This window comes from Myodes glareolus, chromosome 23 (genome assembly GCF_982192425.1).
Source record: "Myodes glareolus chromosome 23, mMyoGla1.1, whole genome shotgun sequence".
In the NCBI taxonomy this organism is placed as follows: domain Eukaryota; kingdom Metazoa; phylum Chordata; class Mammalia; order Rodentia; family Cricetidae; genus Myodes; species Myodes glareolus.
The window spans coordinates 5174127-5315577 of NC_142048.1; the positions used below are offsets into that span (position 1 = coordinate 5174127).

Sequence of the window (141451 nt, forward strand, 5' to 3'; positions counted from 1 at the left end):
ACTAGTTCCATATTGAGGGATGGGGTTCCCAGGCCCTCTTCCTCGAACACCTGACTGTTGATTATCCTATTTTTGTGCAGATCAAGTATGGGCATAGTAATTCAGTTATGATGATAGCTGTATCTTGCCCAGGCATTGTCATTTCCCAGCCCTTCTCCATTCTGGCTCTTACATTGTTTCCAACCTCCTCTACAGTGTTTCCTGAATAGTATAAGCTTTTTTTTTTTGAGTTGTGTAGATATTTTTAAATGTCTGTTTATTGTGCGTGCACTTGTGCATTGAGATGTATACCATGGAGAGTATATGGAGGTTAGGGAACAACCCGGAGTAGTTGGTTCTCTACTCACCATCTGAGTTTTGGGGTCTTCAGGCTTGGCAGAAATTGCCTTTTCCCGCAGCCCAATTGTGTATTTTATGATGTGCAGGCACACAAACCATCTTGGGTCAACAAATGTTAGTAGTGAAAGAGACTGCCAAGAGCTCAGCAAATATCTTCTTTGCCTTCCGCTGTGACTTCATGGTACAAAGATGATAACCACACTTCAGGTGGGAGCATACGGCTTCTGTCACTCCGGATGTCCTGTCCTTTGTGATTCCTAATCCTGCCTAAACTGGGTTGAGCAGAGTAGGAAGGATTTTAATAGATAGTGAGAGAAAGGTTTCTACTGTCCTGGTTAGGAAGGTATAAGGCCTGTTGGGACCAGGCTTCCTGTGGCACACACAAAGCCAAGCAGAAAACAGAAGAGTGAACGGTAGACTGAAACCACGTGATAAAAACTGGAACTTAGTTTGGTCAGAAATGGAAATAAACAGCAGCATTAGGAAACCTGCTTAGCATTTCATTTCAGAAATACTGTGACTGGTTTTACAGGCAGGAAGGCAAGGTGGGAGGGAGAATGTCACTGACACAGGATAAGAGGTTGGCAGGATGGCGCAGGGTAAAAGTGCTTTCTGTGTAAGGCTGACCACCTGAATTGGATTTCTGGATGCCACTGTGGAAGGTGAGAATCAACTCCCCAAAGATGACCTTTCAGGGCTGGAGAGATGGATAGGCAGTGAAGAACACTTGCTGTTCTTAAAGAGACCTGGGTTTAGTTCTCAGCATCCACAGTGGGCAGCTCACAACTATCTGTAAACCTGGTTTCAGAGGATCCAACAACCACTTCTGTACTCAAAAGGGCATTTGTACTTATGTGATACATATACAGATAAATAGGCATACACACATATACATGAAATAGAAATAAAACTTGTCCTCTGAGCCAGGCAGTGGTAATACATGCCTTTAATCCCAGCACTTGGGAGGCAGAGGCAAGACCAGGCTACCCTGGTCTATAGAATGAGTTCCAGGATAGCCAGAGCTACATAGAGAAACCATTTTGAAAAACCAAAAAAAAAACAAGGGGGGGGGGGCCTTTGACCTCAACTTATAAACCACGGTATGCATGCACCTGTACTCACACGAGATAAGAAATGTTTATAAAGGGGAATAGCTGCAGTAGCAGTTGCTAAGAAGGGGAAGTGATCTTCCTGTTTGGCTGGGTGTCATTCACTACAGTTTCACTACTGCAGTTGTTTTAACGTTTTGCTTCAAAATCTTACCTTCAAGGGGATCAAGAGAGTGAAGAAAATGGAGGTTTTGTTGGGTATATTGGCTAGCCTAGGCTAAAGAACCTGACTCCAAAAGAGTTAGATTGGGTGGTTCACACCTTTAGTCCCTGCACTCAGGAGGTAGAGGCAGGCAAGATCTCTGAATTCCAGGCCAGCTAGTAATGTTTGAGACCCTCTCTCAAGACAGAGAAATGAAAGTCTTCAAAACATTAGTGTAGAATGCAAACCATTCTCTTAACCAAATATAATTAAGGGCTTCCCTAATCAGTGTGAACACTATGAGTGTAGGTGATACAGATGTCTTTAAATAGCATAATCCTCTCCTCTGAGTACCATACTATTATAAGATCAAAGTTCTTATTTCGTGTGGTCTTTGCTCCTTCCTCATCCCACTGAGTTGAATTCTAACTAAACTCAGGATGGTTTTAGTCACTTTTGTGCCTCAGCACTTGAGGCTTTGCTTACCACCACAATGGGAGAATTGGAGCCTGTTAAGCGTGACTGTAATTTAATTTTTTTTTCCTCTCTGGTGATGACTTAGAATATACTTAGATTTGGCAAGTTTTGACAGACACTAAGAAGGCTAAAATAACAACAAAAAGGGTCTGGTGTTTGCTTGCTGACTTGTCCCAGTCTTGAGGGGTCCCCAATCCTCTGAATTATAGATAGAAGAGAGTGAGGTTAGGACCAGATTGTGAGGGGTGGACAAAGGCAAGGATGGATTGGGTGACCATTAAGAATGAGCACATGGTGCATTCTAACATGGGCAGGGAGGGGTATGATAATGTGACTATAGTAATGGGAATGGATTTGAACCTATAAGACCCAGAGTGTGGGCTAGGGAGATGACTCAGTAATGTGCTTGTTGAGTAAGCATGAGAACCTGAGTTCAATCTTTAGCACTCATGAGAAAAAGCCAGGCATGGTGGTCTGCAGCTCTATGCCCAACACTGGGGAGATGGAGACAAGGCTCTCTTGCTAGGCAGTTTAGCCAAATTGGCAAGTTTTAGGTTCAGTGAGATCCTGTCTCAATAATGGTGGAGAGTGATGGAGAAAGACAGCTGACAAAGTCAACCTCTGGCCTATACGCACAGTCATACACACTAAGATAGAAATACACAAAGAATCAGGATATGAGATTTTTAAAAGTTTCAAAAATTATTTCAGTTTCACCCACAAGGTAATTTAGAACAAGCTAGTCTGGATAATGACCAGAAAGCAATTAAACCCGGGCAATGGATGAGTAATTTATTTTTTTAACACTATTTACTCATTTATTATGTGTGTGAATGGGTCTGGGTACGTGCTGCATGCCACAGCATGTTTATAGATGTCAGAAGACAACTTGCAGGAATTGAGTCTCCTCTTCCACCACTTGAATTTTTTCATCAGTTTGTTTACTAAAAATATAGAATGATGGTTCTGTGCTTAAATGTCATTGTGAGTACATGAAGAATTCCATCAGACTCTTCATAAACACACTCTGAACAGAAGTAGAGATGTAAACAGAAATGACTGCCAAGACAGTACCATTGCAGACACAATCCTCTTATAGTCTGATACTACTTACAGTTCCATCAACTCACAGAAGGAGACACCACAGGGCTAAGGACGAACTACCACCACAAGATATCTTTTTGCACTTCCCAAATGGTTCTATATTTCAGCTGTTAATGTCAGTTCCCACAGTCCAACTTGTTTTTTGTTTTGTTTTGTTTTTTTAATTTATTATGTATACAATATTCTGTTTCTGTGTATGCCTGGAGGCCAGAAGAGGGCACCAGACCTCATTACAGATGGTTGTGAGCTACCATGTGATTGCTGGGAATTGAACTCCAGAATAGAACAAGTCCAGCCCCACCCGACTTGTTCAGGACAGCAGAATGTTTATGTCCGTTGAATCATTCTTATACCTTTCTAGGCCACAGCATCTACAGGCAGGAGAAACTGTCACTAGGTCCTTCATTTCAGGCATCCACGTGTGACTTCCAATCTGCATATACTTTAAGATATATGGAGAGACTCGCAGTAGAGCCACATAGATGCGAAAGTTCAGACTGGAGGAGATCATATTCGTATGCATCTTCTGCTTCAAATTCCTAGTCCAGCTTCGGCCCAACACTCTTGACCCAGCACATCAAGGCTTCAGCTCCACAGCTTACAGGCACCCTACCCTGCTTCCCCTTCCATATTGGCCACCTTGAACCCCCACCACACAGATCTTAAGACTCTAATTCAAGTTGTCAAATTTGGTGATTCACAAAGTTATCTCACTGGTCCCTGGATGAGGTATTCAGAATTATCACTATGGAGATATTAGAAGCTACAGGAAAGATTTCTCAGAAAATGACAGTCAGCTGGAAAGAATCTTGCAGAACACCAATATTGAAACACAAACAGGAATCTACAGACATCTGCAGTACTTAGTGAAGGGGAGATGGAGATGAGAGAAGAGAGAGGCAGTTAATGTGAGAGTACCAAGAAAAACGAATTTGCTTAGGTAGTCAAGAGAAGCAACTATCACAGACACCCCTAGAAAGTGGGCATCAGGGGCTGGAGAGATGGCTCAGAGGTTAAGAGCATTGCCTGCTCTTCCAAAGGTCCTGAGTTCAATTCCCAGCAACCACATGGTGGCTCACAACCATCTGTAATGAGGTCTGATGCCCTCTTCTGGCCTGTAGGCATACACACAGACAGAATATTGTATACATAATAAATAAATAAATAAATATTAAAAAAAAAAAAGAAAGTGGGCATCAGTTCTGATGGAAAGTTCCCAAGCAGAGGCGGATGACCACAGTAAGTTGAATGAAAAGGGAGAAGAGGCAGAGGCCAGCTTCCTGAATGTCCTTAGGTCAATCTCTGCCTTCTAATGCTCCGCAGTAATCTAAAAGTAGACTACCTCTAAGGAACGGGAACCCACAGATCAAATTCTTGCCATTATTCCATGGTGGTCTGAGCTCAGAAACCAGTTTCTGAACTGGGAATGGGTCAGCTTCAAAGCACTTGTCTGGCATACACAAGACACATGCACAAGGTGCATCCCAGACACACATGCTTGGATTTCCAGGCTCATGTATTACCAGGACAAAGGATTGAACCAGGGACGTAAAAATAGACAGTAAGAAAGAGATAGTGCTTTTGAGAATGAGAGTAGACTTGTGAGCAGAAAAGAGGCATCCTCTCAAAAGCTGAAAGACTCATGACCAGCCTCTCCCAGATATGTATATGGTGGCCTTTTCTGCACATGCTGTTTGTTACAGAGAGTCCAGGTAAAGAAGAAATTCCAGTTCTCTGCCACTTGGATTTCTGTACATCATCCTGTTGAGGTGTGTGTGCCCACATGTATGTGAAGGTCAAAGGACAATTTCAGTTGTTGTGCATGCCTTCCATCTTGTTTGAGACAGGGCTTTTTTGTTTTTTTGTGCACTGCTGCCAGGCTTACCTTTGAGCTTCCGAGAGTCTCCTCCCTGCCTTCCATTTGACCTTAGGAGTATTAGCATTATACATGAGTGCTACCACACTCAACCTTATGTGGGTTCTGGGGATGCAAACTCAGTTCTCATCTTATTTGAGCTTCCAGGGGATACTGAGATTATCCTTTCAGGAAAGAGATTGATTAGAAGAGTTATTAACACATACCAGCAGGGCAGGAGTTCAGATACTATGGCCATAGGCAGGCAGCCAGACAGCATGGTAGAACTCAGGATTCAGGTCAATATGGTGGAGTAGGGTGGCCTTATCTACAGGTTTTATAGGGAGGGAGTGGTTCCATTCAACAAGGTTGAGTAGTATACAGGAAGAGCTTGCAGTTGGGCTGTCTCTGATTCCCAGCTGGCATGATGTAGGGGAAGTGGGAAGAGGTCCATTTTAATTAATGGTGTTCCTCTGAAGAGGCAGCATCAGATAATTTGGTATTAGCCTGGAGCCTACATGCATAATCAGCTATGAGGGTAAGGAGAGACACATTTGGAGACAGGCTTGACCTAAGCTGCTCTGTGATCTAAGATTCAGCCAGTGTTTCACCGACTGAGCCATCTCCTCAGCCCTCATACATATAATATACATGTAATATTTTAATTGCATTTGTTTAGTTAGCATAGGTCTACCTGTGGAGGCAGAACAACTTGTAGGAACTGGTTGCCTTCTTCCACCATGTGTCTTCTCATGGATCAAACTCATGTTGTCAGGCTTCGCAGTGAGCATCTTGACCCGCTGGGCCATCTTGTTGGCCCCTAGTGTTAATCTTCTTTAAAAAAATAATTTATTTTAACTTTATTTTATGTGCATTGGTGTAAAGGTGTCAGCTTCCAGGGAGCTGAAGCTACAGGCAGTTGTGAGCTGCCACGTGGGTGCTGGGAATTGAACCCGAGTCCTCCGGAAGAGCAGCCAGTGCTCTTAACCATTGAGTCATCTCTCCAGCCCCCAACTTCAGTGTTAATCTGGGTGATGCTTTCCACAGATTTTTAACCTTTGGGGAGAAGAGGAAGGGTGGCACAGGACCTATGTGTAGAGGTCAGAGGACAATTTACACGAATTGGTTCTCTCTACTTCGTGCGTACCAGAAATCGAACTAAGATCCTAAGGCTTGACAAGTGCCAGCTCTACAATTTTTTAAAAGCACATATGAAAAACAGAAGAAAAAAAAAGTACCACTCTGAAGTCTGGGAAAGTCACTTCACCTATAGCGTCAATGCACTTAGCATAGAACGTGGAACTGTCACGGTGCTATCAACGCCCGCCCGCGCTGGGTCCGCGCTGGGTGGCGGGCTCGTCACCCACACGGCGTTTGCCTGGGCTGCACCTAAGTGTGTCCAGTGGTGGACGCCATGGCCGGGGAGTGAGTCTGGAGCCCACCCTAACCACCTCCACTTTACCTCTGCCGAAAACCTCCACGGAGGAATCAGCACAGCCATACAGCAACTTCCCGCGTTTCGCCTCAGCGCCTACAGCGACTGCGCGGTCTGTGAAGGCGGGAAACCTGAGGCGTCCTCCGCGCGCGTGCGCCCTCTGCTGGAGCCAACCGTCTTCCCAGTACGCATGCGTATTCTCACCAAGCCCGCTCCAGCTCTCCCTCAGAAGCCAACGCGCGGAACTGTTGGGGTTCCCCCCTCCCCGCAGTCGGAGGCAGGGCGAGGCCACCGAAGGGTTGGGGGGAGGGGGAGTGAGAAGGCGGGGCCAGGATATAGCCACACCCACCGCTGGTCATTTGAGGCCCTCGCCCTCCAACTCTCCACCATTAGCCAATCACAAGACTCCCTATCCCAAGGGTCAGCCAATGAGCTATGCGATCCGGCTGCTTCCGGCACTGCGCCGGATTCACCTCTTTCCCCTGGGCTCCCTGGGACGGGCGGGGCTCGGGAGGGCGGGCGTCGGCCTTGGTGACGCGCGGCGGGCCAAGGGCCAATAGGGGGCGGGATCTGCGATGATGGACGGGTTTGCCGACCAGTGGCGAGGCGCTGGCCGCACTTCCCGTCGTGGAGAGAGTGTAATATGGCGAAGACCTACGATTACCTGTTCAAGCTGCTGCTGATCGGGGACTCGGGGGTGGGGAAGACCTGTGTCCTGTTCCGCTTCTCCGAGGACGCCTTCAACTCCACGTTCATCTCCACCATAGGTAGCGGGGCCTCGGGGCGGCCGGGGTCCGGGCTGGGCGCGCCCCTGTTTGGCTGGGCTGAGGGATCGACTCAGGATCCACCCGGGCCGAGGCTCCGGGAGGGTCGCGGGCCCTGACGGACAACCGCAGCGGCCTTCACCTCCCCGAAGGGAGCCCGGGCGGTGGCGGGGCTCCGGGGAGCGAGGTGCAGACGGGAACACGTAGGCTGCTGTCCTGGGCTGGGGTCCTGGCGCCTATCAGCGCCGCGTCCTCACAGGAGCCCTCGAGACTGTTCTTTGGGAGAGATCTCCGTCTTATAAAAGTGGAAACTGAGGCATGGAGGTGACCCCTGGCCCGTGCATCACTCCCTATGTGGCAGGCTCGGCCTGTGCCATATCAAACACTGTGGTGCTCTCTTCTTGGGTGCTGTGTCGCTGGAGGAGGAATTTGAAACTGAGGGAGGGTGTGGCACGCACTGAAGGGCACAGTCTACAGGTGTCAGGGATGGGATTTGAACCCAGGTGTGCCTGACTCCAAAATTCAAGGCCTAGCTGTCCCATAGAGGTGTCAGCTTACACCCCCACAGGGCCAGCACTGTCAATCCACCTTTAATCAGGACTCCAACCCAAAGTAGTACCTGTCATTCTAGTGGGGATATGAGGGGGGAAAGTTCCAATGGGAAACTAAGATCAGCCGCGGCCACGTGCAGCCTTGACTTCCCTATCACAGACAGTAGACGCCACCTGCCACCCTGAACAGCTTTCCCCCAGGGCTGCCTCACGGTTCAGCTGAACATAATTGACTTGTGATAGCCCAAGTCGTGACGTCAAAAATGGTGCAGATCTTGCTCCTTGCCATGAGTAGTCATGGCCCAACTTGAGAAGGCTGGACCTGAAAGTAACTCCTGTCAGACACAGTGATCTGCATGCTCTATGACCCTGGAACAAGAGGTTGGTCCCTCGACCTGGTTTATCCCAAGCCAAACCGTTGTTCAGTTGTTGCAGCTCTGGGTTCCATCGCCAGCACCCTGAAACCAGATGTGCCAGTGAATACCTGTACTTGACAGCCCTAGGAGGGTCAGGAGTTCAAGGTCATCCTTGGTTACACAGACTGGTCAAGGCCAGTCTGAGTTACTGGGGACCCTGGCTTGGAAAGAAAAGGAAAACTTAGGAAATGATGTCTATGTAATGTCAACCATGCTGTATTGTCTCCCTGCCCCAGACCACTGTGTGCTAATGTCCTCGAAGCTCTCTTTCCTGGTGGGCGCTCTAAGGCAGTCATGTATCGGTTGTCATACCTGGACTCCAGGTGCTGTTCATCCTTGAACAAGCTCTAACCCTCTCTGATCTGACTTGGTTTAGAGGAGATGTGGCACTGTTTATCTTGGATGGTGCCCTGGGTTTTTGAGAATTAGATCTGTACAAGTGAAGAGGTTCGTCTGGAGGACACAGGGTTTAGGCACCCCTCGGCATGGGTGCATCTGAAGCTTCTCCTCTCCCCACCCAGACATCCAGCTTTGGAGTCACCCTTAGGTGAGGACCAAGCAGGAAATGCAGTAGCTGCCCACAGGCTCTGACTTGCTCTCAACACAAATCTGTTTCCCGACCTCAGACACTTCCTCGTCACTACCAGCATTGGTTCAGGATTTTTTTTTCTTTGCTTTATTTGTGTGTGTGTGTGCGCACGCGAGAGGGGGGTGCGTGTGCACACTTTCACACGCGTGTGCATACAGGCATGCATGTGCACACGCACACACATGTATGAGTGTGAGTGCAGGAAGCTGGAGGTTGACAATGGGGTTGACTTTCACCATGCTGTCCAGGAACTCATGGACATCTGCCTGCCCCTGTCACCTGAACGCTGGAATTACAGATGTGAGCCACCCTGCTCCACTGGTTTTGTTAATCTCCTTGACTTTGAAGTTATAGCCTAATTCTGGAGCCTCATGAAGTTTACAGTTCCAAATTCAATTCTTGTGTTAATAGAAACTAGGAGAGCTCATGGCCAGGGTTACACAATGACCCTGGACTTTCGTGTGTCACTGGACACGTGTGACACCTTGGGGAATGTCTCTGGGAGAGTCTACCCTGGCCACTTAGTCCTAAAATTGTGCTGGAAGGTGCGTCTATACTGAGCCAGCTCTTCTTACTATGTTCATTAATGGGCCAGGATTGAGTGCTGTTTGTTTTCTGGAAGCTGTGCCCCTGGAAGATTCTTCTCCAGAGCCACATGAATTATTTGTGATGTGAACCTGGTTCTGCAACGCCCTGAAGTCAGTTCTCAAGTCAGGCTCAGAGCCCAGCCACTTCCTCGGGCCATTCATTTGGTTTCAACAGACTCTGTAGCCGTGTTACCATCTTTTGTTTGAGATGGGGCCTCATGTAGCCCAGGCTGACCTTGAAGTCCTTATGTAGCTGAGGATAACCTTGAACTGCCTCCATCTTCCGAGTTCTGGGTTTGCTGGGATACTCCAACACACTCAAGTTTTTGGGTCCTAGGGGTAGAGTCCATGATACTAGGTAAGCAGCCTACCAAATGAGCCCCAATTTTTTTTTTTAACTTTGACCACATTTATTTCTGTGTGGGCGTTCCTGTCATAGTGCATATGTAGAGGTCAGAGGACAACTTGGCAGGAATCAGTTCTATCCTTCCATCGTGTGGGATCCTGGGTCAAACGCAGGCTATGTGGCAAGTGTCTTTACTCACTGAGCCATCTCACCAGTGTGTGTTGGGGGGGGGGGGCAGGCTAGCCTAGGACTCTTAGGCTTAATCTTTCCTCCTACCTTAGCTTCAGATTGTTTGTAGCCAAGGCTGGCCTTGAACTCCTCCTTCTCCCTCCAAGTGCTGAGGTGACAGGTGTGCATCTCCACCTCTGGTTTATATGGTGCTAAGGGTGGACCTGAGGCCTGTGTGCAGACTAGACAAGCCTTCTGCCAGATGGACCACAGCCCCAGCCCCACCCCCATTTTTAAAAAAGATTTTAAATAACATTTATGCAGGCCCCAAAGCTACAGAGAAACCCTGTCTCAAAAATACATACATACATACATACATACATACATATATACATACATATGTATGTACATATATATATGTATGTATATAAAACATTTATTAATTTGATTGGTGTGTGTGTGTGTGTGTGTGTGTGTAGACATGTGTATGCTGTGGCCAATGTGTGGGTGTCAAAGACAACCTGTAGGAGTTGGTTCTCTACTTTCACCATGTGGATTCTAGGAATCCAACTCAAGTCATTGAGCTTGTTGGCAAGTATCTTTACTCACTGCCCTTTGCCAGCCTGAACAGTGGGTAATCTGTGTCTCCTCTAGACAGAACTGAAAATCTACAGAGGACCCAGGCATGGTGCTTGTAATCTCAGCACTAGGGAGGCTGAGGCAGGAGAATCACTGAATTTCCAGTCAGCCTGGGCTGCGGGGTTTGCTGTGGTGCTACCCTCTAAGTGTAAGAGCCACCCCCTGCCCAGACAGGGTCTTTCTTGTAGCCCATGCTAGTCTCAGATTCACACCTGGCTTCCCATCTTAGAGCCCTGATAACTCGACTGTTGGCCTTCCCTGAAGGTGGGCTAGGGAGGCTCAGTGTTGGCAAAGCCTACGCTGTCTGCTGCTCCCGCCTGCACCTCCTCCCAGCGCCCAGTAGTTGTGTCCCTGCTACACAAAGTCTCAATGAATACTGGAGTACATAGTGTGTAAGGCTAAATGTGGACTCTATTCATGTAGCGATGGAGGTCTGTCATGCAGCTTTCAGTGACCCCCTTAACTGTGCTCCTGTTCACCCTACTGGGCTTGGGTGGAATTTGGTCTATTGTTAGACCTGAATAGAGGCCTGTTTGTATCTCCAGGAAAGTTCATGAAACAGTGAGGTCCGGTCTAAAAGGAAATGTAGGCCAGTGAGATGGTTCAGCAGGTAAAGACCCTTGCAGCCAAGCCTGACAACCTGAGCTCAGTTCCAGGAGAGAGCTGCTCCTGAAGGGTATCCTCACCTCCCCGAACTGTGTATTAAGGAGAACCTATGAAGTATGGTCAGAGTTCCTGTGTAAACAGCATGGCATAGCATGAGAAGGATTTGAATACCATCAGGCTTTGGTGTAGGTAGAGGGTCCTTAGCCAGCTCTCTTGCATGCCATGGAATGGGTGTTTATAGTATGTCTAGTGTTGGTGTGGTAGTGGTGGAAGGTCCCTAAAAAGCCATTTTGAACAACTTGAGCAAGAGGGGCACTGGTGACTATGGAAGCAAAGAACATTCCAGAAAAGAGAAGAGCAAGTGTACTGCCAGGGGACCAGCATGGCTGCACAGAGGGCCTCTGTCATGACTACATTGTTGTATTGCTGTGAGGAGAGCATTTAACTGGGACTGGTGTACAGTTTTAGAGGCTCAGTCTGTTATCATGGCAAGAAGTGTGGCAGCGTGTATGGCACTGAAACAGTAGCTGAGAGCTGCATCCTGATCCACGGGCCAAGAGAGAAAGACACTCGGCTTTTAAATTTTTTTATGTGAATGGGTGTCGGGTCCCTGGAACTGGAATTATAAACAGTTGTGAGCTGCCATGTGGGTGCTGGGAATTGAACCTGGATCCTCTGGAAGAGCAGTCAGTGCTCTTAACCACTGGGCCATTTCTCCATCCCTGATTGGGCTTTTAAACGCTCAAAGCCCAACTCCAGTGACACACCTCCAAGGCCACACCTCCTAATCCTTCTAATCCATTCAAATGGTTTCACTCTCTGGTGACCAAGCACTGGAATACATGAGCCTATGGCCATGGGCCAGTGATGTGTGGGTTCCAGAAATCAAACCCAGTTGTAAGGCTTGACAGCAAGTCTGTATATATGCTGAGCAAGTATCTTGCCAGCCCTTAAATTAAAAAAAAAAAAAAAAAGCTTTGTCATAACTGACATCTCATTGATCCGCCCATTTACAGTAGCACCTTTTGGTATGCTTTGAGTTGGACATCCATTACCATAATAAATTTCAGAATGTCTCCTTGTGCCAAAAAGAAACACCAACACCCTCATGCCCCCTGGCCTGGCAACCTCAGGTACAGTCCTCGTCTCCAGATTTGCATGCTCTTTCAGCCTAGTCACTCCATATGTGTCCTTCCTATCTGGCTTCTCTCACGTAGCATTGTGTTTTTGAGGCTGCTCTACAGATATCTGTCATGTGAGTCCTTCATTCAGCTCAATGACAGCAATATACCACCACAGAGATGATCTGTTGCTGGGCATCCTGCCTGCTGCTGGGCCCACTGGAAGCTTTGGGGTCGAGACCAGCTTCAGTATATACTTAGACTTAGGGTTGTTTTGGTTTTTTGTTGATCTTGAGGATGGCCTCAGACTCATTATGTAGGCAAAGGTAATCATAAACTCCTGATCTTCCTGCCTCCACCTCCTGGGTATTGGTGTGCCTGGCACAATTCACCATATTGCCCTCTACCCTGTGGCTCTGGATGGAACTCCAGGCCTTGTTGTAGATGCTATGCAATTGCTCTACATCTGAGCTACATCTGAAGACCAAGGCTTGTATTTTTGAAGGCTGGAAGGGGCTAATAGTGGGCACCAAAGAGCTTCCAAGTCACTCTCAGCAGAGGGGAGTACAGAGATAGAGAGTTAGCACCATCACAAAGGGGTCTTAGGAGGTGGCATTGGTGCAGGGCTTTGACAGGTAGCTGGTAGACCATCTGTACAGAAGAAAACCTGTATCTGTATATACCAGATTTGGAGACACATATCTATAATCGCAGCTCTTAGGAAGTGGAGGCAGAAAAATCAGGAGGTTAAGGCCAACCTGAGCTACATGAAATCCTGTCTCAAGAATAACAAAAAGTAGGTACGTGAACCTGTGCAGTGGCTAGGGAGGGAGGATGTGGCCTGTGTGTGTGCAGTGCACTGTGGGGTGTATATCTGCTGCTTGATGCTTTGGTGTGCAGGACCTGGATGCCCACTGTGGGGCCCAACCACGATGCAGGAAGGCGGCGCCAGCGTGAGATGGGCCTGCCCACCTCCCACCAGCTATTGGCTTCCTCCCAGCTCCCTTAGCCTCTACAGCCTCAGGCTCTGCTTCAAGCAGGGAAGGATACTTCCAGAAGCTTCCAGTATTGTTGGGGTAGAGAGAACCCTGAGCTCCTGAGGACCCAGCACCCAGCTGTTGCTCCATAAGCCATAGCCTCTGTCACCAGCCTAGGCTGGCAACTCGGGAAGTGGCCTGACCTCAATAACACCTTTCATTCTTGTTTTTCTTTCAGGCATTGACTTTAAAATTAGGACCATAGAGCTCGATGGCAAGAGGATTAAACTGCAGATATGGTGAGTGCCGCTGCCTTGCAGCCTGCAGCTTGGGCTCCACGGACTCCACACTTGAAGCTTCCCTTCCCCACACACTCTGTCCTTTGGTTTTGGGGTTTTTTGTTTGTTTTTGGTTTTTTTTTTTTGGGGGACAAAGTCTCTTTGTGCAGCCTCTGCCACCCAAGTGCTGAAATTAAAGGGGTATAACCACATCCAGCTCCAAAGATGACTTTGAATTCCTGATTTTCCTGCATCCCCTTCCTAAGTGTTGAGATGACAGGTGTATGTCACAGCACATGTATGTATGGTTTTTGCACTGATGGGAATGAACCCAGAGCCCCATGCATGCTAGGCAGACACTCTACCAGCTGGGCAAGATTCCTTGGCAGCAGACCCTGGCACACAGTCCTTTTCCTCAGAAGCTTCCAGAGTTTCATACCCAGCCCAGGCAGCCATGCTCTGCTGGCCACTGGAGCCTGTGGGTGAAGAGCTATCTATCCAGTATGGTTCAATGAGCCTGAAGGGAACCCTCGGTACAAGGAGGTAGCAGAGACAGGAAATACTTCCAGAAGTGTTCAAGTGCGGGGCTGGAGGGGATCCTGAAAGCCCAGTGCTCTGCAGATAGGTCCGAAGCCATGGCTCCTGTCACCGGCTCAGTCTGGTGGCTCTGCCCTCCTGTGATCTTGGAGAGTAGGCATAAGACGCCTGGGCTACAAATTTCCTCTTTCTCTTTTGTTGCGACAGAGCCCCACGTTGTAGCCCAAGCTGGCCTGGAACTTACAGTCTTTAGCCTCGGGTTCTCAGGGCCTGGAATGACAAATGTGTGCCACCGCACCCACCTGGGGGTTTCCTTCGAGCCCACAGCCTCACTCCAAATTTTAAAAGCCTCATCCCACTTCCTGTTTTTTCCCCTGAGAAGAGAGCCCAGGCCTCACCTCACTTCCTGGTGTGTGGACCTGAAACCCACAAACAACCTTGAAGAGAAGGTCAGCCCCAGAGGCCATGAGTGTTCACACTCCTCAGCCCTGAGGGAGGCTCCACTGCCAGAGTCAGTCAGGGAAGTGTGAGCATCTAAGTCTCCATCATTGGTGTGGACTTGAGGGCATCCCAGGGAGGCTGAATCCAGTCAGCCTTGGGCAAATAGACCCAAATCACTTGAAAAAATATGCTCCAGTGGGACATGTCATCCCAACCCTCATGGGGTAGGCAGGAGGGTCACAGCAAGTTCTAGGACAATTTGGACTACACAGTGAGAACCTGTGTCAGAACCAAACAGAAGTGTGGTCAAGCATTCACCAACCAGGCACCTCTGAATGGGAGCAGAGAGCCTAGGTGCCCCTCCCCCATGTTGTAGTCAGTTCCCTTTAATCTCAGCATGAACCATTACCTGGCTTGCCCGTATCTGTGGGGGAGCCTCCTGGGTGCCCTTGACTCCTACTAGTCATCACCCCAAGTCTGACTTCAGACTTTGAACCTGGATGAGAGAGTCCTTGTCTGTCCTCAGGGCTTAGTCATCAGTCCTGGCCACATGGTAAGTGGACCAATAGAAATTCTCCACTTCCAACAGGGTGGCCATGTGGCAGCCTTTGTGACCAAGTCCAAAGTGACACAGTCCCAGCAAGCCAGGCCACCTGCCCTGGCTCCTCCCTTTCCACTGCCCTCAGCATTCTCACCGGGGAAGATACTGGGAAGCCGGCCTGGGCTGCAGTTGACATTTACCATGCATGGCCACCAGCAGGTCATCACAGTAAAATAAGAGCTTTCGAGCTCAGTGACAGAGCACTTTCCTTAACATACACAGGACACTGACTTCCATCCCTGTGCCACCAAAAAGTAAGATTCAAAGCCAAGGGGCCAGCAAGATGGCTCAGCAGGTAAAGGTGCTTTCTGTCAAGCCTGATGACCTGAGTGTGATCCCCAGGACCCACACTGTAGAAGGAGAAAACCAACTCCTGCAAGTTACTCCATACATGTGCTGTGTACTCACAAACAAGTAAGAAAACAGTAAAGGCAAGAGGTAGAACTTGGACTTAGCACTAGACCTTTTTGTGTAATTCAGATGTCCAGAGCTCTTGGGAGGAACCATGGGCTCAGGGACAAAAGACATGTCCTCGCAGTCCTGGAGATGAACCTAAGACCTTGTATGGATTAGGCAAATACTGTACCACCAGGCACACCATCCCTTTTTTATTCTCTAACAGTGTCTCACAGACTGGCCTGGAACTCATAATCCTCCTGCCTAGGCCTCCCCAGTGCTGAAATGACAGGCAGGTATGTAACGGACACCTGTTTGTAAACCACACATGACATATTCCATGTGCCCAGTACTGGTCCAGGCTTGGTCACCAACTCAGGCACCACCTCCCTGGACACCGCCTCTGTTGCAAAGGTGCTGACAGAGTGGGCACCTTGTTTTCCCTGACAGCCTCGGCACCAACTTCCGGGTCCCCACGACAATACCTGGAAGCCAAGGCATGGAAGGGGACTTGGAAAGGCCTCAGCCTGTCACTCCACAGTCCTCTTCATGTAATCATGGGGATAGCCCTGCTTCCTGAGCAGGAGGGCCTCAAGGGAGGGGAATCCAGCAGGCTGTACATGTCATTAATATCCTTCATCCTCCTTTCTAGGGACACGGCTGGACAGGAGCGGTTTAGGACGATCACAACAGCCTACTACAGAGGCGCCATGGTACCAACTTTGTTATTGTTTCTGTTGTTCTTGATGTGGAAACAAGCGGCAGCAGGTCATAGTACGAAAGCCTGTGTGATTGACTTTTGTTTTGTTTCATCTTGCTGAAACAGTCCCAGACGTAGCCCAGACTGGCCTAGAACTCATTTCATAGGCTGGGATGGCCTGGCACTCAAAATCCTCCTGCCTTAACTTCCCAAGTGCTGGGGTGGCAGGTGTGTATCCCTGCACCAGCTTGTTCTATGTTCTATGTATCTATTGTAAAAATTGTGTGTGTGTGTGTGTGTTCATTTGGATGCACATGCTTATGTGTGCATGAGTGTGGAGACTAAGATCAGGTAGATCATCTTCCAGCATTGCTCCTTGAATGCTTCTGGCTTGGAACTTGGTAGACCAGGCTAGCTGGCGATGAGCCCCAGGGATTAGCCTGTCTCTGCCCCCTCAGTGCAGGGATTGCAGTGCAGTGCAGCATGATGAGGGTTTTAGGGATCAAACTCAGGCTTATGTGGTAAGCACTTTATGGACTCGAGCTTATCTCAGCCCCCTTTTTTGGTTTGATTTTTAGACAAGGTTCAGGAACTCAGAATTTTCCTGCCTTAGCCTCCCTAGGCTGGGATATCATAGGTGTATGTCACCACACCTGCCAAGACTTAAGTCATGTGGAGCCTGTGTTCAACTCCTCGGGCAACCCAGCACCCAAACTGGCTCTAAAGAGATCAGTGCGCCCTGCTACATCCTCTGCACATACAGTACACTCTCCCAGGCCTCAGACCCCGGACAGTTAAATGGTGGGAATGTCCTTTGTTGACGGCTGAGAGGAGCACAAGGAAGCCCATCCTTACATGGAGGACAAACCCTGGACTGACCTCCTAGTACTGAGAAGGGCCACATGGGCCACATCAGCATCTCTGGAATTTGCTAGAACAACTTGAAGGCTGGATTTACTTGGGATTATCATTGTTCCATCTTTTACCTGGGCCTGCAGCCAGATGACATGTCAGCAAACTTACCCCACATATGTCCCCCATGGAGATGAGGGGACAGCGAGAAAGGACAGAGTCCACCCTAACCAGGTCCTGCTTATGTGAGACTATGCAAAACAGGGTATTAAGGGACAAGGTGGGCAGGAGGAGCTACCCCAGTTCTGCCCAGAACTCTGGATCACACTTCCAGCTGTCTCCTCTCTGAGAAAGTGGAACATGCCTCAGGCTGCTATGAAAACAGATGACCATCTGCCCAGAGTCCCATTCTCCCTATCACCCTGTCCCTTCTGTAGCTCCCCTGTCATTTAGGGCCATAGACCCCAGTTCCTCCCAGCAGGCTGTCCACACTGTGAGGGCAGTGTGTGTCTCAGTCCCTGTGTATGCTTGATTCCTGAGAACTCACAGGGACACCTGAGGAGCCTGGGAACAAAAGACATGAATGGCGACATTAAATTAAGTATTTAGAGCGTCCAAGAAGGGCGGCCAACATTGGAAACTCAATCCTATGGCCTGCAACCTTAGCACCCTCATTAAAATTAATCCTGTTTTGCTTCTCAAGAGCGCTGGGGTCTGGGGATACCTCTGCCCTCTGGACCTCTCTGGGCTGAGATAGTCACGCTGAGCCTCTCCCTGTCCCCTTTACCCCCACCTAGCACCTTTGGCCTCAGCCTGATATCTCCTTGGATCATGACTGTGCCCTGAGTACAGGTGTGGACATGAGCCCTGCTCAGCAGCCAAGACTTGACAGTCCCCAAGAACGGGGCCTGCACCAGCACCAAGATAGTAGTGGTCTCCTTCAGTGCTGAAGCACATTCTTGCTGTGTAACTTAGGCTGGCCTGGAACTTCTGCTCCTTCTGCCTCAGCCTCCTGAGTGCTGGAATAACAGGCCTTTGCCACCATGTCTGATTCACAAAAGTGCCATGGTAGAACCCAGGACTTCATGCATGTTTTCCCTACTGAGCTACAGTCCAAGCCCAATTTTGTTGTTGTTGTTGTTGTTGTTTTGAGACAGGGTGTTACTATGCAGCCTGGCTGGTCTGGAACTCACTATGTAGACTAGCTTGGTTTTGAACTCACAGAGATCCACCTGCTCCTGCTCCTGAGTATTGGTATGAAAGACATGTACCACCATACCATACTGAGCCAGCTTTTCCCTTGGCACCGTCCCTGTACCTCAGATTTGGAGTAAGCTTCTGCTTCAGCTTCCTGAGTGCTGAAATTACAGACAATGGCAGCTCAAGTTACTGTGTATTTATTCTCATTTCAGTGCTGTGAATGGGACCCAGGCCCTCACACATACCTGCCATTGTGCTATTCCCTTGCTGATTGTTCCTCTTCCTTGGCCAGTATGGGTGACCTTAGAGACAGGATGCCGTATTCTACACAGGACTGTACCAGTAGCCTGAGGGAGAGGAGAAGCAGAACCTGGGCTGGAGCCAAGTTGTGGGCCTTGTGATAGTGCCACCTCTGGGCCATTGTAGGCACCACATAAACCCAGGACATTACGGGGCTATCAGAGGGCGGCTGCTCTCTGTCTCAGCATCTTCTGGGGCTCTGTGGCGGCGGGAGTTCGGGGGGGTTGAGAATTTTACCATTTGGCCCAGACTGGTCTCAAACTTTCAGGTCTCAAACTGCCTCAGCCTCCCTGAGTGCTAGGATTTTAGGCATGAACCAACAGCACTCAGGTGTCTTGGACTTCAGTCTTAATCAGAAAGATCTCATCTCCCTATGCCTTGGTTTCTCCTCTACAGTAGCAGTGAGGTCAAGCTTGGGAGTCAGATAGGTCTCCAGTGGAGAAGGGGAAGCTGACAGGCTATGTTGAGACAGTGGTTCTCTCTGGCAGTGGCCACACCCACTCCTGATGGGTACACTCTGTGGGACCCCTCAAAGCCCATGTCTCTCTCTTTTGTTTTTTTTGAGACAGGGTTTCTCTGTATTGCTTTGGAACTAGCTCTTGTAGACCAGTTTGGTCTCAAACTCACAGAGATCCTCCTGCCTCTGCCTCCTGAGTGCTGGGATTAAAGGCGTGTGCCACCACAGCCCGGTTTACCCATGTCTCTCTTTTCCCACTCAGGGTATCATGCTGGTCTATGACATTACCAATGAGAAGTCCTTCGATAACATCCGGAATTGGATTCGGAACATTGAAGAGGTGAGGGCCCCTTTTTGCTTCCTCTCCTGAGACTATACTTCAGAGCCAGAAACATAGGGGACAAGCAGAGGGTGGGGCGTGGGAACAAGACAAGTGCTGTCTGCCCAAAATCTCCATTGACCCAGGACCCACACAGTAGTGTTTGACTGATCCTGCAATCATCTCTGCTTAGGGTCACATGAGCATTTGGCTCTTTATAGAGAGAGAAGGTTCTAGAGCAGCCGAGACTTGTACTTGGATGGTGTGTTACATTTTGAACTATAGCCGCAACACAGTGTGAGCCTGTCTAAGCCCATATTCAGGTCCACAGCTAGTCAAAGAAAAAGACCCTGAACTGAAGGGACAAGGAGGCAGCCAGCCCAGCCTCCCCTCCTGCAGCTAACTTTGTCCTCTGATCAGTGCCCAGGCGCTGCCACACCTCATACCTTCCTGGCCAGCTCCACCTGTGGCCCTGATGACTAAGCAGGTGGAGCAGTGGGTCTAGGATGTCAAGAACTTCACCCATCTATAAAGCCACAAAGGAACACATACACTGTGGCCCCAGGGCTGATGGACACCCAGGCCAGGCTGAGAGGCAGGACCTTTGTTTGTAAGCAGTTGCTTTGGGCTTGTGTGCCAGGCCTTGCCCTGGCTACAGAAGCCATCTTGGTCAAAAGAGGAGTCATCCTTAAATGGCTTGGGACACCCGGCGGCGTGGTCTTCTGGCAGACAGGAGGTGTGGCCAAGTGGAGAAGTGTTTTCCTCACAGCAGAACTGCTTTCTGGTTTTCCTTCTTCAGAGGAGCCGCTGGAGGGAACTACAGCAGAACCGTTTCTTGGAGAGAAGTCAGGGTTGGGCCAAGCCTGGGTGCTCGTCAAGAACTTAGCCAGAAGTTTTGGCTGTTCTAGACACAGCCTTGTTTCTAGACCCTAGAGAGAAGAGAGAGTAAAAAGGTCCAAGCAGGCATTGGGGCTTTAGCTGGCGAGTCGCTCAATAGGTAAAGACACTTGCCAGCAACCCTAACATCTTGAGTTCAAGTCCCAGAACCCACAGAGTGGAAGGAGACAAGTAGTCCTCTCCATGATCTGTGCATGAAATGCACACACATAAACTAACACAGAACAGCGGGGCAGGTGTGGCTAAGGTCTCTCGGTGTCCGTTCTGGAATTCCCTGGCCCTGGAACGTGATGACTGTGACCTATAGAAGCTATTTACAGTCAAGAAGGATTCAACAACTGGGTACATGGCTGTCAGCCCTGAGTAATCCCCACCCTGCCGCTTTGACCCTGTTTACCCTGTTTTCCTCAGCATGCCTCTGCAGATGTGGAGAAGATGATACTGGGGAATAAGTGTGACGTGAACGACAAGAGACAGGTGTCCAAGGAGCGGGGAGAAAAGGTGGGTGCCAGAGCCGGTTCCACCCCAGGGGACCCATGTGCCCCTTAGTAGTCTGTTGAGCATAGGATAACATTGCCATCCTGGCTTGCTTGGGATGGAGGAGAGAGTCTTGTGAGGTGGTAAACACCTCCCCCCCCCCCCCCCAGTCAGGGCTAGAGGACAGGCAGCCTATGGCTAGCAGCAAGAACTTGGCAGTGAACTCCAACCATATTACCAGCATCCACCAAGGCCAGGAACAGCAAGGAACAGAGCTGGCTCAGGCCTCCTCTCTTCTGCTCCCTCCCGCTTGGTGCAGTACCATCACACAATGAAGGTGACACCCTTAGCCTGTCCTGGCCTGTCGTCACTACTTGAGCTTTGTGCCAGCCCCACCCCAGCTTCCATTCCTTAGGGAACACTGAGAGTTGACTGTGTTCGTGTACCCATTACAGCTGGCACTTGACTATGGGATCAAGTTCATGGAGACCAGTGCGAAGGCCAACATCAATGTGGAGAATGTGAGTCCCCAGCTCCGGGGATACGTGGGCTTGTGGGGCTTGAGGGGTCAGTGCTGGGGCCTTAGAGGCCTTTCTTTGGGAGATTCAGCCTGGAGGATCCGAGGAACTGGCCTCTGGCTCAGGGGCCCCAGTCCAGCGTTGCTGATGGGGACTCTGCACTGCCCTCTGTTGGATGTAAGGGGTACACGTCACTTGAAGCCAACCTAGGAGATAGCCCAGTCGCCTTCATCTCAGCCACACTGCAAATTCACAGCCCCAGTTTTGTGACCTTATCCTCATGCTGACTCCAAGGCAGTGCCAACTTGGCACCTGGCCGGCAACCTCTCCCTCACAGGCCTCAAAAACAGACCTGCAGAGCTCAGGAGGCTGAGATAGAAGGATTGCTGGGGCCAGCCTGGGCTACACAGCAAGACTGCTTCAGAAAATAGACAAAAAACTAAATCGTCCACATCAACCCACACAGTACCCGGAGGATAGTGACCAAGATCCTTGCCCTCCTCGGTGGCCTTCACCCCCACTCCTCCCATAAGCCACCTGGGTGGGCCCAGCCTCCCCAGCCTTTGCTGCATCTCTTCCCTTTTCGTGCCATCAGATGCTTCCTTCCCTGTCCAGGCCCACCACTCAAGGGCAACAGCTCTATGCTCTTTCCCCTGGCACCACTTCCCAAGTCACCAACACTGCATGGAGATGCTAAATCCAACCTCCCTCTGCATGTTCTCTCTGTGGGCAGTGGGCAAGCAGGCTGGCATTTGTGGGTATTTTTCAAGACAGAGGCCAGGCTTGGTGGTGACACGTGTCAACCCGGTACTTTGGAGGTGGAGGCTGGAGAAACAGGAGTTTGAGGCCAACCTGGGCTATGAAAAAAATCTCTCTAAAATAAAAGGGTAGGGGATTGGCATTGGCAGACACAGCCAGGGATAGATACCTTCCAGGTCCTCCAGACCCTTCTGAACCAGTTAACCACTTGGGACCTTTGGGCCAATCACATGGTGTCCTGTGAGCCTCTGTGTCAAGGGCCAACTGTGTATAAGACCCCCTCACACTCACAGGATTGCTGGTTTAGGGGACGTGCCCACAGCAGGCCTCTGTCCCCAAGGTGCTCTACAGAGGGTGACAGATGGGGCACTTCATTAGGAACAGGAGGAAGTGCTAGCTGGAATCCCTCCCCAGCAAATCCCACCACTAGAGGGCTCTGACCACCTGCTGTTTCCACAGGCATTTTTCACTCTCGCCAGGGATATCAAAGCAAAAATGGACAAAAAATTGGTGAGTCTGGGTTCTTCCTAGGTCTCCACGTGGGGTTCTGTAGGATGCAGCCATCCTTGACCAGGGTGGCACATCACTGCCCAAGCCTACTGTCCTAGTATGTGTGTGTGTGTGTGTGTGTGTGTGTGTGTGTGTGTGTGTGTGTGTCAGAAGTCAATGATGTCAGGTATCAGGTATCTTCTTCCTTCAATTCCTACCTTAGATTTTGAGGCAAGGTCTCACTGAACCTGAGCCAGCTGCTTAGGCTGGGACTCTGGACAGTTGCCTCAGGACCTTCCTGTCTCTCCGCCTGAACACTGGGACTATAAAACACCACCATCGTGACTTGTTTTGTTTCTGTTTTATGATTTCATTGTTTGTTTGTTTTAATGTGTTTGATATTTTGCCTGCATGAATGTCTGTGCACCATGTCTGCACACTATGTGCATGCTTAGTGCCCACAGAGACCAGAGGGCATGAGCTCAACTGGATCTGAAGTTACAGGCAGTTATGAGCTGCAATGTAGATGCTGGGAATTGAACTCAGGTCCTCTGAAAGAGCAGCCAGTGTTCTAAATTGCTAAGCCACCTCTCCAATACCTGTTTGTTTGTTTGTTTGTTTGTTTGTTTGTTTGTTGTTTGTTAAGGCAAGGTCTCATTATGTAGTTCTGGCTAGCCTGGGACTTCCCATGTAGACCAGGCTATCCCATGTAGACAGCCATCTGTCTCTCCTCCTGAGTACTGGAGCTAAAAGTATGCACCTCCATGCCTCACATCTTATTTTTTTAAAGATTTATTTTTAGGGATAAGGGGAAAGAATGTGCATATGTGTGCTGGTACCTGGGAGTCTAGAGGCATAGGATGCCCTGGAGCTGTACATCATGGATGCTAGGAATCAAACCCAGTTCCTCTGCAAAAGTAGCCGGTGCTCTTAACTGCTGGGCTGTATCTCCAACCCCCACACCTGGCTTTTTATGTAGGTGCTGGAGCTCAGACTCTCACTCAGATGTCACCCCAACCCTTTAAAACCTAGCAGGCCCCACTGCCAAGCAAAGAGAGCAGAGCTTTCCATACTGAGCTGAGTGTGCCACTAAAGCCTGGGGACATGGGGGACACAATGTGATATAGCCTGCCCTACAAGTCTCTCACAGCATCCATCCTGAGCTGTATGAATTCAGCCACGGAGGCCCAAGGTTTCTCCACAGCATCTCCTCAATGCTTACATTCAAACAGCAGCATTCCCTATAAACCAGTATACCAGATAGGTGCAGCATGCAGCCACTACAGCTTTGGTTGTGTACTTGTTTGTGTATTTGTATGTTTGCTTTTGCGTCAGCATAACATGGTCAGAATTGGAGTTCTGGGTGGGCAAGATAACTGAGGTAGACACCCAGAACCCACACTGTGGAAAGAAAGAACTAACTCCCATAAGTTGTTCTCCTAACTGCATGTGCACATGTGTATGCGCAAGAGCACACACACAGACATGCGCACGTGTGCATACATGCACATGCAAATAATTAAGTGTAATTTTTAAAAGTTTTCTTTAGAAGAGAAAGGTTAGAGTTTAGGTTCTATGTCTCTGGCAGCCCCTGGACCTGGGCACCACTGGGGCACAGGGTCAGAAAGCTCTAAGCCCATACCTCCCAAGCCCTAAGGGACATAGTCTCCCTGACTCTTGGCTGCCTCCATGATAGATGTAGGGATGTTTAGCATAGAAGAATGGGTAGACAGATGGAAGCAGCGGGGACAAAGGAAGAGCTGAGCAGACAAGATGGTTTGTACCACTGGGGATGTGGCTCGGCAGCAGAACACTTGACCAGTATCCAGTAGATCCTCATCTCAGTGCCCAGAGGGGACAAGGGACAAACAAGTGTAGAGGGAGGTATCTGTTGGGGGAGGGGAAGGAAAGGGTGAAGGCCTAGGGGATTAAGGAAAGCAGATGAAGATGGCTCTGTGGGTTTGTGAAAGGTGAGTGAGCTGTCGGGATAGTGGAATGGTTGTTTGGAAGAGGGTGGGTGATGGCCGCAAGAATTCGTGTGGGTGGGATCGAAGATAGATGAGTGGGAAGGGTGATGGGTGGGCACTTGAGTGGTTAGTAGGGAATAGTTGAACGGCAGGGACAGGCGGATGGATAGTGGTGAATGGATCTGGGGTGATGGATGCTGGAGGGGTCAGTTGGACAGTGGTAGGCAGACAGAAGGGATGACTGACGGCTGTATGCAGGTAATTAACGGTGCTGATGATCCTCAGTAAGTAACAAGGCCCACTTGTGACTTCAGGAAGGGAACAGTCCGCAGGGGAGCAGCCACGGGGTCAAGATCACAGTAGAGCAGCAGAAGAGGACCAGCTTCTTCCGGTGCAGCCTCCTGTGAGGACAAGGTCACCGCCCATCCTGAGCCCCGGCTCAGCCCGACTGACTGTGCCTGCCCCGGGTGAGCCTCCACCTCCGCTGCTCGGATACGGCCGCCCGGACACAATTGAGAAATTGATTATTTTAGTAACCATCTGATCTTTTCCACCTTCAGAGATGGAACGAGTTAGAATTTTGCTGTTTTTCCTGTGTCATCTGCCAGTCAGGCCTATCCATTCCTTGTCGTATTGCCACAAATGGAGAGAGGTGGGGTGGGGGCGTGGCAGCCACCATCTCTAGCCTTCTGTCCCTTGTCCCTCCACCACAGAAGTGAGGCCAGCGGCGGTGCCCAGCCTGCCTGGCCCCATACCCTGAGCACCGCCACAAGGGCCACTGCAGGCCAAGCCTGACACCTGCCTTCACCTGTTCTCAGTTTTGGACAAGTGACAAAGAACCATGTCCCCGTCTCCTTACGTGTCAAACCAAAGGGAAGCACAAACTAAGGAAAAATCCGTGTAGAGGATTTGGAAGAAGTGGACGGCTCTCATGGCCACAGCCGGATGGGAGCCTGTGGTCCAGCACTGAGGGGACACTACCCACAGCAGGTGATCCTGGCATCACCACCACTCACCTGCGACCACTGTCACTGGGCCACCTGCCTCAGTGGCACCAAAACCACCTCCCCACTCTTCTCATCCTCTGGCTGGCTCCAATGGGACGTTCCTTTTCTAACTGAGATGATTTTTTATTTTTCCAGATTCCTAACACCATGAAATGATTCCGTCTTTGATTTTCTAGCAGCATACCCAGGCGATCAGGAACCAGCGTGCCTGCCCCGGCCCCACGGGAGCACCTGGTCCCTGAGACCCAGACAGGCATTCCATGGCGCAGTGCCGCCCTGCAGTCTCTGCAGTCTGGTGGGTTGTCGCTGTCTTTACCCAGTTGTGTTTTGACAGCTCTGTCCTCCAGAGAGACTGATTGGGACCAGATGCCCTGGCGGGAGGGGTGTTGCCTGGGAGTCCCTTCCTTTTTACTCTAGCCCTTCCCCAAACTGCTGTCAGTCCAAACTGTCAGCATCAAAATCTTCCCCCTTTTTTGAAATTAAAACCAACATACCAGCAATAGTCTCTCTCCCCTGGAGTCTCCAACGTTTCATGTTTACACTGACCAGTACACCTGCAAACAGATTAAAGTGCATTTGAAAAGCAGTTCTGCTCATCCAGCACCCACCAGGTGGCAGATTTAATGGATGCCTTTTAGTAAAAGTGGCCTAGGACCTGCAGAGAGGCTCAGCAGCTGAGCACTTGGTAGCTCTCCCCAAGGACCCAGCAGCCATCCATTGCCAGTGGCTCCTCAGCTAGGGGTGGGACTTCATAAGTCCCTCCCCCATCCATGCTAGCATTTTGGCTGGTGTGGTTTTGGCTGGTGTGGTCCTGTGACCGCCTTGTGAGTGCAGCCACAGCAGCTGTGAGTTACTTGCAGCTTATCTTGTCTAGCAAATACTGTTCTTTGACCGATTGTAGACATCCTCCCCTCTGGCTCTCACTGTGGGCTTCCTACCTGGGTGCACTCAGCCACACTCCCCAAAGACCTTGCCTTTTAAAAGGTCACCTCTTTGTGTGTGTGTGTGTGTGTGTGTGTGTGTATTTCGAAGCAGGATTTTTCTGTGTATCTCTGGCTGACCAAACTGAGTCAGATCTGCCTGTCTCTGCTCCCTAAGTGCTGGAATTAAAGGCAAGCACCGCCACTGCCCAGCAATAAATTTCTTTTCTTTTTTTCTTTTCTTTTCTTTGTTGTTTTTGTTTGTTTGTTTGTTTGGTTTGTTTTTTGAGACAGTTTCTCTGTGTAACAACCCTGGCTGTCACTTTGTAGATCAGACTAGTCTCAAACTCATGGAGATAGGCCTGCAGTGCTGGAGCGATGGCTCAGCAGTTAAGAGCTCTGGCTGTTCTTCCAGAGGACCTGGGTTTGATTCCCAGCAACCATATGGTAGCTCACAACTGTCTGTGACCCCATTTCCAGGGGATCTGATACCTTAAAAAAAAATGCACAAAAAGTCCACCACCTCTTTAGTTCATAGAGAACCCAACTTCTGGCACACAGCCTTTCTTATCACAAGCTCCAGTCAAACTATAGCACACACTCAGCTAAGATGATTCACTGTTTAGAAAAACAGTCAGCAAATGAAGCCAGGGTGGCAGTGCACGTCTTTGATCCCAGCTCTCAGGAGGCAGAGCAAGTGGATCTCTGAGTTGAGGCAAACCTAGTCTACAGATCTAGTTCTAAGTCAGCCAGGGCTACACAGAAAAACTGTTGGGTGGGGGCAGTTAATAGAATGAGCAAGGGAGCACAGGGGGAACTGGGCAGAAGCTTCCAGAATCTTATGCCAAAGCAGTTGCATTTCACGTGCTTCATCCCACATGAACAGGCTGTTAACTCGCAAAGGAAGGTCAGACTGTGCACCCAGGATTGGGACAATCATGGAGACCCCATGTGGTGACAGCAGGACTCCCTCCAGTGAGCATTCATGTGCTTAAGCACAGACCAAGCACGTGTGCAGATGGCTAGCGCCACACTGAGCCACCCAGATAAGGGTTTGTGGTTTGGGGGCAAGGATCAGTATGAAGCTAGGCCTGTAAATAGCCCGCCCTGGCCTCACAGCCCTTTCCTTCCCCTCCTAAGTTCTCTAGTGCTGAGGAAGACCTGCCTGGCTCTTTCTGTTGTCATTGCCTTCCTGTTTCATTGCAAAGAATCTATTATTTCCGGCAGTCTGGGTACCAAACCTCGGACTTGAACCCTGTTCTGTGAATGCTGGTATGGAACCAGTTCTGAGGTTCAAAGCAGGCCTCCTGTTGTAGCCTCTGGGTGCTGGGATGACAGGCAATCCTCACCAAACCCTCTGGCTTTGTTCTGAGCCCTTAATGTGTTGTGGGTAAGTGGAAGCTGCCAGCTCAGCACTCCCTTATCATGTGTGCCTTGGAGGAATCCCAACTCCCACCTCACAGTACAGTAGGGAGAGCTGGGAAAGTGGGGTGGGGTGGAGGCTGCAAGGAACGGGTAAGCAATGGCTACAAAGGCACACTAAGATCCTTCCTACAGGGCTGAAGGGATGTGCCAGCAATTAAGATCACTTGTGCTTGCAGAGGACCCTGGTTCTATTTCCACCACCCACCTGGTGCCTCGCCACCATCCTTAACTCCAGTTCTAGAGGACTCTAACACTAGGCATCCACATGGTGCACGGACACGTGGCTGGCCAAATACCCAGAAACATAAAAGAGAAAAGCATCCTATTGACATCCCTGTAGTATTATTTGGCTTTTGGAAGGGACTCCACACATCTGGTCCTGCCAAGCACATGTGCAGTCTGGGTTCCATACCAGCATTCACAGAACAGGGTTCAAGTCCGAGGTTTGGTACCCAGACTGCAGGAAATAATAGATTCTTCGCAATGAAACAGGAAGGCAATGACAACAGAAAGAGCCAGGCAGGTCTTCCTCAGCACTAGAGAACTTAGGAGGGGAAAGGAAGGGCTGTGAGGCCAGGGCGGGCTATTTACAGGGCTAGGGAAGGCTTTTTTTTTTTCTTTTTCTGTGTTTTGAGTGTTTTGACTGCATGTATGTCTGTGCACCATATTCATGCTTGGTTCCCATGGAAACCAGAATATGCATAGAATGAATCCCTTGGAGCCAGAGTTACCAAATCCTGGTACTCAAGCAAGGGCTGTCCCTCCAGCCCTTGGGCAGGTTTTTAACACAAGTACAGACTTAAAATATCTTCCCCAATGACTAGTTTAGAGTATGCTTTATCACACAGTCCCCGTGAGCAGGCAAGTTGCCCCTGGCAGCGTGTCATCTCTCTGTGTATTTGCCTTCTCTGGTTGTATGCCAGTTGTAATGACACACACCCTTCTGTGCCTGACCACTGTTGGCTCAGCAACAGCTTCTGGTGTCTTGTTGAGATAGGGTCTCATGTGGCCCTAGCTGTCCTTGTCTAACAGATCTACCTGTCGCTGCTTTCCAGGGGCTGCTATTCAAGCCGTGGCCATCATACACAGCAGCAGCCAGTTATTAATTTATACACATTATAGACTGGGCAGAACCTCCCTCATTCCAGTGTGTGGTGCCATGTTTTACATGTGCCTTCCAAGGTTCCTAGGCTTACAGTTCAAGCCCAGTGTGGTAGTAGAACCTTTTTTTCCCCCCAAACTTAAAAATGTATTTTTTTTTCTGTGTGTTTTTGTGTTCAGAGGACAGCTCGTAGGAGGAGTCACTCCATGATTCCTGGGGATCAAATTCCGGCATCATGCTTGGCAACAAGTGCATCTACCTCCTGAGCCATCTTACCCTTCCTTGCACACTCCACCCCCTTTTTTTGAGATAGAGTGCAGTCCAGACTGGCCCGGATCTAGCCTTCCTCCTGCCTCAGCCTCTCAAAGTGCTGGGATGACAGATACGCCTTCATTTCTTCCGCTTCAACCTTAACGTCCAGTATGGCACCTGCACAGAACTCGAGCCCAGTCAGGGTTTGTGAAATGAACAAAAGCAAGAGTAGGAGCAGGTGCCCCAGGCAGAGAGACGTATAAAATGGCCACCCTGCCCCTTCCCTACCCGCCCCTGTCCTCTGAGTGTGGTCTAAGCTGATGGAGTTTGCCAGCAACTACCTACCCAGTGGATTGTCTACTCCAGCTCACCCGTGAGATCAGCAAAAGAAGCTGGCATAGAGAGAGGGACCTCGGTGTCCCCCGTTACCTTCCATCAGACATCCCTGTTTATACTGCCTTAGTGGCCATCACTGCCCCCTTCCTTCCTTTGGGAACTGTGTGTCCGTTTGTGAACCACAGACACGGCGGGTGGGGGAATTCTACTTTGACTGCTGACAGGAAGATGTTATCTTGTGGAAGACCGCAGCCCAAGAGCCAAGCTGACGCAACTCATGTTCTCTGAGACTGAGCCCGATGTACACAAGAACCCCAAAGTCCTGATTATCCAAGTGACACTACGCTGGTCTAGTGCCTTCTGAACCCTTCTGTTCTTCACCATGGAGGCTGGGGACCTCCCCAAAGCAAGCAGGCATGAGGAGGATCAGAGAGGTTCAGAGCCCATCTCACCTGAAGCCAAGTAAAAAAGCACTGAATTAAGCCACAGTAACACACCCCAGTGAGCTGACCCATTGCCTGAGTGGCTCTATCATGGGACCAGCGCTGATTTCCTTCTGTGTTGGGCCTTTGTCAACCCAAAGACTCCCAAGCCTAAGGCTCCCAGCTCCATCTTAGAAAGTATCAACTTCCAGATGCCCTAGAGAGGAGAAAGTAGCTTTGCCACTTGGTGTAGAGTCAAGAGAGGGTGGGGCAGGCAGCTCACAGCCCTGTCAGCTTTGCCTGTTAGGCACAGGGACACATCACCCAGGACCCGGGGTATGCACAGGACCACCACCACACACACACACACACACACACAATGTTTCAGTTCGTTTTAAAGTCAGAAGAGGACTCAGGCACAGACTGGACCTGTGCTTGGTCAGTAGGGTACTTGCCTATTGTGAGTGGAGCCCAGGGTCCCACTCCACTACCACAGAAAATATGATGCCAGCCTCCAGAAATGTAAGCAAGAAGAGCAGGGCTCTTAGCTATATAGTGAGTTCCAGGAGACCCTGTCTTAGAAAAGCAAACAAAATAAAATGGATACTCTGGTTTTGTTTTTGTACTTTGGTTTTGTTTGGATTTTGAGTTTCAGTCTCCCTTTGTAGCCCAGGCTAGCCTGGAATCCCAAATCCTCCTGCCTCAGATTTCTGAATGCTGGGACTACAAACCTAAGCCACTATGCTTTTACTTTGGCCTAGAAGGCCACGATTGTAGAACGTCATTTCAGGTGTGTTTGCAAAGGAAGCCAGGATAGAGCTGTGTGAGAATGAGAGTCTGTCCTTTAATGTCTCTGTCTACACACTGTTCCTGCACCCCATACCCACCCCAAGCAGTCCCTACTGACCCCTTTCCCTTTCTGACTGCCACATTCCCCTTTCCTGATAGACGACTACTTTGGGACTGCAATAAGGGCAGGAAACACAGCTTGGTTAGCCGAGTGCTTGCCTAGCAAACCAAGTTCTGGATTCCAATGCCATCAGTGCATACTGGAGGCAGGAGGATCATTAGTTCAAGGTCATCCTCAGCTATGTAGAAAGTTCCAGGCTAGCCTGGAGTACAGAAGACTGTTTCAAAAGGGAAGGAGGGGCTGCAACTGTCTTGGGGGTTCCAAGGAACTGCTAGCTGAGCAAAGGCTTGGCAGGAGCCAGTCTCAGCTTCAGCTACAGACACAAGCCCTGAGCTTGGTCCCGCCCTGGTTCACCTGCTGGAGGAAACAGGAACTGCCTGGGGCTGCCCGCCCTGCCCCTCTGACGTGCAGACCCTGAAGTGAAACTTCAGCTCTAGCGGCAGCTCAAGAGTCCTGCGGAACACAACCCAGGCTCTCCAAGGTAAGTAAGTATCCTGCATCCTGAACCCAGCATCCAGAATCCTGGCATCCCTGCATCCCAACATTCCCCAGCTGCAGAACCTCTGGGGCTCCAGCACTGGGTGCGTTGGGGCTGGGAGGTGCGGGAAGGGCTTACCAGAGAAGGGAACCGTTGCAAGCTCTGTCATGGTTATCCACACCTGCCATTCCAGCACACTGATGGCCGAGGCAGGCTAGATCATGAGTTTGAGTCTAACTTCAGCTATGTAGTGAGACTCGTTTCAGAGAAACCACCAACCCACTGGCCCTGTGCCCTAAGAAAGTATGAGGATGAGGCAGAGAAAGTCCTCCAGCTCCGTGGGGTCCAGCCTGAGCCAGCAGAGGAAAGAACAAAGGGGAAGCTCTAGGGGAGGGGAGGGAGAAGGAAGGCTGGCTGGAGAAGGGGACATTCATAGTGGGTCTTAAAGATGTGTAGAAGTGTTCTGAGGTAAAAAGAGAATTCTGTCCCAGCTTGTGACTGGGTTCAGCTGTATTTTATATTGAGAAAGAAGTAGAGCCCGTTCATGACTGGATACATTCTGTGAGATGTGTTGGTTTGTCACTGTGTACTTACACAGCCTGGACAGGGGTTGCTTGCTGCACCCCCCGGGGCCAGGACTCCAATCTACACGAATAGTGTGAAAACTGGAGCATCGTGGCAGGTGTCTGGGCTGGCAGGCGAGGGCTGCTTGTCAACCCGGTGTGTGGGAAGTGGAGGCAGGAGATCCCTAGGGCAGCTGGCTAGTCAGACTCACCGAAGCTGCCGGCTCATTCAGAGACTCTGCTTCAATACATAATAGGGGAGAGAATGAAGAAGATACCTGATGTCAACTTCAAGCCGACACACATCTGCACATGCGTGTGTCCACACATGGACACTCCCACATACACACTAAAATTTTTTAAATATCAGAATGACACTGGAGAGAAGGGTCAGCAGTTAAGAGTGCATGCTGCTCCTGCAGAAGATCTGAGTTCAGTTCCCAGCACTTGCATTGGGAGGTTCACGACCACCTATAAATTCATCTCCAGGGACCCAGTGCCATGTTCTGCCTCCAGTGGTACCTGCACACATGTGACTGATGCACATTTATATCTATACACACAGAGAAAAACACATACATACACATAAATAAAGACATTTTAAAAACAAATAAGCAATAAAATAAATAAAAGTCAGGTAATAGGAGAATTTCAGTTCCACTATTATTACTTTCAAGAGTGGCCTAGAAACTCCTAATCCTTCTGTCTCCACCTTGTACGTACTGAGATGACGGATGTATGCCACCACATACATCCTTCTGTTTTTAATTCAGGGTCTCCTAGTGTAGTCCTGGGTAGCTCTGAGCTCATAGCAGTCCTGCCTCAGCCTCTCAAGTGTGGGGATTATGGATATATGGCAGTAGCCTGGAGTCCTGGCACAGTGTAAACTGGACTTGGTCGAGCAGGCTGTTACCCCATGACTTGGAGGGGTAGGTGAGGGGATCAGGAGTTCAGGATTATCCCCAGCTACACTAAGGCCAGCCTGGGCTACATAGCTCTGTCTCAAAAAAAGAAAGGAAGGAAGGAGGAATGGGAGGAAGGAAGGAAGGAGGGAGGGAGGAAGAAGGAAAGAAGAAAGGAGGAAAGAGGAAGTGAGGGCGAGAGGGAGGGAGGAGAAATGAAGGAAGAAGGAGGAATGAAAGAAGGAAGGAGGGAGGGAGGAAGAAGGAGGGAGGGAGGAAGAAGGAAGGAAGGAGGAAGGCTGTCTCTCGCCTTTCCATACACACAGGTTTGTAAGCGATCTATATATTGTACTGACTATAGAGCACTCTGTCCCAGCCATTCCCTTCCAAAGATATTATTTAACGACAGACGTTAAGGCCCCAAGCAGTTAAGTTTGTGACTTTACACAGCAGCTATGCAAGGAAGAATTTCAACCCAGTTAATCTGCCTCTAATTCCACATGCTTTGATGCCTGTGATCCCAGGCCTCATCCTGGGGAGACCTCAGCCTAGAAGAAACAGTTCACCTCCGTGGAACCCCTGCTGAGAGAGGGACAGGAAATGGGGACAGAGACAGTATGCAGCTTGGTTATCAATTCAGTTAATAACTTTATTCTGAGTACCTTTAGGCCACACCTGAAGAAAGTCAGCACCGCCACCCTATGTCAACAGACCTCTCCTTGTGGGATCAAGCTATCTTCCGGGGCTGTAGGTGGGGATGCACACTCAGGTCTAGGGCCTGAATGACGAGTGATAGAGGGGCCCTGGGGAAGTTTTTTGTTAGTTTTCCTTCAGCTTAATACTTAATACTGTTTTACATTTCAAGACCATGTCCCTGTGGTGCCCTGAGTGTAAATCAGCCAACACAAGTGTGACTTAACAATGTACAGGAAGAGCTGTCACTAAGGACGCAAAGGCAGGAGGGTTAGGAGTTCAAGGCCATCCTTGGTTACGTGGTGAGTTTCAGGCTACCCTGTCTCACAAACTAAACCAAGAGTCCGCTTAGTCCGTAAAATGCTTCCTGTTGTGAGCATAAAGCATAAAGGCCTAATTCAAATTTGCCTTCCAGCAGGCGTGGAGACAACAGAGCAGAACAAAGGTCCCGCACGGGGTGGGGGTTTGGGAATTCTGTGACCAGCCCCAGCTTTAGTGACAGACCCTTCTCAGAATCTAAGGTGAGGTATGAAGAGTTGTCTCAACCACTCACTGTTCTTAAAGAGTCCCGATTCAGTGCTCAGCACCCACATGGAGCAGCTCACAACCACCCATAATTCCAGCTCCAGGGGATCCAGTGCCTTCTAGGAACCAAAGATGCCTGCTCATGCGTGCACGCGCGCGCACACACACATACACACACACACACACACATACACACACATCAAAACGAAACAAAAGTTTTAAAAATATGTCAGTTTGGTCAGGCGGTGGTGTTGCATTCTTTTAATCCCAGCACTCAGGAGGCAGAGGCAGGTGGATCTCTGTGTGTTTGGGAAGAGCCTGTTCCAGGATAGAGTGAGTTCCGGGATAGTCAGGGCTGTACATAGAGAAATCCTGTCCTTAATCCCAGCACTTGGGAGACAGAGGCAGGTGGAGTTCCATGAGTTTGAGGTCAACCTGGTCTACATAGTGAGTTCCAGGACAGTCAGGGCTATGTAGAGAGTCCTGTCTAAAAACACAAGAACTACAACAAAATGTTGGTTTGGCTACGGATGGTTCAATATGAAAGGGTGCTTGCTCCCAGGCCTGAAGACCTGAATTTCAGGGAACCACATGGTGGAAGGAGACAGCTGACTCCGAGAAATCGTCTGGACTTCCCTACATATATACTGTGGCCCATGAACATACACACAATCAATAAACAAAACCATGGTGTGGGGCAGTAGAAGAAGAGACCTGACCGTCTGTCACACTCACTCGCGAGCTAACAGCGGTCTGTGTAAGCAGGAACCGCCCTTGCTCTGACCACCAGGATGGCTCCCAGTAAACCAGGTGCCAGGGTGTGCAATGTTAGAGCTAAGAGGTACCCACCTCTCCCTCCTCCCTCCAGGTGACCCTTCTTTGGATGCCATGGCAGAAGCAGGAGCCTGGAAGCTGCCCCCGCCACTGCCCCCTCGGCTGGACTGGTTTGTGCACACGCAGGCAGACCAGCTGGCCCAAGACGGGATCCCAGAGTGGTTCCACGGCACCATCACGCGGCAGTAAGGACATAATGATAACCCCATCCCGCTTTATCCTGCTTCTTGGTCCATCACCCCTAGCCACAGTGGACATTTTGGAGCAAGGTCCCTGTTCACATCATTCTCACACTCTCTCTGGGCCACGGGAAGCTGAGGAGCAGGTAAGGTTAGACCCCCCTGCCTGAGGTCACACGGCAGACCATAGCCTCTGCTGCGGATACTGTGTGTGGATACCTCAGAGGAGTTCAGACGAGCAGGCAGGAGTGGAAGCTAAGAGATCTACTTCAGCATCAGAAGCCTCCAAGTGACACTGCCCAAAGCCCAGCACTTCAAACCACCAAAAAAACTGGGTATTGTTTATTCAGAGGCTGTAACTATGCTCGATTGGTAAAGTGCGTGTCGCTTAGTTGATAGAGTAGTTGGGAGAGTGCTTGCCTGGTGTACAGTACACAAGCCACTCTGCGTAAACCAGGCACAACTTCATCCCAGTACTCAGGTGGAGGGTGGAGGACCACGAGTTCAAGGACATCCTCAGCTACCTGAAAGTGCAGGCCTGCAAGCTCCAGAGCCTTCCTGGTGTTACTGGGCCAGGGTTCAATGTTTCCAGGTTCTTGGCTTCTTATACTAAGAGCTCACAGGAATTTGCAAAAGCAGCAAAATTGTGGAATTGGGGGCAAAGCAACAGTGCAGGTTAGAATGGTTACGTTGTTAAGATTGACAGCAGGGGCCAGCCAGATGGTTCAGAGCTAAAGGTGCTTGTAGCCAAACTTGACAAGGAAGCTTCAATTCCTGGGACCCACAAGGCAAAAGGAGAAAACCAACTCTGTAGACTGTCCTCTGATTTCTGAATGTATCGGAGCACATTTACCTGCCCTAGCTGTCCCTGAAAATGGGCTGACCTCTAACTCACGGAGATCCACCTGTGTCTGTCTCCCGAGTGCTGGGTCCAAATGTGTGCGCTCCAAGAGAAGGCGTCTGATTGCTGAGGGAGGGGACAGTGGGTGGTTCCGTTCTGATTCACAGGTTGGGTTATGTAGATCTTTGCTCATAGCATATGCCTGCTCAGACAGGTGTAAGATGGGAAACGAAGGATTCTCCCCAAAAGACCTGGAAGGATACGGTTTGCCTGAACACACATGCACACTAGACCAGTTGAGGCTGGATCAGAACTTTTCTTTCTTAGTAATAAGATATTTACATTTTTATTATCTTTTATTTCTTACTATGTGTGTGGAGGTCGGAGGGCAGTTTGTGAAAATCGGTTCTCTCTTTCCATGTGAGTCCCAGGGATTGAATTCGGGCCGGCAGGCTTGTCGGAACCATCTGGCCAACCCCGGATTAGCCCTTCAGTTCTTCCTCTTATATATCTGGGAATACATTGAATAGAAACTAAATTTGATTGTTTTTAGGGGTGGGAAACTTATCCCGTTCTTAAGTGAGAGTTGTACAGATAGCCTGATGCACATGGGAGGCCAAGGCTGCTAGCGCATTGCTCAGAGGGGTGGGGGTGCACGTGCAGGCACAGAACAGACAGGTCAGAGAGCTAGGCTGCCAAGTGCAATACTGTAAGACCGCCCTGTGCATAACCAGAGCCAAATGGAACCCCAGGTTGTTAAGCCATCCCCTATGCTTGCTTGCTTGCTTGTCTCCATATCAGCCCGTTTTTCCTGTGCCTCTCCAGAGCTGCCGAGAGCCTGCTGGAGTCTCAACCACTGGGAACCTTTCTTATCCGAGTCAGTCACAGCCATGTGGGCTACACCCTTTCCTACAAGTAAGTCCATGGGGGACGTTAGGCCCAGGCTTCAGGAAGAGGGCCAAAGGCACCTCAGGTCTGAGGGCTCTGCCTGGTATGCAGGCCGACTGTATCCAGCAGTCGTGGAACACTGGGGAGGACCTGAGACCTGTGTCTGAGGATGGGATAGGCAGGAATCTGAGGGTGGCCCCTGCCTCTTCCAGCTTTCACCTTCAAATGAGTGACATGAATCTGAGTCAGGAAGGCCAGTGCCAAGAGCTCCTGGGGCCTCAAAAGCCTGATTTGGGCAACTTGAAGCATTCAAGGGAAAGTTTGCCTTCCTTCCTCTCTCTTTCTCTCTCTCTCTCTCTCTCTCTCTCTCTCTCTCTCTCTCTCTCTCTCTCTGTCTGTCTGTCTTCCTGTTTGGGAGAGGATTTCATAGCCAGGCTGGCCTCGAACTGGCTATGTAGTATGGGGGTGCACATCTGTTAACCTAGCACAGGGAAGCTGAAACAGGAGAATCTGGAATTCAAAGTCATCCTTGGCTACATAGTAAGCTTAAGTGTAGCCTGATTACATGAAATAGTGCCTTTAAAATGAGAAGATTGCTGTCATTTGCTACTCTTATTTGGTTGAGACAGGCTGGCCTCCAAGCCTCCATCCTCTGGCCCTCAGTCTTCCCAGTGCAGCGATGACAGACAAGCACCACAATTAGCTTATATCCCTTATCTCATCCACCCGAGAACTCTTGAGGTGGGCCTTAGAAGTCCTGGGTGGTAACTGGGGAAACCGAGGCACAGTGTCTGCATCCCACAGAGCCCAGACCTGCTGCCGTCACTTCATGGTAAAGCTCTCAGACGACGGGACTTTCATCCTTGCTGGGGACCATACGACCCATGTCTCTCTGGACGCCCTGGTCTCATTCTACCAGCAGAAACCTATTCGGCCGTATGGGGAGTTGCTGACCCAAGCCTGCGGGCAGGTAGGGGTGAGGGGACCTCAGCTGCCTGCCAGGGAGTGCCAGAGACCTCCTGCATGGAATTCACAGGGGTTCTTCTGCAGGACTGGCTTTCCTCTGAGGCTGGTGGGCGTGGCTTACCGGATGTGCACTGGGCTCATAATTCATAATGTGAATTATGAGTGTGGCCTAAACCTTCTGTGGGCGGGGCTCTTCCCCTGAGACTCAGTGGGTGTGGCCTAGGTTCTGAGGTCGGTTTAGGAGGCCCCCACCCAGGGTTCTCCCCACCCCAGCCTTTCCCATTGCTGGGTCTGAGCCCTGTATCTCTTCCGTACCTTGCAGGAGGATCCAGCAAACGTCGACTACGAAAATCTCTTCCTGTACTCCAGTGCCCTGACTCAAGACGCTGAAAGCCAAGCTGGTGGCCCCACGGAAGGCCAGAGGCCTGCTTCCTGCCCACCCGAGGAGGTAGGCAGGCCCGGGGTGGCACCTCCAACCTGGGTCGGGAACTGGCAGAGAAAGATGCTAGAGCAGACCCTTTCCAGAAAATGCCCTCTTCTGTAGCTGTGTAATTAAAGAAAAACATCTGCTGGTGATTCCCAGACTCGGGGATTAGACTCCACAGCTCGTGGGGTTCCATCCTCACCCAGTCAGAAGCAACCAAGAGCCCTGCAACTCCAGTCCTTTCCCTCAGCTGCCGCTTGCGTTCAGACACACTAGCCACACGGAGAGCCTTTTGTGCTGTTCGGCTCCGGGCTGTTCTCCAGGACCTCCACAGAGCTATTGCCAGGAGCCTCCCTTCAGAACTCATTCAAGTGTCTCCCTCCCTAGTCCCTGGATCTAGAGTTTCCCCACACATACCACCCTATGTAGTCGGTGCAGAGAACAGTTTCCAACTTGAGAGGGTTTTGTTTATTCTAGGTGTGTATGTTTCCTGTCTATTTCTCCCATCAAACCTTGCAGTCAGGGTGGCTCATTCTGCACCCCTCCAAGAGGCCCTGCATATGTTTTGTTTATTTCTACTGAGACAAGGTTTTTCTATGTAGCCCTGGCTGGCCTGAACTCCGTATGTAGTCCAGGATGACTTCAAACTCACAGAGGTCCTTCTGCCTCTGCCTCCTGAGTGTTGGGATTAAAGGTGTGCACCTCCAGGACCGACCAGCACCTCACCACCTGAAGGAGCTAGACTAATGATAATGTAGACGAATGAATACATGATGGATACATGAACTGGGTGGTGGTGGGGCATGCCTCTAATCCCAGCACTCTGGGAAGCAGAGGCAGGCATATTTCTGAGTTCAAGGCAAGCCTGGTCTACAAAGTGAGTTCCGGGACAGCCAGAGCAGTTATATAGAGAAACCCTGTCTCAAAAACCCAAAAAAATTATGAATACATGTACTGTAGCTCCTTGAAGCTAGTGGGGCCTTTAGGTTGTAGCCTTGTTGTACTTCAGGCTTCCTGTCTGGTGGGGAAGTTCTGACAACGGGACGTGGGGGTGGGAGGGGACGAAGCAAACTGATGTTCAGACATGCTTATTCACGTCAGAGAAGGCCTCCTGGAGGAGGTCTCAGGAAGCTGGACTATGAGAAGGATGAGCAGCCAGACACAGAGATGCAGGGAGGGTGTTCCCAGAGTGGGAGACATGTGCAAAGGTCCTGGGACTCAGAGTGTCTGCAGAACCGAGTGACTAAAGGGAATACATGGACCACTGTGGCTAGGGACCTCGGGGGTCTTAATAATCCTATCTACCTCCCCTCCGAAATGGAGAAGGGTGGGGCAGATGCTGACAATAGAAGCGATCCCCAGAAGCAAGTTGGATAAAGTCACTGACTTTATAAAGCCACGTCTCCAGCCCAGCTGTAACTCTTGAGAAATTTACCAAACCTTGGGAGTGGTGGTGAAGCCACACACAGAGATGGGCAGGATGGGGCAGGGATCGGGCTTGGGAACTCCAGCACCCTGGATCGAGGTTGAGGGGCTGGCTGCGTGGAGCCTTTCTGATCAGCCACCCAGGCCTCCCCTTCTCTGTTCCACGTTTGCTGTTCCAGGCTCCAGAAAGGAAACCTTCCACTGCAACTGATGGAAAGCTCGCATCAGCCCCCAGCTCCCCAAAAGCACTTTTTGGGGAGGCGAGACAGAAACTGTGGAAGAACCTGAGGACACTGCCAGAGACCAGCCGGAGGGTGAAACAGCGGCTCACTTCGCACCTGTCTGCCACAAACCTGCTGGGGGACGCCAGGTCTGTGACACAGCATCACAGACCTATGACGCGAGCATCCAGCTGGGACAGTGCCCGCCACTCCGCAGGTGCCGGTGCAGCCACCTCTTTCCAGAACCCCTCAGAACCCCAGGCCTGGAGAGGCGGAGAAGCCACCTTCACAGCCTCCAGGCCTGCCGGCTGGAGGGAGGTGGTCTCAGGGGCCAAGGCCTGGCGTGAAAAGCTGGTGAGGGCCCTCTCAGTCCAGGCAACCAAATCAGAGCCTGTGGACTTGCCAGAAGCCCAGGACTGGCTACCTGAGGAATACCGCCCACCACCGCCTTTCGCCCCTGGCTACTGACAGCATCCCCTCTGTCTTGGTAGTCCCCACGGCTGTCCTCCCAACCAGGAAACTGTGCTAAAGAAAGAGGTTATGGGGCTGAATTCTGCAGTTGCCAGCCGAGGGACCTGATGTCCTGACTTGGGTGAGATGGCCCAGCGGTAAGGGGGTAAAGGCACTTGCAGGCAAACCTGACTTCCTGAGATCGATCTCCAGTAGTCATATGATGCAAGGTGAGACCCAATTCTGAAAGTTGTCTTCTGACCTCCATATACATGTGTTGATATACACACATGTTTTGACACATATATGTAGTAAGCATAACCTTAAAAATACTTACTACAGCGACTTGGTGGGCAAAGCACATGCCGGGCCTGTATCCCAACCTCTGATCGTGGGTAGATCACGATCTGTAGAGTCCTCTGTATCCGTGGGCTCCACATTTCACATTCAGCCACATTAGCCTACTTAGGGAACTCCTGACCAGTGTTAAAACAAATCTGAGCAGGCAGGATGACTCGGGTAAGGCACTTGCTGCTGAGCCTGAGGATCTGAGCTTGAGCTCTGGGATCCCGGTGGAAGGAGAGCTCAGACTCCTGCAAGCTGCCCTCCGACCTCCACACACGCTGTGGCACACATGTGTCTCTTCCCCACTAATAAATAATATTATAAAAAAAATTAAAGCCAACTTGGACAGCCTCTAAGGAGCAACAGCCAGAGTTGTCCTCTGACACCCACTTGCATGAGAACACACATGCATGTGCATGCCCCCCAACCCAAAGACTCCTGTACAGGGCGGGGACTGGCAATGGCCTCTGAAGTGCTGTGTGAACTGTGATGAACGTAGACTTCTCTGGTCTTCATTTGGGAGCTGGAGAAGACAGCGGTCCCTTCTCAGGAGGAGCAAACAGAAAAGAGACAAGGAGAACCTGGGGCTTTTGGTTATCACCATCGCTATTACTGTGAATTGAGACAGGGTCTCATTATGTATTCCTGGTTGTGCCAGAACTGACAGAGATCCGCCTGCTACGCCTCCTGGGTGATAATATTAAAGTTGTGCCCCACCAATCCTGTCCTATCTTCATTTTTATTATTTTGTTTTGTTTGAAATAAGGTCTCTCTGGTAGTCCTGGCTGTCCTGGAACTATGTAGACCAGGCTGGCCTTGAACCACAGAGATCTGCCTCCTGAGTGCTGGGGTTAATGGCGTGCACCACCACCAGCCAGCTATAACTATTTTCACTTTTAAATGTGTGTATGTGGGTGGGTGGGTGCACCTAAGCGCAGTTGCTCAAGAAGGCCAGAAGGTGGGACCTCAGGTCTGCTGGAATGGGAGGTTCAGGCAGTTGAGAGCCACCACCATGTAGCTGCTGGAACCCAACACAGAGACCAAGTCCTCTGCAAGAGCAGCAGGTGCTGTTAATACCTGAGCCATCTCTCCAACCCCAGAACCTGATGCTTTGAATCACCAGAGTGAGTGGTCTGGGAAGATTCTGGGTGACTGGGCTGTGTGGTGAGATGTATAGATACCCTATACAAAAGCCCCAGGACAACCTTGGACTCCTGGAATTCACAAGGCGTGGAGGTGTGAACAGGAGGTGATGGCACACACCTTTAATCCCAGCACTCGGGAGGCAGAGGCAGGCGGATCTCTGTGAGTGCGAGGCCAGCCTGGTCTATAAGAGCTCGTTCCAGGACAGGCTCCAAAGCTACAGAGAAACCTTGTCTCGAGGGCTCAAGCTGACCTCTGAAAAGGAGCTAAGGAGTCGCCTTGGACTTCCTCTGTACATTAACTGTGAAGTTCCTGCTCCTCTAGGCCTTGAGGTCTAGAAATCAGTCTGTTTTATGAATGGAAAAAAGAAACCCAGAGTGGGTGTGGCCACACAGTAAAACGCAAAGACTCCGAGGAAGGTTTGATTCCTGTTTATTCGGAGAGCTCAGAGTGGAGATGGGGAAGGATCTGCTGTGTCCTCCGGTGCTGTCAGATGCGGATGTGGAAGGTGCTGTGTGCAGGAAGCAGAGACATCACTGAGAGTCCCCAATGGACACTGGGGCCCCATTACCCCCTCTTCTAGACCCAGGGGCAAGCAGGGATTCACAGAGATGTGGAAACCCTAGAAATCGCTGACAGTCCCCATGGGACTTAGGCTAGAGGTCAACATCAGGGTCATCGCTCAGAAGGCTTCCATATTATGTTTTTTAAAACATCTGTTTTTTATGTGTGTGAGTATGTATGTGCGTGTGTGTGTGTGTGTGTGTGTGTGTGTGTGTGTGCAGGTGTGTGTGTGGAGTGTGCCTGGGTCTGTGTATATGCAGCATGTTATGTACAGGAGCCTGCAGAGGCCAGAAGAGAGCGTCATGTCCCCTGGATCTGGAGTTACAAACAGTTGTGAGCCACCATGTGGGTGCTGGGAAGAGAACCCAGGTCTCAGTCGGAACAGTAATCACCCTTAATCACTGAGCCCTCCCACCAGCTCCCGAGACCTGTTTTCCATTTGGTTAATTTTGGGTTTTGAAGACCTTGTCTCATTCTGTAGTTTGGCATCATGGAACTCACAACAATCCTCCTGCCTCAGACTTCTGGGTGCTTCAGCTACATATATGTCTGCCACCATGGCCGGATCTCCATGGGGATTTTAAACACCTATCTAGATAAGCAGTCACATCCCAGCTCCTTCCCAAACCGGCTATTGACTCTCTCTGAACCTCAGTTTATTACTCTGACAAACTGAAGTGCTTAGGCTTAAAGTGATGGCACCGGACTTTAATCCCAGCACTTGGGAGGCAGACACAAGTGGATCTCTGTGAGTTCAAGACCCATCTGGTCTACTTAGAGAGTTTCAGGCCAGTCAGGTCTAAATAGTGAGACACTTTCTGAGAAAAAGCAAACCAAGCAAACAAACAGAGGATGGATGTGGCCTTGGGCCATGGAGTCTACCAATTCTGTGTCAGCCATGCCCCCCAAGCCCTGCAGTCGGGGCTCCGTGTCAGCCATGTACCTCCCCAGTCCTGCACTCTGGGCTCCATGTCAGCCATGCCTCCCCAGCCCTGCAGTCGGGGCTCTGACCCTACTCCAGGATGCCAAGGACAGCTGTGTGACAATTCACAGCAAAACTCTGTGGCAGGTGATAGATACACTGCTTCTGTCCACAGATGCCCAAAGCCTCCTGGTTACGGTCCTTGGACAAAGTGGGATAAAGTGGGCTGAAGCCACAGAATCTGGGGACGTTCCCTGAGGCCTCAGATGATGCAGCAGGAATTCTCATCCCTGGGTCTGAACCTGCACCTGAGGAAGTCTGGTGCCCGCAGGATCATGTTTTGGAAGTCCTCCAGGGACAGCCGCCCATCATGGTCGCTGTCTGCTTCATCCAGCACCTTCTCACAGACCAGGGCCACCTCCTCAGCACTCAGCTCCCCACGGGTGAGCCTGGTCACTGTCTGCTCCAGGTCCCACGCGCAGATGTAGTCATCATTGTTGAAGTCTGTGAGGTGAGGCCAACAGTAGGGCTGGGGAGACCAGGCGGCAGGAGGACACCCAGGCACTGAGAGCAATCCCAGCCATTGTGACAACTGTTCCTCTTACTTATACAACACTCATTACATGTCCGGCACCATGGTGACTGATTTTCTCTTACGTAAGCAAGCATTTATTGAGTGCCTTCTGTTTGCCAGCCATTGGGATAACTTTTCATCTATCCATCCATTCAGTGAACTGATTTAGCTCTCACTGTGTGTCAGGCACCATGTCCACTCATTTAAGAAATAGTTACTAGGTACCTGCTGTGTGGCATATGTGTTAATTCTTTTTTTGGCATTCATTCATCTAACAAGTACTAAGTACGAACTGTGTGCCGGGCATCACGATAGCTGCTTTTTACTCATTCGCCGACTTTACTGAACAGCTACTGCTTGCCAGCCACTGTCGTCGTAATTTGTCATTCATCAACTCCCCACACATGCTAAAAGAGTGTGAAAGGGTGTTTTAAGTGTTTAGACCTGCGCCTGCGCATGAGTTCCGCACGTGCTCCTGAAGACCTTCACAGCAGACGTGGCTGGGACAGGGACACCCAGGACATGCCCAGGAGCACGAGTGGATCATCACCTATGGAGTCTGTGAGCTGTTGGGGCCTGGGAGAGTTTTACAGGTTCATTACTGAGCACCTGCTGTTCTTCATTGTCTCTCTTGCCTATTGAGTGCCTGTTATGGGCCAGGCCCTAAGGAAGTGCTGCTAGTCCACACGCCCTCATTCAGAAAACACCAAACACCTATATGCACTCTAAACAGAGACAGATAGGGAGATGGCTCAGGGTGGAGCCCCTGCCTAGAATCCCCCAGTGAGAGACTGGGGGAGTAGCTCAGGGTGGAGCCCCAGCCTAGAATACCCCAGTGAGAGACTGGGGGAGTAGCTCAGGGTGGAGCCCCAGCCTAGAATCCCCCAGTGAGAGGCTGGGGGCATAGCTCAGGGTGGAGCCCCTGCCTAGAATCTCCTAATGGGGGCTGGGGCATGGCTCAGGGTGGAGCCCCAGCCTAGAATCCCCCAGTGAAGGGCTAGGGCGTTGTGGGTCAGGGTGGAGCCCCTGCCTAGAATACCTCAGTGAGGGACTGGAGCCATGGCTCCAGGGGTGGAGACTGCCTACAAACCTCCAGTGAGGTGCTGGGGGTGTGGCTCAGGGGCAGAGCCCCTGCATAAGATCCCCAGTGAGGGACTGGGGGCGTGGCTCAGGGACGGAGCGCCTGCAAAGGATCCCCAGTAAGGGGCTGTAGATGGTGTTCCAAGCAGAGAGCACAGCAAAAGCAAATGCCCTGAGGCTGGAAGCATTTGATAAATTTAAGAAAGGATGAACCTAATGTGGCTGGAATAGTGTACAAGGAGGTCTGGGATAAGGTGGAGGCCAGAGCTGTGTGGGCATTGGAATCCCTGGGGAGATGAGCATTAGATAGCCTGTCTGGTTCCCATCCCAGGGCCCCACGCACCATAAATCTTAAAGGCGTAGTAGGCCTTCAGGTCCCGTGGAGCCATCTCACTCATCACTGAGAACATATCGAGGAAGTTCTCTAAGGTCATGTGACCATCCCCATCTTGAGAGAAGACCTGTGCAATTCTCTGGCGGAAAGGGTTATCCTGGAGACAAGAAGGCAAATATCCGCTCTGCAGGGCTCTCCCAGCCACATGGGTGTCATCCCTGCCCCAATCCCCAGGACCTTGGGGTCTGGAACAGAAAGCCAGGCTCCTACACCTGCGCACCCCAGTTCCAGTTCCACAAGATCCTTGTAATCCAAGGAAGTCAATCAGTACCTGACATTCACTTACAAGCCATAACGGACCAGAAAGGGACACGTGACTCGAACTAACCAATCAGATACTTCCTAAGGTTTCCAGAAGGGGAGTTTTCTAATCTAATTTTAATGTCTGTGTGTGTGTGTGTGTGTGTGTGTGTGTGTGTGTGTGTGTGTGTGTGCATGTGAGTGCAGGTACCCTCTTATATCCCCTCTTGGAGGGAAATATCTTTGTTCCTTTGTTGTTTTTGAGACAGGGGTTCTCTGTGAATCCCTGGCTGTCCTGGAACTGTCTCTGTAGACCAGGCTGGCCTCGAACTCACAAAATCCTGCTACTTCTGGGATCAAAGGCGTGAGCCACCACTGCCCGGCAGAAGGAAACTTCTTAAGATGTGGAAAGGGAAGAGAAATGATAAATGCTCTAGCTCTAGGACCGTGGTTCTCAGCCTTCCCAGTGCTGTGGCCCTTTGACACAGTTCCTCATGTTGTAGTGACTCCCAACCATAAAATTATTTTCATTGCTACTTTATAACTGTAATTTTGATACTGTTATGAATCATAATGTAAATATCTGTGTTTTCCAATGGTCATGGACCCCTGTGAAAGGGTCATTTGACCCCCAAAGGGGTCACAACCCACAGATTGAGAATCTCTGGTCTAAGGGAAGGAGAAACATTTCACCCTGCAGGGTAGTTCATTAAGACCTGAAGCACATGACTCAATGTAGCCTCAGGAAGTCCCTGAAACTGACCAGATTCACTGGCCCCCTTCTTCTCCAAGAGCAGAGATCTCTAAGGACTGCTGAGAGATGCCCTCAGACAAGCAGGGCTGCTTGAAAGAGGCTCAACCATGAAGAGGTTTAGGCCAGCTGAGTCACTTGAAAGGGACTCTCTCAAATCTGCTGAGCTGCCTGCAGGCTGTGAAGAGCACTCCAGGTTCCCAGCTCTGCAAGATGTCACTTGTGCAGGGGTGGGCTTTGGTGATGCAGCTGTCTGTGAGTCATTTCTGCTTCTGTAGGAACCGGGGATGGTTGGAATAAGAACGACCCCCGTAGGCTCATATATTTGAATGTTTGGTCATCAGGGATTGGCACTACTTGAGAAGAACTAGAAGGTGTGACCATGTTGGAGGAAGTGTGTCACAGAAGGCAGGCTTTGAGGTTTCCAAAGCCCAAGCCAGGCCCAGTGGCTCTCCTTCATCCTGCTGCCTGTGGATCCGGATGTAGAAATCTCAACCTCTCCAGCATCATGTCTGCCTGTGTGCCACCTTGTTCCCTGCCATGGTAAAGGACTAAACCTCTAAAACCGCAAGCAAGCTCCAAAAAGAGCTGCCGTGGTAAAGGTGTCCCTTCACAGCAATAGAACAGTGACCAAGACAGAACTCCACGGTTCACCAAGTTGGGCTTTGGTAATACTGTGCCTTGGTCTGCCAACTGGGTGAGTAAATATCTATTCATATTTCCCCAGGATTGGTGACACACCACCTCTGAGTGACACCACAAGACAGTGTCATGGTGTGGGAGAATTGTCTGTATTCTGTCAATCATGTATTTTAATAAAACGCTGATTGGCCAGGCAGGAAGTATAGGTGGGTCAACCAGACAGGAAGTAGAGGCAGGGCGATGAGAACAGGAGAAGGCTAGGAAGGAGGAAGCGCATTCCTCCATTCCTGCCCAGATCACCAAAGAAGCAATATGTGAGCTGCCCAGCTAGAAAAGGTACCAAGCCATATGGCTAACGCAGAGTAGAATTATGGGTTACCATAAGAGGTAAGAATTAGCTAATAAGTAGCCTGACCTAATAGGCCAATCCGTTTTATAATCTTATGGAGTCCTGTGTGTGATTTCTCTTTGGGGCATGCCGGTTGTGGGGTACCAGGTGGAACAGATACCCCAACAAGCAGGCCCATCATGTTACAGTGTCAGATCCCGTGGAACTGGGTTACAGGTGGTTCTCTCCACCCACACACACGTTCTCCCCATCCACACGAGCCCCTCCACATCCATATTCCCAACACACATCATCCCCCCCACACTCCACACACACACTCCACACACACACACACACACACTCCACACACACACACACACTCCACACACACACACACACACACACTCTCCACACACACATATGCCACCACCAGCACACAAACACATCCCCTCTTCCCCACACAAAACACGGATTCCGCACCCATACATACACATACCCATACATTTACTCATACATACATACATTCCCGCATAACCTCCCCGCATCCCCTCCACACACATCCTCACACACATACACATCGCCCCCCACATACACATCCCCCCCACACACACATTCCCTGACATGCACACATTCCTCACCCACACATCCCCTACCACACACATCCCACACACACCCACATATCCCCCCTCCCTGCCTTATCCTTGCACACCCTTAGATGTCTCCTTCCCAACTTTCTGATTTCTTTTTCCTTCCATCATTTGTTTTTTCTTTTCTTTTTCTTTTCTCTCTTTTTTTTCCTTTTTTTAGGTAGCAGCTCACTGCATGGCTGACCTGGAACTTGCTACATAGCTCAGTGCAGCCTCAAACTCAAACAGAGACCTGCTTGCCTCTGCAGGAGATCTGTGTGCCACCACACTCCAGCCTTGTCTCTCTCGTGGCAGCTATGTGTCTTCTGAGCCCCCGTTTTCTTTTCTGTAAAATGGGGTGCCAGCAGCTCCCACCCCACAAGAACACGATGCAGACACCTCTGTCCCCATACCCAGGCATACCTTCAGCTCTGGCATGCTGCCAATCAGCTCGTAGGGAACCTTTACCTCAGGACAAGTAGTATAGTCGAGGGGCACCAACTGGGGAGCCAGGTCCTGGTAGCGATAGAAGAGTCTGGTGTGGAGAGAGAAGCCAGGAAAGGCTGACAAGAGGCAGTAGGGACTTATCCCTCCCCCTACACACTTACCGTTCCTCCACAAGGAAGGACACTGGGTCCCCAGGAGCCGCAGGCCGGAGTCTGACCCTTGAGCACACAGAGTCAGAGATTGGCACCTTTATTGCCCTCCCCACAGACAAGGCTAAGGTGGAGAGAGGAAGCAGAAACAAGGGAAGGAGGAAGGGCTTCCTGGAGGAGGAGGCATTGGTATTGGGCTTGCAAGTAGGAGCAGGAGTTGACTTGGAAGATGGAGCTAGAGGGTGGTACCAATGACTGATTGATCATTCCAGAGCCAATATTTGAAGGTCCTGGCTATAGAACCTATACAATTGCTTATTACATCAGCAGGATCCTGCCTCCACTGACTCCTCCACTCAAGTCTCAGGGTTCCTTCATTCTCTCCACACTAGGAGGCAGGTTTCCCCAAGGGGCAGGGTACAGACAAACAGCTAGTTTTTTGAAACAAAGTCTCCCTATATAGTCTAGGCTATCTCCCGATATAGTCTAGGCTATCTCCCTTTGTAGTCTAGGCTATCTCCCTATATAGTCTAGGCTATCTCCCTATATAGTCTAAGCTTTCTCCCTATATAGTCTAGGCTATTTCCCTATCTAGTCTAGGTTATCTCCCTCTACAGTCTAGGCTATCTCCCTATGTAGTCTAGGCTATATCACACCCCTTCTGCTTCAGCTCTCTAAGGGTGGGAATGGCAGGCTTGTGCTACTACTTCTGGTTGGATTTTTTTAAAAAAGAGAATCTACAAAACACTGGTGATGTCATACCTTCCTTAGGGTGCACAATAAACCTCGAAGAGACCATCCTTAACATCTCTGATGTCCCCAAGTTGCTAAGAACCTTCTCAGAGGGACAAGGATGTCCCTGGGTTTTCTCATGACTACAAACCTGAGAACAGCTGATGAGCCTCAGTCCTAACCCATCCCCTTGTACGGGCTGCTCCGGGGAATGCCCTGAGTGTGTTTATCTCTCCTCTGAAAATATTTTTACAGTTATGTTATGTATTTATTTGTGTATATGTACATATGTGTACATGTTACAGTGCATATATCAAGGTCAGAGGACAACTTATGGGAGTGGATTCTCTCCTACCGTATGAGCCCTGGGGTTTGAACTTGGTTCTCAGGCTTGACAGCAAGTACCTTTTTGCTGAGCCGTATCGAGGACCCACAGAGTTTGTCTTTCTTTGTGGCATCCAGCAAGTCCCTCTCTCCTCCCAGTCATGGTTTTTCTGTTTGACAATGCCAGACTCCCCAGGATTCTGCCTGTCTGCCCTGGAAATGGAAGTTCTCCAGGCCCAAGCCTCTTGATGGCCAACATGACCGTGCCAACTGTCCTCACACAGATAAAGGGCTGATGGGGGAGAGGTGTTGCCTATCAATAATGGATGCTCTGTGTCCACACAAGGGGGGCTCGGCCCTGAGCACCCCAGAGCTGAACCCCAGCCAGCTTGGGTTTCATGGCTCCAAGTCACAGATAATGGTCCAACAGACAGAAGGATGACACAGGAGGTTCATTTGGGCTCAAGCCAGGGACCTGCAGTCACCCAGGAGCCACCCCCGCAGCCAGAATCTCCTTTACGCCACTCACAGCTCAGAGCTGGATCTCAACTCTGCACTGAACTCCCAACCTCAAAATGCCAGTGTGCCTCTGCAAGGCTCCAGCACCTTCCTTGGCTCTCTGCTACCTTTGGATAAAAGGGCAAATTCTTAGTACAAAACTCTGCCAGTATGACAGGATGTGACTTCCCAGCCAGCCATCTCTGACCTGGAGGCAACATCCACGACAAAGCTTTAACCCTGACGGTGCTACAGCTTGGCTCCCTTCACACCACAGAAGATACCGAGCATGATGGAGCACACTTATGATCCCAGCACTCAGGGGGAGAGGCAGGCAGATCTCGGTGAGTTTGAGGCCAGCTTGGTCTATAGAACAAGTTTCAGGACAGTCAGGGCTACACAGAGAAACCATGTTTTGAAATAAAAACAAAAAATGAAAAGAAAAAAAAACCATAAAAAAAAACCAAGGGGAACCAAAATGACGAAATGGATCATCTGGTAAAGACACTTGCTGACTTGCCACCAAGCCTGATGACCTCAGTTTGACCCCTAAGACCCACATGGTGGGAGGAGAACATCTGAGCCATCTGGATTCCATCCCCAGCACCCAAGAGGTAGAAAATAACTAACTCCACAAACTGTCATCTGACTGCTACACATGCATCACGGCACGTGTGTACACACATCTGCACACTCACATCATACTCCCTGAAGGGCCCAGACCCTCACCCAATCCCCCTCCCTGCTTTGACATCCATGACAGGCTACAGAAAAGACCCAGCAAGATGTAGGCCCCTGACTCCGCAGGATGTGCTGAGCCCCAACCTTGCCCTAATTACTGGGAAGAACCTGCCAGGTATCCTCCATGTGGTAGGGTACCAATCAGAAGATGGTGGAATGAAGTACCGCCCCCACCCCCATGTCCTCCAGGTATAGCCACCTTTCCGCAGCTAACCAATCAGCTCAGGGCAGGTTCCCCCAGCCCAGAGGTGTGCCAATCCTGAGACCGTTACTCTGCAACTAGAAGACCTCCTCCTTGCTCTAACCCCAATATATACCCTGCCCCATTGCAGCTTGGGGGGGGGGGCTCTCCTAGTCCACCCACTGTGTCGGATGGACAGAGGACTCGAATTAACTCATAATTAAAAAGACTCTGCTTTTGCATCGGATCTGGTGTCTTGGTGGTTTGAGGTGGTCCATACTCTGGGCACAACACTCCCTACAATAATATCAAAAAAAAAAAACCCAAAAAAAAAAAAAACCACACACAACCTGCAACCAGCTACAATGGCACACACCTGTGATTCCGGGACTTGAGAGGTAAATTTGAGGCTAGCCTGAGCTCCTCAAACAAAACAGAACAACCAAAAGATTTCACAAAGGCCCGGCAGTGACTAGAAGGTTGTTTGGGGATGTCACCTCCCCCACTGACCTCATGATCTCCTTCCTCGTGAAGAAAGTACAGTCCTGTGGAAGAGAAATTGGCTTGGCCCAGTCCTGCCTCTGGGTTGTGTCTCCATGTACCCCTCCAGTAACTCCGAACCCACACAGATGTCACAAAGGAGGCTCTGTGGAGACTCTTGGCTACCTGGAACCCAGACCAAGCTGCGCCAGCTGGCAGGACCCGCCACCCACACCCACCTGGTATTCCTCCAGCTGCTCGTGAGTGAACACAGTCTGCTTGCTGCCCATGCTGGGGACCACAGTCTTGAATCCACTGGAACTGAAATTACAGGTGGCTCCTCAGGGGCACCCAGGCACATAGTGTCTGAGCAGATGTCCCTGCCCTGGCTGTCACCCGCCCACCCATCCAGTCACCCCAACCTTAGTGAAGCTCAAGTTACAGTCTGGCTCTCTGGGCAACCATTTGAATGTGTCCCCAGGTGAGCAATGAGGTCTGTGGGAGGTCACAGAGGAGCCAGGCTCATCTCCATCTGGTGAGACTGGTGGCCCAGGACACCTTCAGGGGAACGCCAAACACACACCCCAGCTCAAACCCCAGCTTTCCCCCTGTAGCTGTGTGGCCCTGGATAACTGTCTCACTTCTCTGAACCTGTTTGTGAAATGGAAATTACATTAGCTTCTATATCATAGGATCAGTCTAAAGATGACAGACATTATGCTGGGTGTGGCTGAGACAGGAATGTCCTGAGTTTAAGGTCAGCTTGAAGCAGCATAGTTAGACCTTATGAGAAGGAGAGGGAGAGAGAGAGAGAGAGAGAGAGAGAGAGAGGGAGAGAGAGAGAGAGGAAGAAAAAGAGTAAGAGGAGGAGGATCCAGGCCATGGTGGCGCACACCTTTAATCCCAACACTTGGGAGGCGATTTCTGTGAATTCAAGGCCAGCCTGGTCTACAGAGCAAGTTCCAGGATAGCCAGGGTCACACAGAGAAACCCTGTCTCAAAGGAAAAAAAAAAAGGAGGAGGAAGAGGCTGGAGGGAGGGAAGGAGAGAGGGAGGGAAGTAAACTAGGGAGATGGCTCAGCCAATAAAGGTCTTTCTGTGCACATAAGTAACCTTACTGGTGAGGTGTGGGCGGGGTGAGAGTCTGGGGTGGAAGGAGACAGGACAATCCCTGGGCTCATGGGCCAGCCAACCTGGCCAATCAGTGAGCACTGTGTTTAGTGAGACCCCGGCTCAGAAAGGATGGTGAGTAATAGAGGAAGATACCAGGTCGTACACAAACACTACACAAGGAAACAGGAGAGCAAGGGACGATTGATTGACTGCTGGTCAAGAGGCAGTTGTAGGCCCCAGGAATGCAGGGACAGGTGCAGCTAGATGAAGCATGAGATGAGCATTACAGCCCTTGCAGTAAGTGCTGAGTTAGATGAAGAGAGAGATCCAAAGTCTAAAGCTGAAAAACTGCTGTGCTGGTTTGTTGTCAGTTTGATACGAGCCAGAGTGATCTGGGAAGAGGGAACAGCAACCAAGAAAATGCTGCCATATGCTTTTGACCCGATTTGCAATGCCAGGCACGAGTCCCCCTAATGCAGCACAGCACAGATGCCCAGCAGGTCAGCAGTGCAGCTCAGGAAAACGATCGGTGCCCGCCCCCCCCCCCCACCCTCCAGTCTGGAATGGTGAGAACTGGCTAGCCAGAGAGTCTGACTCTTCAGCACGAGGGTCTAATGTTCTAGTTCTGCTGGGGATAATCAACAAGTCATTTCTAAGAGGCTGTTTGGGTGCGTTTTATACTGAAACTGGGGGATATGGTAAAAGGTAAAAGGTTAAATAGTTCATTTTTCTTTCCTTCCTTGGAGATTACAAAGTAGCACGTTTCCAGCTGTGGTCCACACTCATAGCTCATCTTGGGTGGTCGTCCCCATGGCCCCACCCCTGATCCACCGGGGCAGGCTGTCAGACGCAATCTTTGTCACGCTCGGGTACAGGGAAGAAGCTGGACGCTATGCCTCTAGTTGTGGTCACTCCTTTCTACACAGCCTGCTTCAAATATGTGCAAATATGCTGAATGGTTCTTGCTCCTTTCTTCCTCCCAGCAACCCCTCCTCTCCTCCTCTTTCCTCCTATTCCACCCCCTCTTCCTCTTGTCTCCTGTCAGGGACCAGCCCTGACAAAAACCATTTCTCATCACAGTAGCCACAAATAAAATAAGATATCTTGAAGTAACTCTTAACTAAACAAATGAAAAAACCTGTATGACAAGAATTTTAAATCTTTGAAGAAAGAAACTGAAGACACCAAAAAAAAAAAATGGAAAGATCTCCTATTCTCTTGGGAAGGTAGAACCAACATAGCAAAAATGACAGTCTTATCAAAAACAATCTACAGATTCAGTGCAAATGCCCATTAAAATTACAGCAAAATTCTTTACAGACCTCGAAAGAACAAATTTAACTTCATATGGAGAAACAAAAACTCAGGATAGCCTAAACAACTCTGTACAATAAAGGAACTTCTAAGGGCATCACAATCTCTGAAAGGGTTTGCTGAGGGAAGATTCTCATTCTGAGCACGGGTACAACCTTATCCGATGGGGTGTGTCCAGGTGGGAGGAAAGGGAGACAGAAACCCAAGAGCACAGCCTTCCCCCTCTCTCCCTGGCCGATGTGGAGTGAGGAGTTCTGCCATACACCTCTGTTATGGATACTGTCAAACCACAGAAGCAATGGAGCCGGTGATCATGGACACCACCAAAACTGCAGCTTCAGGACAGTTAGGAATAAAAATAAGCAGGTTAAATATGCTTTCTTTTTTCCACTGCACATTTTTTGGCTTCTTTGTCAAAAATCTGCTATTTGTAGGTGTGTGGATTGATATCAGTTCCTTTCGTCCCCATGTCTGTTTTTATGCCAATATCAAGCTGTTTTCAGTACTGTGCCCTATTCATTCCCTCGCCCTACTTCTGAAAACTGCTTTACATATATGCTTTAAATGACCTGACCGTTCTCACAAAACACTTCTGTCAATGCCGCACACAGCCCACTTCCTCATCTGTGGTTCCTGCCTTCACTTGCTGGAACCCTGTGAGATGCAGGGCCTTTCTGAGCCTGAGGGCACAACTCAGACCAAATCAACTTCTTTTAAGGGTCTAGAGATGGAAGCTCCTTAGAGGTTTATCATGGTGTGTGTGTGTGTGTGTGTGTGTGTGTGTGTGTGTGTGTGTGTTTGCAAGCGCCCATGGAGGCCAGAAAGCAGGTGCTGGATCCCCTGGAGCTGTGTTATAGGTGATTGTTATAGGAACATGGTGTTATAGGCCATCATGTGGGTGTTAGGAACAGAATTAACTGCTGAACCCTCTCTCTAGCCCAACACATGGAAATAAAAGAAAAAGAAGGTTGGGGGAGCGGAGACTTGAAATCACCTAGGCAGAAAATAGAAGAGTGTTACGGAGAGAAGCTAAACACACATAGTTGTAGACAGGAGGAGTAGGCTAGAGAGCTCTGTGGTACAGGGTGACTGTAACTGATAACAACAATGGCTAGCTTTTGTTCTGTTTTTGAGACATAGTCTCACTATGTAGACCAGGCTGGCTCTAGATTCACAGGGGTATCTATATGCCGCTACATTCAAGGTGCTGGAATTAAAAGCATGCACCACCACACACACGGATTGTTTATTATTTTGGTTTTTGTTTTTCTGAGACAGGGTCTCCTTTGTATTGCTTTATGGCCCGGAGCTTGCTGTGCAGACCAGACTGGTACACTTGCTTTGATTCTCCCGCCTCCTACTGCTCCTCTGAGTACTTGGATTGCAGGCCTTAATGACCACCCCTGGCTAGTTCTGACATTTTTTAATTTTATATTATTGGATCTATTTTACTTTTTAAAATGTGCTGTGTTTTCTCTGTGTCTGTGTGTGTGCCACATATGTGCCTATGGATGGTTGTGAGGCATCACGTGGGTGCTGGGAACTGAACCCTGGGCCTCTGCAAGAACAGAAAGTGCTCTTAACTGCTGAGCCACCTCGCCAGCCCCTAGCCTTAAACTGTTTAAAAGAGATTTTAAATGTTCTCAGCACACACACACTGTATGGGGATGGAGAGATGGCTTAGCAGTACCTGGGTTCCATTCCTAGCACCAACATGGCAGCTCAATAAGCATCTGTGACTTATTCAGGAGATCCAATGCCCTCTTCTGGCCTCCCTGAACACTGGGCATCTATAGGCAGAGTTTTCCTATCCTGACCACCTGCTCTCAAATAACCAACATGAAGACTTACTGTTACTTATAAATGCTTGGCCAATAGCTTAGGCTTATTACTAACTAGCTTTTACAACTTAACCCATTTCTATTAATTTATGTGCTGCCCTAAGACTTGTGGTTTTTACCTTTGTCTCATTTTGTGTGTCTGACTCATTCTTCAAGTAGCTGATGACTTCTCTGCCTCCACCCTTCTTCATTCCAACATTCTGGCTGTGTCTGGCTGTCTCGCCCAATCACTTCCTGCAGATATTGGCCAATCAGCTTTTTATTAACAATGAGAGCAATGCATATTTACAGTGTACAAAATAATTATTCCACAGCAGGCATACACATGCTGCACTTATATATATGCAAGCAAAACACTCGAACGTAGCATGTGTTTTTATATATATCCCAGAAAACACACAAGGACACTCTTAAAGCTGAAAAGAAAGTCTTTGTTATGAGCCAGAGTCTGAATGGTAAATTTGACCAAATTACACAGCCCCAAGATCTTTGTCTTCTGTTTGTTTTGGTTTTGGTTTTTTTCAGGACAGGCTTTCTCTGTGTGTCCCTGGTTGTCCTAGAACTAGTTCTGTAGAACAGGATGGCCTTAAACTCAAAGTAAACTCTGCCTGCCTCTGTCTCCTGAGTGATGGGATTAAAAGCATAGTACCACCACAACCCAGCCAGATCATTTTCTTTTATGCATAAAATACACCCTGGCTGATACACTTCAGTTAGCGAGAACAGCAAGAAGCACTTTTACAGAAGTGAAAAAGCACTTAGTACGTGTAGGGACTTTCCTGGATCCTCAACTATGGACTCGGGTTTTGATGGGTTAGGTCTTTGTCTTTCTTCCTATTTTGGCAGGTGTTAGGGGCCTCTGTGCTGTAAGGTCAGAAGAATGCTTTCAACATGGTGTCAGTTGTGCTAAGGGCTGGGGTCCTATTGCATATATATTGTATTAGTCAGGGTACAGAACCGATAGAATGAATATATAAAGAGGATTATTAAAGTGGGTCACAGGCTGTGGTCCAGCTATTCCAACAATGGCTGTCTGACAATGGAAAGTCCAATAATCCAGTAGTTGGTCAGTGCATGAGGCTGGATGTCTTAGCTGGTCTTCAGTCTACACCAGAATCCTAAAGAAATAGACTCTAATGCCAGTGAAGGAATGGGCTTGCAGCAAGCGGGTAAGCAGACAGAGCTCTTGAAGGGACGCTAGCCAGTTTGACCATGGCAAACATGGCTCTGGCAGACCTTGCCCTCCCCCATTCCCTCTGCCTTGCTTAAAAACTGTTAGATTACATTCCTAAAGCTAGCCACAAAGATCTATTCCTTTAGCCACTTCCTCCTCCTGAGTCTGACTACCAAGGTCCAGCTATCAAAGTATTGAAATCCAGCAATCAGAAGTCCCCTTTGGCTACCGTAATTAATATGTCCAATTAAAATTAAACACCTCATCTTAACATGAGTTTTTTAATTTTATAAACTGCCACTTGCCTATTGTCCCTCCGAGACAAATACCCTTCACCCTTTCCCTTGTCCCCCATCTCCTTTTCCACCACATCCTAGCCCATTCTATCACAGACCTCCCCTTTTGCTCTTCTGAAAAATTACATCTGCGTGAGCAGTGGTGGTGCGCGCATTTAATACCAGCACTTGAGGCAGAGGCAGGCGGATCTCTGTGAGTTTGAGGTCAGCCTGGTCTACAGAGTGAGTTCCAGGACAATGAAGGTTGCTAAACATAAAAGCCCAGTCTCAAAAAAAAATACATCTGCAAGGTTATTTGCTGCTATTTCTGCCTGAGTCAGAAAGCAACCACTTTAACTTTTCTTCCCTGCTTAATAAAGAATATCTCTGTGAAAATGTGTGTTTGGATGTGGTGTGTGCCTAATCAGGGGTCCAGGAGGAAGTCCCTGCTGTGCAGGGGTCCCCTTCAGCATGTCCTTCTTCTACTTACTTGTATATAGGCTGTCAGCAGAAGGTGTGGCCCAGATTAATGATCTGGTTTAAAGGTGGATCTTCCCACTTTAAATGATTTGATTAAGAGAATAATTCCTCACAGGTGTGCCCAGTTGGGTTTTAGTTAATTCTAGATGGAATCAAGTTGATGACCAAAAAACTGTCGCTCAGTACTAAGGCAGGAAGACGCAGGAGAGTCACAAGCTTCAGGCCAGACCCTGTCCCGAGCAGCAGCAGAGGGTCCGCTCCCTGGATACACGGCGGAAAGAGCAAACCCACATTGCCCTCTCACTCCACTTGCTCACCACAGCACACAAATAAATGTAATCTCTGAAACACTGCCAAAGAAAACAGAAGTCCCAGCACATTTATGATCCCAGTAGCTGAGAAGTAAGATTGTTAGGTGTGGCGGTGCATACCCTTAGTCCCAGTGCTTGGGAGGCAGAGGCAGGTGTTTCTCCCTGAATTCAAAGTCAGCCTGCTCTACAGAGTGAGTTCAAGGACAGCCAAGGCTACACAGTGAGACCCTGTCTCCGAATAAAAAACAGTTTGTCTTCTGCTACATAGCAAGTTCGAGGCCACCATGACCTCCATAAAACCCCATCACCAACAAAACAAGCCACGGTGGTGGCACACGCTTGAAGTCCCAGTTCTCTGAATGCTGAGGCAGAGAGGTCTACACAGCAAACCTGAGGTTAATCAGACTCACTTAGCATGGCCCTTCTGCCCTCAAACCCACACAAAAACAGGAGCTTTGGACCTGAGCTTTGGCTCAGCAGGCAAAGGCGCTGGTCTACACATCTGGTCACATCCTGTGACTCCTGGGAACCCTAAGGTTGGAAGAAGAGACACGTCTCCTGCAAGGTGTCATCTGACTTCCACATGTGTGCTCTGGCCCGTGTGCACACACACTCACATACACAGCTAAATTATTTTAATGTAATTTTTTAAAGATATATTTATTTATTACATATACATGTTCTGCTTGCATGTATACTTGCAGGCCAGAAGAGGGCACCAGATCTCATTACAGATGGTTGTGAGCCACTATGTGGTTGCTGGGAATTGAACTCAGGACTTCTGGAACAGCAGTCAGTGCTTTTAACCTCTGAGTCATCTCTCCAGCCCTTTAATGTAATTTTTAAGAGTTAACCTTTCTTCTATTTATTTATTTAGAGACAAGGTCTCTTTACATAGTCCTGGCTGTCCTGGACGACACTATGTAAACCAGGCTGACCTTGAATTCAGAGATCCTCCTGCTTCTGTCTCTGGAGTGCTGGGTGTTGTGCCCAGATCACGACCCCCAGAGAGAGAACACCAGAGAGGCCCAGACTGTAATAAGCAAGGTTTAATCAGCATAATACAAACATGTTTGGAACTCATCTCCATTCCCATTACAACAAGGTAGAGAGGAGTTGTATCTCCTCTGTGGGGTAAGCTTTTAAAGGCATAACTACAAAGAGAATCTTTGAAGATGCTTTGGCATGGGTACAAGGACTTTTGCTCCCTCACATTCTGTTAAGTAAGCTTTTTCCTTGTTTTTAGAGCAAGGCCACTGTTCTTGAGTTAGGACATCTTTATCAGCCTGTACCAGGTGGCTGGCTGGGCTGAGCTAAGTGACCTTGTGCTCAGAATATCCTGGGTGGGAAAGGGGAAGGCCATTATCTTCCTGGGAAAACATTCGGCTAGGAAATTTCTTCTTGCCCCTTTGAGAATAATGGGTGAGGGTCTCACACTGGGTAAATGTAATTTCCTTTTTATTTGTTTGTTTGTTTTGTTTTGTGTTTTTGAGGTAGGGTTTCTCTATTGCTTGGAGCTTGTCCTGGAACTCACTCTGGAGACCAGGTTGGCCTCAAACTCACAAAGATCTGCCTGCCTCTGCTTCCCGAGTGCTGGATGAAAGGCTTGCACTACAATCACCCGGCTTTAAATGGAATTTCTTAATTTGAAAAAAAATACAGTAATTAAGACTTCAAATTCCACAAAGCTAAAGTCAATGCCCACAAAGCCGGAAGTCGACCCTCAAACACAATGCTGGGCTTTAGGCAAGGTGTGAGCGGGTGTGAGACCGGAAGTATGCCAGAGCCGTAAGGCCTGAATACGCTTACGTCTCGCCGACTCGACCAATCAGAAGAAAGCGAGGCGGCGTCGGGCGGAAATACCTGTTTACAAACAGGAAGTGTGCGGGGGCTTCGCGAGCGGCGGGCGAGCCCCATGGAGGCGTACGAGCAGGTCCAGAAGGGCCCCCTGAAGCTGAAAGGCGTCGCGGAGCTCGGCGTGACGAAGCGGTGAGGCCGGGGAGCCCGCGGTCTGTCCCCGAGGGCCGACCCCCGGCTCAGGCCACTTACCGGCCCCTTCTCCCCCAGGAAGAAGAAGAAAAAGGACAAAGACAAGGCCAAGCTGCTGGAGGCTATGGGGACGAGTAAGAAGAGCGAGGAGGAGAAGAGGCGCTGCCTGGACAAGCGCACGCCGGCGCAGGCGGCTTTCGAAAAGATGCAGGAGAAACGGGTGAGGCGGGCGGCCCCCGGAGTCGCCGTGTAGCCCAGGCCTTCCCCAACTTCCCGTGGAGCCCAGGCCTTCCCCAACTCCCAGTGGAGCCCAGGCCTTCCCCCATCTCTCCCTGTAGCCTGGGCTTGTTGCCCTGCCTAACTTAGCCTTCCTGTGTACCAGGATGACAGGCAAATGTCACCACTTTACGTCTGCTCTTAACCACGTTCATTGCTCTTAGGATACCACAAAGTCTGCTTCCGTAACAACTTGCTTTCTAGCTTCAAATGGGCTTTGTAGTTGTTTGGAGGTGGGGAGGTGGCCTTGAACTCCTGCCTCAGCTGGTTCCTGAAAGGAGTGCTGTAGCCCACGAGGCCACACTAGTTATTTTGGGTGTTTCTGCTTTATTTTGTTTTTGAGGCACCATTTGTCTGTGTAGCCCAGGCTGGCCTCAAACTCATCCTTTAGACGAGGATGACTTCAGACGTGTGATCTTCCTGCTTGTTGGGATGACAGCACCCAACACCCTGTCTTCTTTAAACATTAGAAATCGTGAGGGAGAGGAGAGGCCAGTAAGACAGGCTCAGCCTGCTAGGCTTAGATGGAAAAGAAGCCTAGGTGTGTGGCTCCTGTTTTGCCATGTAGGATTCCCCGGGACCCAGTGCATGGCTCAGCCCAGCCATACCCTGCCAGGTCTGTGGTTCTTCTCTGAAGACAGTCCCTCTCTCCTCAGATGAGGCTCTGAAGGTGTTTGGACTCCCCCTGTAGCACAGAGTGAGAAGAGACCAGGGCCACTGGTACACTTACTTCTACCGAGAAAGAGATGGTTTTCTCCCATGTATCAGGCTGAGACTGAGCATCACCAGCCTGGAGTCCTGTGCACTGGCTCTGAGCAAAATACACACATCACTCGGGTCTAATTTCCATGTGCATGGGGGCTGGCAGGGCAGGCCTGGGGCTGGCACTGTCTGCCGATTCTTAGAGGAATAGCTTATTTCCATCCACTTAGAAAATGGCTGAAGTCACTCTTGCGGGGCAGTGGTGAGAACTGAGGGTGAGCAGCTGGTGCAACCAAGGGTGATGGTGATAACGATGGTTGGCCTGGGGAGGAAGGAAGGATGGCTAGTTAGATCCTCTGTGGGGACGAAGGCAGTGGTGGGATGGGGAATGGAAAGCATCTTGGAGCCAGGAGTGGTGGACGTTGTGAGTTCCAGGCCAGTCTAGGCTGCAGGATGAGACCCTTTGTTCAAAAAGCAAAAGCAGTGACTCTTTGGAGGATATGTGTGCACTCCTCTCAGATACATCTACCTCAGACATCATTAATCAATCACCACATTCTTTGTAATAAAATCCAGTTATACCACCACATTTTTTTAAGACTTATTTATTGTTACCAGTGTACTAGAGTACAATAGTATATTTGTGGAGGTCGGAGGACAACTTGTGGGAAGCAGTTCACTCTTTCTTTGTGTGGGTCCCAGAATCAAACTCAGGTTGTCCGGTTTGGCGGCCAGCAACTTTACCCACTGAGCCATCTCACCAGCCACGATCTGCTTCTTATTCTTCAGCCCGAGACTGTGTATTCAGAACTGGGTCCTCATTCAGTATTTTGGCCTGAGGACAAGAAGTAGGGGATAGGAGCAGGACAGACGCCGCACAGACAGACACGGGTGAGATGGGGTAGGAGGGATGCTGAACAGGTCTAGAAGAGTCTCTAAGCCATGAAGAAGGAACAAAAAAGGACGGGCTGGGTGGTGATGCCCACACCTTTAATCACAGCACTCTGGAGGCAGAAGCAGATGAAGCTCAATGAGATCGAGGCCAGCCTGATCTACAGAGCAAGTTTCAGGACAGCCAGGGCTACACAGAGAAACCTTGTCTCAAAAAACCAAAATAAACAAAAAAACAGAAGAGGACTGGCCCTCAGGGCAAGGAGCTTGTATTCAAATTGTAGCCTGTTCTGTTTGCAGGGAAGAGAGGTGACTGTGATGAGAGGTGAGGTGAGGGCAGGACGTGGACCTAGGCGATGGCAATTTAGACAATTTAGAGTAGTTGGTTCTCCCTCCCACCATGTAGGTCCCAGGGATTGAACTCAAGGCGCCTTTGCTGTCTAAGCCATTTTTTGGCCCTTGTCCTCATGTTTGAAATGGGATCCTCTGATCCCTGCTTCAGGCTTCCCAGTATACCTACCACACCCAGAATAGGTCTTTCTTTTCTGTTTTTGAAAATAACCTGAAGTATTTGGACTTCTGGGGTGCAGTGTTATAATGTGATACCCATGTGCTGGGCAAACCCAGGAAGGCATCGTCTCCATCTAGTGAAGGGCTTTGATTATGTATTGACTCCTCCAGCTGACCCACAGTTTCTGAGATGTGTGGTAATCCACAAGTTGTGGTCACTCCACTGTGCCGTGAGACTTAGCACACCCTGCCCCTTTGCTGTCTGGCTAGCCCCATCCTCTCTCTCTCCTAGCCAGTAGTGTTCTCTGATCTAGCCTGTACTTGAGTGGAGTCACTGTGTAGCATCTACAACTGAATGGTGACATGGGCTGGCTGGCGATGGTCTTGTGGCCTCCTGAGCTCCCTAACTGACATCTTAACACAAGCTAGGATCGTAGAAGGAGAGTCTCGGGGAAGGACTGTCTTGATTTGCACTGGGATGGGAAGACCTGCCATCCTTGCCCATCATGCACAGCACCAATCTCTGGTGTGAGACTTTTGTATTTATGTGTACAGTGTTTTGCTTGTCTGTATGTATGTGGTGTCATGCTGCCAGAGGAGACTGAAAAGGGTGTAGGATTCCTGAATCTGGACTTGGAGAAAATTGCGAGTCGCCGTGTTGATGCTGACTCTGAAAGAGAGCGGGTGCTCTTCACCACTGAACCGCAGCTCTTTGCACCAGGGTTTGAGTTTTGAACTGTAAGAGCAGAGAAAACTGAGCATGAAGCTTGCTCCTATCCATTTCTCTATGCGCTTGCCTGACTTGTGGCCCTAAGACTGCCTTCCCTTCCCCCCCATGGTGGCCTGTGACCTGAAATAGCAAGCCAAATAACTTTGTCCCCCAAGTTTACTTTTTTGCCTGGGTATTTTGTTTTGGTAACAGGAATGAAAAGTAGGACACTGAACATTCATTTGGGTCCTGTCCCCTCAGCTCCTCCTCCCTAGGCCCTCTCGCTCCATGTTCTCTGCTTCTTCATTTCCTTCCTTCCAAACCAGGGTTTCACCATGGCCCAAGGCAAAACAAAGCCAGTGTCAAACTTCTGGCAGGATCTGCCCATAATGGATGCTGGGATTGCAGGGAGACTAAACAGAGGCTCCCTCCTGAGTGAGGTGGCAGGAGAGAGACAGCTATAGACTGTGTTGGGCATGGGGACTCATCCGTCTCTTCTCTCTCCAGCAAATGGAAAGAATCCTGAAGAAGGCGTCCAAAACCCATAAGCAAAGAGTGGAGGTGAGCCCTGCACCTGTGGGGAGCCTGAGCCATGGGGGAGCCCAGAACCCAGGGCAGTGCAGCTTGGATTGTTGAAGCATACCCTCAGGCATGGTGCCTCCCTAGGCTCATTTGGGGTGATTTGAGACCTGTGGTGGAGTGTGTGAGACGGGCTGGGCACAGATGGGGGCACTGCCTACCTGGTTCACGCTGATGTGACCTCTCTTTCACAGGACTTCAACCGACACCTGGACACACTCACCGAGCACTATGACATTCCTAAAGTCAGCTGGACCAAGTAACTTGCCCCTGGTGCAAAAGACAGGTCAGGTTGGCTGTTTTGCTCACCTCAGTGTTTTCTAGAATGCCCTACACCTGCCTGGTACATGTGCTGAAACCAGACTTTCTGAAACTTGATTAAAGTCAGGCTGTCCTTTCACTGGGTATACCCTTTTCCATTTGGACTGCAACATTGTGCTTTGACAGGCTCGGGTCTTTTCTGGGTTAGGTCCATGGAAGGAGGGTACCCTTCCCACCCTGATTGTGGCATCTGTCTTCATCTGCACCATAATGCCAGGACAGGAAGCTCCTACCTGTGGCCCACCACACAAGGTCCCGCAGTGCTGCTGCTTTTGGGCCACCTGGACATCAGACCACACAGCCTACATTGAGCAACAGCCACCTGAAGCAAGGATGGGACACAGGTCACCAGCACATACCCTGCCCCTCAATCCACCTGGTGGCTGCCATTGCAGACATTGCTAATCAATCCAGTTTTCAATGATGGCACCTGGGGCTCCAAGCATATGGCACATGTCATAAGCCTGCTTGGCATTCCTGGCTTAAGGATACCAAATACAAGACAATGCCAGGGCAAAGTGCCAGCAGACCTGGTGTGGTGGGAGGGCCCTGGTGCAGATTCTGTAGAGCTTTGTCATCTGAGAGTCTAGGTGAACCTCTTGGAGAACCTGTGCACACACTGTTGAGAGAAGCAACTTCTGTTACCATGGATACTGAAAGGCTACCAGGAATCCCTGGAGCTGGCATGTAGAATAAAGCAAGTGTCAGTCATGAAGTGGAGTCAGTGTGTCTGTGCATGCTGTTCACCACGGGGACACCTTTCCATTCTGCCCTGAGAAGAAGGCACAGCACAAAACTGCTCATGGGGGAAATGAGATGCTTCTGTTTTTTAATGATGTGTGTGTTATGTGTTGTATATGCACATGTGTAGAGAACAGCTTGAAGGATTGTCTTTCCTTCTACCTTGTGGATCCTGGGGGGATTGGATCTACCTCAGGTTGTGAGACTTAGCTGTAGGTGCCTTTACCCACTGATAAATCATGTAACTCTCATAGTCCAGTTGACACATTTATTCTACCTGTGTTCCTGCCTGAGGGAGATGCATATAGGGTGTACGTGCCTTGTCTCAAGGGTCTAGGACCATTTTGGATTTGGAATTTTTCTGGATTTGAGCAACACTAATTTTGTGATATGTAATGAGATATTACAGTGATTGTCACAGGTTTGCATACATTTCATTTGTTTTATTTGTACCTATGCATATAGCCTGAGGTCATTTTATATGAATTTTTCTGCCTTTGAACATAGTATACAAAATATACAATCTTGAAGAATTTTGTGCATGAGACAATTTAGTGGTGTGAGATTTAATTATTTGGGTTTTTTGTTGTTTTGATGTATGTGGGGTGTTGAGATTGGGTCTCACTGTGCATGCAACCTTGATTGGCCTAAAATACTCTAGATCAGGCTGTTAGATTCCCCTGCTTCTACCTCTGGAGTGGTAGGATTGACGGTGTGCATCACCACGCTTGCTTTACCTAGGTTCTATAGCCCAGGCTGCAAACCTGCAGCCTACCAGGAGTTTGGCAAGATGGCTCAGCAGATAAAGGCTCTTGCCACCAAGCCTGAAGACCTGTTTTGAGTCCCAGGATCCACAATGGTAGGAGGAAAGAACTGACTTCCATGCGTGTTCTGAATTCCACGTGCTCACACACAATAAATGTTTAAAAAATAAAGAAGGGAGGGAGTAATAAGGAAATGGGCTAGAATGATCAAAATAAAAATATGAAATTGACAAAGGATATATTAAAAAAAATTTGGTTTTGGTTTTTTGAGACAGTTTTTCTGTGTAACTTTGGAGCCTGTCCTGTAACTCGTTCTGTAGACCAGGCTGGCCTCGGACTCACAGAGATCCTTATCTTCTGCCTCCCAAGTGCTGGGATAAAAGGCATGTGCCACCACCAGCACATAAATTTTTAAAAAATTTAAACTTTGTCTTACTGTATGTAACTCTGACTGGTCTGGGACACAGAGATCTGCCTGCCTTGGCCTTCCAAGTGCTGGGATTGAAGGTACATGCTACCATGCCTCACTAAAACATTACTTAAAAAACAACTTATTTAAAATTGTGTGTCCATGTTCCGTTGTGTGTAGAGTGCAGGTGTTCACAGAGGCATCAGATCACCTGGAACTGGAGTTCCAGACATTATGTGAGTGTTGGGAACAGAGAGGTCTTGTTGGTTAAGAGTGAGTTCTTCTCCAGTCGTGAAATTAACTTTTTGAAACCTGAGGGGGGTCCTGCAAGTAAAGACTGCTGCCGAAATTGATGACCCGAGTGTGATCTCTGGGACCCACGTGCTGAAAGGAGAGAACTGACCCTTGCAAGTTGTCCTCTGACCTCCCAGTGTGTATAGGAACATACACGCACAAAGAAGAAACCCACGGTGGTGCGGGGGGGGGGGGGGGCGGGGGGGGCGGGCGGGTGTTGAGGTTTGATCTCCCGTCGGGAGAGGGACAGTTAAGAATGACAGAGTTAAAAGGAAATGGGGTCATCGTCATACTCTGCACAAGGCACAGTGGCTGAATAACACACGTGCTAGTCACCTGGGTTCATTGACACTGACAGGTGACTGCTGATAACGTTTGATTGCCTTTCAGAGACTGACTTCCTTTAGTCGCCACCTTACAGCGAATAACAGCTGGTGGCCGGATACTAGTTTGCTAGACTTGTGCCGAATGCAAGGGTGACCCAAATCGGTTTCGCTTTCGGCGTCTTCCCACAGCAGCGGATTTAAAAGCGTGGGATTTAAAACCTTCCTTCCAGCCTGCCAGCCACTGGAGTGATGATACAATTGCCCCGCCCAGGCCCCTCCTACCAGGGAGGCCCCGCCCACCAGACTTACTTCCGGCCCGTTTCGGCTGTGGATAAAAAATACTGCCACAAAGTTCGTACTGCGCCTGCACCTATTCTGTTGCGCACCTGCGCACTCGCTGCTTGCCCCTCAGACCGGACATAACGGTCCGCGCGCTGCTTCATGGACCGGAAGTGGGGGGAAGTGTCGCGGGGCGCGCCGGGCCTTGCTGAACGCCGGCAGTTCCTGCCGTTGCCGCCGCCCTCGGCTGTTGCCGAGGCCTTCCTAAGCAGCCATGTCCGCCAGCGCCGTCTACGTACTGGACCTGAAAGGCAAGGTACTGAAGGACTCTCCACCCTCTCCGTTGCCAGGCAACAGCGGGGCCCTCGCCCTGTCGGGACCCACCCTGTTGCTAGGTAACTGGACGGCCTGCTCTGCCAGAGTCAGGCAGGCGGGGCAGCCTCGCTTGCCGGTCCGCCCTGTTGCTAGGAAACGGCCGGTGGTCTTTGCGCGTCCCGCCCCATCTCTAGCTTACTTGGTGGGCTATGGTTGCTAGGTAACCATCCACTTTGCCCCTTTCCCGCCTCGTGCGCCCGGTTACTGGGCTTGGCCTCTGCCGTCGACCGGAAGCTAAGGACCCCGCGCCCCCAGACCGGGCGACCCTTGGCCGGAGGCGTGGCGGGAACTGTGTCCTCAGGTCGGCCCCTCCCTCCGCAGCATGCAGACTTCAGCGCTTTCTCCCTAGAGCAGCTACGCTTCCTGTGACTTTGAGTTAAGAGAAATGGGTGATGTGATAGGAATGCGGTTTTACCAAGGGGGAAACAGACCGCCCACAGTCCCACTGACTATTGGGAAGTAGCCGTCTGAAAGTCCCATCCCAAGCATCCTTGCTTTCATCTGATGCTTTCAGAGAAACCAGGCAGGGTGCTAAGCTCTGGTGGGCAAGAATCCGTCACGGCTAAGCTCAGTCACCTGGAAAAGCACAGATAAATAAATGACTGTTGGAACCATGTGTTCATAAAGGACTGGCAGCCCCAGCTGGGGAGTCAGAGAGAGCTTTCCTGACAGGGGAAAAACAAGACTGCTGAGACTTTAAGGCCCTGGACAGAAATAGGACCCAGGCATCTTCCCGAGGGGAATCTGAGAAAGAAAACTTCATTCATGTATGTTTGTGCGGGTTTGCCCATGTGTGTGGGGGGGTGAGACCCTACAACCCTTCCATGGGCTCTTGTTATCAAACCCAGTCACTAGACCAATTCAGCGGGACCTGCCTGGCCTTTAAGCCACATGGATCTGCCTGTCTGTACTTCCCAGGCGCACCTGGCTAACCCCCACCTCTTGGTTTTATAAGACAAGTTTCTTTGTGTAGCCCAGGCTGTCCTGAGCACACTGTAGATCAGGCTGGCATTCACCTCAGATAGGCTTGCCTCTGCCTCAGGAATTGAAGGTGTCATGCACCTGGCTGTTTTGCATGGGATCTGGGTATGGCTCATTTATGGTTTTGTGACACTGAGGACATAACCCAGTGCCTCGCGTCTCTTCAGGGACCACAGTGCACAGTGCAAAAGCCTCTCACAGGAATGTATGTTCAGCCTTCAGAAATGGGCCATCACTGTCCATCAGTTCATCAAGGTCAAAAGCAAGTGACCAGCCTCTTAGGTTTGGAAGCTACCAGAACAGGTCCAGCCACAATAGACACATTTAGCATTCATCGGTGAGAGAACATTGGTGTCCAGCCCACATGGAAGAGCTGAGGTGTTCAGAAGTAGAGGTGGAGTGCCCCAGCCCCAGTGTTTTCCTTAGCCCTTGAATGTGTGCCTGCCTTGGATGCCACCCAAGGTCAACAACTGGAGTCCCAGAAGTCCCAGATCTGGACTGCCTCCATAGCCTTCTGGGAACCTGGGGAGTCTAGGCCTTATGGCACATGCTCTGCCTTCTGCCCTGTCCTAGAGGTACAATGGGCTGCCTGGCATGACTTGCTTGTTCCTTTAGCCAACACCTCATTGGCACCTAGCAGGCTGAAGCTGTAAAGCTAGACTCGTGTATGGGCTCAGTCAATCTCTGCAGCTGAGGTGTGTGACCATAGACAAACCCATGGCCTCTCTGAGCTTTGTCTTCCTGGCTGATTCAAAGAGTCTTATCTAGGTGACTATAGGTGTGATTCAGGCCTGACCCTGCTCAAGGCTTATAGAGTGTGGTATTTAGGCTCCACCGGCCTATTGGCTTAGCAGGAAACAGACCAGCAGCCAAAGGGTTGCTTGCCTTCTGTTTGGCAATCAGAGAAATTACAAAAGACTTCCAGGCAGAGCTGGGCACCTGAGCTAGTTCTGAGGAGGTGACAGGTGTTCCAGTTGGCATGTAGAGTATAAGGCAGCCCACAGACTAGTGGTAGCACACTAGGGTTCCAATGGGAGGAGACCCCAGGATGAGGTGTGAGCAGACCTGCCTCTGGAAAGCTCCCCAAGTAGGCTATAGACCTCCCTGCCTCCTTCCAAAATGAAGACAGTCTCATGACAATGTGCCAGGCTGAGTCTCTGACTACCAAGGGATCTCTTGTGGCCACCTTTGGCAAGTAGGAGGTCCTTCAAGAATGCTTGGCTGCTGTCTATTGTTTCCCCAGCCACCCCATAGCTTCCCTGCTTTGCGGCGTATCCCTGGTGACTGTAGGTCTGGAATGCTGAACTCTATGGTTTCCCCTCCTTCTTCTCAATGCTCTTCTTCTGGACACTGGAAACAAAACCCCAGGCTGTTCCCTGTGTAGTCTGAGATTTTGTAGTTCCCCAGCCCAGTGGTCCTGGCTCATCCCACTTCAGCCAGTGGAGAACCTGACAGGTCCCTGGACATTCTGCTTCTGCCTCGGAGCCTTTGTCACTTGCTCCTGTGGAGAGCTGTGGGCCTGACTTCAGTTCAGACAGTGCCTCCTCCAGGAAGCCTCTCCTGCTTGCTCTGGCTGAGATCATATTCCAGCTTTCCCCACCCTGACCACACTTCATCTTCTGACCCATGCTCACTGCATCACATGCGTGTTTATCCGTCTGTTCCTGAGGAGAAAAAGGAGCCATGGGAAAGACAGCATGTGGTGTACCTGGAAAATGTCCAGGATGCAGCTGCTATGAAACCATGGGGCGTCCTGGAGACCACAGGTCTCAGATGTAAACCCCCGTTTACTTAAGGAGCAAATCATCGGGATGTGAGTATCACCCCTTCTCCTGGGGATAGGCTACTACCCTGAGCTTCCTGATGGGTTTAAGCAGAGAGAGGCTGCTCTTTCTAGCTTCAACAGAGCTGAATCCTCTTCCGCTTCATGGGGAAGGACCATGGAGTGAGAGGATGGCAGAGAGGAGCTGTGGTCCCAATGTCTTACCTGTCTTCCTCCGTGCCACACCACCTGAATCCCCAGGGCTTTCCTAACACCACTCCCCATCCCACCAAGCCTTGATGAAAGTGGGGCTATTGGGAAAGTCTTCCCCATTGTCTATCCCAGGCAGTGGTGACAGTCAAGAACCACATCACCATGGTGATGCACATTTGCTCAACAAGCACACAAACTCCTGGACAGCCCTGGTGAGATGATCTGTCAGGTACTCCTGACTGACTCTTTGACCAATCTAGTCTAGTCCCTGGACACCTGAGAAAGAAAGTGGCCTTAGAGCTGCCTAGGACAGCAGTTTCCAGTGAGCACAGGCAGCCACACAGCAAGTGGGAGTGAGGGTGTCACTTAGATCCTGGCCCTGCTCTGCCTGATGTGTTACCTAAGGCAGACCACTCCACCTCTCTGGGAACTGTAGTCTATCTGTAAAAGTAACCAGCCTATCATATAAGAGATAGCAAGAGGAATAGGAGTGGGCAAAGGGGAGTCCCTTGGCCAGGGCGTCAGACCCAGATGCTTACCCAGTGAGTGCTATGTCCCCTACAAGACCCAAGGGCTTAGGAAAGGAAGGAAGCACTTTTGCTGCACTGGCCCAGCTGGAAGCAACAGAGACGGAATGTTTTCTAAAATGACAGGTTCTGCGGAAGCTGGTGCCTGTACATCATGGCCACTCAGAAGCGCTGCAGCAGACAGTGTGACAAGATGGGCACTGTCACCCTGTGTAACCAGGGCCATCCTGAGCCCTCACCCACAGTTTCCACGTGGCCCTCCCATTTCCTCAGGATCCTCCAGGGTGCACCTCCATCCGTTGTCTTTTACGATGCACAGTTACTTTGAGGGCAGAGCCTGCCCTGGACCTCCTCGTGCCTGGCATCTAGATTCCCATGCCCTGCATTCATGTCTGTGTCTGCACTCAGCTAACCCTGGATGAGAAATAATGATTTTTAAAAGATTGCTTGTGTGTGTGTGTAAGAGAGAGATTGGGTATGTGCACAAGAGTACAGGTGCTTGTGGAGAAGAAATTAGATCCCCTGGAGCTGGAGTTAGAAGCAGTTGTGAGTTACCTAAAGTGGATGCCGGGAACTGAACCTGGGCCTCTGAACAGCACTGGACTTAAGTAGTGAACCATTTTTCCAACCTTGGGATTTGTTTGTTTGTTTCTTGAGACAGGGTTTCTCTGCAGCCTTGGCTGTTCTGAAATTCACTCTGTAGACCAGGTTGGTCTTGAACTCACAGATCTACCTACTTCTGCCTCCCAAGTGCTGGGAATAAAGGCCTGCACCACCACGCTTGGCAACCCTGGGGTTTTTATTATTGTTTTTTAATGTGCATTGTTGTTTGCCTGCATGTATGTGTAAGGATGCCAGATCCCCTGGAACTGGAGTTATAGACAGTTGTGAACTAACATGTGGGTATTGGGAATTGAACCTGGGTCCTCTGGAAGAGCAGCCAGAGCTCTTAACCAATGAGCCATCTCTCTAGCTGTTGCTGGTTTTTTTTTGGGGGGGGGGGGCGTTGTTTTGTTTTGTTTTTGAGGCAGGGTTTCTCTGTGTACCCTTGGCTATTCTGGAACTCACTTTGTAGACCAGGCTGGTCTCAAACTCAGATATCTGCCTTCCTCTACCTCCCAAGTACTGGGATTAAAGGCATGGACCACCACAGCCCAGCTCGTGCACCGCCACCACCCGGCAACCCTGGGAATTTTTAAAGACAGGGTCTCACTCTGTCTTGTCTGAAACTTCGTATGTAAACTCACAGGGATCCATCTGCCTCTACCCACTGAGCACTAGGATTAGAAGTGTGTGTCATCATGCTTGGGAGAGTATTTTCTTTTTTTTTTTTAATATGCTTTTTTAAATATTTATTTATTTGTCTATTATGTATACAGTATTCTTTTCAGTCCAGAAGAGGGCACCAGGCCTCATTACAGATGGTTGTGAGCCACCATGTGGTTGCTGGGAATTGAACTCAGGACCTTTGGAAGAGCAGGCAGTGCTCTTAACCTCTGTGCCATCTCTCCAGCCCCATTGGGAGAGTATTTTCAACAGGGAAAGTGCTTGCTGTATAACTATAATTGTCTGAGTTTAGATCCCCAGAACCCACATAAATGCCAGGAAACTATGATGCCCCAGGATCCCAGGAGCATGCTGGCTAGCTGAGGTGGCAAGCTCTGAGCTCAAAGGACAGGCTCTGCTCAATGTGGAAGGTTGAGGAAAATACCCCATGTCATCCCCTGGCCTCCACACACAGACTCATGTAACACACACACACACACACACACACACACAGAGAGAGAGGGGGGGTTGCATTTTGGTGTTTCATGCCTATAATCCCAGCTCTCAGAATTGAGTTTGAGGCTAGCCTGGGCTACATAATGAAATCATTTTAACAAAAGCTACAGGTGTCTTTCATCAAAGTGAGTTCTGAGCAGGCTTTCTGCAGACACCAAGGCACTGTGTAGAGATTGGAGGGCCATCAGATCCTGGAACCTAGCAGTGGAGTGCCTTGGGATGATGTGGACCCAGATGCCCTGTGCATCTGTTGAAAGACATGTCCCTGTCTCTGGTCCACTGAAGTGTTCATATATGTGACATGGGGGTGATATCTCATGCCTGTCATCCCAGCACTCGGGGTAAGAGGATCAGGGTTATCATTGGCTACATGGTGGATTTGAAACTAGCCTGGGCTCATCGGGCCCAGTTCCTTTCACCTTTGAGTGTCCACTGACACACATAGCTTCTTTACCTAAAATGTCATCAGGAAGAGCTGTTGGGTCATGTTTGGCTCTGGTGTCACTTTGTGAGGAAACACTTTGCAGTGTGGTTATTCCCTTCCACAGTCCTCTGTGATAGGCAGTGGTTCAGGTGCTCTGTGTAGGAGACCAGGACAGGGCCACACTTGTGCAGGCCTCAGTGGGCTTCTGTGAACTTGGGCTCGTCAGGAGAGCCAAGTGCACCAGCAGGTCTACATGGAGTGGAACTCACCCTGGTGTCTGAGGGATTCAGCCCCTCCTCTCTTCTGCCCTCTGACTGCAGCAGAGCTATGTGGTGGGACTTGCCTAGGATGGAAGTCAAACTGGACTGAAGTCCTGAGTCCTGTCTCTTCACAGAGGGTTCCCACCCCCCTTTTCTTCCTCATGCAGGTGCTCATCTGCCGGAACTACCGTGGGGATGTGGACATGTCGGAGGTGGAGCACTTCATGCCCATCCTGATGGAGAAGGAGGAGGAGGGCATGCTATCACCCATCTTGGCCCATGGCGGCGTGCGCTTCATGTGGATCAAGCACAACAACCTCTACCGTATCCCTGTGCTGTGGAGTGGGGGCTTGGGGGTGACATGCCCACTGGCTCAGGACAGCTGGGCAGCCAGAGGGCACACGGTTCAGAGAATGCTAAGTATATTCCAAAAGCTGCAACCTGGGAGCAAGGGACACGTGGCCAGAATGGGGGCCAGCTGGGCCCAAGATTGGCCTTTGAAAACATGTCATGTTAAACAGGGTAGGTCTTTGGATAGGGAGGCCAGATTATCAGAGGCAGGAGTGGATAGATGGGGTAGGAGTAGGGGTGGGGAGTTCTCGTGTGCCCTGCATCCCCAGCCCCTCTTCAGCCGCAAACCAAACATGCTGCCAGCTGGAAACCCACTTTGGGTGTACCCACCACTTGAGGCTTTGACTGTTCAAAAAGCAGTGAGGGATACCAGCTCTGCAGTAAGTGAATGTGTGTGTGCCCCCAACAGGTGCAGACACTGCCTCTTCGTATGGGCACATGCTCTAGCCTTGTAGTTCTGCCCCACCTTCCCACCCAGGCATGCTCCTGGAGCCACAGGTTAGCTGTGGTGATAGGTGCCCCCACTTCAGGGTGGGTCCCAGAAATATCCCCATCTCTTGAAGCCCTGAGGATAGCTCTGGAGAGGATATAGGTGGTCTGGGACCCCTAAGAGAAAGATGGCTATCTCTTGAAGCACACTCTAGGCTGTGGCTATCTGGCTGCAGGAATAGCTGAGGTGCTTGTTGTCTGAGCCTAGTTGGACCAGCAGACAAGTTCCTGCCACCATAGTGCCGTAGTGTGGCAGCAAGGGCATAAGAGGGCATGCTCCCACACCCCTGCACTGGGACATCCTCCACCACTGCCCCGCCCTCTTCCGTGTCCTGTGAGTTTCCAGCTTGTGCCTGGACCCTGTTCTATAACTGGGGCAAGCCTCAAGTAGACATGGCCTTCTCCCTCCTTTCCAGGCCTTCCTGCCTAGCACACAGATCAGGCATGAGGATGGCATAAACGGGAACTGGGGGACTGGTCACACACAGGCCACCCCTAGTAGCTCAGGCTAATAGGAAAGGGAAGCGGGAAGCTCCTGAGGGCTAGTGGGCAGGTTGTGCCAGTGCAGTCATTGTGAATCTGGCAGCCTCCGCTGGGGAGACCTGGAGGTTTCTGTAAAAAATGATTGACAAGTGCAGTCTGCAAGGCTAGGAAGGTGCTGTGTGACAGAACTTTTGCTGAGGAGACATTACATTGGGAGTTCGAGACAGACCAGAGTATGGAAACCACCAAAGTCCAGCTTGGTGAACCAGTGAGTTTTACTGCTTACTTATAGGATTATGGGTGCAGGGTCACTCCAGCACGGTGACAACTCAAGGAAGCCGAGATCCTGGAGCTCACTGCACAGCCTGCAGGCAGCTCAGCTGATTGGAGAGTATCCCTCCCAAGTGACTCTGGTCTAAACTTGTTCCAGGCAGCTCCCTCTGCTGGTCTCTCTGCACTGTAAAAACCAGCCAGCAGGGTGGGAGTTTTCCAGTTCAGTTCCAACTTAATTTCTCCACGTCCTACAGAGTGTGCAGTGTCTTCTGCAATAGGGTAGTGCTGCCATATAACCAACAGCAGTATCAGCAGCCTTTATGGTTTGTGGGGCCTTAGGGGATTCCCTGGCCAACAAATCACTGGGAGGTAGTGAAGGAGACACCCACACAGTGAGGGCTTCCTCCCAGACCCTGTATTAGGCATAAACCACACCCAAACACCGGTTTTCACAGAGATCCTTTATTAGGCGGGGAGAAAAGTTAAAGTGGCTGCTTTCTGACTCAGGCAGAAAAACAGCAGCAAATGTTTTTCAGTGTAATGGTAAAGAGGAGAAGGGAGATCTGCGATAGAATGGACTCAGATGCTGTGGAGATAAAGAGTGGGGGGGGAGGGGGAAGGGGGAAGGAACAAGGGAGCGGGGAGACAGATCTGGTCCATAAGCAAATGATGTTTTTTAAAGGTAAAGGGGAAAATCCCCATGTTAGGACAAGGTGTCTAATTTTAATTGGGCATGTTAATTTGGTGAACCAAAGGAGCCTTCTGATTGCTGGACCTTGGTAGTCAGCCTCAGGAGGAGGAAGTGGTGGCTAGCTTTAGGAGTGTAATCTAAGGGAGTGGGGAGAAGAGCAAGGCCGTCAGTCCCGTGCTGCAGTGGACTAGTGTTCCTTCAGGTAGCACCTCTGGCCCTGTACTTTCATTCAGTAACCTTACAGCCTCTGGGAGTGTCTTTTTCTAGCCTGTAGGATACTATTTGTATTTAAACTCTTTACCTGTTTAGCAACCCATTTTTTCTCTACTTTTTAATTTCTAAAAAAAAATTTTATGTGTAGGAGTATTTTGCCTGCATGTATGTCTGTGCACAGTGCCTATGCAGGCTAGAGGCAGGCATTGGATACCCCAGGGACTAGAGTTACAGCCGGTAATAAGCTGCTGTTTGGATGCTGGGAATTGAACTTGGGTCCTCTAGAAGAGCAACCAGTGCTCTTAACCACTGAGCCATCTCTCCAGCCCCTGTTTTTTTCCTTTCAGTTAACCAAGCCTCAGTTAGATTGTAAGGCAGGTGGAAGTACCATTGTACCTGGTTGTCTTCAGCCGACTTCAGTACGTCAGTATTAGTGAAATGGCTGTCTCTCTCACTTTCTATTCTTCGTGGACACCCACATATACCCATATATAATCTTAGTTGGGCGAGACCCCTAATGGTAGCTAGTCTTAATCTTGGGCCCAGTGGACAGATGGAGTGCTGTTGGGGCGGGGAGACATGGGGGGTCTGAGATGTGATATCCCAGTCCCAGAAGGCTTCTTGACTCTGCCACCATGCAGTGGTCGCCACTTCAAAAAAGAATGCTTGTGTGTCGCTGGTATTCTCTTTCCTCTACAAGGTGGTGCAGGTAAGGCTCCCAGCAGTGGGACTTCTCTTGGGAAGGGCTTTGGGTGAGGGATTGTAGCATTGTATACCTAGGTAATCCCTAGGCCAGGAAGCCCAAGCTTCTTTGCAGGTGAGGTCTTTGGCCTCCATTGCATCCCCAAGAAAGTGAACAAAATGGGGAGACATCATGGCTGTGCAAATGTTTTGGGCAGGAGGGTGCATAGTGTAATCCAGGCCCTATGCCTGAACATAGGGGGTTGGGGTCAGTTAGATGCACAGGCTGGGCCTTGGGGACATGTCAGAATGTGCAGTCTGATGCTGGTTAGTGCACAGCTTTACCCAGGACACCTCTGGCTGCCGAAACAGCTAGAATGAAGGCAGAAGAGCTATGGGCAGCCTGTTTCTGCTGGGATTGAGCAAGGGCTCCAGGACTGTTTGGGTTTACACTGAGTGCCTCTGTGGATTGGGAACCCTTTTTTCCTCCCTCGTGGGTGCCTTTTAGCCAAGGGCTGGGGATGGAGCAATGGACTCCACTGGGAGAGCCCCCAGGTGGTTTCCTTCTGAGCAGACCCACTGTGATCATCCTTGCTTTACCACCTCTGGCAAGTGGGCTATGACTGGGTTGTTGGAATGAGCAGGGATGTGGTATGTTTCTCCAGGGCTGGCCTTTCCCACTTGTTCTAATGATGGGCTTGCTCCAGTGTTGGTATGAAGACAGGCCTCCTGCTAATCCCCTGAGTCCCCTCCTTAGCATCCTAGCTACCCACTGAAAATATAGGTACTTGTCTACAGCCAGACAGCCAACACCTTAGAGAGCAGCAGCCTTGAGTCAGAGATGGGTGACAGGCACAGGTGGGGTTGACTGCAGAGGCCTCAGACAGCTGCATTGCTGATACAGGGTCATTCCTCCTGGTCAGTGCCTGTGGTCCATGTTCAGGGCCTGTACCATCACCCACAGGGGCATCACCCATGGGGGAGGACCAGAATGGCCCTCAGGCTGGGCTAAGGCCTATTCTGTTGTGCCCTGCCCAGGTCTTCTCCGAGTACTTTAAGGAACTGGAGGAGGAGAGCATCCGAGACAACTTCGTCATCATCTACGAGCTACTGGACGAGCTCATGGACTTTGGCTACCCACAGACCACAGACAGCAAGATCTTGCAGGAGTGAGTGCATGTGCCCCAGTGCCTCAGTTACCAGCCCAACAGGGCAGGTTGCTCTTTTTGTCCCCGTTGTTTTTTAGTTATTTTAAGATGGTCCTGATCCTCCTGCCTCTGCCTAGGGAGTGCTGGGCAGACAGGAGAAGGCTATGTGTCCTGTTTACTGGGCAATCCTGCCTGCACAGGCAGAGACCAGCAGGACCCATGCTACACTTCATCCCTTCTATGCAGCCTGGGATGCCAGCTCCCCACCTGACGGGAGTCCAGGGAAAGCTGCCATTGCTGTTCTGGTGGGATGGGGGTCACTGGACGGCCCAGGGCTCAGTCATTTCCAAGTACCCACAGTGCTGACCACTCGATTCCCTGTTCCCCACCCAGAACCAGCACCCTGCCTCTGAAACTAAGTGCATGCAGCCCGCTCACGCTAACTGCACACTGTGCCAAGTCAGAGGCTGCCCTCCTAGAGCCCGCTGCCGCAAGGCTTCCAGTAGTTGGGCCTACCCTGCTCCTTAGCCCCAGCCCAGAGTCAAGGCCCAACATTGCATGTCATCTCTGTAACTGAGGGGTGGCCCATAGGTACATCACTCAGGAAGGACACAAGCTGGAAACGGGAGCCCCTCGGCCCCCAGCCACCGTCACCAATGCTGTGTCCTGGCGCTCAGAGGGCATCAAGTACCGGAAGAATGAAGTGTTCCTGGACGTCATTGAAGCCGTTAACCTCTTGGTAAGCTGCCTTCTCTCTTCTTTCCTAACTGCTGTCTTTTCCTGGATGGAAGTCAGAGGGATAACACTGAAAACCAGCAGAGCAGTTGGGGCCTTGGCAGTAGATGCCAGGGCTTCTTCGACTACTGGAGAAACCCTTCTCCCTCTGTCCTAGCCTCCCTCTCACTTAGAATCTGTAGGGACAACATTGTGGTGGCTCTCCAGAGACTGAGGTAGAGGGACCTCAAGTTCCTGACCTTCCAGGGTCACAACTGTCTCAGGAAAACAAAAATAGAAGCGCCACCGAGATGACTCAGCAGGTGAAGGGCCTCTGACCATCTGGGTTCCATCCTGGGACCTGTGGTAGGAAGAGAGAACTAACTCCTGCAAGTTGTCCTCTGAGCTCACACATGTGCACTCATGCATACACGTGTGCGTGTATACACACAGTAATAATATAAATAATGACAATTTAAAGAAATAGGGCGGGGAGATGTCTCAGTGAGCCAAGCTGCTGCTGAATCCTGCTGACCTGAGCTCCACCCCCAGAGGCCTCAGAAAGGAAAGAAGACCCAAAGTTGTCTTCTGCTCTCCACCCAACACATATCATACACACTCCTGCACAGTAAAAATAACATTTTAAAGTAAAACATCGGTACAGCAGCAGAGCGCTTGTGTACAAGCATGAGGACCCAAGATCAGATTCCAGCACATGAGTGGAAGCCGGCTGTGCTGCTGTGCACTGTAACCCAGCACTGAAGATTAGCCCAGCCAGAATGAGAGCTTCAGCTCAGTGTGAGACCCTGCCTCAACAAAGGATGGGCAACCATAGCCCAAGATAGCTGATATGAAACTCTGGCCTCCACATGCTCACACACAGGCATGTGTACACATGTAACAGACCAAACACATAAAGCATGTATAAAGTTGGAAAGCTCTGTTACCAAGAGACCCTGGACTTTTATTGCCACTTCAAAAGACCATACCACAAGAATGCTAATTTTCTAGAATGCCGAGCTCATGAGTGGTTTGAACTTTTGGCTTATGTTCCTTGCATGGTGTTTGGTTTTTGTGGTACTGGGTGTGTACCCCAGGACCTCTGCACACAGGGGGTGTTAGTTACTTGTGTAGCTGTCACAAAAGAGCTAACAAGTACAACCTAAGGGAGGAAGGGTTCATTCTACATCACAGCCCGTCATGATTGGGAAGTCATGGTGGCAGGAATGTGGGCAGCTGTCATGTAGTCCACAGTCAGGAAGCAGAGTAGTGAAGGCTGCAGTTCCCCTGGCTTCCTCCTTTTCACTTCTCCAGACCCCCAGCCTGTGGGATGGGGTCCTCACATTCTGGGTGGATCTTCCTTCCTCAGTTAACTCCCAGACCTGCCTCTGTCCCGAGGCCTGTCTCCTGGGTGGCTCTAGAGCCTGTCAGGTTACCAATCAATAGTTACATCACATCAGGCAAAAAAAATTCATTATGTGAGAATGTGTATATGTGTGCATTTGTATGTTCATATGCATGCGCGGTGTGTATTTGTATGTGTTTGCATATGGGGTGTGTGTATTTGGGATGTATTTGTATATATGCATATGGAGTGTGTGTATGTATGTATATGTGTGCCTATATTTGTACGTGTATACATATGGGGTATGTGTATGTATATATATATTTGTGTGTGTGTATTTGTATGTGCGTATTTGTATGTGTATGCATGTGAGGTGTGTATATGTGTATTTGTGTGTATATGCATTGAGATGTATATATGTGTGTTTGTGTGTATACATGTGGGTGTATGTATATATGTATATGTGTGTGGGGTGTGTGTATGTATATATATGTATTTATAAGTGCACACATGCAGGTTGTGCTTGTGTATGTATGTGTGTGTGTATGCATGCAGGGTGTGTGTATATATGTGTATGTGGAGTGTGTATATATTTGTGTGTGTGTGTGTATTCGGAGTGTATGTATGCCTCTTGTGTTTGTGTGTGCATTTCGTGTGTGTGTGTATATATATGTTTGTGTGTATGCATGTGGAGGGGTCTATACATGAAAGTGCAGATGCCCACAGAGGCTAGTAAGGGAGTAGACTCCACTGAAGTTGCAGTTACAGGCAGTTGTGAGCCACCTGACATGAGTGCTGGGAACCAAGAGCTGAAAGTCCACCTCCCAGGTACTGGGATGACACGTGTGTTCCATACACTTGTAATTTTTATTAGTGTTTGCATAGCGTATGCTCTTACAGCCTGTCTCCTTTGGTTTGTGTTTATTGTAGTCTGTATTTTGTAAGAGGGCCTCACTGTGTGGCCCTGGCTGGCCTGGGCAGAGTGCTGCGGTTAAAGCTGTACACCTCCCTACCTGGCCTTGGTTTTGTTTCATTCTAATTAATCCAAGGCTGCTCTATTTAGCCCTGGTTAGGCTGAAACTCATGGAAACCTCTGGAATAAATGAGATGGCTCTGCTTCTTTATTCAAAGCAAAAGAATTGAACCTGCTGATAAATACTGATGCTGACAGTCTTTTCTCCTGTGAGTGATCTCAGCAGATGGTGAGACATCAGTGGAGGGAAAGCTTGGGCATGGAGCCTCTGGCACTAGGTGTGCAGTGAGCCTGCACCACAAAGAAAGGTAGCATCACTGTCCTTGAACGCACAGATATCCACCTGCCTCAGCCTCCCAAGTGCACCCACACCTATCTCTTACGCTTCCCTATCTATTAGTTGCTTTTCTCTTGCTGTGGTAAAACACTGTGACCAGTGTTTTTAAGAAGAGAGTTTTTGGGCTTATGGTTTTCAGAGGCAGGGACAGCATGGCAACAGGTGGTAGACAAGATATCTGGAGCTGGAAGCTGACAGCTCCAACTGTAAGCATGAAACAAAGGGAACAGGAAATGGCATGGGGAATGGCATGAGGATTGAAACCTGAAAGCCCATCCCCGGTGACCTCCATTCTCCAGCAAGGCCACACCTCCTAAGCCTCCCAAACAGTACCAACTAGGGAATGTGTTCAAATGCCTGAGGCCAAGAAGGGTGTCTCTCATTCAGACCACCACACCTTATCCTCTACTTTGAATCTGCCTACATCTTATTCAGAGTGAGTTCTGGTAGACGTCCTTTGTGCACACTGTGTGAGTGCCACAGTGGAGCTCAGAGGACAGTCGGGGTCAGTCCTGAGCCTTCCACCTTGGTTGAGATGGTTCTTTTCTTCTTTGCTTGTTTGTTGATGTATTATACTACCTCCATTGCAGGCGCTTACAATAAACATCAGCTTTATGAGGCTCTGGAGGCTTGAACTCAGGTCCTTATGCTTGCATGGCAAGCACTTTACTTACTGAGCCACCTTCCCAGCCCCAGTCTCTGTCTTCTAATTGATGTGTTTAGATCATCTGTACTCACTGAGTTTCTGGGCTGCTGTTTTGCCTTTTCTGCTTCCTGTTCTCCGTCTCCTTCCTCCTCTCCCTGTGGGTCATGGAGACATTTCAGGGTTCTGTTGTTTCTTCCTTCCGCTTCTTTCTACCCTTGTCTCGTGATGTGGTTATCTTAGTGGCTTCTGCAAGGCACCTCGAGCTGTGTGTCACATGGTATTTAGACAAATGATGGATCACACTCAAAATGGTGCTCCCTTGAGGACCACCAAGGGCATGGGAAGTTCCGTCCCTAAGGCTTTCCCATCCTCACCCAGTGCCGCAAATGCTGACATACACATGCCGAGAGCGCTCTAGGTTGTGCCATTGTGCCCTGCACCCATGTTTGCTGTGCCACCCTTTCAACATGGGGCTGCAAATTTAGAAAACATGCCAGCAAAGCAGCAGCCATGTTTGCTGTATCATTTGGTGCCACTGACAGGTAGTTCAAGTAGGCCCTGTGTAGTACTGTCATGGTGACATCACCAGACACTATAGTCCAGTTTCTGTGCATGTAAAACTGGGCTTGGGTTTCCATCTGCTCAGATGAGTGACCACCTCTGGAAGTGGAGCATCACCAGCCCACCAGGCTTGGGACCCTCTCACCTGCATCTGGCTCATCTGCTTATCTTTGGGACAAACACTAGGGAGAAAGTCAGGTTTGCAGTTGAGCCAGAAGTGGTGGAGGTCACGCTTTACATGGTTCTTACTGTCCCCAGGTCAGTGCCAATGGCAATGTGCTGCGCAGTGAGATTGTGGGCTCCATCAAGATGCGGGTCTTCCTCTCAGGCATGCCTGAGCTGCGCCTGGGCCTCAATGACAAAGTCCTCTTCGACAACACAGGCCGTAAGTACCCAGGACAGTGCAGAGGCTAGATTATTCTTGCCTCAGAGAGGTGGCTTCCCCTGACCCCTACCTAGTGCACGCTCATCCAGTGCGACAGCTAACTGCTTTCAGGTGACAGGTCTAAGAAAATACCTTGGGTCATTGAGGTGGCTCAGCAGGCAAAGGTGCTTGTTGTCAAGCCCCACGACCTTGATGTGATCTCGTGAGCCCACAGTGGAAGGGGAGCACTTCCTGCGAGTTGCCCTCTCACTTCCACGTGCACACTGAAGCACACACCCTCCCATATACAGTAAATAAGATGTAACAAAGAATTTCACACTGCTCAAAAGACCTCAGAGGCTAGGGCTGCAGATCAGTAAATGGTCGACGTTGACCGAGCAGACCTGGGTTCAGTATCCACCAGCACCAAAAAACACAGAAAGATCCAGGCTGATGTGGAGGCTCCTGCCTGTCATCCTATTCCTCAGGACACTGAAGTGGAAGATTATGAGTTTGAGGCCATCGTGGACTACAGTGTGAAGCTGTCAGGAGGGTGACAGAGAGCCAAGGTTCTGAACACTTAGACATCATCAGTGAGGCCCAGCCTGTCCCACAAACAGAGGTCACACACCAAGGTGCTTTCTATGGTGAGGCTTCCAGTGGTAGAGCACAGCACAGGTGGGCATGCCTGGGCTTCTGTGGCTTCTCATTGGCCATTACCACCTAGGCCCTAGTTTCAGGTTCCTGGCCCCTGATGGCCTCCTGGACTTGCTAGCTCTATGTGTGCCCTCTGAAGTGGGTGGGACACCATAGTGTCACCCATACCCACTTAGCAAATGTGTCCTGACCAGCTGCTGTCTGCTGAAGACTTAACATGGCACAGGGAGCCCAAACCCCAGGACTCCAGGCCAGTGTTAGGCTGAGATGTGGAGACAGGAGGATGACAGTTGTCTAGGAACTGGCCCCTTGTGCATACAAAAGAGGTGTCTTCTGGATATGGGGTAGGCTCTGGTCTGCCAAGGTGGTCTTGTCAGTAGGAACTCTGCACAGGGACTCTAAGCTGCATGCCAACCTCACCTCTGCCCCACATAGGAGGGAAGAGCAAGTCGGTGGAGCTGGAGGATGTGAAGTTCCACCAGTGTGTGCGGCTGTCACGCTTTGAGAATGACCGCACCATCTCCTTCATCCCTCCCGATGGAGAGTTTGAACTCATGTCCTACCGCCTCAATACCCACGTGAGTGCCTCCCAGGGTAACAGGTTCCCAGGGAAGCTCAGCATCAGCTCTCACTCACCTGCTGTGCTACCCTCCAGCCCTGTAGGGAGCAGAAGCCTTGTCCATTGCTGGGCTTCCTTGGGTAGACTGTGGGGCAGTCCAGGGAGGCTGCCCACCACTTGCCTGCACACTGGCCGGGAAGAACAGGCTTCAGTTTCCCCTCAGTAAAGTGAGACTTGATATGAGCGCCTTCCTTCGCCTTCCCCACAGGTTAAGCCTTTGATCTGGATTGAGTCTGTGATTGAGAAGCATTCCCACAGCCGCATTGAGTACATGGTCAAGGTCGGTGGGAGAGCGGGCACCCTGTCACCTGGGACCGACCCAGCAGCAGGGCAAGGGGACAGGCTCATACTGCAGATACTTACCTTGTCCTGGGGGGGGGGGGGGCGCCTTGGAGGCCTAGGACAGGAGGGAGAGTCAGGTGTGGGCACTGGCTGGAAAAGCCTGGTGGTAGAAAGTGGGGACCCACTGCCAAGTAGGGACTGTGTAGCCCTTGTAGGTGGCTGGGGTGGGGGTGGCTAGACTCCCTCCCCTGCATCCTCCAGAGCCTCTGCCCGGGGCCTCCTTGCAGGCCAAGAGCCAGTTCAAGCGGCGGTCAACAGCAAACAATGTAGAGATCCACATACCGGTCCCCAACGATGCTGACTCACCCAAGTTCAAGACTACAGTGGGGAGTGTCAAGTGGGTCCCCGAGAACAGCGAGATTGTGTGGTCCATCAAGTCCTTTCCGGTGAGCCCTATATTCATACATGCCCCTAAATACCTCCCCCATAGGGCTGGAGAAATGGTTCAGTGGTTAAGATCACCAACTGCTCTTCCAGAGGACCCGGATTCAATTCCCAGCACCCACATGGCAGCTCACAACTGTCTATAATTCCAGTTCCAGTGATCCGACACCCATGCACATAAAAAATTAAAAGTCCAGTGTCTTTCTCTCTCGGCCTGTGGGTCGGGATGCAGCTCTCAGCTACTGCGTCAGTGCCACACAGCTAACGCCTGTCTGTAACTCCAAGATCTGACACCTCACAGACACATGAGGCACAATACCAGTGCACATTAAACAACAGTTCCCCATACCCACCCATGTCCCACCTCTGGAACTGCATTCTTGGGAACAAGAGGCAGCCCTGGGGAGAGACATCCTGTTCCAGGAACACAGGTACAGTTCCTCTCAGTGCCCCAGCAGGGCTGGGGAAGGGCAGGCTGCAGATCCATCCCAGGAGAGCTTTCACTTGGTGCCCCAAGACAGCCACTGCAAAAGCCCCGGTAATGTGATGTCATTTGCCACAAATTCTGTTTTCACGTAGAAGTTGTTTTGTATTTTTGTTTTGTGGCAACTTTATTTGAAACAGGGTCTCCCTTTGTAGTCTCAGTGGTCTGCTACTCACGATGTAGCCCAAACTGACCTCCTAACTATGTAACTCAGGCGGCCTGAAATTCATCATGGATTGTAGGTTGGCCCCAAAATTACCATGTCATTCAGGCTGACTTCAGATTCACCATGTATCCCATGCTGACCTTGAACTTGCCTCCATTCTCCTGCCTCTGTCTCCTGAATGCCGGGTCACGAGACCCAGCTTAACTCAGTTTGCCTGAGTTTTCCTGTGGGTAGATCTTCTCTTCCCATTTTCTCCTCCCTTTGCTTTTGGGTCCAGGAGCTGGAATGTTGCTTTCACCATCTCCCATGGAGATTCCATGGTGTCCTTTACGGCTGGGAGCTGATGCAGAGAACCTATGCAGGAGCCAAGGCTCAGCCCTAGTATGCCCAGCTCCTAGGCAGGGCTGTATTCACGGCCACTCCTGTGCCCCTCAGCCTGAGCTCAGGAGATCAAAGGCCACGTTGTCCCAGATAGAGCGAGAGCCAGGGTGCCAGGCACAAGGGACAGCCAGGCCCAGACCTGATGCTCTACCTGGCCAGGGCAGGGCAAAGGCCCCAGCCAGTCCTGACTGACCAATTTCAAATCACCTCCAAGTTATTGCTGGGTTCCTGGTAACCTGAGCCCACCCATGGTTCAGCACTGTCATTCTGCCTGGACCTCTTCTCATTTATCTTACATGTCCAGAGACTGAGTAGGAGGACTGTACTGTGGAACACACCACCCTCAGTGTTCTCCCAGGCTCCCTTTCCCACCGTGGCTAGTCTAGCCTCTCTCTCCCTAGGAGCTGGTGGAGCCCCTTCACAGCCTGCCCAGTTTTGGCTCCTGGGAGACAGCACTTTGGTTGTGGGCCGCACAACTGGGCAGCTGCCTAACAGCCCCTTACGTTTTCTACCCAGGGTGGCAAGGAGTACCTCATGCGGGCCCACTTTGGTCTTCCCAGTGTAGAGGCCGAAGACAAGGAGGGCAAACCTCCCATCAGTGTCAAGTTCGAGATCCCCTACTTCACTACCTCTGGCATCCAGGTATGAGTGCCAGGGCTGACTGCCTGGAACACTTGAGCCCAGAGTCACAGCAGAAACCCCAAACCCCAATCCTGACATGAGGTCTATTTCCTTGGAGCCTCTCAGAAGGTGTATGGGTGCGGGGTACATCCTGGTCCCCTGAAAAAGCTGGGACTTGACCACTTCTGACAACCCCTCCTGCTGTGCCCGGCCTGCCCCTTGGCCTTGCCCCTTGGATGAGGGGCGATAGCAGGGATGCGGCACACTCAGAGCCTTTGTGTCCAGGTGCGCTACCTGAAGATCATTGAGAAGAGCGGCTACCAGGCGCTGCCCTGGGTGCGCTACATCACACAGAACGGAGGTGAGCAGCTGCCTGACCTGTGGGGTCTCTCTGGGCTGGGGCTTCCTGTGTGGAACTGAGGGTGGGTGTCCTATGTCCCCATGTGGAGCTGAGGGTGGGTTTCCCATGTCCCCATGTGGAGCTGAGGGTGGGTGCCCCATGTTTCTAGATTACCAGCTCCGGACCCAGTGAGGGGCCTCTGCAATCACCCCAGCCCACCCGGCCTCAGGATGCACCTGCCACATGCACCAAAACTGAAGCTGGAGGGTGGCTCTGGACATAAGCAGCGACCCTCCTCTCAATCCTGCGTGAACCCACGCAGAACCTCTTCCCTGATCCCATTCTGTTCTGGGGTGGGAAGGAAGGGCCTGCCAGCCCTCCCCAGAGACAAGCCAGCTTGAGCCTCGGCTCCTGGTGCCACATGCCTGGCCACTCACCACCCTGTGGATGCCATCGTCGCCCACCACCAGGGTCTCCTTCCGCTGCCATTTTGCTGAGCATGTTGATCACTGTCATTTGTTGCTGTCCTGTCACACATGTCCTTGCAGTCTCTGTGCAGCACCCAGTGAGGGCAGCTGTCCCTCTCTGCGCACTGCTCCATGTCAGGAGTGTCACCTTCCTGGCTGTGCTTCCCATGCCAGCCCTAGGCCACAACAGTGTTTCCCCGAGAGGGTACATGGCCTCTCAGCCTTTGCCCCCGAGGGTCCCTGGGCAGGCACGGGCTACTGTCACTATACAGGGCCATCTTGCCCTCTACCCCTGTGTGACAATTGCATTAAAGTCCATTTGTTACACTTGCTGTCTGTCCTTTCTCTCTGTGCTGTGGTTCAGGCCCACTTGGACACCCTGGGTTCTGGCCAAGTAGGCCTAGCAATGAGGGGAAGCCGACCCTCCCCTGAGTAGCTGGAGCCCTTCTGAGGGACACAGGGTAGATCATCCTCACTGGGTCTAGCCTGCTGTCTCCTGTGGATGGTAGCCTTCCTCAGGTGGTCTGAAATTGGAGGCTCCCATGTTCTTATCTGTCCAGGCTTGGGCTCAGCCCCCAGACTGGTTCCCAAGTTCTGATGGGCCTGGGAGTTGTGTCTCCGTGGTCTGTCCATGGACTCTGCCCTCTCAGCATCTTCTCACTCTGGGCTCTGCCCTCCTGCCTCTCCTTGGCACCCCACTCCTACTTGGGATATGTCACGTGCATCTCACTCCCTGTGGCCAAGAACAACCTTCCTAGTGCAGCAAGGCCAGCTCCCAGCTAGGGGCCTAGAGCAGAGCCTGCCAGCACCCTGGAGGCCGCGCCCTTCCTTACCCACCACCCTGTCACGCTCCACAGGTCTGCAGCACTGCAGGCTATGGCTCTGTGCATCCTGTTTTAGTCCAGCCACCATTGACCTGCATATGTGAGGGACAGAGATGTGCAGGATTCTGGCTTCCATACTTGCCCACCAACAAGAAGAAAGGCAGAGGAGCAGGCTGGGCCATGGCAGGGCATAGGGATGCCCAAGCTCAGCCCCAAGCAGGGAGCAAGGCTGAACACCAATGTCTCAGAACACAGATGCCAGGAGTCAGAGGAAAGCTGGTCTACAATCTGCCAGCCAGTGTGAGTACCAATGCCAGCCAGCAAGATGGCGCAGCAAGTAAAATGGCTGCCAAGTCTGAGGACCTGAGCTCAACCCTCAGGGCTCACTTGCAAGATAGAGACAGCTGCCCTCTGACCTCCATGTGAGCTAATGTACATACTCAGAATACTAACATACATACTCGGAATAAAACCGAGGCAGTTATGGTGGCCCCCGCCTGTGACTCCAGTACTTTGGAGGTTCATAATACCTTGTCTCAGCAAATAAGAAGTCGGTAAAGGGGCTGGAAAGGTGACTGTCTCTTGAGTTCCACCCTAGCAACCACAGGGAGGCTTACAACTGTCTATCCCCAGGGCCAAGGGACCCGATGCCCTCTTCTGGCCTTCGGGGGCACTGCATGCACTTGGCACACCCACACATGCAGGTAAAACCCCATAACCATAAAAGTAAGTAGATAGGTGAAGAAACTGAAGTGACAGGGATTGTGGGCCACCGCAGGTGCTGGGACCAAACTCAGGTCCACTGCAAGAACAGCATGTGCTCCGCACTACCGAGTCAGCTCCCCGGCCACATAAAAGTAAAGTTGACATCTGGAACTCATAAGGCTCTGGACTCTGTCCCCACACTGCAAAGAAAACAGTGTTCCCGATGGAGGGCGTTTGCCTCATATAGCCCTCTTCCCCTGAGATGACATGGAAGATGCTGGAAAACATGGCATCCTCTAGAACTGTGAAGGAATACTTCTATGCTTTTTGCTGTTCTTGGTTTTGGTTGTTGTGAGACAGGTTCTCTTTCCATAGCCGTACTGTCCTGGAACTCACTATGTAGACCAGGCTGGACTAGATCTCACTGAGCTATCCTGCTTCTGCCTCCCTGGTGCTGGCTTTAAAGGTGCAAGCCTCTGGGGGCTTCCTTGTGTCCTGCCTACAGCACTCGGTCACACCGCAGTGAAATGCAGCCTGGTCTGGACTGGCTTGTTCAGCCACTTGTGAGTGGACATTCATCAACCATGGGGGGAACAGGTTGCATTGTTTATTTGAGATAGTTTCACTCTGTAACCAAGCTAGTCTGTAATGCATAGAACCACCTACCCCTGCCACCTGAGTGCTGGGATTAAAGGTGAGCCCTAGCACCTGGCTCACTTTCTGGTTTGGAGTCAGTCTTTTCATTTATTTATTCGGTCTGTAGGTCAGAGGACAAGTTTCAGGAGTCAATCTCTCCATCGTGTATATCTTGGACTTGAATTCAGGTCATCAGGCTAGGTAACCCTATATCCCTCTTCTTGGTTCTTTTAAAAATAGTTACTACAGCTGGGCAGTGGTGGCTCACGCCTTTAATCCCAGCACTCAGGAGGCAGAGGGAGGTGGATTCATTCAGATCCATCCTGGTCTACAGAGCAAGTTCCAGGGCAGCCAAGGCTGCACAGAGAAACCCCGTCTCGAAGAACAAGAAGAAAGTGACTGCATTCATCTGGTTTGCTCATCTTTGCAGCTGTGCTTCGGCAGCACACAGTGAGAAAAACAACAAAAGGCGGGCCAGAGAAACAAAATATGCATGACCTTCAAAACTCAGACAGACAGACAGATAGGCTTTTCAAAGAAGTGGGATAGCTGAGTGACATTTCCAGCCTACTTAGGGGAAAGCCCCAACCCCAATTACACACTTAAGTGTCCCCAAAGGTTGAACCACATTCCTCAAACAGTGAACTCAAATGGGGCAGTCCTGAGGTAGGCACCACCCAGCATGCACAGGGCGCTGGGCTGCAGCCGCAGGACCATGGGGGAAAATAAATCACTAAGCGTGCCTGGGTATCCAGATGCGCACAGCACACATGAGCCCTGAGACACAAAATGACATATGACTAATTGTGATCATCTCTCTCCCCTGTTCAAAAGCCTACCATGGCTCCTCAGTACCCTCAGAGAAAACCCTCACTCCCTACCCTGCTGGTCCCCTCTGTCCCCACAGCAACCCTGCCCCACCCATCCTTCCCTCACCCCAACACAGCCTGTTCTGTTGTGAGCTACATCTTGACATGCATGACAGAAACCATGCCCAACATTTCTTGTCCTTCCAACTTGTTGCACACAAACACAGAGCTGTCCTTGGTTCCACAGTTGCCTCTGTCGCTAAGGCCTGTTTGTCACTGCTCTGTTCTCAGGGAGAAAAGCTATCTCTATCCTTGGGATGTGCAGACTCCTTCATGGGACGCTTCCAATTATGGCCACTAGAGGGCACACGTGTGTTAGAAATAGCTATCCACAGAAAAGGAGGCAAGGACCATGGCCTGCAGACTGGGTTGGGTGATCTTGTTTTGAATGTTTTGTCTGCATGTGCAAACCTGTGAGTGGTTGTGAGCCGTCATGTGGGTGCTGGAAACCCAACCCATGCGAGAACAGCCAGGGTCTCATGTAGCTAGCTAATTGGCCTCAAATTTTTGATGTAGCAAAAAATGACCTCAAACTCAGAATCCTACTTTCACCTCCCAAGTGCTGAAGACGTAGGCCTGTGCCACCACACCCCGTTTTCCCAGTGTTTGGACGTGAACCCCAGGCTTCATGACGGCCAGGCAAATGTTCTGCCAAGCGAAGCCCAGACTAGCCCTGATTGATTTGTTTGAGACGGTGCGTGAAATACCATGTCTGATCTACATTTTTGTTTTGTGTTGGCTATTGATTTTTTTAAAATATATTTTTAATATTTATACAATATTCTGTCTGCGTGTATGCCTGCAGGCCGTAAGAGGACACCAGACCTCATTACAGATGGTTGTGAGCCACCATGTGGCCGCTGGGAACTGAACTCAGGATTCCGGAAGAACAGGCAATGTTCTTAACCGCTGAGCCATCTCTCCAGCCCCTGGCTTTTGATTTTTTCAAGGCAGGGTTTCCCTGGCTGTCCTGGAACTCACTTTGTAGATCAAGCTCCCTGCAAACTCAGAGATTGGATTTCCTCTGCCTCCTGAGCACTGGAATTGTACCGCCACTGCTGAGCACAACTGTTTGTACATAGAGGTGAAATTCAGGTACCATGTAGCTGATAATTTATTTTTAATTATTTGAGGCAGTGGTTCTCAATCTTCTTAATACTGTGACCCTTTAATACAGATTTTTATGTTGTGGTACCCCCAAACCATACAATTATTCCATTGGTACTTCATAACCATAATTTTACTACTGTTATGAATCATACTGTAAATATTTTTGGAGACAGAGGTTTGTCAAGGGGGTTGTGACTCCTATTTGAGAACTGCTGATTTAGGGGGCCATGTAAGAACGTTGCACACCTTTGGATACAGGAGAACACCTTCAGGTGTGGCCTTCCACCCCATTCAAGGCAGGGTTTCTTGGTCACTCTGACTGCCCTGCCGATGCTCCCTTCCGGCTGCAAGAGCATTGGAATTAGAGACACAGTGCTGCTGTCGCTTGGGTCCTGGGGTCCAGACTCTGGTTGCTTGGCCGCATACAGCTCTCTCGTGAGGAAAGCACTTTTTCACCAAGCAAGCAGTCTCCCCTGGCTCGTAGAGGGCTTTGAAATGAGCATTCCAAACACTGGCAATATTGTGTGACCCCGAATCCTACCATGTCCATCATCCCCACATGCTTCCCCAAACCCTGGAAGCCATTGCTCTGCTGCCATCTGCGAGCAGTAGCCTGGTCTGGATGCTTCAGGTCAGTGAGGTCACACTATGGAGCCCTACATGTCTGCTGTCACTCAGGAAGGTTTCCAGTTTGTCTCACTGTGGCACAGGTAAGTGCTTCGTTCCTTTTTTGTGCCTGAGTGTAACCCAGCTGGACACTTCTCACTGCTCATCTGTTGGCTTCTGCATGTCCCACCTTCAAGATGCTGCACAAAGACCAGTCTGACCATCGCCCTGCACTTCTTTTTTTAAAAAAAAGAATACTTATTTATTTATTATGTATACAATATTCTGTCTGTGTGTATGTCTGCAGGCCAGAAGATGGTTGCAGATGGTTGTGAGCCACCATGTGGTTACTGGGAATTGAACTCAGGACCTTTGGAAGAGCAGGCAATGCTCTTAACCACTGAGCCATCTCTCCAGCCCCTGCCCTGCACTTCTTTTAAGTAGATTCCCAGTAGCAGAATTCCATCTTTCTTTGTGAAGACCCTTGCTCTTGGCAAGGTAGGAAGGTGGTGTCTTGAAATTCCTTGTAAATACCTTGCACAGCACACACGCTTTTTCCACCACCTATCATGAACTGCAGCCCCTGCCCCACACCACCCAACCTCCATCAACCTGGGAGTGGAATTTACATTGTCTCCTTGGCAGGAGCTCCTTCCTGATCTGTGCCCCCAGCCCCTCACTGGGGATTCTAGACAGGGGCTCCACCCGAATCACACCCAAACTCAAGTACATCTTAAATGTGTATCCTGATACATGAATCCTCCCTGCATGCCCTTGATTGTAGTCATCCTTCTTCCTAGAGAAAAATGTCAGCAAAACCACTAGCTAGTTTCAGTTTTAAGATTTTACTTTATCATTTGTGTGTGTGCACATAAGAGCCCTCAGGGGCCAGGAGATCATGTCAGATTCCTGGAACTGGAGAGTTGTAAGCTATGTAAGCTATGGTGCTGGGAAGCTCTCAGGTCCTCTGTTGCCAGTTTCTCTTGTGGCCTCTGTCCTTGGCCATCGTTACATCAGCAGACTCTCCGGTCGCTGTTCTACCTGCTTTGTGCAAACTTCAGCCGTTATCCTTCTCCTTCTTACCTGTGTGCAGTGGACCGCATCCCTTTTGTCCTTACTACATAAGGTTCCATCATAAGCATGGGCGTGAAGCTATTCCCAGCATGCCTGTCGCACTATGGCAGATGTGTGTCTAGTGTCCAGGATAGAATGTTTGGATGATAGGTGAAATCTGAACTCAGCATAATGGGTGCTGCAGTTTCCCATGCTGGTAAGCCTCTTTTCTTCTGCAGCAGTGAGGGAGAATGTTCAGTTGCTCTGTATTCATGCCAACACTTAGTGATATCAGGCTCTTTTTGCAACCCTGCCCGTGGGAGTGGCTTATGCAGGTTACAACCACTTTGCAATCCAGGCTCTGTGCCTACTGCTGGACATGAGAGCAGGGATTCAGTGGGAACTGACCATGTCTACTTTCTTGAGCCATGCCAATTCCAGAAGCCCAACAACTACCTTTACCTCTGTGCCCTGGAGTTTTTAATTCACTTATATGAATTATGCATATTGAATTTCATTCTTATGTTTCCATACACACTTGATGTGTTTCTATTGTATTCACCCTTCTGTCCCCCTCCAACACTCACTGATCTCCTTTCTCCTGCTGCTCCCCCTCCTCCTTCTGCTCCCCCTCCTCTTTCTGCTGCTCCTCCTGCTGCTCCCCCTCCTCCTTCTGCTCCTCCTGCTGCTCCTGCTTCTCCTCCTCCTTCTGCTCCCCCTCCTCCTTCTGCTCCTTCTCCTGCTACTCTTCCTCCTGCTTCTTCTCCTCCTTCTGCTCCCCCTCCTCCTTCTGCTCCTCCTGCTACTCTTCCTCCTGCTGCTCCTCCTCCTACTGCTCCTGCTGCTCCTTCTGCTGCTCCTCCTGCTGCTCCTCCTCCTCCTTCTGCTGCTCCTCCTGCTGCTCCCCCTCCTCCTTCTGCTCCTCCTACTCTTCCTCCTGCTGCTCCTCTTCCAGCTGCTCCTCCTCCTGCTGCTGCTCCCCCTCCTCCTTCTGCTCCTCTTCCTCCTCCTGCTGCTCCGTCTTCTCCTTCTGCTGCTCCTCTTGCTGCTCCCCCTCCTGCTCTTCCTCCTCCTGCTTCTCCTCTTCTTGGTTACTGAATGACTTTCATGATGGCTGCTTACAGGAGCATGCAGGGCTGTATACAGGAGCACAAGCTCCCAGTGGCTACACCACTGAAGGAAAGGTCTCTTCCAAGGGGCAGGAGAGGTGAGATGCGTCAGTAGTTAAAAGCACTTGCTATGCAAGCATGAGATTTTGATCTGAACATCCATGTAATGAGTGAGGAGCCCCACAAATGCCTGTAACCCCGACCTTGAGGGGGACAAAATGGTCAGTTAGAATGACAGCTACCAAAAGACATCCCAAGTTCAAGAAGAGACTGCCTCAAAGGAGTTAGCCAAGAGTGACTGAGGATGGGGCCTGACATACTTCTGTGGCCTCTGTGAGCATGCAGCTGCATAGATCTGAGCACACGTACATGCCACACTCACACACCACACCCATGCCACACACTCACACACACTCATGTCACTCACACATGCACACTCACACACCACACACTCATATGTTATACACACTCGCATGTCACACATACACAAGCACACTCACACACACTGCACATTCAGATGCCACACACACACTCCACACACATGCTCCCTACTCACACACAGACACCGAGTCAGCAGGCAGTGGCCCTGAAGATGCAAACCCCACAAAAGCACACCGAGTCCAGGGAGCACAGCCGGAGACACAGCAGGCTGACTCCTGCAGCCCTTTCCTGCAGAAGCTGCACTTCCCACTCCACTCACCCAGCTGTTTCCCACCCCTCCCCACCCAAGCTGCTTCCAAGAGAAACAGGCTGCACCTGGCACAGCTTCCCAGAAGGCCTGGCGGCAGCAGACGAACCACGTGAAGGGTTTGTGGGGGGTGTGTTGTCATGTGGCCATGCCCACTACACCTGCTGCATGGGGGGGCGGGGCTCGAGGGGGCTGGAGCCCAACAAACCTGACTGCCACCCTTGCTGGCCTCTGAGTCCCCAAGCCTTGTCTGGGAAATGGGCTCAGAAGGGCCTGAACTCTTAGGGTGAGTCTGGTGGGATGGGGGGGGGGTGCATGCAGGAAGCCAGTGACATCATGGTCAAGGTCTCGAGTCAAGAATGAACCCACCCCAGAATTCCTCCATGACAGTGTAATAATGTTTTGCACACACCACTCACACAGATACACACGAGAGTGCCACAGCAGGACCACGGCTTCTGTGTGCACACACCACTCACACAGACACACACAAATAAAGAATTTTTTAAGAAAAGAGACTGATAAATATACAAATAAATACATGTGTGTAGTTTTGGGGAACTGAATCAAACTAAATAGCCCAGGTTGGCCACAAACTTAAATAGACCTTCCTACCTAAGTGCTGGAATTACAGGTGTGTTCCATCAAGCACAGCTTTATTTTGAGAAAGGGTCTCATGCAGCCAGGCTGGCCGCCAACCTGCCAAGTCCTAGAGATTGGTGTGATCTCCCGCCTTCACATCCCCAGTGCTGAGGTGGCCGCAGGCAGGCACAACCACGTCTGCTTTGTGCTGGGAATGGGAGCCACAGCTTCATGCCTGCCGGGCAACCCCTCTGCCACTGAGCTACAAGCTACATCCCCAGCTCCTAAGAATATTCTAGTTGAACTTAAATCCACACAGCTTAGCATTAAATGCAGTACAGCTATCATTGTCACCTACTTCCAGATCATTCCATTTACCAGAAGGAAACGTCCCCCATCCCCAAGAGCAGCCACACCCACCCACCCCAGGCCCTGGCAGCCTGTGGTCTGTGTCCTGTGTCCATTAACTGCCTTGATTTGAACACCACATGGTGCAGGGGGACATGCTGTGGAGCCTTCTCTGCCCGGCTTTGCCACCCAGTGTCTTGTCTCCAGGCAATGTGTGTCAAAGCTCTGCCCCTTCTCAGTATTCAATATTCCACAGTGTAGGTGGGATGCACTGTGCTAGCCATGAACCTACACACACCAGACACACCACACACACCACATACACCACACACACCATACATACATCACAGACCACATACACCACACACACCACATATAACACGCACACCACACACACGATATACACCACACATACCACACACACCATGTACACCACACATAACACACACACCACACACACTACATACACATCAGACACCACACACCACATACACCACAGACATACCACACACACCACACACACCACACATACCACACACACCACACATACCACACATACCACATACACATCAGACACCACGCACACCACACATACCACATACACCACGCATACCACACACACCACACACACTACATACACATCAGACACCACACACCACATACACCACACATACCACACACACCACACATACCACATACACCACACACACTTGTTTGAACATTTATCTTTTTATGATTGTTTTAAAATCACACTATTTGTGTGTGCTTAATTATGTGCACCGTGTGCTCAGGCCCTCAGGCTTGATGGCTAGTCTCTCTACACAGCAAACCATCTCTTCTGCCCCTTCCTGGCCCATTTTGAAGACAGTATATACATGTGCCAGGATTTTACGAGACGCAGGAAGGTGAAATATGGAATGTTCTCACCCTAAGTAAAGGACGTCTCTGTGTCGCTCATGCACGACCTCAATGTTTGGGTGAATTCATAGCAAAATAAGCTTCCTTTCTGACCACCTACACATGCAAATGTACACACGCACGCACAGGCGTTCAGGCAGACGTATATACTGGGTGTCAATTATGTATTTTCAGTAGTAAGTTTGCAATAGAAACACTTTTTAAGCTGGGTGGTGGTGGCACACACCTTTAATCCCAGCACTCAGGAGGCAGAGGCAGGCAGATCTCTGTGAGTTCAAGGCCAGTCTGGTCTACAAAGCGAGTTGCAGGAGAGCAGAGGCTACACAGAGAAACCCTGTCTTGAATCCTTTCCCAAAAAAAAAACAAAACAAAACAAAACAAAAAAAAACCACTTTAAAGTAAAAGAGCAGTGTTTTGAGGCAGGTGATATGTTTTGTGTCTGCACTGGGGCGGCTGAGGCAGGAGATATGAGCCCCATGCCAGCTTGGGCCACAGAACAAGACCCTATATCAAAGCCACAACCACAACAATAGCAAAAGAATTCTCCAGAAGTCTGTGTCTTGGTTGATGAGGGCAGAGAAAGAATCAGATTTCCAGGCAGTGAGGTGGCTCAGTGGGTAAAGATGCTTTCTGCCAAGCCTTAGGACCAGAGTTCGATCCCCAGGGACCCACTTGGTAGAAGGAGAGAACCTACTTCCCCAATTGTGCTCTGACTTTTCCATGTCCACCAGGGCATATGCACGTGCACACATACACACACGTGCACACACATACAGACGCACATGCATGCATGCACACACACACACACACACATATAAACACAAACACATACAAACACATTTTAGAAACAAACTTTAAAGAGGCAGGCTTTAGGTTCCATCTTGTCCCCTCCATTTGCTCCCCTGGGAAGGGGGCAGTAGAAGCTCGATTCTACGCATTGTGCATTGTGCTCCTTCTGCATGGTCATCCCTCCCGTGCCATCTTCCCAGTGAACTCATGTGTGAGGTTTCTCAAACCTCATGTGCAATGTCCCTCCTCCATACAGACATTTTTGTGTTCTCATCCCCTGCAGCAGAGCCCTGAGGCTGCCTGGTCAGGACATCTGTGTTCCCCTACATTGGAGCTCCTTGAGGGACACAGAGGGCTGAAAAGTGGTAATAACAGACATTCAAGGCAGCAGGACTCCCGAAACAGTGCTCTTTCTGAAAACATGTGTGAATGGGGGTGCCCAGCCACAGCCACCTGGGCCCTGCCCCCTTCCCGTCCTCACAGCCCCTGCCAGGGCCAGGACAGCCTGTCCCCTGAGTGTCCCCCGGGTCACAGATAAGGCTGCCAGTGGGCTATCAGCAGGAAACATCTTAGCAAGCAGGAAACCACGACATGAGCCAACCGCGCCCGCACCAGGCTCAGCCTATCCTTGGCCTGATATTTTGGGAGCCACTATTTAAGCCGGACTCGGCTCCTGCTCTGAGCTGGACTGTGTTCCCCGGGGGAAGGCTCCATCTCCACGTCCCTCACCAGCCTGAGACTGCAGGGACACGGGGACCAGATCGCACAAACCTCTCGAAAGACACAACCTTCTCTGTGACCGCTGGACAACCCAAGCGGGTGGCTTCACTTTCCTGGTCATAACCGTCCCTGGGTTCTGTCCTAGGTGAGAAACCTCCTAGGAGGCCAGGGCCTTGTCTGAAGGTTCCAGACCAAGCCAGCTTGTAAAAAACCCATGTTCAAGTGAAAACGGAGCCCAGAGCTGGAGAAATGGTTCGGCAGCTAAGACTGACTGCTCTTGCAGGGGACACGGGTTCAGTTCCCAGCACCCACATGGTAGCTCACAGCCATCTGTAACTCCAACTCCAGGGGATCTGACACCCTCTGAACCATGCAGGTAGAAGGTTTATATGCAATGCATGTACATACATACATGCAGGCAAACACACACACACATACACACACAAGCCCCCACACACAAATATAACCTAAAACAAATAAATAAAAACAGGGGTGTGAAGGGACGGTGCCGTGGTCAACAGCATGTGCAGGGAAGGGATTTAGTTCCCAGCACCCATGTCACCTGTAACTCCAGCTCCTGGGGAGTGAGTACCTGTGGCCTAGGAGGGCACCTACACTCATGTGCAGAAATCCACATACAGACACACATACCCAATTAAAAATTAAAAAATAAGTGAATAAAAATAATAGCTAGGGCCTGGCACTATGGCTCAGTTGATAGAGTGCTTGCTTAACAAGCATAAAAGCCTGAATTTCCACCCCCCAGCATAACACAGCGTTCCAGATGTGGAGGCAGGAGGACCATAGTTACATACAGAGTTTAGGCTAGCCTGAGCTACGTGAGACAGGAAAAAAAAGAAACAGGTACATTGACTGACATCTGTTACCTCAGCACTTGGGAGGCTGAGACAGGAGGATTGCAAAATATTTGAAACCAGCTTTGGCTACATAGTGACATCCAGGTGAGCTTGGGCTATGATGAGAAACCCTATCTCAGAAAACAACAACAACAAAATACCCTAAAACAAAAAGGCAGCAACAAAACGGATCAGAGAAAGAGAATAAAGGCACTTAATCGCCACTGACAATCCAAGTTTGGTCCCCAGGGCCTGTGTCCTGTAAGTTGTCCATTGACCCTATAAAGACATATAGCATAATAAAGTAAATAAATGTGATTTTAAAGTATTTTTTTAAAAAAGAGGAAAGAAAAAAGTCTAGGTACGGTGACATACACCTTTGATTCCTGTGTACTCAGGAGGCCAAAGCAGGGGGATCTTTGTGAGATCCAGGCCAAAAAGCAACACAGGCTGGAGCAGACTGACAGATTATAAAGACATCGCTGTAATTATTTCCGTCTTCCAGATTTGCAAAAGGAGGCCCAGGGAAGGGGAGGCAGTAGCCTGAGGTCACACAGCAGTCCAGAGGCCCTGGCCACCACAGCCTAGGCTGACCCTGCTTCTGTTACACGGCTGGCCAGCCAAGACTTAGGATTTGAACTCGGTTCCACCTTCACTAGTGAGTCCAGGTGGAGCACACAGCCAGCTCCAGGTTCTCTTGCCGAGCGCCGTGCTCCCCAGGCTAGTAAAAGCGAAAAGTAGAAGTGAGACAGACCTGAGCTTTCTGTGTCTGTGGCCCCTGCTCAGAGCTGGGGAGGGGAGAGGTGGGCGAGGGACACCAAGCGTGGCTATGTAAAGTGGCCACTGGCACCTGCTAGTACGAGTGCTGAAGCAGGCACTGTGGCCCCCACCCGGGCAGCTGCAGCCACCCAGAGGGAACGGCTGTGCCAGATATAACTGGGCCAGACCCCGCCCAGAGTGCAGCTCTGAGTCCCTGTGCCTGAAAAGCTACTTTGAGCCAAAGTGTTGTGGTGGGGCATTATCCCGAGCCCGGCCTCAGTTTCCGTACCCCAAGAACGGTCTCAGTGCGATCACGTGCTCCTTGACGTCCTTAAGCCTTGGTGATGAATACAGGCCAAGACTTCTCTTGCCTGAGGCCACAGCGCCAAAGGTCTGCAGGCCTGCGTGTGTCCTCCAGGCTGGCCTCTGCGTCATGACGGGAGGGAGGCTCAGTACCGGTCGCAAGCCAGGTGCACGGCTCTGAAACTTGGGCTGGAGAAAGTTGCAGCCGAGGTCAAAGCGTTCACAAGCAGGGCACTCAGACCTGCAGCTGCCCTCTGGTTAAAGCTCGTAAAATTTCCAGGGCAGTACTTAGAGAGACCCTGCCTTGGGGTGTGTGTGAGTGTGTGTGTGTGTGTGTGTGTGTCTGTGTGTCTGTGTGTCTGTGTGTGTCTGTGTGTGTGAGTATGTGTGTTTGTGTATGAGTGTATTTACTATGTAAACCAAACTAGCCTGAAATTCACAGAGATCCACCTGCCTCTGTCACCGAGCACAGGGGTTGAAGGTGTACACCATCACACCAGGCATATTTTCAGGCCTCCCAGTGCAGTGCCAGGAACTGAGATATCCACAACCAAGTGGAGGGCAGCGGCTCATCCTACTTCCCAGAGGGGAAACAGGCTCAGCAAAGCCAGACTGCAGGGTTCCACACAAGGTGGGGAGGGGGCTGACCTGGCTGCCCATGGCCTTGTCCTTTTCCTGTCCTATGTTCCTCGAGGGCGGGCAGAACCACTCTCTCCTCACTTGGACTTCCAACCCGCGGGAAAGAGCATCCTGCAGCCACCCATAGGTGGCGCTCACTGAACCACAAGTCCTCTGCATGATTGCACAGCAAGCTCGGCTTGCAGATGCCAGGCAACAGGGAGGACATTTCACAAGCTGCGGACAATGGTAGAGGTGGCTTTTCTGAGAAAGCTGCTGTGAGAAGGTGGGGCTGGGGGTTGGGAGGGCTTAGCCTGCACCAAGGAGGCTCTGGGAGGTGGGCATGGTGACAGAGCCTGCGGCCTCAGTGCTCAGAAACGGAGGCAGGAGGGTCACTGCAAGTTGGAGACAAGCCTGGACTACGTAGTAAGACTCTGTCAAAACAAAACAAAACAAAAAAACAGAGAAACCCAGAAATCTGAAATGGAAAAGAGCTGGGCATGGTGACTCATGCCTGCCATACTGTACTTAGAATGCAGAGGAAAAAAGATTGCTGCAAGTTCAAGGCCAGCCTGAACTACAGAGTGAGACTGTTTCTAAAAATGTAAGCTAGCAAAATGTCTCTGCAGTTAAAGCACTTGCTGCCGTGCCCAACAACCCAGGGCCCAGATGATGGAAGACAATAGCTAGCCATGCAAGTTGTCCTCTGATGTCCACGTGCTCTCTCTCTCTCTCTCTCTCTCTCTCTCACACACACACACACACACACACACACACACACACACACACACGTACACGTACACACACACTGATAAATGAAATAAAAAAGCATAGAAAAAAGACCTGCCAGGCATGGTGGTACACGCCTTTAGTCCCAGCATTTGGGAGGCAGAGGCAGGTGGATCTATGTGAGTTTGAGGCCAGGATGGTCTACAAAGCTAGTTCCAGGACACTCAGGGCTACACAGAGAAACCTTGTCCTGGGGAGGGAGGGAAAGGGGGTGTTGAGTGTGAAGGCTCACACCTTTTACTTCAGAACTTGGAAAGCTGAGGCAGGACTGGCATGAGATTGAAGCTAGCCTAGGCTACATAGAGAGACTGTGTCTCAGAGATAAAGACCAGGGCTAGAAATCGGAATCAATGGCTATGAGCACTGGCTGCTCTTGCAGAGGACCTGAGTTCAGTTCCCAGCAACCACGTGGACACAAAACCACCTGTAACTCCAGCTCCAGGGATCCGGTGCCCTCTTCTGGCCTCCAGAGGCACCTACACCTGCATGCACATACCCCCTCACACACACACATAATTTAACACAGCAAACCTATGTGCATTAATTATCCACTGGGTGTCTGGGCTGGGGACCAGGACAGGGTCCCACCCTCTTGGTGGCCAGCGGTTGAACAGCAAAAAAAAAAAAAAAAAAATGGATATATCATCAGCCTGGGGTTGGGGCAGGTCAGAGGCTGCTCAGCCGGACACTTCCTGCAGCGGCTCCCTGCCATGTCAGAGGGCACACTTGAGAAAGGCTTGGCCAATGGTCACTGCCACCTCCACAGGCTCAGTGTGTCCCCCCCCTGACCTTCACCAGATGCCAGGAGGAGGCAGAGATGGTCACCTGTTTTGCTGGCTGTCACCCTGCTGTCTTCTTTCTAAGAAGACACTGGTGGTAATGTTCTCCCAAAATGGAAAACACAGGCTGGCTGCCGTTTCTGCACCCTGACCCCACGGTCCACTGCAAGACTGCTGATCACTGCCTGGAAAGGTTTCTATGTAAAAGTAGCCATGCAAATAGAGGACCCAGAGACCACGAAAGCCCCATTTCCCCTTTGCCACCACGGGCTCGTGACAGCCACCTGCAAGATTTACCCTATGCTGCGTCGTCTGCACTGACTTCCAGCACATGGCACCTGGGGGCAGATCTGAGCTCTGGGGGATCAGGCAGTGACTGTACAGAGGGAGGGAGGAGTAGGTGCACGGGCTCCTGAGATCGAGAAAAACTCTTACCTGGTTGCCATTTTAGTCACTATGTTCGCTGTACTGGAGAAGGAACCCAGGACCTCCAACATGCTATGCCAGTGTTCTACAACTGAGCCACCCCCTCCCCAACCCCTTCCTGGGGATTCTAGACAGGGGCTCCACCCCTGAGCCATGCCTCTAGCCCCTCACTGGGGGATCCTAGGCAGGGCCTCCACCCCTGAGCCATGCTCCCAGCCCCTCACTGGAGATCCTAGGCCTGGGCTCCACCCCTGAGCCACGCCCCCAGCCCCTCACTGGGGATCTAGGCAGGGGCTCCACCCCTGAGCCACGCCCCCAGCCCCTCACTGGGATCCTAGGCCTGGGCTCTATCCCTGAACCACGCCCCCAGCCCCTCACTGGGGATCCTAGGCCTGGGCTCTGTCCCTGAACCACGCCCCCAGCCCCTCACTGGGATCCTAGGCCTGAGCTCCACCCCTGAGCCACTTCCCCAGAACCATTCTCATATTGCACAGGCTGACCTCAAGCTCTCTTTGTAGCCTAAGATAGCCTTGAACTCAAGATCCTCCTGCCTCAGTTTCCCAAGTACTGGCATGGTAGGATATGTCTCCATGTGTATTGGAAGACTGGCTTTATGGACATGGAAACAGAGGCTCAGAGAAAGAGGCCTGCATGTTCGGTGTACCTCAGTTTCTCAGACGGCAGGCAGAGAAAGAGATCACAGTAAGTGCTAGAATGTTCTCCAGGGAGAAAAGAATTAGGTCAGCCTGGGCTACAGCATGAGATTCTGATTCAAAGTAAATAATAAAAGGCTCAGTGCAATGGTTTAGCAGGGGAAGGTGCCGGCCGCTAACCCGGATGGCGTGTGTTCCATCCCTGGGACACACATGGTAGGAAGATCATAGACTGTCTACTGGCCTCCTCACGCGTGCCTTGCCATGTAAAGCACACACAGAAACAAATGAAAATGCAAAATAAAAGTAACTGGGTAATGGTGGCACACTTGTGTCATCCGAGGGAAGATGAGGCAGAAAGATTGCTTAAAGTTTGAGGCTAGCCTGGGTTATAGACAAAGACCCTGTAAAAAATGGTAAAGAATTTTTTTTTCCTAGAAACCCTTTCAAACTGAATATCGAAGCCTAGGTGGGCAGAGAGCTCAACCCCAGCTAATTTTTCCTCAAAGCCCCAAGGTCCTAGAGAAGACTGTCCAGGAATCCAAACAGACCTTCTCTTAACCTCCCGCCATGAGAGGACACTCACCAGCGGCAGGAAAGCACCCTCACCCCTGGCTCCCAGGGCCCAAAGAGCCTCCCTTGCCGGGCATCTCAGCCTCCACTGAGGCCTGCAGTCCTGCCTGGGACAGTGAAGTTGCCTCTGGGGGATCCTTGTTGGTGCAATAGCAATCCCCATTGAAGCCTCTCCTAGGCTCTTCAAGAAATGAGATCCATATCATCTCATTTGGACAGTGGGCGGGGCCTCGCACATGGAAAACTAACCTTTGCATGAAGTCTACTTCATTGGAGCTCTGGGGATGAAATCGAGGAACATTAGCTCCTTAGTGTCCAGAACCCGCAGGCAGCAACTACAGAGGCTCCTGGGCTGACCCTGGCTTTGAGGGAGGTCAAACCTGACGCCAAGAGCAACCGTTATCCTGGAAGTTAACTGCTGGCTCAGGAGGCCTGGAAAAAGTTTAGCCAGTAAAGCATTTGCCACAGACAAGGAGGGGGCCCAAGTTCAGATCCCAAGCACCTAAGTACATGCCGAGCAGAACCCATAACCTCCAGTTCAGCCAGCCTTAGTATGTAAGGTAGAGAAGACAGTCAATGACATCTACCCAAAGTAAAGTTACCACACACACACGCAAGCACGCACGCACAAACACACACAGAGATGCACACATCACACACAAACACGCATGCACGCACGCACGCACACACACACAGAAATGCACACACACTCCCCAAATAGCTAAAAAAGGAAAAAATTAGAAAAAAACACCTGCAAACTTCCATATTCAGAAAAATTGGAGAAAAGAAAGAGAGAGAGAGAGCTCAAAAGATCAGACCTCAGGAACTCAGGAAATCACGGCTGGTCTCTTGAGTCAGGGTCTTACTATGCAGCTCAGGCTGATGTTGAACTCTCCATCCTCCTGCCTCAGACTCCCAAGTATAGATGGCAGATGTGTGTGAAAGCGATGTTCAGAAAGCAAATACATCCAGGGTCCGTGTCAGTTTAGAGATCCCCCATATTGGCACCAGTGTCCAGGACCACCATTGGGATCTTCTGACATCTGCTCAGCTTCGAACTACAGCTCGAGCTACAGACACTGCAGAGGGCTGGAGAGAGGGCTCAGGGGTAGAAGGGTTTGCAGCCAAGCCCGGCAACCTGAGACCCACACGGCGGAAGGAGAGAACCAACTCCCACAAGTTGTCCCCGGCCTCCACATGCACATTGTGGTACAGATGTACCCTCTCACATACATCAAATAAATAAACAGATGTAAACCAACAACAAAGCCCTACCACAGATGTTCTTCTGTGTCTGCGTGACTACGCCTTTATATTGTAGGAAAATAGATGGGCGAAGGCAGTCGGCAGGTGAGGGGCATATTCCAACTGACAAGGTTAAGGAGAACATTGAGCAGGACATTTGAGCAGCAGACAGAATAGTGTTAGGAACAGCTTTTGGATCCGTGTGACGGACTGTCCCTGGTCTGGAACAATGAAGGACTGGGACAGCAGGGAGGCGGGCATTTTGGGACGGGGGAAGATGGAATCAGAGGATAGGGCCACATCACAGGACCCCTATGGACCTCCATGAAGGGCCTGTGTATTCTTTTCCAGCTCTGCCTGTGCGCACGCTTGGTCAGAGCCCAGCCCTCCCCGGTCACTCAGAATGTATTTGCTAGGCAGTGTCAGCTAGGTGAAGATCTGGGTCTTGTCTTGGGAGCCTCAAGGCCTTCAGGCTTCCCCTAAGGGGCTCCAGAGCACAGGAAATTCCAGGCCCCTTGATGCTGTCCAGAGGAACCTGGGCTAGTATGAAATCATACATAACAGCATGAATGTGTTCTGGAACCTGAATTCTGTAGCTAGTGGAGACAGGGTACCTACCTGCCCCCCACCTATCCGCTGCCAGCTTCAAGCCTCAACTCAAGAAAACGAACAAGCAGTCCCTCCGGGGAGTCTTGAATTGAAAGAAAGAGTCACCCACCATCCTGGAGGAAGAAGCTTGTATCTCTGCTCTCTGACCCCGCGTCAACAATTTGTGTTCTCTGTAAAGCCCAGCTCGAGGCTGTCATCTGCCATCATGGCAGGTGGGGTGCAGGTGGGTTAAGGATCTAGCTCTTCCCAGATGTGCCAACCTGTGTCAATGTGGGGTGGCTGGAAAAAAAATACCAGAAACACACAGTTGGGTTACGTAGGGGCTTGATCACAGTAGCCACTGGCCTGTGCCCTGTGCCCTGTGCCCATGGGTCTTGAGTCAAGGGGTCGGGAATGGGGGACTTCTGTGAGAACTCCTGGAAGAAGTGAGGTAGAAAAGGGGTCACATGGAGCCAAAACTGAAGCTCGTGGCAGTAACCCAGTCATCTTGTCATCCCAGGTCCTGCAGAGGTCGAGGCAGGAGGATTGCAAACATAAAGGCAGCCTGAGCAGCCCCAGTGAGAGCCTGTGTTGAAGTAAAAACATCAAGGCATGGTGATATACAGCAGTCCTGACACTTGGAAGGCAGAGGCTGGAGAATCAGAAGTTCAAGGCCAGACTGAACTACATGAGCCCCCACCTCAAAAAAAAAAAAAAGATCCAAAATTAAAAGTAAAAAGAGTGTCTGGCAAGATGGCTCAGAGAGTAAAGGTGATTGCTGTCAAGCCGGACGGCCCGAGTTCCCTGGGAACACACAGTGGAAGGAGCAAACCAGTTCCCACAGGGTCGTCCGCACAGCCTGCCGTTCACTCCACCCCCCCACACACACTGAATAAGAATGTAATAAAACATTTTAAAAAGAGATTATTACAATAGTGTCAGAAACGATAACTGAGTTGCGCAGGCTTTGCTTTCTGTTTACTGAATTTGCTTCATTATTTGGTGTGTGATGTCTGTGCGAACCTGTGTGTACAGGTGCACCCACTGATGGGCACACACACACACACACACACACACACACACACACACACACACGCCTGGTGTCCTCCTCTGCCACCCCCCACCGTAGTCCCAGGAGGCAGGGTCTCTCAGTGAAGCTGAAGATAAGCTGGCGACCTGCAAGCCCCAGCCATCCTCCTGCCTCGACCCTGGGATGGCAAGCACATGACCACGCCTGGCCTTCTGCATGGCTGCGGGGGAGGGGGGAGGCTGAACTCAAGCCTTCAAGTTTGCTCTTACCCACCGGGGCTACCTCCACACCGAGCCTCTTTTCCCACCACACTGTCTCCTGAGCCCTTGACTTTACTTAGTTTTTGAAACCGGGTCTTAGGCGCCTGTGGGTGGGGCAGTCAGGGAGACTCTCATCTGGGAACTGGCCCTTTCTGAAAAATTCTTGAACAAGGTTCCCAAGAGGGAACGGCTGGTGCAGGCCCCAGACTGTAATGATTCCCCAGGCCAGTCTGTTCCTGGAAGGTGCGCAGAGGGGCCAATAACAAAGCCAAGCTGTGACCTGGGAGACCCTCAGAACCTGGTGGCTCCAAGGAGTGTCCTTCCTGGGTCCCCGCTCCAGCAGCTGCCAGTAAGGAAGCCACGCAGGGGGCATGCCAGGTGCCAGGCTGGCAGACAGACAGACAGGAAGTGGCTTCGCAGGTAGACAGGTATCGAATGCGGAAACCCCAGGAGGCCCTGTGCTGTGGGCGGACAGGGACTCGGGTTGGATCCCACATCTAAGAGGCAGTTCCTGGTACCTGCCTGGCTGACAGCCAGGGCTGTGGGAGTCCCCCTCGGGGGTCACATTATCTCTGTCTCCGTGACTGGTAACTCCCTACTTCGCTCCCTCAACCGCCTTAGTGCCCCTGCCAGAGAGCTGGGAGCACTTGAGAGAGCGAGAGAGACAGAGAGAGAAGATAAAGAGACAGAGACACAGAGAGACATAGAGGCAGTTACTTCAGTTTTGTTGGCTAAGACGCTAAGACTTCTTTTGTTTTTGTTTTTGTTTTTTTTTTGTTTTTTTTTTTGTTTTTTTTTGTTTTTGTTTTTTTTGTTTTTTGGAGTGGGGTAGGGTTCAAGACAGGGTTTCTCTGTGTAGCTCTGGCTGCCCTGGAACTCTGTAGACCAGGCTGGCCTCAGACTTAGGGATTCACCTGCCTCTGCCTCTGAGTGCTGAGATAAAGGTGTGTGCAGCCACTACCTGACTCTGTTTGCGAAAACTTTGGAGCACACATGCTGCACCAGAACGGTGTGACTTGACGGCTTCTGGAATGTTCACGCCTAGACTGCGTTCTAGAACACTTAGACTTTTAGCTTGTCTTCTGTGTTTTGAGGCAGAGACTCACGTAGCCCAGGCTGGCCTCAGCGGGTTTGCAGCTGAGGATGAACTCCTTACCCTCTTGCCTCCGCATCTCAGGTGCTGGGGTGGCAGGTGTGAGCCACAAGGCTTGGTCTATGTAGTGCTAGGGATGGCACCCACGGCCTCACGCCTGCTAGGTAAGCACTCTGCCACTACAGCTGCAGGCCCGTGCCCTTTCCCCTTGAAAACACTGCCTTAATTTATTTGTGGGGTGAGGACTCTCATAGGGGCCTCTTATTCTGCTCCCCAAACTGCCTCAGGTCAGGGCCACTGAGAAGCACAGCCTCTTCCTTCCCCAGGACCTTGGCACGAACAGATCCCTCTGTCCAATCCCTCCTGCTCCTCCTGCTGCTTCAGGGGGCCTGGAAAAGGCTTAGACGCCAAAGCAATTGCCTCCCAAACGTAAGGAGCTGAGTTCGCATTCCCCTGCCCCACGCAGATGCTGGGCAATGGTTCAGTCCTCCTGCCATCCTGGTGCATGGGGAAGGCATGAGACAGGAGCAAGCCAGCAGCCAGAGCAACGGAACGCGAGTCCTGTGCGGGGTGAGATGGTACCTACACACATTAGTACACACCACACACCATACACAATGCCCCCGTGGGACTGGAGAGATAGCTTGTGGTTAGTTAAAAGCACTGAACACTTTCCTGGGTCCTACAGGGTGGCTCACAACTATGTGTAACTCCAATTCCAGGGGCCCCAACACCCGCTCTGGCCTCTGCAGGGACCAGGCATGCATGGTCCAAATAATAAAATAAAATTTAAATATCCTATGCATAAAGTCCCTATGGTTTCCCCATGGACTTAAGCACCCCAGCTGCTCGGCTGCCCGGTTGATGTACCTTTCATTCACAGTGTCCTGTGGACACATGTGGTTCAATGGCAGAGAGGCTAGGAAGAGGAGACACAGTGGGGGGTGTAGAGAGCGGGGAGGGGACACAGACACTTCCTATGAAAGTCTAAAGTTATTCTTCAGAGAAGGATTCCAGAGCTGTGGGTGCCGCACAGCAGAGAGCCCCTGCCAGGATGGCGAAGGTCCTAAGCCAGCACTCGGGAGGCAGAGGCAAGTGGATCTCTGAGTTCAAGACCAGGCTGGTCTATGTAGTAAATTCCAGAACAGCCAGTGTCATATAGTGAGACCTTGTCTCAAAAGAAAAGAAATTTAAAAAAAAAATAGTACAAACAAACAAAAACATGGGGAAAAATTGTGGAAGACAGCCAGCACCAACCCCTGGCCACCATACATGCATGTGAGGGCACATATGCACACTCATGCACGGGCACACACACACACACACACACACACACACCAAACATACGCACACATACCCCATGCAAACACACACCATGCACACACACACACACACCATACAGACATATACACCTCCACATACCCACACCACCATCACAGACACACACACATAGACACATATATACCATACAGACACATACACACCATACAGATGCACATACACACACACCACAGACACCCACACACACCATACAGATGCACACACACACACACGCACCATATAGACACACGCACATGCACACACACACACACACACACACCATACAGATGCACCCACACACTTACCCACACAACATGCTCCTCCTCGTCTCCCCCACTTCTTTTCCCTGCTTTCCATTTTCCTTCCTCCCCCTTCTGCCTTCTAAACCAACTTCAGCCATGCCTGGAGGCACACACTGCCATCCCTGTGTGACTAAGACAAGAGGCTGAGCAGGCAGCCCGGGCTACAAACTGAGACTTTCACAAATACCAGCCATGGAGGGGGTGTCCAGCGGTAAAGGGGCTTGCTGGTGGGAGAGAACTGACCTCATGCCTACTGTCCCCTGCCCTCCACAGACCCTGTGGATGTCAGGAGTGCACACCCCACTTTTTTTTCTTTTTCTTTTTCTTTTGTTTTTTGAGACAGGGTTTCACCTTTTAGTCATGGCTGTTCTGGAACTCACTTTGTAGACCAGGCTGGCCTTGAACTCACAGAAATCTGCCTGCCTCTGCCTCCGGAGTGCTGGGATTAATGGTGTGTGCCACTGTCACTGGGTATGAATCTCCACTGCCTAGCCCAATAAATATTTTTAAATCTTTTTAAATTAAAAATTTTAAATCTTTTTAATGTTTGTTAAAAAGCAAACAGCAGGCTGGGTGGTAGCACTTGAGAGGCAGAGGAACGTGCACGTGGTGAATCTGGAAAGCCACAGGTGACGTCTACAGAACCTTTTGATGTTCAGAGAGTGTCAGGAAACATGGCAACCTCACCAACCTCAGACACAGGTGCAGGTGCCCAGGTCAAACGAAATAGAACCCTTATGTGCCCTCTGGTGCCTATCTGCCATCTCACTGTCCCCACACCCTCCTCTTTCTCAACTTCCCCTCTGAACCACTTCCCTCACTGATGCCCACGCCGGGAGGAGGCTGCCAGGCACCCTCCTCCAGGACCTTGCTTCATTCTGGACTCACCCCAAGTCTGTCCAGTGCAAAGCAGGAGCGATACGAGGCAGGCGGTGACTTCGAGACCTGAGTCCAGCAGGGACCAGGGTGTCCTCACATCTCTGGGTGCAGAAAATATGTAGTAAGTCTGCGATTGAAATGGACACCAAAAGCTCACTACTTGGGGCTGTTGAAGCTGACGTCACAAAGCCTTCCTCGGCTACTCTCTGCTTTCTTTTATTTATTTTTTTACACTACATTTATTTATTTATTTGTGTGTGTGTGTGTGTGAGCATGTGTGAAAGTCAGAGGACAAGCCAGTTCTTTCCTTGTCCCGTGTGGGCTCCTAGCAACCAAACACAGGTCTTCAGGAGCTAGTTATGTGAGTTCCGTAAAGTCTTCAAGACAGTATTTACCTCTGTGTTGCTTACTAAGACAGTGAAGTTGGACTGGCCGGAAGTCTCAGTAGGTAAGAAGGGTGCTTGCCAACAAGCTGGAGGACCTGAGCTTGATTCCCCTGGACTCACACAGGAGATGGAGAGAACTGAGCCTCACAAGTTGTCCCCTGATGGCCACATGCACAGTGACCTATGCACACTCCTCTACCCCCAAAACAAGTAAAAATATAATAATAATTTTTAGAAGGCAGTGCATCTCAGCACAGACAAGAACACCCCTTGTCTGAGAGTTAAACATCCCAAATCTGAACCTGTAAAACTCTTGTGCCATTTCATACAAGAGCGGCTTGGAGAGGTCTGGGACTCGCCTGCTCTCTCAGTGCTGAGCGGCTGAGCTGGTGTCCCAGCACGCTCTATAAGCTGAAGCAGGACTTCCGACAGAATGGACATTGGCTGTGGAGGTGGCTCCATCAGGATAGTGCTGACTGCTCAAGCATGGGGATCCGAGTTCTGATCCCCCAGAACCTGTGTGGAAAAGACAGTTGTGACAGCCAGTATCTGTAATCCCATTGCTGGGGACAGGGAGACCAGAGGACGCCAGGTGCTCACTGGACGGCAGGTCTAGCAGAATCATCAAGCGCCAGGCTTAGAGAGAGATCCTGAGGAAGACACTGGAAGCTGACCCATGCAAACACGCAGGCACAAGCCCAAGACCCTCTGGCCCCTCCCCCGCCCACTTTCCCTCTAGATTTTATTGTTGCAGCCCAGGGTAGCTGCACATTCACAATCCTCCTGCCTCAGCGTCTTCTGAGGGACTGGCTTGAAGCATGAAGCCCCACTCCTGGCCAGGATGAGCAGGACAGAAATCATCTCCCTCTGCCTGGACCCCACACCTCTGTTGATGTGGCAGAAATTCTCTGTGCCCGCCCCTCCCAGCCTGCTGAGTCATATCAGACCAACGGAACACAGACCTCTGTTCACATTGCTGCTGATCCTGCGAAACCTCGCCCACCTGGGCCTGGACACTTCCTCCCCCTGAGGTGGAGGGGGGGGCAGAAATTACTGATCTTTGTGGGTTTGGGGGTTACTCTGCACTTCATAAAACTCACCGTTTTATTTTTAAAGAAATACTTATTTAGGTACTGGAGAGATGGCTTAGTGGTTAAGAGCACTGGCTGTTCTTCCAGAGGATCTGAGTTCAATTCTCAGCACCCACATGGCAGCTTATAAACTGCCTGGAACCCTATGTGCAGGGGATCTGACACCTTCACACAGACATACACTCATGCAAAGAACCAATGCACATAAAATATAAACAAATAAATCATTGAAAAATATGTCTCTTCCTAGTCAATCTTAAATACCAAGAATAAAATGAATAAAATGTTTAAAAAGAAATATTTATTTAGTGTATATAATATGTGGGGGGTCATTTGTGCCACAGCTGGTGTAGAGGTCAGAAGGCAACTTGTAGAAGTCAGTCCTCTCCCATCATGGTAGCTCCAGGGTATCAGGTTTGGGGACAAACACCCTCTGAGCCATCTCAATGGTCCAAAAACTTCATTATTTTACAAAATGGGATCTAGGACATCTTAGTGTTCACCATATCTTGCAAACTTGAGGAAGAGACGTGGTCGGTCATCCTCATCAACTTAGACCATGAAACCCAGTAAGGACAAGTTCGACAGAACTGCCATATATGGGCTGCCCATGCATGCTTCAGCATTGCCAGGGCATGCATTTCAATTCATTTTCATGTGTTGAAAAACCCATCTCTGTGTAGTTCAAAACACTCTATACGCTAAAGAGACCCCATCCCACTAGGCGGTGGTGACGCAACGCCTTTAATCCCAACACTCAGTAGGCAGAGGCAGGTGGATCTCTGCGAGTTCGAGGCCAGCCTGGTTTATAGAGTGAGTTCCAGGATCTGGATAAGCTCCAAAGCTACAGAGAAATCCTGTCTTGAAAAAACAAAAGAAAGAAAGAAAGAAAGAAAGAAAGAAAGAAAGAAAGAAAGAAAGAAAGAAAAGAAAAAAGAGAAAAGAGAAAAGAAAAGCCCATCCCTAGGCCTGGGGTCATGGCTGAGTCGGTCAAGTACCTGCCATGTATACTGGTTGGGTTTTGGATGACACAAACTTAGACATACCTGGGACAGAGGGATATTGTGTAATATTCCTTTACACTGTGTGTCACTGTGACTGGTTTAATAAAAAGCCAAATGGCCAATAGCAAGGCAGGAATTTCAGGGCAGAGAAAATGCTTGGGAGAAGTAGGGTGGAGAAGTCAGGCAGCCGCAGAACAAGTCGGACACACAAAATAGAATAGAAGTAAAAGCCACATGGTAGGACAGAGATTAATTTTAAAAACTGGATTAAGTTATAAGAGCTGGAAACAAGCCTAAGCTGTCAGCCAAGTTCAAGTTCTCATAATTAATAAGACTTCTCCATGTGGTTGTTTGGGAATCAGCAGGTATGATAGGATAAGCTGAACTACAGAGGGAATCTTAAGAGAGGGAAAGCCTTGTCAGACTGCAGGGCATTTCTTTTTCCTTATTTTTTCAAGACATGTTTCTCTATGTAGCCCTGGTTGGCCTCAAACTGACAAAGATCCTCCTGCCTCTGCCTCTCAAGTGCTGGGATTAAATACCTGCACCACCACACTTGGTTCTGGGACATTTTCTTTATGATGTGGGAGGGCCCAGCCCACCATGGGTGGTACAAACTCTGGGTAGGTGGTCTTGTCTGTTTAAGAAAGAGTGAGCGAGCCGTAAGGAGCAAGCCAGTAAGCGGTACCCCTGCATGGCTGGTGCGCCTGCTTCTGCTTGAGTCCCTGCACTGACTTCCCTCAGTGGTGGAGTTACTTAGAAGCCAAACACATCCCTTCCTTCCCAAGTCGCTTCTGGTCAGTGTTCTGTCACAGCAGCACAGGCCACAACTAAGAGACCATGTACGATGAGGAACTAACTTCAAATTCCCAGTACCCACAGATAAAGCTGGGTGTGGTGACCCGTGCCTGTAACCCCATTGCTGAAGGAGGCAGGAGGACCCTGGAGGTCACTGGCCAGTCAGTCTGGCCAAACCATGCTCTGGGTTTAGTGGAAAGCCCTTGTTCCTCCAAAAAGGTGCAGGAAGAATATAGAAGACGACTGAGGTCAACCTCTGGCTTATGTGTGCACACCTGCAAGTGCACATACCCATACACCCAAGCACACATACATGCATGCATTCACACACATATACCCCTCCCTTTAGCAGTCACACACACAAGCCTACATACACACCTTTTCCTCAGCAGTCACACACACAAGCACACACCCCTCACTCACACACACACACACACACACACACACACACCTTCCCCTCTGCAGTCACACACACAAGCACACACCCCTCACTCACACACACACTCACACCTTCCCTTCTGCAGTCACACACACGAGCACACACCCCTCACTCACACAAACACACCTTCCCCTCTGCAGTCACACACACAAGTGCACACCCCTCACTCACACACACACACACACACACACACACACACACAACTTCCCCTCTGCAGTCACACACACAAGCACACACTCTCATACACACACGCCTTCCCCGCAGCAATCACTTCCACACCCTCCCCACCCCACCAGCCCTTTACTCCCTTCCCGTTTCTGTGGACTGGTCTGTTGTGAGCATTCTATCCATGTCACTGGTCACATAGTGGGGCCTCTCTCACAGTCACGGCTCCACCTTTTGTTCCCCAGCCTGATGATACAACTGCGCCTTTAGTTCTGAGGAGGTCTGGTCCTGATAAACTCTCCATGAGTTGACAGTATCAGAATGTGTTCAGTACACCTTTGCCGCCCGGTCCCTGAGGCATCTCCCCTCAGTCTTGTCTCCGCAGTGCTCTGCAGAGCACAGACGTCCGTCCGGTGATGGTGGGGCTGCTGGGAGATGCTCTCCACACAGCTGCACAGCGTCTCCGAAGAGGGCTGCACCCTGCAAAGACCCAAACTCCGAATCTAGGGAGCAGTTTAAAGTAATTCAACCAGTGTCAAGTCCTCTGTACATGTGTATATGTGTAGGTGTGCACGTGCAAGTGAGGTTACATGTGTATGCACACATGTGTGTCTGTCAGTGTGTGTGTGTGTGTGTGTGTGTGTGTGTGTAGATACATGGAAGCCAGGGTTGACTTTGGGGATCCTCCTTGATTGTTCTCCAACCTTTGTTTTGTTTTGAGATAAGGTATCACAGTGCAGCCTGGCTGACCTGGAACTCACCCATCTTATTATTTGAGCTAGGGTCTCACTGACCCTCGAGTTCACAGATCCAGCCAGACTGTCTGGTCAGCAAACCTCAGGAATCCCCAGCGCTGAGATTTCCAGTGCCCATTATCTTGAGATCATTTTTGCATGACTGCTGGGGACTCCAACTCACATCCTCTGCTTGCACATCTGAGGCACAGGCTCCATCACGTTTTCAAACAAGCATTACCCCATATACAATAAATAGATGTAACTGTTTATCTATTTATTTATATTGGTTTTTCAAGGCAAGGCTTCTCTGTGTAGCTCTGGCTGTCCTGGCTGGCCTCGAACTCACAGAGATCCTCCTGCCTCCGCCTTCCAAGTGTTGGGATTAAATGTGTACACCACCATAGCCCGGCTCTTCCTTCCTTCCTTCCTTCCTTCTTTCATTTTTTTCTTTCTTTATTCATTTTTTTTAAAACAAATTTCAAGCAGAGCCAGGCATGGTATCATCTAGAACCCAAGTTGCAATCTTTTTCCTCCACCATGAGCCTGGCTTTTGTGTATGATATATGCACATTATCCAAGTGTGTGCACATGTGTGTGCTTGTGGAGGCCAGATGCCACCCTTGGGTTCCACCTTGTTTTTAAGACAGGATTCCTCCCTGGCTTGGATCATGCTGGCCACCCAGGCTGGCCTGTCAGCGAGCCTCAGGAATCCTCCTGCCTCTGCCCCCAGGCTCTGGAATTACATACACATACCATCATGTGTAACTTTTATATAGGTGCTGGGATTTGAACTCAGGTCCTCTCACTTGTGAAGTAGGTGTTGTACCCACTGAGCCATCTCCTCAGCCCCACACCTTGCTTTTCTGATCATAACACCCAATTCAACTTCCAAGCATCCCCACGCCAGCCTGAACAACCAGCCTGTTCCTGCTGTAGCTCCCCAGTCCCCAGGCAGCGAAGGTCCAGGCGGCTCACCCCACCTCCTGAGCTCTGCAAGCAGGGGAGTAGAGAGCCCCGAGTAGTGCTGCCAGCTTCCAGGACGCTTTGAGTCGGCACTTGAAATATTTTTGCTCTGAAAAACAGTCGGGTAAACCTTCAAACGGGAGTAAGAAAGAACCTGTGTTTAGCGCCCGCGCCGGGCACGGAGCTGGCAGCCGGCCCGCTAGTGCTGGGCCGAGAGCAAGTGTGTGCTAGCGGTGAAATTCAAAAATACCGCTCCCGACAGCGAGCTGTGCCGGGCTGCTCGCCCTGTAATTTTTTCTTTTTTCCAAATAAAAGACTAAACTATTTTTGGCTCAAATTGAGGACTTCTGTGGCCACTGGGGCTCCAGGGAGGTCACCATGGAATGCCAGGCGTGGCCCGCGCCCTATGAGACTGGCAGTAACTGCTTGGGTTTGAGTTGAGAATCAATCTCTCTCTCTCTCTCTCTCTCTCTCTCTCTCTCTCTCTCTCTCTCTCTCTCTCTCTCTCTGTCTCTCTCTGTCTCTGTCTCTCTACGTCTCTGTCTGTTTGTCTCTCTGTCTCATTGTCTGTCTCTCTGTCTGTCTCTGTTTCTCTTTGTGTGTCTCTCTGTCTCTCTCTCCCTCTCCCTATTTTTATTTATTAGTTTTATTGTTCTGTTGTTTTGAGGTAGGGTCTATGTAGCCTAAGCTGATCTTGGACCCCTGTCTCTCCTGCCTCCCCTTCCTGATTACTGCTGGTGACCGGCGTTTTCCACCACACCTGGTTGCCAGGTTGTGTTTGTTTGTGACTTTTGTGAGGTGTGTGTAGGTGTGAGGAGGAAATCTGTGTGTGATACATGTGTATCCGTGTGTTCTCATGCATGCACAGAGACCAGAATGGCTGTCCTCTTCTGCCTTATCCCCTTCGACAGGGTCAGGAGCGTGGATTTGGGCTGACTGCCAATCGCATCATCCTCCTGTCTCAGCTTCCCACTGTACAGGGGATACAGACATTTACTATGAAGCCCTGCTTTTACACGGGTCGGGGCTGGGCACGGTGAACTTGGGTTCTTGACCTGGAGCAGCAAGTGCTCTTCCAAGAGAGCTACCTCCCCAGCCCAGCGCTTTCCTTTTCTTGAGACAATGCTCGCCAGCCGTGGAGCCCGGGGGGGGGGGGGGGGGGGGGGGAATCACACCCCCAATTCACCTACACTGTTTGCCTTTGTCACTGGATTCTTTTAATAATTATTTTTTAGGTTTATTTTTGTGTATGGCTGTTTTGCCTGCATATATGTCTGTGTACCACATGCTTGCCTGATGCCTGAAGAGGCCAGAAGGCGTCAGATCCCCTGGAGCTGGAGTTATAGATGGTTATGAGCCACCATGTAGGTGCTGGGAGTTGAACTTCAGTCCTCAGCATCCTGTGCTTTTGACTGCAAGCCATCTCTCTGGCCCCCACTGGATTTTTTAATTAAATGCAATTTGCCCAGTCAAGGCTGCCAACACTCTAACCCTTAACAAGAGGCCCATGGGCTGTGGTGAGGCACGGTGCTGAGTGTGTTGTGGCCCTCTGAGCCAACACTGGCTTATTTGTGGAAGGTCTAAGGGAAAAAGAGAAAGAAGGACCCTTTGATGTTTTCCAAATGCAGCAGTGTGTATGTGTGTGTGCAGAGCTGTCCAGACTGTGGACTTAGTCAGGCCCACAAAGGAATGTGGCTGAGCTGGGCTGATGCCCCCCTCCTTTATTTTGAGGCAGGGTCTCACTACATAACCAAGGCTGGTCTTGAACTCACAGAGATCCTTCTGCCCCTCCCTCCTCAGTGCTGGATGACAGGTGTACCCTACCACGCATGACAGGGACAAAGCCCTCTTTTCTTTCTCTTTCTTTCTTTTTAAAATATTTTTTAATTAAAGCAGAGTCTTCTGTGCAAGGGTGAGGAACAGAGTCTGGATCCCCAGAATCACGTAAAAGCTAGGCAACCACTGAGTCTGCTCCTGAATTCCTGCCTGTAATCCAGAACTCAGGAGGCAGAGGCAGAAACAGGGCTGCCCACGACAAGCTGCTTCACTAGGCCGGCTGAATGGGCGAGCTCTGCGTTCAGAGGGAGACCTGCACTAGAAGATTAAGTAGAGGAACTGGAGAGATGGCTCCACAGTTACGAGCATTTGCTGGTCTTTCACAGGACCAGACAGAGTTCAGTTCTCAGGACCCATGGTACCAGCAGCTCCAGGACATCCACTGCCTTCTGCTGGCCTCCTCGGACACACACACACACACACACACACACACACACACATACACACACACACACACATACACACACATACACACACATATACACACATACACACACACACACACACATACACACACACACCACACACACACATATACACACATACACACACATACACACACACACCACACACACACATATACACACATACACACACATACACACACACACACACACCACACACACACACATACACACACATACACACACATACACACACATACACACACACACCACACACACACATACACACACATACACACACACATACACACACATACACACACACATATACACACATACACACACATACACACACACATACACACACACACACACACACACACACACACACACACACGGCCAAGGGACAGGAACCAAACACAAAATGCCGCCAAGTGCCCAGAACAGGTCAACAGGTCTGTCCGTTGAGACAGGAACAGCTCAGCTGGGGACTAGGGCAGGGCTGGGAGAGACCACTGACGGGGACAGGCCCCGCTTGGGAATGTGACAAACTGATGTCTCCCAGATGAAGAGTTTCATGTTCCTGGGTTTCAAATACCTGAGGTCCACAGCATTTCAAAGACATCTAGTGGACAATTCCCAGTGGGCAGGCGGAGTTCAGTAAGTAAACTGACCTGTTACCACTAAGCCTGCATCTGTCCTGCATCTGACCCCGGGGACCACAGTAGAGAACTGACTTCCACTGGTTGTCTCTGACCAGCACATACACACACACACACACACACACGAGAGAGAGAGAGAGAGAGAGAGAGAGAGAGAGAGAGAGAGAGAGAGAGAGAGAGATCCAGAAATAAACAATCCTTACATTTCTTTTTTTTTATTATTAGATTTTTTTTAAAAAAAAAATACCAGTCCAAATTTCCACTCCCTCCACTTCTCCCATTCCCTCCACACACCCTCCTACCCCACCCCCTACAATCTTAAGAGGGGGCAAGGCACCTTGCCCTGTGGAAGGTCCAAGGCTCTCCCCACTACATCTAGGCTGAGCAAGGTATACATCCAAAGAGAATAGGATCCCAAAAAGCTAGTACGTGCAGCAGAGACAAATCCCAGTGCCACTACCAGTGGCCCCTCAGTCTGCCCCAACCATGCAGCTGTCACCCACATTCAGAGGGACAGCTGGGTCCTATGCTGGTTCCTTCCCAGTCCGGCTGGAGGTGGTGAGCTCCCATTAGCTCAGGTAAACTGTTTCAGTGGATGAACCCTCATGGCCTTGATCTCTTTGTTCATATTCTCATTCCTTCTACTCTTTAACTGGACCTTGGGAGCTCAGTCCAGTGCTCTGATGTGGTTCTCTGCCTCTGTTTCCGTCTGTTGGTGGACAAAGATTCTATGGTGATATTTAAGATAATCATCAGTCTGACTACAGGACAATGCCAATTCGGGCACCCTCTCCACTATTGCCTAGGGTCTTAGCTGGGGCCATCCTTGTGGATTCCTGGGAATTTCTCTAGAGCCAAGCTTCTTGCCAACCCCATAATGGCTCCCCCAATCAAGATATCTCTCTCCTTGCTCTCATGTCCTCCCTCCATCTCGACCGTCCCATTCCCTCAAGTTCTCCTCAACCCTCCTCTTCTCCCCTCAATCCTTACATTTCAATACAACTTTTGGACTTCCTCCCTAGTCAGCCCACACTCACACTGGCTGAACAGTGTGAACAGAGAGTGCGCACATATGGGTCCCACCCCCACCGCTGTACCCCACCTCTGAGGAATCGCCATGCGTGGTGGTGTGTCCCTGACTGTCCTCCCAGTCTTCGGGAGACGGAGGAACAAGGATCTGGAGCTGAAGGTCATCCCTGATCTCCAGTGCCCAGGCTCACCCTTTACCACAACACCAAGGGCATGAATTACTCACCCAGTAAACAAATCCCTAAACTGAGATTTGATGAGAGACACCAGGAATCTGCCCCGCTATTCTTTCCCCCAGAGGCTCTCTAAGCAAAGAAATGACAGGCTCCAGGGCCCCAAATAGCTCTATTCCCCTCTCCCGCTTCAGATGTGACCACTGAGCCCATCTGCCTGTGGTTGGGTCTCCAACCTGTGGTAAGTAAATGAGAGAATCAAATCCTGTTGCCGGCAAACCATGAACTTCAGAGAGAGCTGGGTGGCTTGGTCCTTGATAATGAGAGCGTGGCTGTGTCTGCCCACCGTGGAGAAAGACCTCTGTCAGCATCTGGTGAGGACTTGGAGCAGGGGGCAGTGTGTCCTGTCGTGGAACTCACTGTGTTGGGCAGCTGGGAGGGAGGAGCCTGCAGACTGCCAGAGACAGCCTGGGGATCTTAGGACATCCCCAATGTAGCCTACTTGTGGGTCTGGCTCCAAGGTCACCTCTTCCAGGAAGGCCCTGGGAATATGTCCTATCTTCCTCAGGTCTGGGAAGGATCTGAATAGTTCCCATCCTGGGGGCTCTGCCTGTTTTTTCAGAGAAGAGATGGCAGTAAGGGCACTAAGTTGTCACAAAGAAAGGGCTTTGTAGAAAATAGAACATTTAAAGGAGTCCTTTTAAAGTCCGTTTAAAGGACAGGGCTCAGGGGTAGGGCCCCCGCCTAGAATCCCCCAGTGAGAAACTGGGGGCGTGGCTCAGGGGTGGAGCCCCTGCCTAGAATCCCCAGTGAGGGGCTTGGGTAGGGCTCAGGGGTGGAGCTCTGCCTAGAGTCTCTAGTGAGGGGCTGGGAGCGTGGCTCAGGGGCAGCACACCTGCTAATGTGTACATGACACTGGCTTCTATGCCTAGCACAGAAAAAAAAATAGAATTGTATAAAGACATGCGGGCCCACTGCTTGAGATGTGAATGTACAGTTGATGTCCCAACAACTGTACGAGCCCAGTTTCTGTCCCCATTTGTCTGCTGTCTTGACAAAGGACAGTGTCAATTTCTTCCACTCCTCCTACCAAACCAGGAAGACATTCTCTCCTCTAGCCCTGGGCAAGCTCTGGGGATGTCTTCTGTTGTTGGAACACACTGGTGTCTGGCTCCTGACCAACACCTTACAGTGCACTGGACACCTGCCCCAACAGACAGCCATTTGATCCAGCTCTGAAGGAGGCCAGAGGTGCTGAACTTGAGAAGATTCTGAGCGTGACACTAAGTAGCCCTATCACTGACTCTATGATTTAATATTTGATTTCAGCCAGGCATGGGAGCACAAAGCCAGTGCCAGCACTTGGGAAGCAGCAGGTAAGGCACTCCCTACCAAGACACCTGAGCATGACGCCCAGGTTCAGGAGATCTTCACGTCCAGCAGGAGGGAAGTGATGGGGCACGTTCTATACACACACACCTACATACATATCAGCACACATACATTCGTGCAAACATGATCCAGTCAGGCAAGATGCCAGCAGGCATGGGGAGGGGTCCAAAGGGCTAACCCCTGTGGGAGAAGCTATGGGTGATTGACAGGAGAGTCCATCTCCTGTTGGGAAACAGTGGATGGTGGATAAACCCCTGTGCATATGGGAAGCACTAATTTTGAACTCAGGGGTTATTAGTAATAAATAAATAAATATATGGCATGAAGCTGAGAAGGAGATTTGGTGGGAGGCAGGAAAAGCATGGCTATGATCAATGTATGTGGGAAAAGTATGTGTGACTTTATAATATAATACAAAAATTATTATCTTCAAAAAAGAAATTAATCAGAACTCTCAATTCCCCAGCACTCAGGAGGCAGAGGCAAGTGGATCTCTGTGAGTTTGAGGCCAGCCTGGTCTACACAGTGAGTTTCAGGACAGCCTGGGGAACAGAGTGAGACCCTGTCTCAAAAAAAAAAAATAAAGAAAGAAAAACAAAGTTAAACAAAGTAATAAAAGCCAAGATGGAGGTGCTCGGAAGGAGCCCCAGGAGCCACACACGGGGCCTTTCTCGTTGGCAGATGAGGAACGGGAGCTCGTAGCAGACTCATGACTGTCCCGGTCTCATCAAATGTTCAAGATGAGTGTGGGCTCCCACTCTGGGACTGCCTAAGTCCTTGTGAACGGGACCCCCAGCAAGGGTCCCCTTTATAGCCGCCAGCCCTCACGTAAGCTCCTGGCCCCTCTGTTTTCCTTGTTTGTGTGCACACACATGGCCAACCTCGAGTATTGTCCCTCGTGGGTCCTGACAGAGTATCTCACTGGAGCCAGGCCGGCTCTTCAGTGAGGCCCAGGGACCCTCCTATACCAGAGCACCCAGCTTTTTTTTACCTAGGTGTGGGGAATTGAACTCAGGTCCTCATGTCTGCATGGGAAGCACTTTACAGGCTGAGCCCTCCCTCAGCCCCTGCTCCTTTATTTTTTGAGACAGGGTTTAAAGTAGTTGCCAGCCAGCATGGAACCTGCAATCCTCCTGCCTCAGCCTCCTGAGTGCCAAGATTACAGGACCACACCACCATCATGGCTGGCTTCTCTGGTCTCTTCTGACTTCACTTCTGGCCAGCAGCGTTCCAGACATTTGTAGCTACACTCTGAATGGGGTCTAATGGACCCCAAAGACATTTGCCTGTGGCAGTGTTCCCACCTGGCAGCTGCTCGGCAATGCTCAGGACTTTTGTGATCATCACGTCTGATAGTACTGGCATCTGGTGAGCAGGTCTAAGGGCGCTGCTCAGTGCGCAGCCTGAGGAAGGGGGAAGTGAGACCGAAGAGCCCCAGAAAACTGGGACCCGGATGTGAAAAGCAATAGAATTCAGGCTTTATTCTGAGTGCACCAGGGAGCCCTGAAGGACACAGACAGACCTAGGAGGGTCTGTGAGATAAGACAGTCAGCTCTTAGGCCAAGATTGAGGAGCCCAGAGATGATCCTCATCCAGGCTCTGAGGACCCGGCCAGGGCTCTGCAGTTCAAGGGCCAGAACCACAGATTAGGAAATGCCAGGGGCTGGGAAGGGGAAGAAGAGGAAGTGGCTAGTGAGACCAGGGATTCCTTCAGGGGGTGAGAAAACTATGCTGCAGCTGGCCAGATGGGAGTAACACTGAGCTTGTCAGGAAGAATAGCACCACAGACTTTAAATATTCCGTTACATTTCTTCATTATTTTAGTGTGTGCATGGACGTGTGTGCCATGGACAGCTTGCAGGAACCAGTTCTTTCCTTCTAGAACATGGGTCTCAGGAATCAATCTAGGGTCGTCGGGCTTGGGGGCAAACTTCATTATCCATTGAGCCATCTCGCCGGCCCAGTGCCAGGGACCTTATAATGGCCCATTTGACTTTCTATGAATTGAACCTCAGTGAAAGTAAATGAATCAAAACAGAACATTAAAAAAGAAACCCAGCAATGCATTTTTCTATGATTTTTGGAGGGAGGGGTTGTGTCTGGGGACTTGGGCCCAGCTCGGCTAGCTGACATCTAAACTGTGTAGAGCTGGCAGGAGCTGCAAGCTAAAGGGTTTGAAAAAGGGCCAGGTTCTTGGTTTTTTTTTTCTCCCTCGGAGCCGCGCAGTCTCCAAGCTGCTGTTCTCAGCCATCCCGGGGCCTCGTGTTCGCAGGAAGCACAGCCAAGCAGGGCTTCCTGAGCGCTGGGGAGAGGAAACTCCGTAATGTACTGAGAGCCGAGGTTAAAAATAACCCCAGTATATAAAGAGCGCGGAGGGTCCCCTGCTCTTCCAGAGCTCGGCAGTCGGGCTGGACGCCGGGCCTGAGCAGGTGGCTGGGGTGTGAGGGAGGCTGAGCCCCAGCCTGGAGCCCTGGTTGGGGAAGCAAGCAAGCAGCCAAGGTCACTAGTCCCTTCCAGTACTCACAGACAGTGACGCTGTGGGGATTTCTGTGAAATCACTGTCTTCCTACCAAAGAAAGAACTCAGCCTAGCCATGGGGGACGCTGGGCCTGGCAGTTCGAATCCCAGCTCTACCACCTCCAACCTCGGTCTCCTCCTCCGGGAATAGCAATACCTGCTGAAGTCAGGCAGGGGACACAGGCCCACCGTCTCAGCAGTTGGGAGGTAGAGGCAGGAGGATGAAGAATTTAAAGTCACCCTTAGCTACACAGTGAATCTGAGACCAGCCTGGGCTGTGTGAGGCTGTAAGATAGTAAAGCTTGTCACACACACACACACACACACACGCGCGCGCGCGCGCGCGCACACACACACACACACACACACACACACACACACACGCACACACGACTGTCAGGAAACACAGCCGACTGAAGAACCGCTGCTGCATACCAGGCTCTCAAGTCTGTGTTGGCTACTGAGACAAGTCCAGCTGACCTGTGGGTTTGGGTGGTGATGGTGAAATGGTAGATTTTGGGGTGTATTGGCTCCTTGAGTTGGGGTGCCACTGTGGAGCTGTGGCTGTGGCTGGTCTTGGACTTGACCACAATGCCCGTCCCTGTTGCTACCGAATGCCCAAATTCTCAGTGTCACTCAAGCTGACCTTGAACTCACGGACGTGAGCTCTCCTCCCGGCACAGCCTCAAGTAGCTGGGTACACGCCTGTCAGATAGCTCATAGTTTATGGCTTTTTGTCCACACCCCAGAAACCAGGTTGCTTGCACTGTTGAGGTTCTGAGAAATGTGTAAGAGTACATGTCTGAAATCCCGGCACTTGGGAGGCAGAAACAGGTAGCCAGTCAATGCCAGGCCTGTCTAGGCAATAGAACCAACTCTTCTCTAAAAGAAAGGAAGGAAGGAAGACAAATGATCAGTATTAGTCAGAAGTGACCTCAAGCAAGAGTCAACACTTGTGTGAAGATGAGTGCTGAGGTTAGCACAAACGGAGAAACCCTGGCTAAAATCACACACCACTGTCAAATTGCTCTGTGTAGCCCTGACTGTCCTGCAACTTGCTCTGTAGATCAGGCTAGCCTCGAATTCAGAGACCCGCCTGCTTCTGCCTCCTAAGTGTTGGGATCAAAAGTATGTGCCACCATCACCTTTTCTTTCTTTCTTTCTTTCTTTCTTTCTTTCTTTCTTTCTTTCTTTCTTCCATTTATTTATTTATTTTACTATGTTTGGTTATAATATGCCTTTTTTAGTGCTGAGCCATGTCTCCAGCCCTCCATTCTGTCTTTGGAGTCAGGGTCACTCACAGAGTCTGACACCCCTGGGGTAGGCAGCCAGTTAGGGAGCCCCAGGGATCCTCCTGTCTCCATCTTCCCAACCTAATGTTGGTGTGAAAGGTGAGCCACCAGATCCAGCTTTTACGTGTACTGGGGATCTGAACTCAGGTCTCCTTGTTTGTGTAGAGAGCCCTTTACTGACTGAGCAAGCTCCTCATCCCTCCCAGAAAGATTGAGGGGCGGGAGTGGGGAGGGAAATGTCTTCAGTTCTCTCCATAGATTCTTCCAGACAGGTCTGGTGACCAAAAATTTGTTCAGAGCCTGGGAAATATTTGAAAGTCCATTTTGATCAGATGACAAATGATCTAAATTTGTCCCCAACCCTAGGCCACCGGAAGAACAGTGAGCAAAAGACTGACCCAATGCGCAGCTCCATGAAAGGCACCGTGTGCACCCTGCCTCCTGCTGCTCCAAGGTCTGATTCAGCTTCCTCACATTGAAACAGAGCCCGAGGAGGAAGCTCTGCTCTAAGGGGCAGTGCCGCCTGAGCTGCCAGGTTTTCCCTCGCGATTCTTCCCAGGCCCTGGCACAGGGTAACCACATGTGAGCTGGGAGGAGTCAGTGGAACTCCATAAGGACCCTCAGTAGCTTCCCCAAGGCCAAGTGACCCAGAACTCTGATACTTTCATTAACCTGGGGGAGCATGGCTTAGAAGTGGTGTACACCTGCGGGTCAGCTACTAGGAGGGCGGGTGGGGCAGGATTCACTGAGCCCAGGAGTTTCAGACCGACCTGGACCACACAGCCAGACTCCATCCCAAATACACAACAGAGGAAGGGGGTGGTGGATGGATGAGTGGAAGGATGGTTGTGTAGATGGGAGGGTGGATGGATGGAATTGATGAATGGTGGGTAGATAGGAGGGTGGTTGAATGTGAGTATAGATGGACAGATGGATGTCTGGGATAGAAAGACAGACTTGGTGAGTAAATGGTTAAATTCAGGGAGGAGGGAACTTTTAGGGCTTATGAAAATCTGAGTACTTTAATTTTTCTTTCTCATAAAACAGAACCTGACTGCGTTGTTTGCCCAGGCTGCCCTTGAACTCTGGTCTCAAGCGTCTTCTCAAGTCAGTTTCTCAAATAGCTGAAAACTCACCATAGCGCTTGGAGGGATGACTCTGCAGCTAAGAGTGCAGCACCCAGGCAGAGAAGCTCACAACCACCTGTAACGCTAGCTACGGGGAGCTGACATCTCTAGCCTCCTTGGGTATCCACATGCATCTGGAATACATACGTACATATAATTAAAAATAAAAAGTAAGTCTTTATAAAAAGAAAAAGAAATCCTGTTTTGTTTTTAAGATAAACTCATCATTCACCTAGGAGGCTGAGGCAGGAGGATTGGGAATTCCACATCAGCCTGGGCTACATATGCTTTGGTAGACCCATTCCTTCAGATACAACAGAATCAAGCCAGTGAGATGGCTCAGCGGGTAGAGGTGACTGCCACCAGGACTGACAACCTGAGTTCAGTTCCTGGGACATGCACGGTAGAAGCAAAGAACGGACCCACACACACGTGCTGGGCAGGCACATGCACGCGCACACTCACAGACACAACAAAATAAAAATCATTTTTAAAAAGTCACACAGAAATCTGAGCTCAACTGAGGGATGTCTGTGCCTCGGTTTTCCCATAAAGTCAATGGTATTACTGACCCATCAAGTTCAAAAGTATTTTGGGGGACTCAATCAACTTTTAGCTGAGTCTTTTGAGATTTATTTATTTATTTTTGCTTGTTTGTTTTAGTATTTTGAGTCAGGGTCTCACTGTGTAGCCCAAGCTGTCCTGGAGCTCACTATATATATCTATAGACCAGGCTGGCCTCGAACTCACAGAGATCTGCCTGCATCTACCTCCCAAGTGCTGGGACTAAAAGTGTACACATCCACACCTGGTCACGTTTAATTGTTTTATTCTATACTCTCCCACCAAATTCTCTTTCTCTGTCTCTCTCTGTAACACACACACACACACACACACACACACACACACACCACTTTTGACTTTAGACTTTCCCATCTCTTCCGGAAAAGGAAAAAAAAAAAAACCCTTACTACACATAGTTTTAAAAACTGCCCTTTTTCCGTGGAAAAGCTTTTTTTTTTTTTTTTTTTTTTTTTTTTTTTTTTTTTTTTAACGGCTCAAGAAAAACCTGATTGTTTGGCTCAGGTCTGCAATAAACCCTAGCTATTTTAAGTGCCTGAGGGACACACCCCCGACTTGTGAAAGGAGCCATTTGTCCTTCTCTGCCACATACCGCTGTGGTGCACAGGGTGAGGGGTTCAGCTGTCAGATTGCCAGAAGAAACCTAAACTATTCCAGAACATTCCTTCCTAAGGCACAGAAATCGTTTGGGCTGCGCCTCCAGTTCTGGCCAGGCAGACTGAGAGAAGATAGCCAAGGGAGAAATGGGGACAACAGACCCCTGGGCTGGAGCCAGTGGTGAGAGCAGCTGATGGGATCCCCAAACTAGAGTCACCAAGCACAGGGAGGATGCACACCTGTCGACCTGGTCCTGCAAAGGCTGAGGCAGCGGATTAGCATTTAGGGTCACCTGAGGCTACATTTGAGTGTGTGTATGTGTGTGTGTGTGTGTGTGTGTGTGTGTGTGTGTGGTGCAACCTGAACACAAGAGACCCTGTCTCAAAGCACTCCTGCCAGAGCTTGGTAGTTAGGCTTCTTACGCCAGCATTCAGGAGGCCGAGGCAGAAGGATTGCCGTGACGTGACCTAGACTATATAGAGAGTTTGAGGACAGTCTGGGCTACTAAAACCCCCCCCATCAGAAAAGTAAACAAACAAACAAAAAGTAAAGACACACACAGTGCTGGCATTGAACTCGGGGACATTGCTCTGCCCCTTACTACTATAGCTACACACACAAAGTAAAATGTAGATTATGGGTTTTTTAAATAGTAACAAAAACACAAATTTGCTCAACCTGCCAACAGTTTTCTGTTTCATTTTCCTTTTATTTCCCTCTCAAATAGCATGTTTTTCCACTTCCAAAGGCACGGGTAGATCTTGCCCTGGCTTTCAAACATAGTGTTCCAATGGGATCCTGTAAACAGCCCCTCCCTACAGTTGGGAGTTTAGATGACGCCAGAAAATCTTCTAGCACAAGGGGGGGAGGCGGGATTTTCCAAAAAATCAGCTCAGAACTTACGCAAGAGGCAAGAGAGTTTATGTAGCCAGTGCTGGAGGCGCTCAGGCCTCGCCCAGCTGCCCCAGGGAGGAGTGGAACCGGCAGTGGAGTAGGGAGGCCAGAGCTGGGGAGGTGCTAGACAGTCTCAGTCACCGCAAGATCCAGCCCTGGGGCCCAAAACGCTGTGGATCGCTGGCTGCAGTTAAGGTTGTCAGGGTCACTTTATCTTTTCACCTGCTTTTTTTTTTCAGTGCTGGAGATGGAACCCAGGATCTGCGCAAACCTGGCCTGTGTTCTACCCGAATCATGCCCCCAACCCCTCACTGGGGATCCTAGGCAGGGGCTTCACCCCTGAGCCACGCCCCCAACCCCTCACTGGGGAATCCTAGGCAGGGGCTCCACTGCTGAACCACGCCCCCAGCCCCTCACTGAGGATCTTAGGCAGGGGCTCCACCCCTGAGCCACTCCCCCAACTCCTTACTGGGGATTCTCCTCTGATACTTAGAATCCTCTCTATAAGATAGAGAAAAAGGTAGACTAAGTGCGCCTGTTAAGAGAAGATAAGTAGCCAGGCAGTGGTGGCTCAGACCTTTAATCTCAGCACTCAGGAGGCAGAGGCAGGTGGATCTCTCTGACTCCGAGGTCAGTCTGGTCTACAGAGTGAGCTCCAGGATAGCCAAGACTTGAAAAACCAGGGAGAGAGAAAGAAGGAGACAGAGAGCATCAGGAACATGCTTGTCATTCCGACACTCTGAAGTCTAAGGCAAAAGCATTGTCCAAGCTCCAGGCCTCTCTGTGTTAATTGGACTACGACACGGATCAGTTTGCTCACCACTTGGTGGGGTTACGATTGGAAGATCAACTCTTACAAGGCCCGGGCGTGGTGGCATGGTGGCACCTGTAATTCCAAGTATTCAGAGGCTATGGGTGACTGCATGGTCCAGGCTAACCTGGGCAACATAGAAAGATCTTGTCCCAAAAGAGAAAAATTGAATTTGGGAGGGGAATCTATATTCGCACAAAAGAAATGTCCAAGAGTGTTCCTAGCCATGTTATTCGTGGTCAGGAAATAAGAAACTCCACGTCTCCTCCATGGATGGACTGTGGCTACCCATGATCTGCCCTCTGGAGACCTAGTTATCTGTGGTCCACCGCAGTCTGAAAATATCAAACGGAAAGCTACAGAAACAAAAATTCTTATTACTTTTTCTGTCGTAGGTGGACAAGTATGGGATGTGTCCCATGCATGTTTGCTGCAGTACGTTTGTCCCATGCATGTTTCTGTAGTACATGTGTACATGAGTTCACGAGTGTGGAGGTCAGAGGTTGATGCTTCCCCATCTGCTCTCCACAGTACATACTGAGGCAAGGTCCCCCGCTTAAACCAGGGCTCACCTGTTCTAACTGGCCAGCTTGCACTAGGAACCCCTGTCTGTCTCTGTCTCCAGAGTCTGGATGGCAGGTGTCTGCCATGCCTGCCTGGCACTTACATGGGTGCCAGGGATCTGGGCCCTGGTTCTTATATCTGTGCAGTAAACACTTGCTGGACCCTCCCCAGCCCAACTCCTAAGTTTTTTGAGAGAAGGACATTATTTATTTATTGTTTTATGTATATACATGTTTTGCCTGTGTGTATGTCTGTGCACCACATGTGTGCAGGTGCCCGGAGGCCAGAAGAGGACATCTGATCCCCTTGAACTAGAGTTACAGATGCTTGTGAGGGGCCATGTGGGTGCTGGAAACCAAACCCAGGTCTTCTGGAAGAGCAGCCAGGGCTCTGACCGCTGGCCACTCTTCCCAGACCCTGGTTCCTAAGTTTGCTTTGTTCTGTTTTATTTTTGAAACAGGGTTTCTTTGTATAGTCCTGGCTGTTCTGGAACTCATTTTATAGACCAGGCTGGCTTCAAACTCACAGAAATCTGCCTGCCTCTACATCCCAAGTGCTGGAGTTAAAGGTATGTGCTGCCGCCACCACCCGGCTGCTTCCAGAGTTTTTAATAACAAATAATCCAGCATAATGTTGTAACTCTAGCTTATTATTAACTATTATTAATTTTGTACTTGAATAATATACATGTCAAATCTCCTGGAGGACTCTTGTATCCTGGAGATACAGGTGGTTTTAAGACTCCAAATGTGTGTCTTGGCCATCTAGAAAGGTAACACATACTCCTAACCACTAAGCCATTTAAGTCATTATTTCAGCCCCATAAATTTCTATTGTTCACACGTGCACACGCACACACATGCACACACACACACATATCTATGGGAATGTGGTACATGCAGCTTCTGGCAGTGCCGATGGCTCTAGAACACTGTGAACATTATAATGGGACTGCGACAGTTTTTGATGGAATACCATACATCAGGACGGAAAAGGAAACTTGCCTGCTGCATCCAGAGCAAGGAGAAAGCTGCGTAGTGTGACATTGAGGAGTGGAGACGGATGTGAATACAGTGTCCCTGGGGTCCCATGCTGGGGAAGTCAACATTGAGCACAGATCAGGTGACGGCTCTAGACTCCCGCCTTGACAGGCATGTGCTGCGTTAATATTAAGCATGGCTCCATTCTCAGGCAGCCCCTGTAGACTAAACCAAGACCGTGAACCCACGGAAAAAGTGAAAAAGACTGCTGCAGGCACCTGCATCTGTAACCCCAGCACCTCCACTGGGAGACGGAAGATAGAGACGGGAGAATCAGCCCCAAAACTGTCTTCTGACCACCACATGCACTGTATGTGTGTGTGTGTACACATGTGCACAATCAGGGTGTTGATCCCTCCAGCTTAGCTGTCACTGAGGACAATGTGACCAAGCACTCACCATGCACCAAGTTCAGAGATCCCCACGGCCACCCTCTCCACCCCTCTGAAGTATTAAGTGGGAGTCTAGGATGAACCAAGTCCATGAGCCAGAGTAGACATAGAAAATAGATTAGCATCCAGGCTAAGGAAGTTTATTTATTTGTTTTTAAAGACAGGGTCTCACTATGTAGCCCTAAGTAGCCTGAAATTCATTATGTAGACCAGGCTGGCCTAGAACTCACAGATATCCTCCTCTCTGCCTCCTGAGTGCTGGGATTAAAGGTGTGCACTGCCACTACTGCCTGGCTTAATTTAATTTTTAAAAGGACAATCTCAACGTGTAGTTTATGTTGTCCTGTAACTTGTGGCCATCCTCCTATCTTAGCCACTTAAATGCTGGGATGACAGGCATCCACCACACCTGGCTGCCCATTGGATTTTGTTCTCACTAGGTCCAAAGGGTCCCACTTTGAACAGCTGCTGAGGGACAGGCTGGCAGCAGACCAGAGTTCCAGACAAGGGGACATGCTGGCTCCACCCCCTGACTCAGGGTGAGCACAGTGTGAAGACGCTGTATATAAAGGGTGGTGGCTGTCAGGAGAGGCTGTGTGGTGTGGCGGTCAATTCCCAGACACACCTAGCATGATGGGCACTACATGTTGCAGGGTTAGTTACTCAACTAACCAGTGGCCATTAGGGCCATTGCTAGCTTCAAGGGAGTCACTTATGGGGGGTTTCCAGCTCCCTTGAGGATCAACCTATTCCAGGATAGTCAGAGCTACAGAGAGAAACCCCGTCTTGAAAACCAAAAACCAACAAACAAATTAAATGAATTTGTTTGCCATTAAGTTCTCTCAGCAGGTAAAGACGTTTGCTGCCAAGCCTGACCACCTTAGCGCGACCCCTGGAACCCGCGTGGGAGAAGGAGAGAATGAACTCTGCAAAGTTACCCTCTGACCTCCTCACGTGTGCACGCATGCACACACACACACACACACACACACACACACACACACTGAAAAAGATAGATAAAAGAATTTATTAAGATGACAATTCCAGGCTGGAGAGATGGCTCGGGGTTAGGAGGACTCGCTGCTCACAGAGGACCTGAGTGTAGCTCTCAGCATCCACATCTGGCAGCTCCCAACCAGCTGTGACTCCAGCCTCGGGGGGTTAGACTCCTCTCTGACTCTGTGCACACACAGATCTGACACATATAGAGGATCAAAACAGCCAGGGCTAGTGACAAGCGTCTTGAATCCCAGCACTGGGGAGGCAGACAAGCAGTTCAGGGTCAGGCAAAGCTGCATAGTGAGACTGTCTTAAACAACAACAACAAAACTCTAAAAAAATTAAATTAAAAATTTTTAAATATAGAAAATCCAACCAGCACCTGTTTAATTCTTCCACATTTTGTCTTCCAGGAACCCCAGCCTCCTCAGTCACTCCTCAGGCTGTCCCCAGCCCCTGGCAGCCCCTCAGCTGCTTCTTGTCTCTGGGAATTGACGTTTGGCATGAGTGGGGTCACACAGACACCACGGCCCTTCTGTGTCCGGAAACTGTCCCTCAGTTTCAGGGCCCATGCAGGGTACAGTGTGAGTTGGTGCTTTGTTCTTTCTCATAGCTGCAATGTTCCCTTGGGGAGCGGACCCCACATTCTGACTGTTGTGACATTGCTGCCCTGAGCATCTAGTGTGTGAGTGTGTGTGTGTGTGCGTGTGCATGTGTGTGATTGTGTGAATATGAGAGGGTGTGTGAGTGTATGTGTGTGTGAGAGAGAGAGGGTGGGTGAGTGTGTGTGAGAGAGTGGGTGAGTGTATTGTACGTGTGTGTGTGTGTGTGTGAGAGAGAGAGAGAGAGAGAGAGAGAGTGAGAGAGAGAGAGAGAGAGGGTGGGTGAGTGTATTGTATGTGTGTGTGATTATCTGAGTATGAGAGGATTGTGTGTGTGTGCACACGCTTGTGCACCTCAGTCTGTAAGAGCAGAACGCATTGGAATGCATTGGAGTGTCTCTGTCAGTGCTTTGAAGGCTCTAGATGCTTTCCTAATGGCAGCCCCACTATGCACTCCCACCAGCACTGAACACATGTGCAAGTCCTCCCTCCACACGAACACTGAACACATGCGCAAGACCTCCCTCCACACAAACACTGAACACGTGTGCAAGTCCTCCCTTCACATGAACACGGAATAAATGCGCAAGACCTCCCTTCACACGAACACTGAACACATGCGCAAGACCTCCCTTCACACGAACACTGAACACATGCGCAAGACCTCCCTCCACACAAACACTGAACACGTGTGCAAGACCTCCCTCCACACAAACACTGAACACATGCGCAAGACCTCCCTTCACACGAACACTGAACACATGCGTAAGACCTCCCTTCACATGAACACTGAACACGTGTGTTAAGTCCTCTCTCCACATGAACACTTACTTTCCATTTTTTTCTTAAAATTTTTGCTGTAGTTCTTTTGTTTGTTTTTGAGACAGGGTTTCTCTGTGTAGACCAGGCTGGCCTGGAATTTAGAGATCTGCCTGACTGCCTCCCGAGTACTGGGATTAAAGGTATGTACCACCACCACTCAGTTTAATTTTTTTTTTACAATTTTTAAATTGTGGGGGTGGTAGGTGGTCTAGTGTGTGCCTCGACACACATGTGCAGGCTGGAGGACAACTGGCAGGGTTCAGTTATGTCCTTCCACCATGCACATCCCGTGGATCAGACTTAGGCTGTCAGGCTTGGCCACAAGTGCCCTTATGCTCTCAGCCAGCTCTGCATCTTGTTTGTTTGTAAGACAGTGTCTCACTGTGTAGCCCTGGCAGGCAAGAAACTAGATATAGACCAGGCTGGCCTCGAACTCACAGAGATCCACTGCCTTTGCCTCCAGAGTGCTGGGATTAAAGGTGTGTGCCACTACTCCCATTTTTGTTGCTCAGTTATTCTGTGGATGTGGATGTTTTGCCTGCATGTATGTCTATTAACTATGCCTGGTGCCCATGGAAACCAGAAGGGGATGCTAACTCCCCTGGGCCTGGAGTTACAGATGTTTGCGAGCCACCATGTGGGTTCTGGGATTCCAACCTAAGTTCTCTGCAAGAGCAGTCCGTGCTCTTAACCTCAGAGTCAGCTCTCCAGCCCCTGCGTTTGGTTTTTTGAGACAAGGTCTAGCTGCATATCCTGGGCGGGCCTGGGATTCCTATGTGCTGGGATCACAGCCTTGACCCTTATACCCAGAGAACCTGTCTTCCCAGCTGTAGTTTCTGTATGTGGTGTATGCATGTGTATGTCTTCCTGTGTGTGCAGTTTCTGTATGTGGTGTATGTATGTGTATGTTTTCCTGCGTGTGTGCACCTGTGGAGGCAGATATCACAGTTGAGCATCCTCCTCTGTTGCTTTCCACTGTGTGGGTACGGCCTGCACACGGGCATGGCCTGCGCATGGGCACATGGAGCTCAGAGGGTACCTGCTTTTTTTCCTTTGTGTCTACAGAGACTTCACTGAGCCATGTTGCCCACTCCGTTACATTTTTTGAGACCAAGTCACTTACTTGCCTAGGGCTTGCTGACAGCTAGGGTGGCTGGCCACTAAGCCCCAGCAATCCCCCAGCCTCTGCCCCCCATTGCTGGGGTTATGGGTGTGCACCATCTTGTCTGGGTTTTTACGTTGGTCCTGGGGTACAAACCTCATGCTTACATAGCAAGCTCACTTACCTACCGAACTGTCTCCCCGGCCTCTGAGCTGTCCACTTTTTATTTTTGTTAGATCATTTTATCTGTCTGTCTGTCCATCCGTCCGTCTGTCTATCTATTTATCTATCCATCTATCTATCCATCTATCTTGTGTGTGTGCACTGGGGCCCGTGGGGGCCAGAGCAGGACTGGTGGATCCTCTGGAGTGACAGTCGCAAGGGGCTGTGCACTTCCTGATCTCTGGGAACATCAAGGACTCCGAACTGCTGAGCCATCTCTCTCTCCGGCCCCTGCAATCTGCTTTAAAAATGGCTGATTTTGGCTGGGCATGGTGGCACTTGTCTTTAACCCCAGCACTCAGGAGGCAGAGAAAGGTGGATCTCTGAGTTCAAGGCCAGCCTGGTCTACAGAACAAGTTCCAGGACAGCCAGAGCTACACAAAGAAACCTTGTCTTGAAAAATAAAACAAAAAACAAAACAAAAATTGCTGTTTCACCCAATCAATGTGGCTATCATCAAAAAAAAATTGAAAACAAATACTGAGAAAAGGGGAACATTTATTCACTGCTGGGAGAGCAAACTGGTGCAGCTACTATGAAATCAGGGTGCAGAGTCTCAAAAAGCTGCAAATACAAGCTGGAGAGACGGCTCGGTGGTTAACTGAACACAGAGGACCTGTGTTCAACTCCCAGCACCCAGATGGCAGCTCACAACTGTCTGTAATTCAAGTGCCAGTGCACCCGACTCCTTCACGCTGACATACAAGTGGGACACACACCAATGCACATTTTTTAAAAAAAAAGCTTTGAGACCACCCTGGTGTGCAAGAGCTAGTTCAGGACAGACTCCAGAGCTACAGAGAAACCCCGTGCTGAAAAACCAAAAAAACAAACCACAAAAAGATCTGGAAATACACTAATCACAGGGTCCAGCTGTACCCACAGGACTCCACAGCCTACTCTAGAGACTACTCCCAACAGCCAGGAGATGCACATGGCCTGCATGCCCTTTAGCTGCCGAGCAGATAAGGGACACAGGGTACATTTATACAGTGGAAAATTACTCAGCTGGAGAGAAAGATGAAATCATGAAGCATTCAGGAAAATGGATGGTGCTAAAAGCTGTGATTAAGTGAAATGAGCCCGACTCAAGTAGCTCAGCCTTCTCTCACAGACAGAAGCGACTTAAACTGATAAGTGCAAGGAGGCCGTGAGGGCAGAAAGGGGACCCCAGAGGGAGAGGGGAGATCCCAGGGGGCTGTGAGATGAAAGACAGGGATCAACAGAAGGGGGCAGGAGGGACGGCGCTCACGTGGAAATTTACCACATGTTTAGGCCGCCATGAGGAATGGCAGGCGACACACACCCTCATCCCAGCACCTGGGATGTGGAGGCAGGAGGATCAGGAGTCCCGGGACAGTTCCTGCCAAAAATAAAGAATTAAAGGAATAAATTTTAAAATACAGCTTTTATACTGGGGGGCATACCAACATATGCTTGTGGGGGTCGGAGGCTGCCTTTGGGAGTCGGCTCTCCTTCCAACATGTGGGTCCCAGGGACTGAACTCAGGCCATCACGTTTGCTTAGCTATAGTGTCTTTACCTGCTGAGCCATCTCAGCTGGGCAAAAAATAAGTTTGTTTTTTCAGTGTTTATTATTTTTATTTAATGTGTGAGTGTTTTGCCTGCATATACGTGTAAGTATACTTCATGCGTGCGTGGTGTCCAGGGATGGCAGAAGAGAACATCAGAAGCCCTGGAATTTGAGTTATAGGAGCTGTGAGTCACTATGTGGGTGCTGGGAATCAAACCTGGGTCCCCTGAAAGAACAGTGAGTGCCCTTAACCACTGAGCCATCTCTCCAGCCCCCATAATATATTTTAAAAAGAGAAGGAAAGACATCTTGGGGCAAAGGTCAGGTGTAGTGAGGCAGGAGGATGAGGAGTTCGAATTCATCAAGAACCTGGACTACAGCAGATCCTGTTTCACAGGAGGAGGAATTTAAAACAGAAATGTCCAGAAATGAGCGGAAGTCCTCAGCATGCCTCCCGGGGCTGTGCTCAGGTCCCACATTCCTCCACAGCTGTACCAGAAGCTCCTGCCCCTGTCCTGTGTAAGGTGGCACGTGGCCAGGCCTGCCCGCTGAGCTGTCTGGGCACCCAGCCAACATTTCCTCAGGGCGCCATCTCTCCCGGGGACAAGCCAGGTGTAACAGGCACTGGTGACTCAGGCCCTGGCAGTGCGCCCTGCACATCGTCTGAGTCAGCTCCCCACACGTGACGCCTCTCCTCAGTTACTGAGACATTATTTGTGGTAAACACTACGGATCACCCAGCAAGAGTGTCCGGTGGGGAACTGAGACAAGACTAGAAGCATTTCCTAAATGCCTCCTGAGAGGTCTGTGACAAGGACGGCAAGGAGGTGGTGGCCCCCAGCCTGCAACTGCTAGGAACTGAGCCCCGTCTCCAGCTGTGACACCTGGGCCACCTGAGGTGGTCACCTGATACATATGGTCAGGTCCGGAGCACAGGGATGGGCAGCCCTTCCTCCAGGGGTGGAAGAAAGGTCCTGGTATCTGGGGAATGGAGGCCTGGCAATGGGGCTGGAAAACCCTGTCGGGGATCCCTGTGCTGGTCCCCCACCTTCCTACTGCCTGTTCTGGGTGAACTCAACCACTCTGCTGTCTTCTGCTAAGAGAAGGAGAATTTGGTGATGATTTTGGTGGGCATCATCTGTATTAGAAAGGCTGAGGCAGGAGGATTGTTGCAACTTCAAGGCCAGCATAGGCTACAAATTAATGCTCAATCTCAAAAACAAAAGCCGTTGCTGGTGAGATGGCTCAGAGGATAAACTGTCATGAAAGTTTCATGACCTGAGTCAGTGCCAGGAACCCACACATAGGTGAAAAGAGAGAGGTGACTCCTACAGATTTTCTCTGATCTCCACATGGAAAACATTCACACACATCCATTCACAATACACACATATTCACATATACACATCTACACACACACACATCCGTTCACAACACACATATTCACATACACGTATCTGCTCACACACTCACACACACATCCGTTCACAACACACATATTCACATACACATATCTGCTCACACACACACACACATCCATTCACAATACATACATATTCACATATACGTATCTGCTCACACACACACACACACATCCTTTCACAATACATACACACATCTACACACACACACACATCCAATACACACACATTCACATACACACATCTGCTCACACACACACATCCGTTCACAATACACACATTCACATACACACATCTACACACACACTTGCGATTGCACACAATAAAATAGGGGAAAGACATCTGTTTCAATTTAGATTCCCTGCTGTGTTCCTGTCACCCCAGCACCGGGGAAGCCATGGTAGGAAAACAGAGGCCAGCCTGGGGCTACAGTAAGCCTCTACAAAAATAAAAGACCACAGCTGGGTGTCTGGGCTACATAAGGACCACTACCTAAAAAAAAATAATAATAATAATAAAAAGAATGAGTGAATGAGAAACAATAAATAAAAAATAAGGAACTGTAACTGCAGGTGTAGTAGGATTTAATTCCAGCACTCAGGAGGCAGAGGCAGGCAGATCTCTGTGAGTTTGAGGCCAGCTTAGTCTATAGAGTGAGTTCCAGAACAGCCAAGGCCAAATAGTGTTTCAAATACAGATAGGCAGAGGCAGGGACAGCACACAAGGGTAAGGCAAGGCTGCACTTCCGCTGATGCTCAACTGCCAACATAACAAGGCTAGAATCACACGGGGCGAGTCTCTGAGCACATCTGTGAAGGATTATCTTGATGGCGATGGCTTTAACTGAGGTTAACTATAGTTATGAGGTTAACTATGTTGCCCCCCTGGATGAAAGAAGCGGTAGAGCTCAGCAGGCCCCTTCACCCTGCAATGTGCCCCTCTACCTCAAACAGCTGTTGCCCTGGTGTCCCCATATGGTGACTGCACCCTCAGACTGCAGCCGGAACAAAGCTTGCTGTCCAGTTGCTTTGGTAGGGTGATTTATCACAGCAAGAACACAGACAACTGAGAGCCTAATAGTGAGATCCTGCCTCAAAAACAAAAAGATGATAGGTAGGTGGGTAAATGATTGATAGATGCGTGGCCGACAGATGCAGACGGTTGATGGACAAATGACAGGAGGGTGTGGTGACGTACTCATTTCACTCCAGCACTCAGGAAACAGAAGCAGGAGGATCTCTGTGAGTGTGAGGTCAGCCTGGTCTACACACTGAGTTCTAGGTAAGCCTGGTCTACCCAGAGAAACCTTGTTTCAAAAGAAAACAGATAAGTGGTAAGTAGATGATTGACAGATGATAGCTAGCTTTCCATCAGCAATAAGCTAAAGCTGGCACCTGTACCTTCACAGGCAGTTGTGTGCCACCTGCTCTTCCTGCCTGTTGAGCAAGACCCTTCACGAAGCCCACCGTCACACACACAGCCCGGCCTGAGGCTGCCTGCCTTCCAGGTCCCGTTTCCCTCCACCTCCCCACGCAGCCTCATTTGTGTCACTGTAGCCTCCTCCCTGCCCCGGAGCTGGTGGCCAGGGCGCTACCATGGCATGGATATCCTCACACATGGCCCATGAGAGCTAACCACAACATCTATTAAATGTACTTTGAGAGGCAACAGGATTGGTGAGTACTGAAGATCTGGAGACTAAAGGCTACCGGGCCCACTTCCCCCACTGGAAGCCCAGGCAGGGTTGGGATTTGCTCTTGTCCATCATATGGCGACTTAGTCCTCTGTCTGCTGAAGAGACCATGAGTGGGGTGTGGCACCGTGCCAAGGAAACATGTTTGTACTTGCTGAGATTTGGCTTTCATAGAATGCCTCTTGTAGCTCAGGGTTCCCTGCCCCAGGCAGTTGCGAGAGCTGCACGACTTGGAAGCAAGGAACTGAACTTGGTGCCCCGCAGGAGCAACAAGTGATCTTAACTGCCAAACTGTCCTTCCAGCCCTTTTCTTGTTTGAGTGGGTAGAGCGTCAGTATGCAAACTCCAGCCTGGCGTCAAACTCAGGCCCAACCTCTTGCCCCAGCCTCCCAAATTCTGGATGACAGGTGAGCCCGGCAAGTCTGACTCCTATGAACACACATGGCTCGGGCGTCAGCCCCACTGGGGGATGAGGAACCCTAGCATCCACCGCATGTATGAAGATGAGATTAGATGAGAAAGCACACGGTACCTCTCAGTGCCAGGCCCTGCATAAAGCAGGTGATAATAAACCATGCAAACTTCCGCAAGTGGGTTGTGCATATTCACGAGATTGAAGCTTGTGTGGAAGAGACAGCCCAGGAGAGGGTGGTGTGGGGTGCAATTCAACGAGAGTAGGCTTGCCAGGCATTTGAAAAGCCCTGGGATCCCAGCACTCTGGAGGTTGAAGGAGGAAGAATAGAAGGGTAAGGTCATCCCTGGGGCATAGGTTGAGGCTAGCCTGGGCTACATAAGAGCCGGTCTCAAACAGACAGACATAAATAAGGAAGTACCAGAAATGATGGCAACGTCAACTGGACAGTGGCTTTTCTCACAGCATTTTGCTACAAGAGCCAAGGACAAGAAGTCCATTTTCATAAAGTCGGGCCTGGGGCGTACACCTGCCATCCTTGCACCCAAGAGGCCCAGGGGTCAAGAACACTGAGCAGTGGAGGCAAGGCCAGCCTGTGCAGCAGGGAGAGTTCCAAATCTACACATCTCAAGAAGAGGTAGAGGGGGGATGAGGAGGAAAAGCAGGATCAAACTTTGTGTTTTGTAGACCTGAGTGTCCTGGCCTTTAACTCAAAGAGTTCCTCCTGCCTCTGCTCCTGAGTGCTGGGATTAAAGGTGTGCACCTCCACTGGAATGCACTCCCAGTAAAAGAAACTGAGCAATCCCAAACTTCCCAGCAGCCCCGAGCCTGCGCAGGCTCTGCAGGAACACTAAGTGGAAACACTCGGTGTCCTCAGCTGGGCGCGCCCTTCTCCGGCCCTGCTGTCACTGTGATCCCTCTGGGGCATTCAGAAGGTCTTGGCTCAGCTGTATTTTATGTGACGTCTTACTGGGTGCATTCCTGAGAGCTTGCTGTCAGGGATTTGAGCCAATGGCACACAATAACAGTTTTGGAGAAAACAGCTGGCAGAGAGAAGGGTGGTCTAGAATCCAGTTGTGAAAAAAATGAAAAGAACCTAGAAATGGCCAGGAGCCAGAAACAGGAGATCATGGGCTCCTCCAACGACAGACTAAACACTAAACACACACACACACACACACACACACACACACACACACAGAGTTTGAGACTACCGAACACATAGACCATATATTTCTTTAGTTCAATCTACATGTCTTCTGAGTATCAGCATTTATTTCTAGCCCAGATTTTGAAACTTGTAGGTTTTCTTGAGCTCCGTGAAGACAGCCTGGCAAAGCTACATGCACACTACTTACTCAATCGTTCCCTCAATGCGGACGTCACTAGTCACAGATCACAGACAGACACAGTCAATCAAACAGCACTGATTTATAGGCCTGAGTGGAATACAGTGTCTATGGCTCACAGCTGGGAAGGATCTCAGCCATACAGATCCAGTCCCTCAATAAACAAATAAATATAATAATAAATACATTTGTACCTGGTATTTGGTGATCCACCCATTTAATCCTATCAGTTGAAGAGTAGGAGGCAGAGGAGCAGGCAGCTCTCTGTGATTTAGGCCACA

The 141451-nt window shown here is 50.3% G+C and overlaps 5 protein-coding genes across 8 annotated transcripts; 4 read left to right on the forward strand and 1 right to left on the reverse strand.

Annotated features, from left to right (window-relative positions):
• Positions 1–7068: 7068 nt before the first annotated feature.
• Rab8a (RAB8A, member RAS oncogene family) lies at positions 7069–26582 on the forward strand. Its single transcript, XM_048442831.3, has 8 exons — positions 7069–7228; positions 13464–13524; positions 16131–16191; positions 19250–19327; positions 20615–20704; positions 21136–21201; positions 22417–22467; positions 24728–26582. The coding sequence occupies exons 1-8, from the start codon at positions 7105–7107 to the stop codon at positions 24818–24820; spliced, it is 624 nt and encodes a 207-aa protein (XP_048298788.1). The 5' UTR covers positions 7069–7104; the 3' UTR covers positions 24821–26582.
• A 4556-nt stretch (positions 26583–31138) lies between these two features.
• On the forward strand, positions 31139–41241 carry Hsh2d (hematopoietic SH2 domain containing). The gene is made up of 6 exons (XM_048442829.3): positions 31139–31268; positions 34817–34967; positions 36628–36717; positions 37495–37660; positions 37979–38104; positions 39685–41241. Exons 2-6 carry the CDS (start codon positions 34837–34839, stop codon positions 40192–40194), a joined length of 1023 nt encoding a protein of 340 aa, XP_048298786.2. The 5' UTR covers positions 31139–31268; positions 34817–34836; the 3' UTR covers positions 40195–41241.
• An 838-nt stretch (positions 41242–42079) lies between these two features.
• Cib3 (calcium and integrin binding family member 3) lies at positions 42080–51727 on the reverse strand. Of its 2 annotated transcripts, XM_048442833.3 has the most exons (6): positions 51577–51727; positions 51368–51402; positions 48209–48320; positions 45148–45295; positions 43459–43654; positions 42080–42175 (listed from the first exon to the last, which is right to left on the reverse strand). In XM_048442833.3, exons 1-6 carry the CDS (start codon positions 51625–51627, stop codon positions 42154–42156), a joined length of 564 nt encoding a protein of 187 aa, XP_048298790.1. In that variant the 5' UTR covers positions 51628–51727; the 3' UTR covers positions 42080–42153. The 2 variants fall into 2 exon arrangements, with proteins under 2 accessions (XP_048298790.1, XP_048298789.3); XM_048442832.3 differs by lacking the exon at positions 51368–51402.
• Positions 51728–59678: 7951 nt separating this feature from the next.
• Fam32a (family with sequence similarity 32 member A) lies at positions 59679–65597 on the forward strand. Of its 3 annotated transcripts, none has more exons than XM_085680382.2 (5): positions 59679–59834; positions 59913–60054; positions 63430–63483; positions 63696–63787; positions 65305–65597. In XM_085680382.2, exons 1-4 carry the CDS (start codon positions 59761–59763, stop codon positions 63762–63764), a joined length of 339 nt encoding a protein of 112 aa, XP_085536508.1. In that variant the 5' UTR covers positions 59679–59760; the 3' UTR covers positions 63765–63787; positions 65305–65597. The 3 variants fall into 3 exon arrangements, with proteins under 3 accessions (XP_085536508.1, XP_087757179.1, XP_048298783.1); XM_087901053.1 differs by lacking the exon at positions 65305–65597 and adding an exon at positions 63971–64537; XM_048442826.3 differs by lacking the exon at positions 65305–65597 and having other exon boundaries at positions 63696–64537.
• A 1197-nt stretch (positions 65598–66794) lies between these two features.
• On the forward strand, positions 66795–87016 carry Ap1m1 (adaptor related protein complex 1 subunit mu 1). The gene is made up of 12 exons (XM_048442825.3): positions 66795–66951; positions 73127–73283; positions 76101–76168; positions 77179–77309; positions 77880–78027; positions 82123–82249; positions 83321–83463; positions 83713–83784; positions 84074–84232; positions 85778–85903; positions 86168–86243; positions 86392–87016. The coding sequence occupies exons 1-12, from the start codon at positions 66910–66912 to the stop codon at positions 86412–86414; spliced, it is 1272 nt and encodes a 423-aa protein (XP_048298782.1). The 5' UTR covers positions 66795–66909; the 3' UTR covers positions 86415–87016.
• The last annotated feature ends 54435 nt before the right edge of the window (positions 87017–141451 follow it).

What these genes read in the sequence shown, in the direction of transcription:
- Rab8a (XM_048442831.3), top strand. Translation starts at nt 7,105, where the DNA reads ATGGCGAAGACCTACGATTACCTGTTCAAGCTGCTGCTGATCGGGGAC. An exon ending in CACGTTCATCTCCACCATAG is followed by an intron (nt 7,229 to 13,463) that starts GTAGCGGGGCCT and finishes TTTTTCTTTCAG; the next exon opens with GCATTGACTTTAAAATTAGG. An exon ending in CCAAGGAGCGGGGAGAAAAG is followed by an intron (nt 20,705 to 21,135) that starts GTGGGTGCCAGA and finishes TACCCATTACAG; the next exon opens with CTGGCACTTGACTATGGGAT.
- Hsh2d (XM_048442829.3), top strand. Translation starts at nt 34,837, where the DNA reads ATGGCAGAAGCAGGAGCCTGGAAGCTGCCCCCGCCACTGCCCCCTCGG. An exon ending in CACGGCACCATCACGCGGCA is followed by an intron (nt 34,968 to 36,627) that starts GTAAGGACATAA and finishes GTGCCTCTCCAG; the next exon opens with AGCTGCCGAGAGCCTGCTGG. An exon ending in GGCTACACCCTTTCCTACAA is followed by an intron (nt 36,718 to 37,494) that starts GTAAGTCCATGG and finishes TGCATCCCACAG; the next exon opens with AGCCCAGACCTGCTGCCGTC.
- Cib3 (XM_048442832.3), bottom strand. Translation starts at nt 51,698, where the DNA reads ATGTGCCTGGGTGCCCCTGAGGAGCCACCTGTAATTTCAGTTCCAGTG. An exon ending in GCAGCATGCCAGAGCTGAAG is followed by an intron (nt 45,296 to 48,208) that starts GTATGCCTGGGT and finishes TCTTGTCTCCAG; the next exon opens with GATAACCCTTTCCGCCAGAG. An exon ending in CTACGCCTTTAAGATTTATG is followed by an intron (nt 43,655 to 45,147) that starts GTGCGTGGGGCC and finishes CTCACCTCACAG; the next exon opens with ACTTCAACAATGATGACTAC.
- Fam32a (XM_085680382.2), top strand. Translation starts at nt 59,761, where the DNA reads ATGGAGGCGTACGAGCAGGTCCAGAAGGGCCCCCTGAAGCTGAAAGGC. An exon ending in GAGCTCGGCGTGACGAAGCG is followed by an intron (nt 59,835 to 59,912) that starts GTGAGGCCGGGG and finishes CTTCTCCCCCAG; the next exon opens with GAAGAAGAAGAAAAAGGACA. An exon ending in CCCATAAGCAAAGAGTGGAG is followed by an intron (nt 63,484 to 63,695) that starts GTGAGCCCTGCA and finishes TCTCTTTCACAG; the next exon opens with GACTTCAACCGACACCTGGA.
- Ap1m1 (XM_048442825.3), top strand. Translation starts at nt 66,910, where the DNA reads ATGTCCGCCAGCGCCGTCTACGTACTGGACCTGAAAGGCAAG. An exon ending in TACTGGACCTGAAAGGCAAG is followed by an intron (nt 66,952 to 73,126) that starts GTACTGAAGGAC and finishes TTCCTCATGCAG; the next exon opens with GTGCTCATCTGCCGGAACTA. An exon ending in CTACATCACACAGAACGGAG is followed by an intron (nt 86,244 to 86,391) that starts GTGAGCAGCTGC and finishes CCATGTTTCTAG; the next exon opens with ATTACCAGCTCCGGACCCAG.